This window comes from Pagrus major, chromosome 3 (genome assembly GCF_040436345.1).
Source record: "Pagrus major chromosome 3, Pma_NU_1.0".
NCBI classification, from domain to species: domain Eukaryota; kingdom Metazoa; phylum Chordata; class Actinopteri; order Spariformes; family Sparidae; genus Pagrus; species Pagrus major.
The window spans coordinates 983,637-1,112,129 of NC_133217.1; the positions used below are offsets into that span (position 1 = coordinate 983,637).

At 41.3% G+C, this 128,493-nt stretch overlaps 7 protein-coding genes and 1 long non-coding RNA gene across 8 annotated transcripts; all 8 read left to right on the top strand.

Annotated features, from left to right (window-relative positions):
- The first annotated feature begins 20,764 nt into the window (after window positions 1–20,764).
- Window positions 20,765–53,739, top strand: LOC140994094 (tenascin-like). Its single transcript, XM_073463668.1, has 21 exons — window positions 20,765–20,973; window positions 21,764–21,821; window positions 22,491–22,703; window positions 27,894–28,143; window positions 28,603–29,261; window positions 34,305–34,420; window positions 42,321–42,474; window positions 43,132–43,401; window positions 44,661–45,010; window positions 46,332–46,465; window positions 47,821–47,946; window positions 50,344–50,432; window positions 51,032–51,151; window positions 51,249–51,398; window positions 51,510–51,652; window positions 51,812–51,944; window positions 52,025–52,176; window positions 52,272–52,368; window positions 52,479–52,634; window positions 52,743–52,906; window positions 53,514–53,739. The coding sequence occupies exons 1-21, from the start codon at window positions 20,839–20,841 to the stop codon at window positions 53,610–53,612; spliced, it is 3,768 nt and encodes a 1,255-aa protein (XP_073319769.1). The 5' UTR covers window positions 20,765–20,838; the 3' UTR covers window positions 53,613–53,739.
- A 4,985-nt stretch (window positions 53,740–58,724) lies between these two features.
- Window positions 58,725–62,128, top strand: LOC140994095 (LIM/homeobox protein Awh-like). The gene is made up of 6 exons (XM_073463669.1): window positions 58,725–58,847; window positions 58,966–59,168; window positions 59,759–59,867; window positions 60,139–60,258; window positions 61,359–61,580; window positions 61,718–62,128. The coding sequence occupies exons 1-6, from the start codon at window positions 58,725–58,727 to the stop codon at window positions 62,126–62,128; spliced, it is 1,188 nt and encodes a 395-aa protein (XP_073319770.1).
- Window positions 62,129–65,929: 3,801 nt separating this feature from the next.
- On the top strand, window positions 65,930–66,511 carry qrfp (pyroglutamylated RFamide peptide). The gene has a single exon (XM_073463672.1). The coding sequence runs from the start codon at window positions 65,930–65,932 to the stop codon at window positions 66,509–66,511; it is 582 nt and encodes a 193-aa protein (XP_073319773.1).
- A 1,532-nt stretch (window positions 66,512–68,043) lies between these two features.
- Window positions 68,044–119,483, top strand: LOC140993396 (patr class I histocompatibility antigen, alpha chain G-like). Its single transcript, XM_073462814.1, has 10 exons — window positions 68,044–68,189; window positions 89,827–90,099; window positions 90,732–91,022; window positions 91,350–91,634; window positions 92,386–92,496; window positions 95,245–95,277; window positions 97,160–97,192; window positions 101,160–101,225; window positions 102,282–102,323; window positions 116,909–119,483. The coding sequence occupies exons 1-10, from the start codon at window positions 68,117–68,119 to the stop codon at window positions 116,971–116,973; spliced, it is 1,272 nt and encodes a 423-aa protein (XP_073318915.1). The 5' UTR covers window positions 68,044–68,116; the 3' UTR covers window positions 116,974–119,483.
- Window positions 69,235–80,355, top strand: LOC140993395 (RLA class I histocompatibility antigen, alpha chain 11/11-like). The gene is made up of 11 exons (XM_073462813.1): window positions 69,235–69,419; window positions 71,423–71,695; window positions 72,044–72,334; window positions 72,659–72,943; window positions 73,706–73,822; window positions 74,286–74,309; window positions 75,155–75,187; window positions 75,521–75,553; window positions 76,021–76,086; window positions 77,459–77,500; window positions 77,778–80,355. The coding sequence occupies exons 1-11, from the start codon at window positions 69,356–69,358 to the stop codon at window positions 77,837–77,839; spliced, it is 1,290 nt and encodes a 429-aa protein (XP_073318914.1). The 5' UTR covers window positions 69,235–69,355; the 3' UTR covers window positions 77,840–80,355.
- On the top strand, window positions 97,694–100,653 carry LOC140993399 (uncharacterized). The gene is made up of 3 exons (XR_012178661.1): window positions 97,694–97,747; window positions 98,804–98,845; window positions 100,624–100,653. It is a non-coding gene; the product is annotated as an uncharacterized lncRNA (long non-coding RNA).
- LOC140994063 (collagen alpha-1(XIV) chain-like) lies at window positions 103,151–116,844 on the top strand. Its single transcript, XM_073463648.1, has 8 exons — window positions 103,151–103,228; window positions 103,933–103,956; window positions 105,465–105,488; window positions 105,598–105,625; window positions 112,935–113,093; window positions 113,290–113,409; window positions 114,808–114,972; window positions 116,657–116,844. The coding sequence occupies exons 1-8, from the start codon at window positions 103,151–103,153 to the stop codon at window positions 116,842–116,844; spliced, it is 786 nt and encodes a 261-aa protein (XP_073319749.1).
- A 1,380-nt stretch (window positions 119,484–120,863) lies between the features above and the next one.
- On the top strand, window positions 120,864–125,063 carry LOC140994097 (patr class I histocompatibility antigen, B-2 alpha chain-like). Its single transcript, XM_073463673.1, has 5 exons — window positions 120,864–120,964; window positions 122,485–122,757; window positions 123,798–124,088; window positions 124,404–124,688; window positions 125,056–125,063. The coding sequence occupies exons 1-5, from the start codon at window positions 120,910–120,912 to the stop codon at window positions 125,061–125,063; spliced, it is 912 nt and encodes a 303-aa protein (XP_073319774.1). The 5' UTR covers window positions 120,864–120,909.
- Window positions 125,064–128,493: the final 3,430 nt, after the last annotated feature.

Consider the following 128,493-nt stretch of genomic DNA (forward strand, 5'->3'; position numbering starts at 1 on the left):
TTTGTGTGTTTTTCCCCCCAACACAAGTATCTCACACACGCTGCTTCAGAAACTCTTATTTAGTTTTATTTTGACATCTTTGTTTCTGAAAGTCGGTCCTCCAAACCTCCCTCCTGAAGACACAAGACAATGACAGGAAACACGAAGCGAACACTGATTTTCCCTAAATCAGTGTTACATGTTGAGGAGACTTTTTGACAGTCTGCGTATTGTAGATCGGACATAAAACGCACATAAAAAAATTTAATTAATATACATACATACATATGGCACGTCTCGGTAGCGGCTACATACACGCCAAGTCTATTTTTAAGTCAGTCCCCACAGAGCAGATCGAGCACAGTGACTGACTCAGGATCTACAGCACAGCAAAGTCAGAAATATGAGCAATAAACACGATTAAAACAGACAAATAACTAAACTGTTTAACTACGTAGCTCCTAACACCAAGAAGAAATGATCAAATAAACACAATCTGAGCACGTCGACAACACCAGGCAGGCGACGCTTCTGAAACGCTCCCGCTGGGATATGAAGTCCTGGAAGTAACATTTGCAAAACTCCTCTGAAACTGTCGAGCGTAACAACCTGCTGCCCAGATTACATTTTTAATCAGCATTAAATGGACAATCCCCTCCATTTAACAGCTACAGAGACTGTTTAATGGGTCAACTCAACAAGCAGAACCAAGCCACACGGTGACGCCACCATCAGTTCTGATGTGTTCAGTCGGTCAGTTTCAGCAGCACACCAACAGAAACTTCCCTCCGGCCTCTGGCCTCTGTTATCTTTCTGTGTCTGTCGGTGTTCAGTCCTCACGATGATTTCATCGCTTATTTTTCCTTTTTTTTCTACCAGCTCTGATATTTGTGTAACGGCTCCCACTCCTCACGTCCCACTCGTCAGGACATTCTGCATAACTCAGATTCTCTCGCTTCATTTGTACTCGAATAGTTTGAATTTCACAGAGGAAAATCCTCTTCCTCCTCTTCCTCCTCTTCCTCTCGTACAATGGCTTCTTTCAGCTTCATGGGAACAGCGAGAAACTTCTTCTCTGGGCCTCTGATCCACTTTAACTGCTGAGTTATGATGTGTCATTTTTCTGCGTTTGTGATTTCACTGACTACAGAAATTAAGTTTTTTCATATGAAACGTGTCCGAGGGAATCTTAATATCACAAAACACTGAAATAGAAAGTTTGGAAGGCAAAATTTGGTGTTTATAATTTAATATTTGTTCATATAATGTAAGTGATGGTCAGTGGACGCTGCTCCTGTCTGAGTGTTGCAGAGATCTGTTTTAGATAAAAGTGGTATCTACTTGCAAAGCGTGCAAAAATCCCACACGGGGGCTGAAGCCTCTTCAGGCCGCCGGCTGCCAGCGACGCTCTTCTTCGGTGACATATGAGCAACTTTACAAGAATCCCCGCGTCAGCCCACAGGAAGTCTTTTCCCAGAGCGTTACTCAGCCAAAACAAAGGCTGCCCCCGCCAGCGGCGTCCGTCCAGCTCCACGACTCACGTCATTTCACTGAGAAACATTTAACCTCTCGCAGCGTTAATAAAACATTTCCCCGACAGACGGCTCGGTCAGACTGGGAGTGATTCAGAAGACCTCATCAAGCCTTTAAAATACCTCCCTGCTCAGCCTGCCCCTGTTTCACTGTGCTGATTATGTACAAGGACAATATATTAAACTCACATTTGAACAAGTAGAAGCTGAATCTAGTTAAAAAATAAGGGATGTTAAAATTGAAATTGTGAAACCTCGAAATTAGCTGCGCCACCAAGAGCACGCCGTGCAACGTAAAGACAAAATATATAATCTATATTAAAAACCTCAGACTTCCTGTTAGTTTAGGAAACGGCACCAAGAGGCTCTTTTGTAGATCTCGATGTGAGAAGACATAACTAATGTGAAATGTTCTCTGCAAAAGCAGAAAAATAATAGTTTCTACAAAAACAATACTTCATCTCCCTTCTCCTCTGTTCTGTCTGTTTCAGAGCTCATTGTCTTCCTGCTCCAGGTTTCTGTCCTTCAGCCTTTTATGAGACAGGGTGAGGACCTCCAGAAGAAACGACGGAGAGGACGAAGAAAAGAAAAAGGTAGGCAGACATTTTTGTCCATCTTGTAAAATCTGCCCCCACATCCCTCGCTGTGCCTCGGCCGCTCTCTGAGGGGTGATAGCCGCGTTGTTTCTTGATGTTCTTCCAGTCACAGTCGGCCTCTGAGATCGACAAACCAGAGTTTCAGGGCCGCTCGGTGGCTAACGCACACGGTAACGTCCAAAACAAAGAAACACAACAGGCCCGACAGAAGAGAGACGGTCGGACAGACTGTTCCCACGTTCACCGGTGGTCTGATCGCCGGATTAAAAATAAAACATGGATGAATTTCACAAAACATCAGGAAATAAGTCGCCTGCTGTTTGTGGCAGGAACATATTTTTGGATTGAAGCTTTCATAGGTTTTTGTTCTTCTGAGAGTTTCTGCAGGTTTTTGTAAATACAGTCAGATTTTTGTGCCCGTCAGCTTTGAGTTAACAGACTTTACACAACATGGAACATTTTCAATCTGCGTTTTTATTGCAGATTATACGTCATACGGCTCATTTAAAAATATAATGTCTTATATATGTTTCTTCTTCATGTGGGACAGAGCGTATTGATGAGCTGTATTAAGCACTAATTAAGAAATGGTAACACGACCTATAGACGACACCTGAACATGGTGATAAAGGCAGAATGCCCTGATTTGTATATATTCTTCACTAACATCAGGTCTGATTCCTCCATTGAACGCTGCCATGAGTGTGAAAGACCTCTGTGTCTCCACATCTGCCCAGTCTGGCAGGCAGCTGATTGGTGGAGAGACTTCCCTCACTGCACTGCACCGCATGGGTTTTATGTCCATCTGTACTCTGTGTGTGTGTGCGTGTGTGTGTGTGTGTGTGTGTGTGTGTGTTGTATGCACACGTCTGCAGCAGGATGAAGGTGAGGATATCGCTCACCTCGACCGTCCACTCGCTGCTGAAGCTCGCTGTGTTTCAGTGGAAACTGTGAGTCAGACTCTCTGTGTGGCCAACATGTGCCCATCACACCGAGTGCATGTTGGCCTGCGTTAAAGTCCAGCACCAGAGAGTGTGTGTGTGTGTGTGTGTGTGTGTGTGTGTGTTTGTGGTGCGTTCAACTGCTGCACGGAGGAGTTCGGAAAATCCTGAAGTATTCGAGCTCAGGGTTTCCTCTCTGCACACCTGATGCTTCAGATACAGTAACATCTCTGATTCATGATCATAAAAATGCTTGAAATGCAGTTATAAGTTGTAGTTTAACACCCACAAACATCTGGATTTGTCTTCAGTGGAAAAGGGAACAAGCGGCATTCGTTCCCGGGTCGAATGACTCTGCAGTGTCCGTGACATCCTGGTGGACATGCTAATTCTCACCCCTTTTCCAGAACGATGTAATTATGTGTGCTAATTGCAAATCGTTCCGTCCGTGTTGAGACGCAAGAACAAACAGAAGTTTCTGCTCTTCATTCATGCTTTCTGCTGCTCCCTGTTTTCAGCTGTTTGAACACCAACAGGAAAAAAAACTATTACATTAGTTTGGATTTATATTTCTTTCAACAAAGCACGCTGAACTATAATGGCACTCAGTAGAGCGTGTACCTCCGCCGAAGTCCAGCAGTGCCCTTTAATTCATTCCTAATCCAAAATCAAAGTCGACAGCCCCGAATCACTCTGAATATTAATCCACCTGTAACTGCTTACCTTTAATTTACGCTCACCAGATCGAGGAGCCACAAAGAAAATATAACTCACTCTTAAATAACAGCCGTGTTCATGAAGATCCGTACTTTATTCCCGGAGTAGTTACAGACCTTACCTTCATCTGGAGCCGCACCAGAAGTTAAAGCGATCGATTCTGGACCGAGACCCGTCCTCCATCCAAGTTCTGATGAAATCCATTCATTGTTTTTTGTGAAATCCTGCTGACAAACGGACACCAAGCCTCCAGGAGGAGCGCCAGGCTGTGAAGACAGTTTTCGTTGTCACCAAACATCCCATGATGCACTGCGGCCACTGTGTGTGTGTGTGTGTGTGTGTGTGTGTGTGTGTGTGTGACAGGTCGTGTCCTGTAAAGCTGACACAGGACTCCTCTCCGGCGTCACACTGACAGTTTTACAGCGGGGCGACGGCGACCCGTCACGCTGACCCGTCACGCTGACAAATTCTTTCCAGGAGCTGAAACTCGTCACCATCACCAGCTGGACACATTACTTTCATATAAAATGTGACAGACTGCACACGTGACAGACTTTATATGTTATTGATATGTTTTTTAGGACAGAAAATGTGAGTTGGAGCCCAAACCACCGCAACAAAACTGAGACTAGACTTAATTAAAATCCAACATTTTAGCACGATGTCCATCACGCCGATCCTGAATAACACTGCAGGAAGTGTTTTCTGTTTGAGCCTGCGGGTGTCGGACTGTTTTTACATCATCGTCTTCCCGTCCTTTATTGTGTCCCCGTCTTCTCTCTGTCCCACTGCAGTTTTCCAGTCCGTCTATAAAATGTTCCCAAAATCACAAAGTCATTTCTTCTCTTGAGCGACTCACTTTCTATCCCAGAGAAAACAATCCACCGTGTTCGCTCAGAGAGCTGCGAGCTCACACTGCAGGCCGGCAGAAGTCCACTTCTAAAACCGCTGCATGTCACGTTTTGCCGTCTCTAACGTTGTAGTTGTGACATGATTCATATCAGATGACAGTAATCTCTCTGCAGCTGAAACACCTGCTGAGTGCAGGACTTGTGTTTTCAGCAGCTCAGAAACGTGGTTCTGGTTGATTTACGAACATCGTCTTGTGACCTTTTAAAACTCTGAGTTGTGCTCTCAGCGTGTCAGTCAACAGTGTAACACACCATTAGGTAAGAGAGGCTTGGCAGGTAGAAATCATGAGTTATAGGTGTTTCTGTGAGCTGATTTTCCCTCTGCGTGTCTTTCTCTGTGTTGCGCTCAGCGGAGGAGAGAGCCGGCGTGCAGCCAGACAGACGGACGGGTCCGGTTGGGCCCGTTGTACACGAGCTACACACACTAATGAAAACCTGATCACTCCTGAGGTAATGCTGCAGTCACTTAGTGTTGGAGTCGCACGGAGAACAGGGAGCGAGCTGGATCCCCTCGTCTCTAATAGATTCTCAGTCTGGACCGTCGTATTTCACAGCAGACTGGAGAACACAACAACGACCCACACACACACACACACACACATACATATATATATATGTCTGAAATGTGTGAACAGTGTATGAAGGGACTCACTCCCGTCTGCCTTGGAATTGAATCCATATCTGACAACTTCAAACTTCAAGCAGCCGTGTTGTTTTTGACGTACGCCGGGTGTTCATTGCAAGGAAATGCATTTGATTACGGACGGATAGAAATGCCACAATGGAAGAGAAACACAATTTTTCAAACAGGACCAAACAAATGATCGAGGAGGTTGGCCCACCAGTGTGAAGTCAGTTTTGTTAGATATTTCGTTAACAGTATGAACCGCCAACACCTCGCATGCACGCTTTCTTTTACACAGCTAGCATGCTACCAGTGTTTGTTAAGTATGCCGTTGAGCTTCTTACCTAGAAAAAATGTATTAAAAAAGCCATATTACATCCATCCTAATGTCCGGTGGCACGCAGTACAAGTCGTCTGTCCAAAATCAGCTGCGAAAGTTAAAGTTTTTCATCATACTCGAGGTATCGGAGCTAAAGGAGAAGGAGGATCAGAGGTTTTACAGGAACAAATGGATCTTTTGTTGCCTCACGTACGCACACAGAGCTACGTGGAAACGAGGCGGTGTTTCAGATTCAGGCGTACAAGACACCATAAAATCATACAAACCAGGACCAGAGTGCAGCACATTTCAAAACGACAGAGAAAATACTGAAGCATCTGTTTCAGACTATCACCGCCCACAACAAGATTCATAAATCACTTTGTGTTCAGGTGCTGCAGCCGCGGCTGCTAACTCATCCGGGTTTCCTGCATCTGTCTAGCTAAAACAAAATAAACGTGCGTCTCGTCCTGAAGTGGACGGGATGATTCAGGCCACTATTTAAACTTCAGGAGCTGTTTTTGTGAAAAAATAAATAAAAAGACGAAGTCCGTTCACGCAGTCCGCTCATTAGCCTCGAATCCAGACCAAAGTAAAACCGACCATCATGTGAGATAAAATGATCTCGAGGAGGATTTCTAGTTTTGTCTGAGCTTCATGAGTGAAGTTGTGTTCACATTGTTAATGGTCAACCATGTGAAGTATCTCAGTTTAAGGATGGACTTCATTATTTAAAATAAAAGATTGTACAGAGCCTCAGAATTTAACTTTAGAGAAAAAAATGTGATCATAACAATGAGAACTATTCAGTGAGGATTTATCTTCATCACGTGTACAGATATTGACACATTACTCATGAGTTCACTGTCTGTTACTGGTTTACTTGCTCAACCATAATTAAAACATAAAAGAAAGCACAAACTTACGTTAAACACCGACACTGCCTCAGATGTGTTTTATTACCTGTTATGTTTGGTTTAATATTCAGTCAGCTTCTCTCTGACAGGCAGGAAACAGTGCTGTCACAATGAAAGTCACGTCCTCATTTGTGGGTTTACACGAACACTCATTTCAACACTGCCCGGTCTTCACCTTCTGCTCAGATGTGGGTTTGCGGTTGAGGTGAGAAGAGGCTGCGAGCGGTTCAACCGCTGGTGGTTAAGATGACGAGCACAGGAAGTTGAGCAACAGCACCTCAGATACTCAACCACCAGCCACAGGGCGGCTTTTCAGTTTCATACGAACCCTTAAAAACCACCGAGACTGCTGACTGAAGGATCTGACTACTGTCTCTATCAGGTCACCTCAAATATCTCACTTCAGACTGACTTCACCTCAGTGTAAACCAGTCCGTGAGTCAGAGGACGGTCAGGGAGCAGGAAGTAGCCCACCCTGTTCCTCTGAATCTGCTAACTTACTATCATCTGCTCTTGAAAACCTTGATATTGATTTGTTTTCTTGTTGTTAAAATACTGACAAGAATCATATTTAGTCTTTGTCCACCATACGTACTATTACTGACTTTGAGTAAAACAGTCATCTTAGCTAAGAAGCAGCTGAGTGCTAACGTTCACTGTTGTTTTACTTTGAAAAACCACCCAGTGTCCCTCCAGGTCGTCACTATGCACCATCTCTTCCACTGATAATCAATGAAATAACTATAATTCAGTCAGATCTTGAAAACACCTACATGATATCCAACCTTCACACCCTGAGTGTGACATCAGAGGAAGATTACCACCACGTGAATACTGTAAGGAACTGCTGTCCATCAGTCCACCGATGGCAGACGTTGGTCTCAGCTCATCAGTTGTTGAGCAGAATTCGAGTCGACCGTCTCAGAGGCCTAACGGGCTTTTCAAAGGCTTCTTGCTTTGTGAGAAACCCGTCTGAACTTGCTCCGTTCTTCAGGATTAATCCGCCTTCTCGTCAATCTGGAACTTGAACCTAAGCTGATCAACTGTCTGGCCGTCTTAACAGCTCTGTCTCCAAAAATCACCTTTAAGATCAGGTCAGGTGGATCTCTGAGCACACGGACAACAACACGTCCACCTTCAAGAACACACTTTGTTGCCTTTAATAGACGGCTAATGAAAAAGGAAGAAGTGCTCCTGCAGACCAGCTGGTTGCTGGTTGGACGCTCAGTGAAAGTCAGAAAGCCAGGCACGTTCACGAACACTCGCCAAGACACACAAAGACTTTACAAGCCTTTACTTTCCTCTTTCCTCTTCTGATGACTTTTTTCCTCCTCTTTTATTCGGAGCCATTTCTTTCTTGCAATCATCTTCTTTCCTCTTCTTCCTCTAATGACTTGGCTGTCGTAACGACGTCTCCGCTCTCCTAATGACCTATTTCCTCTGTTGTCATAATGACTTCACTTCTTCTGTTGATACTCTGACTTCCTCACTGGATCCTTCAGTTTTACTTCACATATTGGTGGATTACGTTATGCTAGCAGGATTGGTGTGATGTTTTTTTTCAGGAGCAGACTATAGTGTCTCTACTACAGTCTGATGTAGATGTACAATGCATTATTTAAAAAAAAAGTTACTACTAAACTAAGCAACTATTCTTCAACAACTATGGCCAATATCCATGAGCCCTGCTGTTCATGTGGGTACAATTTGCTTGTTAAAAAACAAATTTTACACTTTTCACCCCTGAAGTCCACCAGATCCGTGTTCGGTCCGTCTCTGATCCGCCACGACGGTGTTCACTTCCACTGGCTCTGCTGCGTTGTGTATCTACTCCGTTGCAGCTCTGGCGGTTGAAGGATGACGGAGCAACGTTCATGCAACCAGTGGACTTCCCGGGTTAAAGAGTGTGTTCAAGAGACTTCTGCAGTTCGATGGCAAACTTCCTGTTCAGCCCTCAGCTAACTTAAACAGCCATAACATGATTTGATCGAACACTGAGCGACTGGATCATTCTGGGTCATTTTGAGGAGGTTGTGATGCTCAAACAAATAGATCCACTGTTTTACACCGACTTCTTTCACACTGCAGACGTCTTTTGGGGCGTCTGTGCATCATGTGATGATGTAAACAACTGGCTTGTAATCAGTAGTGGATGAAAACAAGAATCCGTTTTCTTTTTTGACAATTTTGGTTAAAATCTGTGACACACTTTGATGGACACGAGGCTAATGAGAGATTGTAATGCATTGAAGTTAGCTGAACAGCTAATTAGCCAGGAGGTGACATCGGGCCTAAAGGTATTTACTCTGCAAACACGTTAGCATTCAGGCTGTCTACGTTAGCCTGCGTCTGCTAACACTGTGTCATCTAGAAAAGGAGAGGAGAGTTCATGAATGGTTTGAAAGTATTTTTTGTTCTGTTCTTTGACTGATATATTTATGATCCTCTGAGATCTGTTCCTGTCTTCCGGTCGGCTTCACTCCACCGCAGAGACAAACGGAGGGTGGCCTGTTCACTGCCTGCGAGACTAAATGAGCCTGACACGACTGAGAAAACGCTACAAGCCTCCACCTGCTACACGGACACGCACCCTGCACGCTGAGCGACGTGAGGGAAACACGTTGATAGAGCGTTTTATGTGAATATGGTGACCCACAGGACGAAGACAGGAGCTGTTAATAACGTGCGTGAACACACACACACACACACACACACACACACACACACACACACACGTACAGGCTGCGGTCACACACAGAAGTCCTGATTGCTAAATCTGGCCGACTGCTCACACTCACGCAGCATTCGTCAGAAGCAGAGAGGTTCCTGCTTTTTGGCTGAAAATGAAACGAGTGTAACAGATTTTTTCCTCCTCTCCGTCTTCATCCCTTCATTTCTTTTCTCTCTGAAAACCTCAACACATCCGAGGGCTTTGACTCGGCCTCTGAAAGGTCTCCGGGGATCAGCTCCGGGGTTGAAACACGCTTCAGAAATAGAGGGAACAGAGTCATTTAGTGGTGATGAGGAGAAGAGGGAAAAATAACGATATTGCTCTTAAAGATACTTAACTGAGCCCGCAGGTTTAACATCTGTGTGCTGGCAGCGGAAACCAATTAGGTCCGCAGGGTTTAAAGCTGAAACATGGAATATAATGAGGATCAGATGGACGTGAAACTCTCCTGTTTGAATAATTGTACTAAAGTGTGATGAAGAAACTAATAACTACTTCTGTACGATTACTGAATGACAACAAGAGAAGCTGTCACATGTGTAGTGGAGTAAAAAGTGACAAAATACTAAAGTAAAATACAAATTCCTTCACTTTACTGCTCTGATTACATGCATCCACGCACATGTGTGTAAATGGTTGTGTGTGCAGTGTGTACATGGTTGTGTGTCTGCAGTGTGCCAGTCTGTCTGCCAGCATGTGTGTTTGTTTAACTCCTGTTGTCCTGTGAAACCTCAGCACCACCTCTGTTTCCTCACATTAGGATTATCCTGCTCTGTGCGGCGCTTTAACCGCCACTCTGCAGAGAAAACCAGCTGCTGGAATTAAACCAGCAACCTCACAGCTCTCCTCCTCCTCTCTCGTTAGACTGCGTTCACAACAAGATGAGGGACGACGTTCTGGAGAGGCAGCGCACACTTTTGCAGCTCTTTTAATACGGATTCAGATAATTAGCTGCTTATAACAGCTGATACTGAAACCTTTTTAAAATCACACGTTGTGTTAAAACGTATATTTTCTCCTTCCTCTCTAAAGAAATTGAAACTGTGTTTGTTTGTTTTCACTACATGAGATAACGAATGTACTCGCAGCGTTATTTAATTAATGTTGGATCATTCAGGAATCTGTATTCAGACACATAATCAGGACTAAATGATCCTCATACTGCTGAGAGGAGAAAAAACACTTAGCCTGAAGTTTGAGAGAAACCAGAAGCGGCCTGTGGTCGTCTGTGGGTCAGAAACTGGCTGAAACCTCAGTGGAAAAAATAAACAAATGACCCACATTGGAAACGGTTGTTTCCTGGTCGCACTCAAACTGCGTCCGTCAGAGTTACTGACAGAACGATCGAGACGTAGGTGTCGACTTCAATCAGCATTTAGCAGCTTTACGTGATCCACGCTCTGGTTATTCTCAGGACGAAGCTCTCGCTCAGTCTTCAGGCTCCCACGTACTCGAGTTGGCTTCGTTCAAAACGCATGTGGTGCAATTAGCCTCCACTTCATCGTGCATGTGTTCCTGGTTTCTGAGGTATTTCAGGACTCCCTTAGAGGCCGTGAAAGCCCCGTTGATGAGTCTACGGGGGCAGACTAAAGGCTTCTGAGCCGGGCAGTTAAAGGTAGAAGCAGAGGCGATTATCTCTCTGCTCTCTGAAACACATGAAGCCAGAGGAGAATATAAAAATCCTTCCAGACAGGAGAGGCATCTTCATTCAGAGCCCATCGAATGGACGGGTATCAGGGTGGCTCCAGGTTTCAGTCTGCAGTGAGCCGTTACTTTATTTTAACATTAATAAATGACAGATTATTTTTATTTATACAGTAAAAGAAAATATACACACCGAGCAGAACGAGCGAACAGAAAAATATATAAAGACGTATCAGTGTCACATAAATGTTAAAGGTTTCTCTGGAGCTTCTGTGTCGTGCTGGAAGACGGTCGTTGGTTTACGTTAGCGCTCTCCAGTTCAAAGCTAACGTTAGCTACGGTTGCTCTCCGTTAGCGCGGCAGAGAGGCACCGGGAACGTGAGTTAAGTCACATCCTTTGGGCTGTCACGAAAAATACGAACTGAGTCCTTCACAAAGAAATCAACAGTCCAGCTTCAACAGTCGTCCACAAACGAGAGACGAGGAAGGTCTCATGACGACACTTTGGGAATGAGAAGTCAACTTTTCTTTCAAATAGCACCTTGAAACTTTGATGAACAAATATAGAGAAGGAAAAAGGTGCACAAACTATAAACTGGAGATCTGATTAAACAAAACAGAAAGTAAAGGAGAAACAGACTCCGACTCTAAATAATCAAAGCAACTCGGTCTAAAGTTTCAGCAGTGAAAAATGTCTCCATAAGAAAGAAATCTACCTTCAGCTGATGTTTTGTGTGAATGGTTTTTATATTTCCATGCGGCTCAAAGACCAACACACCTGGGAACACCTGAGCGTTCTTTGCTTTCAGCACCTCTCCGTGTTTTTTGACGGATGTCCTGTGAAGGTTATTAAGTATTTTTTGTTTCGAGTAATGGAAGCGACCTTTGATAACTGAACGGGCAGATGTTTCATCTCTGCAGCAAACTGTCTTTAGACTCTTTTGATAATCAGACTACATATTATTTCTGAAATTCAATCAAACTCACTATAAAATATTATTGTTTTTATGTGGAAAAAGTCTCTCAGTTAACCTCTGAGCTGATAGAAATCAGTGTGCATCTGCTTGTTGACTGTATGTTGAATACTTGGAGTATGTACAGAGCTTATTGATGATAATTTAGCAGCTACTGATGTTCCTGTAGTCTGTGAGTGAAGCTCCAGATGTTCCCTCCATTCCTCCAACACAAGTTCATGTCTAAAGGTCTGAACAGGTCGATAACCAGCGACCAGACAGAATATATCAACATGTATTGTAATAAGCTGTTATCACTGTCAAACTATTGTTAGTGTCGTGAGGTGTTAGTAGTGCCGCTGAAAGTCTGACACCTTCATGGTTTTCGTATTTTTTTAGAAAACCGTATTAAATCTGTTAAATTCTTGTCTGTTCTGAATTTTGAGAAGTTTTTCTCTAAACGAGCTGAAATTTAGTTTATTATAAAGGACAAGAATGTAGAATTTCTCTTTAACAACCAAAATATGATGATTTTACATTTTTCAAATGTTTCACATTCACACACTAATGAAGAAACGAAATATACAGAATTATTTTAATAGTCGGGGATGAAACTGGACCAGTTGCTGAATGAATTGTGAAATGAAAAGTGTTGCCAAGTATCCAATTTTACAAATCCACTCAGAGATCATTAACGTCTTTAAACCAGCCGAGTGCAAAATGACGACATAATAGTTGTTAGTGGGTGAAGGGAAATACACGGAGGGCGAGTGAAGTCTGCAGCGCGGCGTGCCAGCTACTGTCTTATGAGCAGCCAGGAGAGCAGCTCAGGGGAGCAGTGAGTGTTAGTTCACTGTGGAGGTCTGTCAGGCTTTAGGGCCCGGCAGTAAACCTGATAGTAAAGTTGATTGGCCTTCGGCCCCTGATTAGTGAGCCTGAAACCACCACAGTCTGTATATACAGCCCACAGCGTGTAACAGAGCCTGTGAAACTGTTTCCGCCAGTCAAATAAGCCGTTATAATAATAATAATGAACTCTTCAGTGTGATTCGAAGGAACACTTCCCCCAAAATGCCAAAATATGTTGCTGATAAAATGATTCAGACCAGGACAGAATGAGTTTCGGGTCGCAGAGGTCAGTCTGAGTTTAGCGTCGGGTAATAAACTTGATTGGCTTCAGCCCAAAACAAAAAGGTCTCCAGTCCCACGTTTTATCTTCGTGCACGTCCTCCGAGCTTCACGAACATCTGAAGCTCATAAACTCCCTGAAGACTTTCTGCTGTGGTGGAAGAAGAACTGAGATCCTTTACAAACACAGACGTCTTTGAGTTTGGAGTCACCTGTACTGATGTTTTCCTTCATTTATAACATTAATAAAGACAGTTAGTTTGATTCAGACACTGAATATGTTATATTTGAAATAGATTCGGTCTCAAAAGAAGAATTCACTGATTAAAACCTCCATTGAGTCGATGTTTTATGACGAGAGAGAACACTGTTGAGACTGTTTATGAACATAAATGTTACTTTTGGTTTCACAGTGATCTCCTGGGTGAAAGTCCTGAGCATGTTTACCGAGGCATCGACTCTGATCTCCTCCCTGTGCGGACTTTTCCACTTCCTTCCTCCTTTGCTGCAGTAATAATTACTACAGCCACTTGAGGGCGCCGCCTAAAGGCTCATTTATGCTCAACGTTGGATAAGGACGGAGCCTTCTGTCTGTACTCCACGTTCATTTCATCGGTAGTTCTTCACGCTTTCTGAAAGTTTACGTACTAACGGAGCCGTGTCTTTTGTCTTTTCTATCGTTACCATGATAATATCATTATTGTGAGTTCCTGAGGCCACAATAATTGTGTACGTAAAGTCTGATATTGTAACAGTGTGGAGGAGTGTGTTGATTCCCGAAAATCAAATAATTAGTTACAGTAACTGTCGTTGTGTTGTAGAAGCAGATTTTAAACGCAGTATGCCGACAGTAGCACCGACTGAAGGACCAGTGTGACTGTATCTGGTGGCATACTGTGCAGGACAGTACAGGTCGGACTGTATCTGGTGGCATACTGTGCAGGACAGTACAGGTCGGGCTGAGCATGTGAAGTCGGTTGATGCAGAGTTATGGGGGCAGTCAGACAGTTTATGGGAGATTCTCTGGGGACTGATTCGCAGCAGTTAAGGCTCTGAGGGAAGAAGCATCTCTCAGTCTGGAGGAACGGGTGTAGCTGACCTTGTAACGTCTGCCAGATGGAAGGAGTTCAAACAGGTCGATGTTCGGGTGCGTGGAGTCCTTACACATGGACCATGTGAGGTTGTCTGAGATGTGAACGCTCTCTTCTCTCCACACTCGGGGCATACTCGAAGATGATTATCAGCTCCTCTGTCTTGGCATTTGGTGCCGGTTGTTCTCTGAGCACCTCCGCTCTGTTAGATGTTGTCGTGTCATCTGCAAACTTAAAGCAAAGCTCACGCCAAAATGAAACGTCTTTTCTGTTACCTGTCGTGCTCTTTATCCGTCCTGATTATTCTGTAGTGAGTGTCCGAGTTTTGGAGATTCAGGACGTAGAGATGTCTTCATTCTCTCCTGTATAATGGGACTAGATAGCGCACATACGTCTTGCAGACATCGGCTCGACAAATAGCAGTTACGTTGCAACGTCTTGTCATCGTCTTCCCAATCAGGAAACACTCCCCATATTATATCCTTCCAACGTAACTAGCACCAACATCTGCAAGACGTGTTGTGGTCGGGCTCAATGCGCCAGAAAATACATTTGTAAATGTCTCTGCAGAAATCATGACCAATTTAACTTGAATAAACTTGTGGATTTCTCTGGTTGTACAAAACTCATATATATATATATAGATACGACGTATTATAGAACAGACGTCTAGTATTTTGTTTAAATTTTAATGCAGAATTCCTAAATATTATATCTTTGAATATGTAGGCCCTTTATTAATGATTATTTTTCATTTTCCGAGTGAGTCGAGTGACACTTTGTGAAGGAGGTCGGTCAGTAAAAGGAACCTGGGATCTAAGAACCATTTTGCACCCTAAAAATAAAATGCAATACAAAAGGTGTCACCCACCATTAAGTTTGAGCAGCTCTGCACTCTTAAACATCTGTGTGGTGGTTATGAGCTACTTTAAATCTGATTCACATAATACAATAATTGTAATCCTCAGCAGGGTTTGTAGCAGACGCTGTGCTGGCCTGTGGCCTGCAGCTGCTGCTTTCTTATTATTTTCACCCCTCAGACATCCGAAGTCTTTCTTTCATGCATCCTCTCCCCCTGAACAACACAAGCCTGACAGCAGCAGCCAAGTGTCTGTTTCTCTGTGTGATGTCAGATCCTGGAGCTGCTTGACTGGCTGTGAATGGAGAGCAGGTTTGTCAGCATCAAACTCAAAAAAACAAAACGAGTCAGAGAGAGGAGGAAACCAAACCGAGCCGTTACCGAATCCCTGTACTCTAACGTCAGCGAGGGTCCAGCGGGGGGACGGAGACCGCTTCAAAACGCATTAAAGATTTTTAGGCCCCCGAGTTCCCTTAAAAACATCTAAAAATTCAGATGTTTTCCATCGCAGATCCTCCGCCCAGCAGGGACCGTAAAGCACATAGAATTACATCAGAGAGAAGAGGAGGAGGAGGACGAGGAGGAGAGGAGGAGAGGAGGAGGAGAGGAGGGAGGAAAAATTCTTCAAGTATGAGAAAATTTTACTGCTCTCCTCCCCTCTCTCTCTCTCTCCCTCCCTCTCTCTCTCTCTCCCTCTCTCCCCCCCCCCTCTCTCTCTCTCTCTCTCCCTCTCTCTCTCTCTCTCTCTCTCCCCCCCTCTCCCCCTCTCTCTCTCTCTCTGTCCATCCCCGGTCCTGCTGGTCCTGCCGGTCAGTCAATGAGAGTTTCACAGAAAGACAAAGTCATCACAGCTCTGAGCAGGTAAGATGCTTCTCCTCTGATTCAGTTCACTTGCTGTATAATAATTTCATGCACGCTGTGGATGATGCATCAATATGCATGAAGAGATGTGAAGTTAATTTGCGTTGTAGGGCTGAAAAAATCTGTAGATAAATTGATTAGTTAATATTTTGATTATTGATTCTGATTCCAGCTTCTCATTCGTCACTTTTAACTTCTTATATGTATCTCATGTGACGCTGAACTGAATATCTTTATTTTCTTCAGCTGCTGGTTTAGGAAATAATCAGCATTTTTGACTTTTTGTCTCATATTTTTAAGACAAAATAATCAACCAGTTAAATGGAGATAACTACCAGTATGCAACAACATATTCAGTATTTGGATAAATTTGACAGAAATGTTTATTTTATCTGCACGCTGCAGGAAAATCTGACGACTTTCAGCCCCACAATTAATGAAAAACTTGGAGACATTCACGAAAGTATTACAAGTAATTTGGTCCAGTGTTGAGACCTTTGTTTATTGTTTAAAAGTGAATAATCTTACAAAAATCTCAATTTTCTACTCAGTGTTAATCCAAACAAAAATGAGACAGATTGTTGCAGGAAAAGAAAGAAAATTAAACAAGAGATTTTGTTTTGGTAACGGATGAATCACCTCACTGACATTAATATTTGTTAATGTTATAAAAGACAGAATGACGAGTTAAGATGATGAAAGTGATTTTAGACTAAAATCCAGCCGTCAGGTTGTTTCCAGAGCGCTGACATCATCTCGTCTCCTGCATGCACATGCTGAAGTGTCCGTGCTGCAGTGTTGATGGTTGAGGCAGAGATGAGATGAAAATTGATGCAAATTTATGTGAAAACCACAAACTTTCGAGCTTTTTTCTGATGATGATTTCATATTTTTTGTGCATGTTGTTCATTTGACCTCGGCCTGTAAAAGTCTGTGATGGATTTCACAACGTCTGTTCAGACTTCAAGAAAATGCGTCACCGATACTCGTTAACGAAGGCATGTCATGGTCGATCATTACATCACCAATACTCAGAGTACTGTAACACGCGACTGACCTGCAATTAAAATTAATGAATTGTTATTTTGACCAAAGAGTCTCAACTCTAGGTCGACTTTATGAGTTTGCTCTGAGTTGAACGCTGCATGAAAAGAGGGAGTTAACGTACTTTTTCCAGAAATGATTATTGTTCATTGAGAACAATAATAAAACCTAAAACCTTTATCGTAAGTCCAACACATCCTGATACCTGAACGACTGAAGAGACTCCCATAACAACGTGAGCGCTACAGCGACAGGTGAACCGCACCGTCATCGTGCACGTGCAGCCTGGTCAGGTTCAGGAACAGACCGTGGTTTGTTTTAAAATACCTGTGCTGATGTAAATGTATGTAAAGTTTTTGGATTTCATAAATTATACATTTCTAAAGTTCTTAATGAGAGTTTGAGGTTTCTGATTAATGTCAGTTTGAAAACGTTTTTATTGTCGAACCGACAGTAAAATAAGCTGCAGTTAAACTGCTGCAAAGTCTGCCATTAATTATTAGCTCACATGTGAAGGCATATCACTCGTGTACAGTCCGATCACAGCATTTCACCGGAGCCAAGTTTGGGTGTCGAGTGCCAAGTTTGTGTTTTTTGAAGGAGCCGCTCAGGAGGAGTTTAGTTTGGCTCCTGAACTCTGCAGGAAAACTCTCTGAGTGAGAGATGAAAACCAGCAGCGGCAGCAAAGAGAAAGTAAAGGTGAAGAGCGTAAAGTGTAGTGGTCTTTATGGTGCGTTCAGGGAACTTCTGTTGCCCTCCTGTGTTTTCTGAGGGCTCCAGCCGGAGCATCTGGAACAGCTGTCACGGGCAGGTATTTACAAGCTAATTGTTCCAGTTGAGGTGAACAGAACTGGCCGAGGTCTAGACGAAGATGTGCATTAAAACTGCAGATGCTGAACCCTGTTTGTGCCGGGTCAAGTCGAATTAGCAACAGAGGGAATAAATGAGGGCGGAAAGGCGAGTGAGTTAAAACAGGTCAGGTTCACAGGTGAAGTGAGAACTTTTATGACGGTAAATTTGTGAAAACCAGTCAAAGAAATACTCAGCTGAAAGTCACCTGCAGGTTTTTAAAGGAGATCTGATGCTTTTCCATTTTTTTCTTTTTCTTTGTGTGTTTTATAGATTCTTCTGTATGTAAAAGGTCTTAAAGTTAAAAAGGAAGCTCCTCTGTCTGCTCCTGAAACGCCTCGTCAGTAGTCCCGCCTTTAATCCTGTGACTTTGTGACATCACACTACGTCATCATGTCACACTTTTGCATTATTTATGCCTATAGTGGCTAGTTTGGCAGATAGGACTTGATTCAACATGGCTGCTCTGTTGTGCAGGGTCAGGCGTGTGTGAGCTGACGAATCAGAGCAGACTGGGTGTTCAGTGGGAGGGGCCTTAAAGAGACAGGAGCTAAAACAGAGGGGGCGAATACAGTGCTGCAGCTCTGGACAGTATGAGAAAACTGATGTGTTTTGAGCATTAAAGCAAGTAAACCTGTTCTCGTAGTCACCCAAAATATGCTTCTTTATTTACTCTACAATTTGTCGTCTGTCTGTCGGTCCAAACTGGAATGTCTACTGGATGGATCGGCACTAAATGTGGTGCAGACATTCATGGTTCCCAGAGGATGAACCCTAATCGCTTTTATGATCCTCTGACTTCTATCTCGTGCTACTTACAGGTCAAAGTGTTCACGTATTCACTGACATATCTCAACATCTACTGGATGTATTTTTTACAGGCATTCATGGTTCCCAGATGATAAATTATATTTACTGGTAATCCCATAACTTTTACTGCAACTCCATCAGCAGGTTGACATTTTTGGCTTTTAATGAAGTGTCTTGAACACTACATACTGGATTGTTGTGGAATTTGGTACAGATACACATGGTCCCCAGAGGATAAACCCTAATCACTTTTTGATGATCTTCTGACTTTTATCTCGTGCCAATTAAAGGTCAAAGTTTTCACGTATCCAACGACATATCTCAACATCTACCGGATGGATTGGCACATTTTTTTTGCAGACATTCATGGTTCCCAGATGATGAGTTGTACTGACTTTGGTGATCACTGACTTCCATCCCTTGCAGTACAGTATAGGCTGACTTGTACGATGAAGGTGTGTATAAATAAAAAAAACAATTGAGTTTAAAGAAACAAAGAATCCTGCCAACTTTCTGTCACTTCATTAAAAGTATTTTGGTCCATAATTCTTGTTAATAAAGTGAGTACAAGTAATCAACAGTGTGCTGAACTCTGAATGGTAATAAAAATGCCAAACTGTACATAGGAAAAGTGTATAATTGACCTGTGAGGATGAATTAGAGCTTCTTGAAATAACATACTGAAAATAATTACAGGACTTCTAAGTGGACAGAAGGAAGCAGAACTCCTCAGAGTGAAATGTGTTTCCAGACCGGCTCCCTCGAGACATTAATTCATATTTTGGTTCTTAAAGTAATAAATTTCTCTTCACGTGTCACTGCGACTCGCTCGGCAGACTGGATGACGTTATTGCTGTTGTCGTGGACTCGGCCCAGAAGTGGGAACTCTGAGCAGCTGGTTTCTACATACGAACCTGCTGCTGCTGCTGGAGGGAGGACGCTCAGCGGAGGTATTAACCAGCCTCGGCCATAAACCTCTCGGGGGAGACACGGTGGTTAGATCGTTGAGGGTTTGACTCATATCTGTGGAGTCTCTCGGCTACTGTTTGTGTGTCGGAGTTAATGTCAGGGGAAACTTCTAACTCCAAGTGTGGTGGTGATAACTTAACACTGGAAACCATTTCATTAAGCACACAGCTGACTGTATAACAGAGCAATGCCTTTAACAGACCTGTATCAGGCGTCTTTCCAGGTGCATATTTTTATTTTTGGTGTCTACAAGAAAATGCTTCGATGCTTTAATGTCCAAAAAAGACATTATTTTTCTAGTACGGTCCACTGCTGCAGCACCTCTATTCACCCTCCGCCTGAACACTGTTTTAGCTCCTGTCTCTTTAAGGAGTCCATCCAGTCTGCTCTGATTGGTCAACTATTACTACATTTCCTTAGATGTCCAGTGTGTAGGATTTAGTGACATCTAGTGGTGAGGCTGCAGATTGTAACCAACTAAACACCCCTCGCCTCACCCTCCCCTGTAGTGGCTGCTCCCTCTGAAGATAGAAAAGGCAACGAAAACATGATTCTTAGTTTCGGGTGATTAATCACTAATGACAGCTATGAATTATTAATATAATGTTCCCGATCTGAGTGCTCCCCTCCCTCCGCTGCTCGTCTGATTGAAATCATTGCTCTCTTAATGTCAGGGCGTCAACAACACCAGCAATCACTGTTTCCTAAACCGCTCTGACAGATTATTAAAACACATCCCAGTCGTCAGGATTGATCTCGACTCGACCGTTTCTGGAAACTCTGTCAGGAAATTCCAGACCAATCAGATCAGAGCAGGCGAGGCCCAACGCAGCCAAACCAATAAGACACGAGAGACGAGTTAAGTGAAGGATCAGCGTTCAGCGTCTGATCTGCGAGCCACCATCCTGTGAGCTGGTACGAGCGTTAGAAAAACTGGCTGCAGGGTAACAAATTACTCTTTCAGACCAAGTTACTTTTTCCACTGTGGTTTATTGGCTTACATGCTACACTGACGGGCCCATAAACAGCTAATGGCCCCATTTAAGCTAATTGTGACCAAAGTGGAGTCTGCTGAGTGAACGTGAAGCTTTATGGTGGGTTTTCTGTCTTCGTTCCAGGGAGAAAATCCTGCAGGAACAACGGAGAGGCGGGAGGAAAAAACAAACTGCCATCACCCCTGCAGAGTCGGACTGAACCGACAGCAGCCGACTGAGATCAGTTTGACCTGCAGTCAGAGAGCTGCTAATCTGTTCATCACGCTGAAAATCTTGGAAACAATCAGCTTCAACTCGACCAAACAAACTGCTGCAGTCAGCTCAGGTTTCCTGAGGAGTCCAGAGTTTTCCTGGTCCGACCTCAGAGATGTTCCCCTCCGTCCCCTCCCTGCTCCTCGTCCTCCTGCTGGCTGCTCCGGCCCTCCTGACTCCGTCAACCTCGCAGGAGCTACAGGTCAGAGGTCAGAGGACGCCCAGGGACACCAAGCAGGACAGCATCAAGGTCGGTCACCAGGTGGAGGGTTGAGTGAGTGATGGTGCAAAGAGAGAATTTCTTCTTGTTCAATAAAAATAATAAGAAATAACAAAGCATTCAGACAAGTTTCCTTAAAGGCCCGCTCTGTAGTGAGGAAGACATGTTAATCTTCTTGTTCTCTTTGTTTTCATGACTGAATAAACAAACTGACCTTAAAGGACAACACAATCTCATACTGTTTTACTTTGTTTATGTGTGGCGGACCCTGCCACCTTTCTAGCTTCAAACAGTGTTCTGGGACCTTATTTTCCTCTGAGATCAGCTTGTTTATTCACTGAAGGAGAAAGTTTGTATTATTACCTCATTATTATTGTAAATATTCAAATTCTGAGTTTGTAGTCAAAACTACACAGAGCCCCTTTAACTGGGTGAAGCCCCAGAATCAGGGTGTAACCCAATGAGATATTAACGTTGACCCGACCGTCGTCTGACTCAGTGGACAGACTGAGTATAAAACTACTTGTTGTCTATTTTAGGCCATCAGCATGATACTGCTCTGAAGATCTCCGCCTCGTCTCGTCTCGATTTTGTTAAACTAGTTACATTAGATACAAACCTAAACAAGCTAGCAGCTGTTTCCTTTGCTTTTAGCGGGGACTGGGCCATCTTAATGCCCGGTCTTCCCCCTGACATCATCCACGATATCTGTGAAGAAATACAATGAAGCGCCAGTGTTTTCTCCCCTGTAGCAGAATGAGACCTGTCTCCACTGTGACGCAGCGCTGTGAGGCTAACAGGACCATTGTCTGTGTTACAGGTGGTGATCTCAGAGGGCTGCAGCAATCAGGGAGATTCATCTGATGTCAGCCAGGGAGGTAAAAACCTGCAGAGAGCAGAACTGAAGCGTTTAACACGTCTGTTGAGAGACAAATGTCATTTTTCTTACACCGTCATCAGAACTGAGAGTAATGGAGGAAGTATTCAGATCCTTTACTTCAGTAAAAGTACTAATACAACACTGTACAAGTTCTCTACACTCTGTACTGTTGTAGTTGTTGAGGTGGAGCTCATTTGAACTATTTTGTAAAAGACACTAATGATTATTTTCATTCTGCTGATTATTTTCTCCACTGATCTGCTGATTGTTTGGTGAGAAATGTGGTGACGATGAGCCAGAAACCAAAGTGACACCTTCACAGTATTTGTATATATATATATATATATATATATATATATATATATAATATTATCTATATAATATAGACGTTTGATTTTCTGTCAATCAACTAATCGTTTCTGCTGTTCTTCTATAAACTGTTGGGATGTTCAGTTTATTACAAAACTACACATTTTGTAAACTGTGTGTTTTTTCTCCAAAAATCTTAATTTGTAAAGAAACTAAAGTTGTCAGAAATATGTGATTATATTTTCCTCTAAAGTGGTATTACAGTATTCTAGTAAATGTACTTGATTACATTCCAGCAGTACTGTGGAGTACTGGTCTGGAAGATGTGATTGATCCTGTTCCTGTGTGTGTTCCTCAGGTAAAGAAATCGACCTGTCTCCAGGTTCTCCTATAGTCCTGACCCATAAGATCAAACTGGTCCCGTCGGGTTCAGGACCCGGGTCTTGTGGCTGTGAGACGGACTTCGCCGCCCTGCGGGAGCGTCTGGAGAGGCTGGAGAGGGAGGTGTCGGCCCTCAGGGAGAAATGTGGAGGAGCTGAAGGAGGCTGCTGCACCTCCAAGGAGAGCAAAGGTAAAATAACCCCGCTGGTTGTTTGTTTACAGCCGAGAGGACGTGAAGCAACCTGAGTTCATACATCTGAACACAATCATCCCCGTCGCTGTTAGCCAGGACAACAAAGACAAGTCTCCTCATATGACTCAATACACTTCTTTAATATTAATAACTAACAGTCTAGACTCTCACTGTTATCAATTTCATTTCATTACAGTCACATCTGGAGCTCAGTGTTGTTACTTTACTGCACAGCATGTGTTTATGGCAACATGTGTTGTACAGAAACTACACAGATTCATCTGTTTGTTAAAAAATCCCCTTCAGATTTCTCCATCTGAAGGACATTTGTGGTCAAAGCTAACTGAAGCTCACGTCATGTTAATATAATTCAAAGACTATTAAAGTTAAAGGTAGAGTCAGTAGGATTTGTCCCAGCTGTTCCTGAACGCACCACAAAGATAGTTGATTGTTGAGTCTCATTCCCAGGACGTCAAACAGCCACATGTTGGGTTGGTAAAGCGTCCGAGCAGCAACAAAGTGAGAAAATAAGAAACTCTCTGCAGATACGAGACACTAACACGCCTTTTCTCCCCATTCAGCCTCCCTCTCTGTCTGTTCACGTCTTTTTACATCGTTGTCTCGTCTCGCTGCGTCTGCCGTGCGTGATGTGCTCTGATAGGTCGACATCAGTCTGGTGATGTTGGGAAAGTAATAACATAATTCCCCTGAAATGCATCAAACTAAAGTAACGAGCCTGTTTTGAAAATGGAAAGGGAAAAAACTTCTGACAATAAAACACCAACATACACAAACTTCTTCACCAGAAATCTGCACTGAAACACCCAGCGAACATTCATTCTGGTGGTTGTGTTGTAAAAACAACTTTTTCACCCGGTTCTGTCGCCAGAAACATGACTGGAAAACGTCCCGACGTCTCGTTAGAAACGTGGTCCGGCTCCAGTTCACAGTTCATTTATTCCTCCTCACACTTCATGTTTCATCTGTTCCTGCTGGAGCTCTTCATCACAGCCGGAAACACATTCAGTCACTCGGTCACAATCTGCCCAAAAACGTGCGTTCATGTTACTTCACCGTTCTGCCTGAAGCGGCTGACTCATCCTGACCACACACACACACACACACACACACACACACACACACACACACACACACACACACACACAAAATGTTTGCCAACGGATGACACATTATTAAGTCTTGAGTTTCTTGTAACAATCACTTTATTTTTATTCGGAGCAGAATGAAACTTTCATTCTCTCCAGTTCTTCTTTTTTCTGTTATAGTGAACGTACACAACGAAAGAGGTGAACACGTGAAGAAGAAAATCAACGACAGAAAAACAAAGTAAAAGTTGAAAGAAGAAGACTGAAGTCGCTCCTTCTACACTCCTAAAGCTGTAGTCAATAAAGTTGTGAACCTGGCAGAGCTGTATTCATAAATCAATTTTATTTATAAATCCCAGAATCACAATCACATTGCCTCAGTGGGCTCATGATTAACATGATTAAGTTGTACTTGTATAAACAGTTGTGATACAAAACATCACATTTTATGATCTTTTCCTTTTATTGAAAAATACTGATTTGTAAAATAACTAGCAAGTAAAGCCGTTCAATAAAAAGTACAATATTTCTCTCTGAAACAGTGGAGGAGAAGTAGGAAGTAGCATACAATGTAAATACATTAATACTACACAGAACTACATTAATACTACACAGAACTACATTAATACTACACAGAACTACATTAATACTACACATAACTACATTAATACTACATTAATACTACACAGAACTACATTAATACTACACAGAACTACATTAATACTACACAGAACTACATTAACACTACACAGAACTACATTAATACTACACAGAACTACATTAACACTACACAGAACTACATTAACACTACATTAACACTACACAGAACTACATTAACACTATACAGAACTACATTAACACTACACAGAACTACATTAATACTACACAGAACTACATTAATACTACACAGAACTACATTAACACTACACAGAACTACATTAACACTACACAGAACTACATTAATACTACACAGAACTACATTAACACTACATTAACACTACACAGAACTACATTAATACTACACAGAACTACATTAACACTACATTAACACTACACAGAACTACATTAATACTACACAGAACTACATTAACACTACACAGAACTACATTAACACTACATTAATACTACACAGAACTACATTAACACTACACAGAACTACATTAACACTACACAGAACTACATTAATACTACACAGAACTACAGTAACACCACACAGAACTACATTAATACTACATTAATACTACACAGAACTACATTAACACTACACAGAACTACATTAACACTACATTAATACTACACAGAACTACATTAATACTACACAGAACTACATTAACACTACACAGAACTACATTAACACTACACAGAACTACATTAACACTACACAGAACTACATTAACACTACGTTAACACTACACAGAACTACATTAACACTACAGAGAACTACATTAATACTACACAGAACTACATTAACACTACACAGAACTACATTAACACTACATTAATACTACACAGAACTACATTAACACTACACAGAACTACATTAACACTACACAGAACTACATTAATACTACACAGAACTACATTAATACTACACAGAGCTACAGTAACACTACACAGAACTACAGTAACACTACATTAACACTACACAGAACTACATTAACACTACATTAATACTACACAGAACTACATTAATACTACACAGAACTACATTAACACTACACAGAACTACATTAATACTACACAGAACTACATTAACACTACACAGAACTACATTAACACTACATTAACACTACACAGAACTACATTAACACTACATTAATACTACACAGAACTACATTAATACTACACAGAACTACATTAACACTACACAGAACTACATTAATACTACACAGAACTACATTAACACTACACAGAGCTACAGTAACACTACACAGAGCTACAGTAACACTACACAGAACTACATTAATACTACACAGAACTACATTAACACTACACAGAACTACATTAACACTACATTAACACTACACAGAACTATATTAACACTACACAGAACTACATTAATACTACACAGAACTACATTAATACTACACAGAAGCAAAATCTGGTCAGAAGAAAGTAAAAACCAGTGGAGATACGATTTTTTCTTCATTCTGGTATTGTAAATTGTAACCACAATATTTGTGTATATGTAATCAAGTAAAATGAGTGTCATCTCAAGTTAAATTGTATAAATTACTTGAGTAAATGTTTTCTCTTACAGAATTTAAAATAATGCTGTAAAGTATCTGGATCAGTTGAAGTTGATTCTGTTTTATATTAGATTAATTTAGATTTCATCTTGATGTGTCGTGCATCTGAAGGCAGACGCTGTTTCCACAAACAAAGACAGAACAAGAACATTCAGTCCAACATCAAAACTATATTATAATCAAATATAACAAACACGCTCACTGCTAGAGGCCTGGATTTGAAAACCATGTGAAGCCAATAATCAGTGTTGATGTTTTAAGGAAGCAGTTACTGTAAGCCAAAGCATCTTTTCCTAAACCTAACCAAGTAGTTCTGGTGCCTTTTATTTTGAAAGTATAAGCAGACGTTGCTAACCCGATCACAGGAGGAGACCATGTTGTTTTGATGTGACACTGGGTTGAATAATCATAATGGAGGTTGAGGTACAAAGTTGCACAAAATGGAAATTTGAAGTGTCATTACTTCCTGGTTGTACTTGAGCTCAGTACTCGAGTAAATGTACTTAGTTACTCTGATCTGTGCTGTCAGTTAAATTTAGTTTGACAGATTGATGTGAGCTTCAGTCCGTCACTCACAGAGCGGAGCGAACTCAGGAATGATCACATTATACACTGGCAGCACTCAAAGCATGAGCTAACTCTGCTGTGTGTGTGTGTGTGTGTGTGTGTGTGTGTGTGTGTGTGTGTGTGTGTGTGTGTGTGTGTGTGTTCAGCTCTGTGCCCAGTGTGATCTCAGTCTCGACCTCCTCCCAGTCCACTGCAGCTTCCCTCCACCCTCCTCTCAACCACAACAACACACACACACACACACACAGGGGGATGATTAGTGTGTTTCACTCTAGTTACAGAGGATTAGACCTCCACAGTGTCTCTTTCTCCAGATCCTAAAGCAGGACGATGAATGAAAAGTATTCTGTTTTAACTCATTCAAGACGTGAACTTCCATAATATTGGCCACAGATGTTAAGACGTTGCGTTTCTTTAAGTTAAATTTTCAATTTTATGGCGTGACAGCACTGTGCTAATGATCGTATGAGATTTCAGCACAAAAACCACCTGGTTAGGGTTAGGAACAGATCGTGTTTCGGCTTAAAATACTTGGTTCTGTCGCCACAAACACAACAGGAAATTATCTCAACGTCTTGTTGAAATATCCAGTGGTTTCATGCTGACAAATGTTGAACCGACATGTTCTGCATTAAATATATCCAGCTGTTTCACTCTCACAAATGTTGAAATGATGTGCGTGGGGCTTAAAAATGTTGCAACATGGTGCCTTATTAAAAAGATCTGGGGGCTTCATACTTAAAAAATATCTAGTGGTTTCATTCTTACAAATGCTGAAGCAATAAGGTCCCTTGTTAAAGACATTCAGTGGGTTATCTCACAAATGTTGAAATAATGTGGCCCCTCTTCAAAACTACCCAGTGGTTTCATGCTTAAATGACAAGGACCCTTGTTAAAAACATCCAGTGGTTTAACTTTTACAAAGTTAAATGACATGGTCACTCGTTCAAAAATATCCAGTGTTTTCATGCTTACAAATGTTGAACTGACATGTTCTGCATTAAATATATCCAGTGGTTTCACTCTCACAAATGTTGAAATGATGTGGTCCCCATTGAAACGATCCAGTGGTGTCATGCTTACAAATCATAAAACGACCTGATGCTTCGTTAAAGATATTCGGTTGGTGGTTTCACAAGTGGAAAAATGATTTAACGCAACAAATAAATCACAACTAGGACATATGTGTTCTGGAGTGACTGATCAATTTTCTATCAGCTTTTGAACAGTGTCTCTTCCACTCTTTCCCCCTCCCTCTGCTCCAGGTGCAGGTTGCTCCATCAAACCAGACATCGATGAGTGTCCCAACGAGTGCAGTGATCAGGGTCGCTGCGTGGACGGCAAGTGTGTCTGCTTCCCTGGTTATAGCGGACTGGACTGCAGCGAGTCCAACTGTCCCGGAAACTGCAACGACAACGGACGGTGTGTGAACGGACAGTGTGTATGCGATCCTGGTTTCTCCGGTCCCGACTGCTCGCAGAGAGGCTGCCCCGACAACTGCAACAATCGAGGCAGGTGTGTGAACGGCAAGTGCGTGTGCAACAGCGGCTTCGCAGGTCCCAGTTGCTTGGACGAATCCTGTCCCGGAAATTGCAACAACAGGGGGCGCTGCGTCAACGGAAAGTGCGTGTGTAAGGCTGGATTCATCGGACCTGATTGTTCAAAAAGGGGCTGTCCTGGTAACTGCAGCAACCGCGGCCGGTGTGTGAACGGTAAATGTGTGTGCGACAGCGGCTTCACCGGTGCAGACTGCTCTGAAATTGCCTGTCCTGGAAACTGCAACAACAGGGGGCGCTGTGTAAACGGAGAGTGTGTTTGCAATGAAGGATTCGGCGGCCCAGATTGCTCAGAAATAATTTGCCCTAATGACTGCTTCGACCGTGGAAGGTGTGTAAACGGTATATGTGAGTGTGACAGTGGCTTCACTGGTGAGGACTGCTCTCAGACTTCCTGCCCAGGGAACTGCAACGACAGGGGGCGCTGTGTTAATGGACAGTGCGTTTGCGATGCAGGATTCACCGGTGCTGACTGCTCAGAAACTTCCTGCCCAGGAAACTGCAACAATAGGGGGCGCTGCATTAACGGGCAGTGCGTTTGCGATGCTGGATTCACCGGTGCTGACTGCTCTGAGGCTTCCTGCCCAGGAAACTGCAACAACAGAGGGCGCTGCATTGACGGACAGTGCGTTTGCGATGCTGGATTCACCGGTGTTGACTGCTCAGAAGCTTCCTGCCCAGGAAACTGCAACAACAGGGGGCGCTGCGTTAATGGACGGTGTGTTTGCGAAGTTGGATTCACCGGTGCTGACTGCTCTGAGGCTTCCTGCCCAGGAAACTGCAACAACAGGGGGCGCTGTGTTAATGGACAGTGTGTCTGCAATGATGGATTCACCGGTGAAGACTGCTCTGAGAAAGCTTGTCCCAAAAACTGCAGCAACCGCGGGAAGTGCGTGAATGGGAAGTGTGTTTGCGACGTTGGGTTCGCCGGGCCCGACTGCGCTGCCAAAGGCTGTCCCAGCAACTGCAACAACAAAGGACGATGCGTCAAAGGCAGGTGCGTCTGCCGGCGTGGGTTCACCGGACCAGACTGCAGCCAGTGTGAGGAGGGGATGACCGGACCCAACTGTGATACAGGTGAGTCAAACCAACAAATTAAGGAATCTGTAATCAAACCTGGTATACAAAGGAGATGTTTCATGTCAATCAGTAAGTCTTTAAAGGGCAATTCATCAGGAGTACCTTGTGCTAGTGTGCAGCAAAATGTCTAATTCAAAGTTTGTAATACAAATCTTTTTTTCTAATGCTAATGCATTAGTGGTGTGGTGTGCCACAGGGTTCTATTCAGGGTCTCATTTTGTTTTTCTTGCTTACCTGTGGGAAGATAATATGAAGTTTTAAAGGTATATCTACAAGTGGCCTCATGATACCAGTCATAAAGTCCTAGGCACACAACATTAGATAGGTGTACGACATTTTTAATACAATACTCATGATTCATCCTCATCTGTGATGCCTTGAATGTGCTTTAACTTGGCAGATATGTAGTTTTATGCTGTTATATATCACCTCTATGCAGATGATATGTAATTCTACATCTCATTTACCCTTAAAATGTTCAAGAATCGTACATATAACTGCCTCACATCTAAATAAAAAAAGGTAGATAATGTCATAAAATCTAATTCCCACAAAAACTGAAGTTTCAATTCTTACTCAAAGGAAAGCCTCGTCCTGCATCGTTGAGCCTCTATCTGCTCAGCCACCCATCTTCATCAGCGAGCTCCTACACTACATCTTCTTTATGTGTGGCTTTTACTTTTTATTGTAAACCATTTCAAGATGCCTGCTCAAGAGAACTGCTATATATCTTCACTTCACTATTTTTTTACTCACTACCATCTGCTGCATCATTACAGGATGCAGGGGAACTATCTTTTGGTGGCAATAAAGCTGCTAAAAGCTTGTAAAATCACACATTTCCTCCATATTTAAATATCCCTCTCCGGTGAGTTTGGCTTTGTTTTTCCCCGTGTGAGTTTGAGGTTTAATACATCAGGGAGAACACTTTACATGTTTGGTATGTAAGCAGAGCTATAACATCCCAGATGCTTTGTTTTGGTGTAATTTTTTTCTTATAATGACTTAATGGGTCGTCCACACGAGAGCAAACAGCTTGTCATTTCTGGGAGGATGAAGATGATAAATGTTTAACAGACTTTGGAAATGTTGAGCAATGAAACTTAAGTGTTTGTTGGGTCGGGCTTGTTGAGATTGATTCAACACCTGCATCTCAAAAGAGACACTTATATTTCATGGGAATTAGATGCATCGTTATCCACAGAGTGAGGCGGTGTTTTATTGTTGTTTGTGTTGTTGTCATTGCTGTTGCCAGGCTACATTAGCGTATTAGCTCGTCTGTTTGGAGCCTCGTCAAGCTGCAGTGATTCGAGTGATGGAACTGTTTCATTAACAGAGCGGCAGCATCCAGATCTGCTGCCCATAAACCTCCCCAGACTGCTGTGTAATGGCTTTCTGTGCAGCTTGAGGCTGAAACAGGATGAACACGTGTGGGAGTGTTAAGTGCTTTCCCAAATGTGACTGACCTTTTAATTGGAGGGAAGTCCTACAATTTGAAGAGAGAAAGTGAGATAGGTGGCAGCAGCAGCTGCTGAGTTTACCTCCGTCCACCTGTGTTTATTCACATCTAGGATTTGTGAAAACGTTGCTTTTATTGCAGAGATACAGATGGAAACAGATATTTCCGCTGAAATAGTGAGACTGCTTTGGCTTCTTCCTCACTTTCTTCCCTCAGTTTTATTTCCTGAATTTAATGTCAATAACCCACATTTACAGGCTTCCAGTCAAGGCCGAGACCAGGATTTTAAAAACTGGGACATCATCAAGTCCAAGGTCCCACATAGCACCTCACTCCTCCGTAGAAAACTCTGGACAGTTTTTCATATTTCATGTATTAACTGATCTGATTAACTTATCTGTTTATCTATTTTATTGTTTTAAAAACTGGTGGTGTTTTAGTGCACTGAGGCTAAAAATATGACATTTTGCATTTTAGTTCTAATAAGAAAATGTTAGTGAACATGATAAACATTATACCTCCTCAACATTCGCATGTTATTGTGACTAATTCTTGTAAAGTTGTCGTCTTACAACGCTGCGTAGATTTGTAAGAGCTTAGGAACTCTCAGTGCTTATATTCAGAAGGAGAGCAGTTTATTGTAAGTAAGTGGTTTAATGTCTTTTCATTAGCTAAAATGAAATCCAGCAGAATAACTTTATCTTTAAACCTGAAAGAAAAGCTTTTAAATCCAGGAAAGTTTTGTCTGAAAGCTTTCAGGTCCATAAATCTCCTAATAACAGCTATTAAGTCCCAGAATACGTCTTAGTAAAAGCTTAAATGCATGAAAAAGTTGAACCAAAGTTCAGTTCTTGTTTATTTCATTTGTCAGTTAAATTCTGTTTCCTCTGGAGAGTTTCCTCTGTCCTGTCAAGTTTGTAACGACAGCTTTTATTTTTGCTGCAGTGACGTTACTGTACGCATGGAAACGTTGAAAAATGACTGAAAGCAGCCTCTCTAATCATAAAAATATACATCGTTAAGTACAGAAAAGGAGAAAACACTTATTTGTGCCGGATCCTGCCTTCCTAAAAAACACAGACAGTTGATGACTGTTGATTTTGCGCAGTGATTGCTAAATAAGAGTAAATAAAAAGCTTTGATTACGATGATGGTTTATTTATGATAATAATAACCGTGTCCTCGTTGTATTATTATGATTGCCGGTCACATATTTGCCTCCCCTGTTCTCATCCTTACCCACCGCCTGTGCACTCAGTCTTGACCATCTCCTTTGGTCTGGCTGGGTACCTCCGTCTACTTGAGTCCTCGCTGCTTTAAACATCCTTGTTTCACCTGTAGCTTCACTTCCTGGCAGGTGTTTGGCTTCTCATCCTCTTAATTATGGTCCACTACAACAGATAAACAGTAAGACACATGGCTGTACAAATACTTAAACAGTCCAACACAGTCCCAAAGATGATAAAGCCAAATAATCTAAATAGTTCAGCTGCAAACAAACACATCAAATTAGTACAGCAGCTTTTAAATACATAAATCAAAATACAGCAAATCAAAATATAATAAGTTTGAGCATGTTAGCATCCTGACGTTTAGCTTACAGCACTGCTGCCTCACAGAGCTGCTCTCATGGCCGCAGACTCTCGTTTTCACTGTAGAGCATCAGGATGCTAAAACGCCAAAATTCACAGATAATTACTGAGGATATGACCTCATGTGCTTCATGGCTGCCTCGAACATCCACAAAGAACAAAAACTGAAGAATAAAGAGTTTTGAATCCTATTTCCCGTGGGAGTCTGCAATAAAAGATGCAGAGCTCTTGCTGTTTTCTTTTATTCTTGTTCCTGACCCTCTATAAAAGCAGTTGATGGAAAAACATTACAGTTTCTTACATCTTACTTTTTGGGAATTTGCATAAAATGTAGTTTTATGTTTCTAAATGTATGTGTGTGTGTGTGTGTGTGTATGTGTGTGTGTGTGTGTGTGTGGTAGCCACTCCAGTGTGTGTGTGTGTGTGTGTGTGTGTGTGTGTGTGTGTGTGTGTGTGTGGAGTGCATGTTGGATTTTGGTCACTGGTTTCGGGGAAACATCACGTCAGACTCGCAGTGACCCACTGAGCAGTGAAGTTTTCAACACTAATTTTATGAGAAAGTCGTGCAGTAAAACAAATCTGTGAATTATTATCGAGTCGGCCTTCAGTGTGTGCAGCTCGACATCGGCTGCGTGGCTCTGCCAGGCTGAGGGCTTCGTGTTGGCGGCTTCACAGAGCGCCACATGTTTCAGCATTGAACTGCAGTTTGTGGCAAAGACGTGATGTATATGACATGTAGGTGGAACGTGACAGAAAGTGAATGATTGTCTCGGTGACGCTGCTTTATAAGACACTGTAATATTTAATAAACCTTAAACTCTTGGAAGGTCGTCTGTGTGACTCTGTTCTGTGAGAGAAAGGACAATTAGTCAGTAAAATGAGTCCATCTACAGAGAATGATTTGCCAACATATTTTGATAATCAGTTCATCATATATCAAGCAAAAATATAAAGTTTCCAGCTTTTCAAACGCTTTTCATGAGCCTGGACGTGTCCCTTAATGACAAAACCATCTCCAGCTTCTGAACTGTTTCAAGCAGCAGATCAGATCGAACAGTTGGTTTCATTGTTGTGGTGCCAGCGAGCAGCGATTTTGATCGAGTCTGACGCCAAACTCTGATACAAACATCGCTCTGTTCTCATCAGGTGGACGTCTCAATTTCAGCAAAATTCAGCGGCAGCACAAACGGAGGCCGGCTGGTTCATTTGTTCCACCGCATCAATCACATGAAACAGAAAAACAGACACGGGGGAGAAACTTTCTTTGAGAAGGAAAAATTCAGGAGGAGAAAGACTCGTTTGACTTGTTCAAATCTCAACCAGTCACCAGAATAAATGACGGCACAGAAGTTTAGGTTCCTTTACTTTGAACTTTGTGAACATTTATGATCTGGTTAGGTCATTTTTAAGGAGACTTTGGGACATCTCCAGCCGGGTTTGTGGCAACAGAGCCGCTTGTTTTTAAGGAGACTTTGGGCTTTTCCCTGGGTGTTTATCACAGACATTTCCAGCCTTGTTTGTGGGGACTAAAATTGGATATTTTGCACGTGAAGTCGGGCCATCTCCTGCCCTATCTGCTCAATAAAAACTGTACTTTTCCAGCCATGAGAGGTATTTTAATCCCAACCATGATGTTTTTCGTACCCTAACCAAGTGGTTTCGTCAGCACGGTGTTGTGACGAGAGAGAAACAGAAAATTCAACCAAAACAAAACTCACCCTCGCAGGAACAAACTCGGCTAACATTTGTTCAGGTGTTTGGGTTGTGGCGAGGGTTTGGAAAAGATCAGGCTTTGGTTTAAAATAACTGGTTCTGCTGGTTAGTCCAGTCATGTAACACTTACAAATGTTGACACACCACCATGTTAGTCCAAATACTCTCTTACTGTCCATAATGAGATGATTTTGTTCATGTAAACATTGTCTCTCTCTCTCTCTCTCTCCCTCTCTCTCTCTCTCTCTCTCTCTCTCTCTCTCTCTCTCTGTGCAGCCATGTCAGGTGTCTCTCAGCTGAGCACTCGGGACATCACGGAGACGTCCGTCACTCTGGTCTGGACTCCACCTCCCGTCCAGTACGAGACGTACTACATCACCTTCAGCAGTCAGGTACAAACCTGTTGATGTGATCAGCGGCTGTTTTGGATTTCAGATGGTTTTGCTCTTTTTCGTCCGCATCCATCAGCTTTCAGTAAACGCTCACAAATACGGCTGAAATGAACGCAAAGTACGGAAAAAGGACTGTCCTTATCTGTACCTAACGTTGAGCCTTCATTCCCTCGGTTTGAATTTGTTTGCATCCACTTTAGCTGTGAATTTTGCTGCATGCTCAGTTTTAACAGAACTAATTATTTCTAGTTTGTTGAGGGCATTTTATGTCTTTATTAGATGAACAGTAGAGAGATGACAGATGGGAAATGACACGAAATAAAGAACCAAAAAACAGACTCGAAGAAGGGAATAAATAAGAATAAATTTAGAAAAGATGTCATGTGATGACATTCAAGTACATTCGTCAAGAATTTAGCCTCATAATCTTGATAAACACTGCTCCTGATTCATCTGCGGAGAGACGAAACCCAGATACAATTCAGACAGCAGATGTGATTGACGACAGTCGTGGCTCGGCACCAAAACAACCAAAGCTTGCTCTCTCAGAGTATTGAGGATTGTGAGAAGCTGCGCGGGAGGTCGAAACATTCATACGCTCGTCATGTCGAGAGGACAGAGACGAACTCAGGACGGTTCATCTGAAAACTGTTCCTGAAATTTACTCAGGATCCTCGGGGAGCTTTAAAAAATGAGGATGAGGTCTGCAGACAGAACCGTAAATCTGTTGTGCGTCACCTTAAACAACCTCGTCCTCTCTGAGAAGCTGCAAAACAATCTGACCTTCAACTAAACTCACTGACGCTCTCTACAACACGGAGGTGAGAACGTGTATGTACGGAGTGTTTTCCTCTCAGTGAAGCTGCTGTTGACGAGACGTTTCACTGAATCTTTTCCATGACAACAAGACAAACAACATCCATGCAATTCCCACAAAACCCTGAAAACATGACCAACGACAGATTCCATGAAGATATTAAAACTTCAAAAAGTTTTATATTGTCACAACACTGTGTTTATTCTCTGGTTAGGTTTTGGCACAAACACCACTTGGTTAGTGTCGGAGAAACACCATGGTTTGGATTAAAACCCCTGTTTTTTGGTGCAAACGCGGCTGGAAAATGTCCCGATGTCTTGTTAAAAATATCCTGTGGTTTTCATATTACATTAGTGTCGCGCCTTAAATGAAGCTTTTGAAAACTTTTCGAGAAATCCAAACCATTTCACGACAAACTGAACTGAATATTTATGAAATCATCGTGACTCTGTCGCATCAATTTCAGTAAGATTTAACCAGTCAAGTCGAGAAAACAGTAGAATTACAAAACGGTGTCGGATCCAGACAACAAGTTCTTCTGTTCCCCGTTAGTTGAGGCGTTGTTTTCTACCAGGAGTTTATTGTATTTAATAATCACCACTCCTTCTGCACCTGCGTGACCCGAATGAGCAGATGGAGACGCCCACACGGTCCTCAGTGTCTTCATGATCTCATCCATAAAATATGATCCTCAAGGTCACATTCTGCACACGACAAGAAGAAAAAATGAGGATTATGCAGCATAGAAAAGGTAAAAGATGAATCCAGTGATGAAATGTAATAAATAAAATCTTAGAAGAAGTTGGTGTTCGAGCTGACGACAAATGGAAAACTTTGTCACGACACAGAAACAGAAACAAACACCATCTGATTCACAGGATAAATAATTAATGCATGAAATAATCCACACGTTAATGAGTATTAATGGATTGAATCTATAACAAACGTCCTGATGTTCATAATATTTCATGCTGGTTTATCCAAACACGAACAACAGACAGGATTACGCTGCAACACTGAATGAATCCCACATTTCTGAGGAGGAAGCAGCCAGAAACACATCAGTGACTCAGACGATGACTGTTCTCGCTTTGATTTCTGTTTTTAACGGACCAAAAACAAAACTGAAGCCAAGTCTGACAGGCAGCATAAAAAACAGGCTGTGGGTTTTGTGTTCAGACTGTCTGATGTGAGTCGGATGGAGCCGTGTGTGTAGACCCTCGTGGAGGACAGTAACACTTCATCTCCTCTGTTTTTAAAAGTGTGTTGTATTTCCTGGATGATTCCTCTCAAACCAGGTTTTCATCCCTCGCAGGATCAGAGCGGGTGTGTCGTTAGTGACGGCGTTAGCAACACAAACAGCTTCAAATCAGCCGTCAGAAGAACTCGGGAACATTTGGACAAAACACAAACCTGCAGCGTAGCAACAAAGCAGTCAGGGGTGCTAGATGCATGGCTAACCCAGCTATCCACCGTCCAGCAGCTGGCAGCAGTGCTCCCCCTTTATGTTAAATAGTTATTCATTAGCTGGACAAATCTTACATATTTCACCTTTAAACAAATATCACTTACACTCCTGGTTGGTGGTAAGAAAAGAAAATTAACTATTTTGATAATCGATGAATCGTTTCAGTGATTCTTCAAGCTAAAGAGTCAAACATCTGCTGCTTCCAGCCTCCTAAATGTGAGGATTTGTTGCTTATCTTTGTCGTTTCTGACGGTAGATGAAGAGTCTTTGGGTTTTGGACATAAGAAGCTGATTGAAGATGTCACTTTGACTTTGTTTTTGACATTTTCAGCTCATCCTCCTCAGTAAAACAACTATGAGCTGTAGGTTGACGAAGCATGAAGCTTATTATGACCCACATTTCTTGTTACACAGTAACCTCTCGTGGACTCAGTAGTTACTCAGTGTCTGCGTGTGTGCATCTGTCAAATAGTCTCCATTAACAGTTTGCCGAATTAGCTATTAGCGGTTCTTCTTTGGGATGTTCTCATAGATGAACGGACGTACTGTCGCTGGGTAACTTTAAAACCCAAAGAAACTTAAAAACAGGAAAATTCTCAGGCAAGTTCTGCAGTAATCAGGAGCATCCTTTGTTCTGTGGTTCCTGAGTGGGTTCACAGACGTTTATCATGAGATCAATACCGAAGATTTTCTCAGGAAGTTTCAGTCACGATGACTCTAAAAATGTGTGTATCATGTGTGTGTTTCCAGATGTTACTGGACATTAACTGCTTTTTTGTTCACATTTCTTCATCTCTGAAAATGGACCTGTGAGCTTTTTAAACCCTCAGATATTTTTGGCCATTTAGCGCCGTGACATTTTTTTCCTCCTCCGGCTTCCTGAACCAGTAACCTCGGCTTCACATGTGTATCAGGACGGTCCGTCCTCCAACACGTGTGATCAATCTGCAGCAGGAGGCATCAAACAAGTGGAAAATTACTAATTGCGTTGGTATTCATGAGAGAAGGAGGAGAGAGAACAAAGGAAACGCTCTCATCCTCACGCTGTAAATCAGTCCGAATCAAAAGTGTCACTGAGATGAAAAGAAACACACACACACACACACACACACACACACACTGGAGGAATCACCTCCGTGCACATGTCCGGGCTTCCTCTCAAACATGTTTTCCCACACACACACACACAGTCGCTGTGATCGGCTCGTTCTGGGAGCAGTGATCTCCTCGCAGTGACATCATCGAGGGATTAAACCTCACTAATGACTCTGAGAGACGTTTGGACCGGAGGAAACATCCACAACGAGATCCAGAAACTGCAGAGAGGAGAGACAGGATGGATGGATGTGGAGAGTCAGGACGAAGCAGGAGGTGATGGAGAGACTCCTGCAGAGGGAATAAGACTGGAGCTGATGACAGGATGTGATGAACACAAGAAGACAACTCGCCTTGTTTACTTCAGACTCACAGAGACGAGACTGGAGTTGAGACAAAGGGAGAGAAGCGACTGTTGGCTCCTCCATGTTAGCGTAGCTGCTGTAGCATCAGTGCTACCAGAACTGGACTTTATTTCATTGAAAGAACGACGCTGATGGCTTCTCTATGAAAACTGTACTTTAGGTTCCAGCTCTCGCTACTGTTGCTCTGCTTGGTTAGCCAGTGATAGACAGATGGTTCGTCCAATCACAAGTAATTCTTGAAAGCGCTGGCCCTTTTCCAAATAGATTGTAATGATGACTTCACAAACTTTTACCCCTTTTCCGCTGGTCAAAAGTCCAACTTAGACCCGCTGAGACAGAGGCTTCTGTGTGCAGTGGGAACGTGCAAACTCTGCATCTGCACCCGGGTCAGCTGACTCTGCAGTAGACACGACGTGACAGAGACGGACGTACCGGACGTTCGGCTGAAGGCCTTTGCACACTGGAGGTCGTCACGTAAATAGGAAGCGTAAATAGGTCACGATAAGCTGCTTGACGATGGGCCGATGTTGGGCCTCTGCAGCCTCTCGTACGCCAGCACTCACCAGATGACGTCAAATAAATCCATGAGGGTTCAGGTTTTAGGCCTTAAGGGGGGACGCTGGCCTCATTTCTCTGCTGGAGCTCTGGAATAAAGACATAAAAATAAAAGAAGGAGCAGGAGAAGGGGAAGAAGCAGAAGAAGGAGATGAAGACAAGAAGAAGAAGCAGAAGAAGGAGATGAAGACAAGAAGAAGAAGAGGAAAAAGAACAAGAAGAAGAAGCAGAACTCTTGTCGTGGTGTATTAAAACATATCGGTTGGTTACAGCGTTGGACGGCAGAGTGGTTTAGTTTGGACGACTCGTTGCGGCCGTCACATCGTGAGAATCTGGACCCGACGAACAGAAACCGAAGAGAAGAGAAGAAAATTCAGAGAATGAAAACAGAAGAGCGGTGAATGAACAGAGCGCTGGGAGGAGGCGGTGGTGACGGGGGGATGCAGATGTGGGATGCTTGATGCCACGGAAACATGTAAACACTGTCAAAAACATGGCGACTGCCAGAGAGATGACATCACCGCCGACTCACAGCTGTGACACAGAGAGAGAGAGAGAGAGAGAGAGAGAGAGAGAGAGAGGGAGGAGGGAGGGGGATGTTTACCAGGCCAACAGATAAACAACAACAACAACAGATTTGTCTCTGAGGAACAAAGATGTTCGAGGAGTTTACTTCCAGATATTTATTGTTTCCAGGTGACATCATCAAATCTCCTCTTTTTAAATTCATCTTTCCATTTTTATTCCTCTAAATAACAGACGCTCACAGCAGCACGCCGTCAGCAGTGTTTCATGCCTGTTAGTCATTATTATGTTATTGGTTATTTTGTTTATTCAGTAAAAAAAAACGTTGTGCTGTAAACTTTCAGAAATTGCTCCTCACACGTCTTAAAATTCCTTCTTTTGTCCGACCAACAGTCTTAAAACCCAAAGAAACTCAGTTTACAATCATATAAAACACGAAACAATCAGCTGAGAGGCTGGATCCAAAAACATTTGGCATTTTGCTCGATAAATGATTCAAATAATAAGTTAATTATCACAATTATTGTCAATTAACACTTTTGTCGTCCAATCAACTATTTTAGCATAAACTTTTTTGTCCACCAACCCTGTTAAACTCTTACATTTAAACCTTTAAATATCTCTTTATGTAACTGTTTCCACGCTGCATTAAATGGGCTGTATGTGAAGTTACATGATGTTTACGCTGAGTTACATATATGTTGGAGGTTCAAATAAATCCTCAGTTCACAGAGTAACGTGAAAATATTCCGGCTCTACACGCTGATGATGTCCGACTTTTAGTTTAGATAATTTGACAAAACTTGACCAAACAGCTCAAGTTTTTTACACTTTAGAGGTTCATGATTTTCACTTTGGCCTTCAGGATTCTTACTTTCTTAATTAAGAACGTGACATTAAACGTCCAATTTGTAAGAAAGTTGATTTTTTAAGTCTCGTATCAAATACTGACACTTTTGGATGGTCGGCCGCCATCCTAAAGCGTTTGACGAGTCGGAAATTAGACTCAAAAATCAACTTTCTTACAAAGATTTAGATTCAGGAATATTATAAACATGGGATTTGAAATACAGTCGACCTCTGAAATCATCAGAATCACAGGACGTCCTCCTGTAACTCTGGTCTTTTGCAAATAAAGCTCAAAAGTCTTATTTAGTAAAAGCATCTTAATGTCAAACCGTTTGGATGTGAACGGGTTTGAAGGCAGCATGTAATGCGCTCTGCTGGCTGTCATATCTTAATGTCGTAATCCTGCTGATGACACTGGAGCCCAGCAGAGAGAGAGTCGTCCTGCAGAGACGTTAAATTTACTTTCCGTCATAAACCTGCAGACTGAGAGTCACTCGATGGCTCAACCGGACCACCTCATGTCGTCCCTGAACGCCCCGCAGAGACGCCTACGAGCCTCGACTCGTTTTAGAGCGTATCGTGACTTTACTGTGGGGTCAGTGTGAGTGATGTCACCCTCATTTGTATGGAAATGGACGAGCGTTTTGATCCAGGACGACCTCTGAGGCAGCCAACACAGTGACCAGCATGGCAACCGGCTGCGGTCCGTTTAGTTTACAACACGGTATCCATTCATTAGACGGTCCGGAAAACGTCAGAGAACCAAAAGCTCCCAGCTGAGTAATTGATGAGTCAGCCTCGGCTTTACACTGAACACAGAGTCACCACAGAGTCCATAATGACATCGAGGTAATCAGAGATACAAGAGGAACTGTTAATTTCTAATATTTTTTTCCCTCGGCTGTCTCGTGTTTCGAATCAGGGACTAAAAAACATGTTTTTAGGTCTGCAGAGGGTGAAGCTGGGATGAGCTAATGTGGGCTGAACCAGCAGCAACTAACACATCTGATCAGTTAAAACAAGTTCTCAGATCTTAACCACTGATTAGCTCAAGTGCCATGACTCCCAAAATTACATTGTACTGGACCTTTACATCATATAGTTAACGTTGTGAAAATGTCAGAGTTGGGTTAGGTTCAGGCACCAAAACTCCTTCTTAAGGTTTATGAAAAGTTTTGTACAAGATGTAAGTTAAGTATGTTATGTAGGTTAAAATAAGTCATAAGTTGGTTTCAGATTCTTCAGGAGACCACATGAGAAGTTATTTACAGAGCAGATATGTTACTGCACAGACAGAAACATTTAACTTCAGTGAGACTTTCTAAAATGTCTTCGGTGACTCGCTGCATCATGAAAACAGCCACCTGCTTGTGGCTATTAGTGCTCATTAACTATTTAAAACAAAGCCATGAATTTATAGTTTATTTTGGATATCGGAAAACCTTCAAAAAAACATCTGTTGTATAAAAATATTTGTGCAAAACTCCAAATACGCCCATTTTGTAAACTTTGAACGCTCTCCTGTTGACGCAGCGCCTCGTTCTGCCTGAGGAAAGATTCACTTTAATCAGTTAAATTTCATTAAATCACTTACTTTGTATTTTTAGGTTTTTAAATGGCTCCGGTGTCTCTTTATTGTTCCAGCAATCACTGAATATTTAAAGTCAACCTTCAAGCACATGAAGAAGTTTGTGATTGCAGAAACAAAACGGGAAACGTTTCGGTGACATCACTGAATCCCCTCAGGAGTGTTTCTGTTCTGCTTCAGTAAACTCTGATTTTGTGTGTGTGTGTGTGTGTGTGTGTGTGTGTGTGTGTGTGTGTGTGTGTGTGTGTGTGTGTGTGTGTTTGCCCACACACACGCTGGTGGATGCCCTGCAGACACAGCTCAGTGTTTCCACTCGGTCTGATCAGACTCGTCAGGATGATTGCATCTTGATTTTTTTAATTATTATTCTGAGGTTGTGTTTTTTTTCTCTCAGACGTCTGAACTGAAGTCAGAGTACGACTTATATCAACAAACAGTTCAGAGATTTAATGGAGTTAATGATCGGCCGTCAGTGTGCGAGGAAACACACCCTCTGTTGGTCAATGTCACCTCTTTAAACTGTGATGGATTAACGTTGACACCGTGTTCAGATTGTGACAGAAAACAGCTGTAAAAAATGAAGAGACTAAACAGCTTCTTTTCCCCCTTTTGTTTTTTTCCCCGTCTGACCCAAACAGAAGGAGAGCGACCAGCAGATCACTGTGCAGGTGGAGGGCAGCCTGACCACCTTCACCCAGACGGGGCTGGCGGCCGGTCAGGAGTACACCGTCAGCATCACCGGAGAGATCGACGGTCGGAGGGGAGCCGAGAGCTCTGCTGAGTTCATGACCCGTGAGTTTCTTTATTTAATACAACACACGACTCTTTCTCTTCTCAGTCAGTGTATACAGCAGGAGACAGAAGAAAATAGTGTTGAATACCTGGATTAAAGTTTTAAATTGTTGAACTGATCCTTTAATGTCCTAAATATCTCCTTCAGGGACATTTCTACATTTCTAGAAAAACATTAAATATATTCTAAATATTCTATTGATAAGCAGCACATGTGCCACGGCCTCAATACAGGAAATATTGACATCGATATCTGAATTAAAAAAGTCACATTCATCAAATGTGGCAGATGTTGAAATCATAAATATATTGCAGTTGACAGTAAGGCTTAGAAATGAAGTGCAGTTTCAGGTGTACTCACTAGAAAACTGAGTTTCTGAGCAACATATTGGCCGGTGTGAGCAGCTCAAATCGCCAAACTGGCAGATTTAATTTAAACATTTCCCTCTCGCTGCCCTTCCTGTGAAAGATGTAATCAGTGGCAGCTGCAGCAGCGAGTCCAACTGTGAGTTCAGAAAGTAAAGAGGAGGAAACGTGCAGAGCCAAGAAAAAATTAAGGCTGAAAAAGTGTGAGTGGATGTTTGTGTACCCACTTCACCAGGTAGAGTAGAGAAATAAAGACATTGTGTCTTTCTTCTCCTTCTTCTTCTTCTTCAGTGATTTCTGGTCCCTCCAACCTCCACGTCGTCAAGACGACCACGACGTCAGCCGTGGTCCAATGGGAGCAGTCGCTGGGTGAGATTGACAGGTACCGTCTGACCGTCACGCCCAGCGACGGAGCAGGGAGGAGTCAGGAATTGACCGTCCCATCTGACCAAAACTCCGCCCACATCCAGCAGCTGGAGGCGGGGCGTTTGTATGACATCACACTCACGGCGGAGAAGGGCTCGAGTCGGAGTGAACCTGCAACCACTCAGGTTACTCCAGGTGAGTAGGACCAACGACACTGAACTGAGGTCAATGACTTTTATTTTAGCTCCAATTTTAAGGTCGACTGTGGAGGATTTAGTGGTACCAGTACCAGTACCTGCACTAACAACTAATAGTTATTAATAGATAATTATGAAGAGTATATTCCATGTCTGCGACACTGCACCTTTAAGACCGCTCTCATAAAATGAACTCCTCTTTTCTAACAGCTGTTTCGGGAAAAATGACCAAGGATTAGATGAAACGTAAAAGTAAAACCTAAAACGATTCCCTTAAAGCTGTTGACTCTCCAGGGGTCATTCATGAGAACCAGATGGGTTTGGTACTATAGAGCAATTTATTACAATAAATGCACTATTTCCTCTTTGCTTGATTAAAAACTAAAGTGAGCAGCAAAAATGAAACTATGCGCTATTTTTTTAAGTTCACGTCTTTAGTAGGAACCAGTGTGTTTGGAGCTGAGAGCCACAGACAGGGTTCAGGTGTCAGAAAGTTGTCTTTCTTGGGATTTTTGGAAAATTAAAACAATGTGGAATAACTTGAGCCGTATCCTCTCACTTTAAACTTGATGGAAATCCCATCAGACAATCCAGCAAACTTGGAAATTGATGGTTTTAGAGGAGTGATAACATTTTTAGTGACATTACCAAGGTGAAAGGTAGAAATAGGACAGAGAGACAGAGAATGTGGAAAAAAGATGGAGGTATATACTCAAATAGGGACTTGTACCACAAAGAAACAATTAAAAAAAAACAACAGATAAATTTGAGGATGCTTCAACTGTCTACGTTTAAGTGTGAGCAAGTCAAATGTTTCTTGTGCTGACTGTAATCAGGTGAGAACAGACTGACTCCAGCTAAGTGAAACTTTACGAGTCCTGACACCTCATGATTCAGTGGAAAACATCATATAAAACACATTATAAATGTTACTGTTAAATTTAATAAAGTGAGGTGCAGCCTCAACGCTGCCGGGGAAAAATAATAAAGAGAGTATTCCTTAAACTGCTCCATTTACTTGAGCTCAGCCATGATATTTTCCTTCTCCACAGTGACACAGAAGCCAGCATGTTGAATTCATCTGTCCAAACGTTACATTAATTTTATTTCAATCTTCTCCTTGCAGGTTCCTCATGGATACCGCTGCCCTGAGTTATTTAATTGCATTAAAACTGCTTTTCTTCCTTTATTAGACATGATTTCTCCTGGATTATTACCTTAACACTGAATCAAAATGCTCACTCCCATTACCAACAGTTACCATGGCAGCTTTGACCAAGCAGGGTCACGTTACACCTGGACAAGATGTCGGCGACAGAGACCGAAAGTTTGACCCATCGCCTGAGGTGCAAGGAAGGAGGGAGGATGGGAGGGAGGCTGACTCCGATGGACCCAACAAAGTCTCTTCAGCCACTGTGATTGCAAGAACTAAACCTCTGGTGGTCAGCAGAAATACAGCAAGGGATGGCACCAGGCCCAAACTCATTGAAAGGCCTACATTTTCCAAAAAGCCAAAGGTTCCAGGCGCTTTCCGTTTCAACACGACCAGAGTTGTGCCTGGAGAAAGACGGTTTGGCCCAGGCCCTTTAAAAAAGCCCCCAGGAAAGGTACCAATAGTACCCAAGAAAACTAAACCAGGTGTCCCCACGTTAGGAAACAAGACATTAGCTTTGACTGGGAGAGACCCAAGGGTAGAGACATCAATCACTGGGAGGGAGGGTGCCAAAAATCCAGCTTTAATGTCTGGGTCTGATTTAGTGACAAACAGACAAAGTAGCCCAGAGGGACAAACTCTTGGCACCAAAGAGCAACCAGATGTTGGCATGACAAGCCACGGAAATGACACTGCCCCAGTGTCTTCGGAGCCTACTGGGACTGTTCAAAGCCAAGAGAAGAAATGTCTGAACAAAATTAAAGTGACACACATCAGATTCCCCCTGAAGGAAAGAGGCAGTGGGTGTAGAGGCGATGGAACAGTGCTGCGAGGAAAGACACCAGGCTCAAATCAAGGTTCCTCTGACACGGATGATTCAGCAGAGACGGACGTCGACTATTCACCAGATCCTTTACATAAACTTGTGAAGGACACTTTTAACAATTTGAATATAACAACATTTTCTGTTCACCTGGCCAAACCATCAGAGTTCTCTGATGATGCAGAAAGAGTGAGGATGCAGATTTTAGGTGGACTGATGCCGTTGTCGTCATTGTCGTCATCAGGTGTAACATCATCACCATTGCCGTCATCATCATCTGAATCACCTTCAGTAGCGCCATCAATATCATCATCCTTTTCCAGCTCAGACGAATCAGGTTCAGTTGGAAGCAAGGAACCAGATACTGATTATAGCAAAAGTACGACTGATGTTGCATCACCTGAAGACAGAAAAGTACCACCCTCAGGAAAAGGTGGCATACCCCTTTTCCGCCGCACATCTGGATATGTACGTCGCCCTCGACCAAACATTGGTTGGTTTCAGAACAAAACCCATCCCAATTTGAGAACTCCTCACCAAACCCCTCATTTGAACCTCCTCCCTGCAAGAGAAAGAGAGACCAGACTTACATCCACAGGTGAATTATTGTCTTCAACATCTTCATCTGCTTCAGAGGAATCATCAGTTGAGGTAAATGTACCAGCGCGCGATACAAGTGGATACATAGATGGGGCAACTGCACCTGCATCCACTGGAGTTGAACAAAACGAGAAAAAGATGCCAACAGAAAGAGGTCGAACTCCACTTCGTCGTACTCCTCTAAAAGGTGCATACCTGCGCAATCCAAACTTTGGACCTCTTCGGAACCGAACTCGTCCAATTTCGAGGCTGCTCCCTCCTCCCTCTCAACCTTTTCCTGCATCAGAAACAGGGAAAGAGCCGGTATCTTACTCTGAATTGCCAGCCACTTCACCTCCTCCTGTATCTAAAGAGTCCTATCCAGCTGAAGGTACAGGGCCAATCAGAGAGGCAAATGGAGACGGAGCTGGCACAAGCATGTCTACAGATTTCAGTCAGACCCTCAGAGAGAGTGGAGCACCTTCCTCCCATCAGCCAGCCACCAAAGTTGGTTACGTCCGTCGGCTGTATGGTGGTCGTTACCAAAACCAGAACCGCACAAACCTGAGACTGCCTCAGCATCCATACAGAGGTCCTGTGCGCAAGCCTCTCCCAGCCAGAAAGCTTAATGGAGGTAGTGGCATGACCGTTAGAAGTCAAATCAGCCAGTTAGAAAAGAGTAGTACCCCTGAAATCCCAGATAACACATCAGGAGAGCAGGGAGCCCCCATTCCTACCCAAGGAGGTCAAATAAATCAATCAGGAGAACAAGTTGTTACAGAGGTAATCCTAAGTGCCCAGACAGAAGGCTTTGACTCTAACGTCAGAGTGCAGACTAATGAATTGGAAGGGGGAGACGAGGCTCCCGTCCAAACAATCAAATCTGGGGAAGAAGGAACAAGAACCCCAGATTCTTACTCTGACGTACATACAGAGAGGCTCAATGCTGGTGAGGATCCGGGTTCTACAAGTCCAGGTAGACCATCCTTAAAACAAACGTCCGATTCAAGACTAGTCTCAGTACGGAGGGACAGTGCTCCAGTCCAAACTATCAAAATTGGGGAAAAACAAACAAGAACCCCAGATTCTAACTCTGACTCTGATATCTATAAAGAGAGGGTCGATGCTGGTGAGAATACTGGTTCTACAAATCAAGGTAGACTCACCTTGAAACAAACTTCTGATTCAAGACCAGTCTCAGAAGGGCGGGACAATGTTTTAGTCCAAACTACCAAAACTGGAGAAGAAGAAACAAGAACCCCAGATTCTAAATCTGATTCTGACGTCTATAAAAAGAGGATCACTGCTGGTGAGAGGACTGGTTATACAAGTCGAGGTAGACCCACCTTGAAACAAACTTCTGATTCAAGACCAGTCTCCGACCAGAAGGACAATGCTCCCGTCCAAACTACCAAAACTGGGGAAGAAGAAACTAGAACCCCAGATTCTAACTCAGACGTCCGTAAAGAGAGGGTCAATGCTGTTGATACGACTGGTTCTATAAGTCGAGGTAGACCAACCTTGAAACAAACTTCTGATTCAAGACATGGAGCCTCAAAACCAGTCTCCGAACTGAGGGACAATGCTCCCGTCCAAACTACCAAACCTGGGGAAGAAGAAACAAGAACCCCAGATTCTAAATCTGATTCTGACATCTATAAAAAGAGGACCACTGCTGGTGAGAGGACTGGTTATACAAGCCGAGGTAGACCCACCTTTAAACAAACTTCTGATTCAAGACATGGAGGCCCAAGACCGGTCACACTTCCAAAGAGACAGCCACCAACAAGAATTAATCCAATGAAACACTACATCAGTGGAAGCAAAAAAACAAATGACACTGCAAAAAGATTGACTGACAGTGAAACTGAGAGAAGAAGTCCTAATCCCAAACCTCCGACGGGATCAGACGCTTCTTCTTCCGGAGTCACGAGGGAACCTTTGGACCATGTGGGAGTGACAAACCGGACTTCTGATGGATTTGCGCTCACGTGGGACTCGCCAGAAGGGAAGTACAAAAACTTTGTTGTGACAAAGAAAGAAGTTCGAAAAGGGCCAAAGCAGACAGAAGATCAAGAAGACAAGGAAGCATATCGTCAACCAATCAAAGAAACGGAAGCAGATAATGGAAGAAGTGAAGATGAAAACAGAGTTCCTGAAAGTACACAAGCTCCAACAGCCAAACCGCTAACAGGAAGTGACGAAACCTTCAAAAAAGTTCTTCTTCCTGGTTCAGCTCGCTCCTTCCAGTTCGAGAATCTGCCTCGTCAGACCGAGTACACCGTGACTTTGCTTGGAAAGGGTCCTGGTCTTCTGTCCAGACTGCACAAGCTTGTCATCAGTACAGGTACAAGCCATTGTGACAGTAGAACAACATAAACTACTACTGTACAATGCTACAACATTACTGTCAATGTTGTGAAGAAAACTGTTAATGCACACATCTTACATCTCCGTTTCTTGTGCTGATTTACTTGAAAAATCATTTTGTGTTAATCGTCACTTGTCTTCAGTTTGCTCACCCACTAAATGCTTCGTCCGTGTTCATTTCCAGAGCTCAAGCGCTGTGTTGCTCTTGCAAACTGTAAGCTTGTGATTTACAGTTTCACCTCATGTATTTGTCATTTAATCACTGGGTCGGTAATCGCATAACCTGTTTTTGTTTGTCGTCAGTTAATCTTGATGTTCAAAATGCCCATTAAGCTGTTGTGTTTTGTGTTAATGCTTTACTTGTGCACTCATTTGTCAGCTTTCACGAGGCTGAAACACTCAAATGAAGTAGCAGTCATACATTATCAACACTCAACAATTAAAACACATTTATTTGATGTCAAACCTCAGATGTGCATTGACATAGTCTCTCACATTGTTAGCGTCTTTTTACTTTTTTTTAAATGCAGCTTTTATCCACAACTGAGGAGTTTGAATCAGACTGCGTTTGTAAGCTAACTAGGTCATGTCGGCAGTCACGTCCATGGACGTATAGGTCACGTCACGTAATGTTCATGTCGCGCAACTTTAATTATTCCTTATTTTCAACACACAAACTCGACTACAAGCCACATTAATGAACGACTTCCGGGACTGCAGAACAAACTGACGACTATCCAGTGTAGTTTTTGAGTTGACATCCAGTGAGATAACATCAGTAACATCATTACAACGCAATTCATTCACTGCTGCTCTGGTCTTCTCTCATTCAGGGTAAGCTAACAGCCAGCTTCACTGACACCCCTTCACCTCTCACCCAAACCAGGGTAAGACCACAGCTGGTCTCTGTCTTCACCTTTCACATCCAACTGCAACGTGTGCACATTTTAATCCTTTAAGAAAGAGTAACACATGGATATTTTATAATTTAAGTGGTTTCACTTCTCTAGATTGACTTGACGGTAAATATTTAACTTTACAGGATCAGAATAAGAGTTTAGTATTTCCTTGTAATAAAGATGTGTACATTTATTGAGACATTAACAAAGCAATGGACCAGACCTCTTTTTGAGAGTTTTGTCCTTTTTTTTACAAGGAAACTAAATTAAAAAATATGTCCACAGAATAATTTCTTCACTTTTTCAGCTCTTCTGACTGCGTTGTCTTAATATGTGACTGTATTTGTTTCACTTGTCCTGTAAAATTGTCCACTTTTCTTCCTTTTGTTTTTGTTCATTCCTGCCACGCTTTCGTTTTCAGGTTTGAGCGACCGGCTAACTATTAAATCTCATCATTCTTTCCTTCGCTGCTGTCCAGGATCCATCACCTGCCTCTGATTGTTATGATTAATGACTATATGTCTGTATATGATTTGTATACTGTATATATGTTTGCACTGTACATATATACACACAAACTCATCGGAGCACTAATATGAATAAATAATAATGTACACACTGTTTTCACTCTTTTAGTGGACACTTTTGTCTTTTCTCTTCTCTCTATTATCTGAAATCTGTAAAAACTTCACCTTTGTTTGTCGTCTTATCTCGTCAGTTTCTTCTTCCCCCTTCCTCTTTTACTTCACTTCCTTCCTCTCCTCCCGGGCTTTCACTCACCTCTCATGGTGTTCTTCGTACCGTTCAGGCCCGGAGCCGCCCACCAACATCATCTTCAGCAAGGTGACAGAAAACTCTCTGACGGTGTCGTGGACCAAACCCAAGAGTCCCATCAGTGCTTTCAAGGTCACCTACACCCACACGGAGGATGGTGAGAACTGATATCCATGTTTTATGTAACATTCAGGTCTATAGTTTTATTATAGGTGTCTTTTAAAAAACGGTATGTGCAGGCAGCAACCACGTGGTGTTAGCAAGCTAACTGCTAATTGTCTCCGCAGGTGAGCCGGTGTCGGTGTCCGTGGACAAAGACGACTCCACCCTCGGCCTGTCGCAGCTCACTCCCGGTTCGACCTATGAGGTCAGCGTCATCTCCATCCTCGGACTGGACGAGAGCGATCCAGTCAAAGACTTTGTCATGACACGTAAGTGCTGCGGTTTGTTTTACTGTAACACAGCTGAGCTGAGCGAGTCTTAAACACAATGACAATGTAATAAATGCAAATAAGAGACAATGCGCTCAGCTCAGGTATAAAGCTTTAGTATGGGGTGCTGAATCCCTCTTGTAGTGAATAAACAAAATAAAAATAAAGGACAGCACTGTGATTTTGCCAGAATACACACTGAAGAAGGACGTCTTGCCCAAGACATCCATGTGGCAAGAACAGAGAGATTAGATTTTCAACATCTCACACACAAAAATGTTTTCCTCAGTTTCTGTCCACATGTTGTCCTTGAGTCACGTCTTTTGTAATGTCTGTAGCAGGTGTTGAATCTGGAGACAGCCTGTGTATCTATTCTCAGAGGAGCTGGTCTTGGATCTGTTCAGCGCTCGGTGTCGTTTTAAAAATGTTCCCATGTAACAGTCGACAAACCAAACCATCCTGTCTGTTTTCTCTTTTTGTTTTTCAGTCCGTCTTCATTCTTTAGTTGTTTTTTAACTCCTTTCTGTTTCTTTCAGTTTTGTGTTGCTGCAAATTAAACAAAACGAATATAAAAAATGACTTTCTGTATTTCCCTTCAGTCCCCGACCCGCCGACAGACCTGCGGGCCGTAAACGTCACGGACACCAAGGCCCTGTTACTGTGGCGTCCAGCGTTGGCTGCCATCGATAAATACTCCATCGTTTATGGCGCCGGGACGGGTAAGATGATAGTGATGTAGTGGAGTATAATCACTGAGCCTATATGTTATCATGTTAAACAGCTGATTGTGGTGTGTGTGTGTGTGTGTGTGTTCAGGTTCAGAGTTGAGGGTCAGTGTGTCTGGAAACGCAGCCGAGCAGCAGCTGAGCGGTCTGGAAGGATCCACCACCTACACCGTCACCATCACCAGCCAGCTGGGCGACCGGGAGAGCTCGCCGGCCACCACCACCTTCACCACCGCCGGAGGTCAGGACACACACACACACACACACACACACACACACACACACTGTGACTCATCTACAGGACCATAAACCATCATTATCTTTTGCTTTTTAACCTCCTCTTCCTCTCCAGGCTCTGGGGGCGACGGCGACAGGCCTCAGGATCTCCAGGCCCGCGATGTGACCCCCCGCACTGCCCTGTTGTCATGGAAACCACCCTCAAATCCCGTGGGCAGGTACAGACTGACCTATCAGACTGAAGGTCAAGAAATGAAGGTGAGAAAAGAGTAATTTTATCGAAAGTTTAATCAATTAATTCACATCAATGTCTCCGTCTGTCTGTTCTCTAATGTTTTTAATGTGTCAGTGCTCATTTAAACTCTAAACTCTCTCACTGGACGAACGTCTCTCGTCTTTGTGCTTCTTCCGTCACAGGAAGTGATTGTGGACGCCTCAGTAACAGAGTACAACCTGACCAGACTTCACCCGGCGTCGAAGTACACGGTGCAGCTGCAGGCGGAGACAGGAGGACGATACACTGCTGCCGTCGTCACCGACTTCACCACCGGTAATAAAAGCTGTTCACATGTTACGTTACTGTCGTGTGATTCACTGATGAAGAGCTTAAACCCTCCTCCTCCTCTTCAGGCACCCTGAGGTTCCCCTTTCCCACAGACTGCTCTCAGGAGCTGCTCAACGGCATCCGGACATCCGGCGAGGTGGAGATCTTCCCTCAGGGGAAGCCCGGGACGTCCATGATGGTTTACTGCGACATGGAGACGGACGGAGGAGGCTGGACGGTACGAGGACATCAGTGGATCAGTGACATGTTTCTCAGGTTAAATAAAGGTTTTTCTGAGTGGAGTCTGGTCTGTGCTCTGTTTCCTGTCTGCAGGTGTTCCAGAGGAGGAAGGACGGCTCGGTGGATTTCTTCAGAGGCTGGAAGGAGTACATGAGAGGGTTCGGAGATCTGAGTGGAGAGTTTTGGCTCGGTGAGAGAGGCGCTGTCCAATGATTTTCTTTGTCCTTTTAAATGATGCATTAAGGCTCAAACAACTCTGTTAAAATAAAGGTTATTTAAGTTTGTCTCCTGCTGCTTCAGGCCTCGACAACCTCCACAACCTGACAGCCACGACCAGGATGACTCTGCGTGTCGACCTGCGAGACAAAGACGAGTCAGTGTTCGCTAAATACTCGACGTTCGAGGTGGCGAAGAGGAACTACAGACTGAGTGTGGGCGGATACAGCGGCACTGCAGGTGAGAGGAACCGACAGGTGTTAAAGTGATCCTGGTTCCTGTACCACCTCCTGAAGGATTATTTTAAACCGTCCGTTCCTCTCGTCTCCTCTCTGTTCATGTTTTCAGGCGACTCTCTCAGTTATCACAACAACAGAGTCTTCTCCACTAGAGACCGCGACCCGGCGCCGTTCATCACCCGCTGCGCCATGTCGTACCGAGGAGGCTGGTGGTACAAGAACTGCCACGAGGCGAACCTCAACGGCCTCTACGGCATCGACGTCAAACACCAGGTAACACCGTCACACGAATCGTCCTCTTGACGAGCCGCCATCGTTGTTTTCTCTCGCTGGTCGTCACACCTCAACCCCTCCTGTAGCTGCCACATGTTGTATTTCCGCTGTGAATTAAAGGCGCTCTGTGTAACTATTTGTAGCGGCTCACATGTATTCATCACATTTTCATTGGTCATGTGTGAGCGGGTTGTAACGTGACATGAAAACTGAGACCGTCCTCGTCTCTCTCAGCTGCCGGTACGAGCCTGTAAGTCGTTGGATGCTGCCGGGCTGTTGAGTTACAGCTAACGTAAACTAAAACCTGCTTCCAGCACAACACAGAAGCTCCACAGAGCTCCTGTTGGACAATAAGAGAGGATGAATGTGACTTACACAGGAGGGTTCAAGTCCTGTGTGAAGCCAATAATTAGAAGTGAGTCTGAGAAGGAAGCAAAAACCACGTTGTTTGATGGAACAAGTAGTTTTGGTGCTTTTATTTTGAAAGTGTAGACAGGAGGGAGACGATGTTGACACAGCGAGTAAAAGTGTGAGGGCACCTTTGTTTTTTGTTGTCTAACATCTGTGTGTGTGTGTGTGTGTGTGTGTGTGTGTGTGTGTGTGTCAGGGTGTGATCTGGACCTCCTGGAAAGGAAAAGAGCACTCCATCCCGTTCACTGAGATGAAGATCAGACCGGCAGCCTTCAGTCCTCCAATCAGAGGATGAAAGAGAGAGAAGAAGATAAAGGACTGCTAAACACACACACACACACACACACACAAACACACACACGAGAACACACACACTCATTGTAACAGGGAGCGTGGCTCTCACCTGAGGAGATGAAGACGTATTTTTTCATGTGTATAGAGGTCAGTTATCAGTATGTTACTGTAGATTGTACAGTCTCTTCACTTTTTTTTATATTTTCTTCTTTAAAGCGGGGCTCCTCCCACTTCCTCTATATTTAAAGGGTCAGTTCACCTACAGAAACACACACTTCCCTCTCGTCTGCCCGTGCTGATAGGTTTGGTTTGTAAATGTAGCTGCAGGGACGCAGGAAGTCAGTGACAGCGGGGGGGTGCTGAGAGGTCAGGTTATATGATGATGTCATGATTAAAGGTGCACAATATTCATGTTTGTTTTTTTGTAATAATTTGAATAACCAGGATCACTTCTTGTTATTAACAACAATTTACAGCAGTTTGAGAATGTTGTTGTACAAATACAGTAAAGAGTAACCAATATAAGCCACTTCTTGGAGAAAGTCCCCAGACTCCATTAGAAAATCGCTCAATTTTGTGAGTTGTTCCATCAAGAGAAACTTCATAAACGTCGTGAAATGTTGTCAATGACAAATTCTTAATCATTGGTGCCTTTTTGTAAATGCGGCATTAAATGTAAGACATTAAGTTGTTTCTGTTCTTGTAAAAAGTGTCAGTTTGTCACAGCATCGCTGTACCAGCCTGTCTGCTTCTGTGTCGAAAGTGTGTCTTACCTGTTTCAACTGATTTAATCATTTACACTCAATTTATGAAAGACCACAACATTTTATTGACCATAAACAAATCACATTTTTACGAATATAGGAAACAGTAGTAACCAATACAGGCTACTTCTTTGTCACCCTTGGAGAAAATCCCCAGACTCCATTAAAAAAATGCTCAATTTTATAAGTTGCTGCATTAAGAAAAACTTTAGAAATTGTGAAATGCTGTCAAATTCTTAATTATTGGTGACTTCTTGTTAATTTAGCATTACATCAAAACATGAAGTTGTTTGTTTCCTTGGAAAAAGTGTCAGTTTGTGGCAGCATGGCTGTTTCTGTGTCTACAGTGCTGAGGTCTTACCTGCCAACATTTAGCAGCTGTTTGAACACACTGTTTACACTGATTTCACCATTTACACTCAATTTATGAAAGAAGAAACATTTTATTGACAAATATAGTAAACAGTAACCAATAATAGACTACTTCTTAGAGAAAGTCCCCAGACTCCCTTAAAAAATTGCTTGATTTTTTGGGTTGCTTGATTAGGAGAAACTTTATGAACTTTGTGAAACACTGTCTCTGACAAATTCTTAATCATTGGTGCCTTCTTGTAAATTCGGCATTAAATGTAAAACATTAAGTTGTTTCTTTCCTCATAAAAAGTGTCAGTTTGTCTGCACGCTCCTGTGTCTAAAGTGCGTCTTACCTGCAAACATTTAGCAGCTGTTTGAACACACTGTTTCAACTGAATTCACAATTTACACTCAATTTTTGAAACATTATGACACAACATTTTATTTTACAAACACAGTCAGCAGTAACCAATAGCGGGCTACTTCTTTGTCCCCCGCCTGCAGAAAGTCCCCAGACTCCCTTAAAAAATTGATCAATTTTGTGAGTTGTTGGGTTTTTTTCTTGTGAATTCGGCAAATGTTACACAATTTAAAAAGACTGTGCGAGTTTGTCCCGGCGATGTATTTGCATGTAGAGTGGGAACGTGAGATCCTGTCACGCGGGGTCACTCGAGTCGTTTGCTGCGGCGCTCAGCACCGAAACTTCCCGCGTCCCTGGTCGCTGATGTTTGCAACATTTCAATCAGTTTTTGTCGTCAGGTTCTCCAAAACTGCAGCTCAGAAGTGACTTTCTGTTTGTTTTTTGTTGTTTTTGATGTAAATAAATGTCATAGATAAGTGTTACACATGCAGCAGAGTGCAGAATCATTTCTACACAAAGTGTTGGTCGAGAAAAAGTCTCCAAAATGTTACTCAGATAATAATAAAAAGTCTTGTTTTAAGCTTGATGTATTTCTGACGTTTTCTGACCTGACAGCAGGTGTTACTCTGTTACTGAATCTGTCATTTGGAGCCTGAAGACTTTGTGTCAGCCCTGCTTTATAGCTCGTTAGCGCCCCCTGCTGCTCACTGTAAGACATGTCAGCTGCACTGTGGCCCCTCAGTAAACAGTCTGTGGTAACACTCATGGAAACGAGCAGGTGAGTGATGGAGAATATTATGTTTGTCCTTCTGTGTCGTTTCGGTGTAAATCTCTCCATGTTTTATTTTCCTCTTTGTGTTGCCCCCCGGAAAAGAATACGACAATAAAATGATTGAAAATAAAAACTGCATTGTTGCTTTTGTTGTTTTAATAAAATACTCACAGCAGACGAGCTGTTTTGTAATTATAAAATTACAAAGGAATCATTCCTTTACTTTATTTTTACTCCTAAACAAGTGAATAATAAAGTAGATAAAGAATAATAACTTCTTTTCTCTATATGTGTTATTTTGCAGACACTGTTCAACGGTGAAGTGATTCTGAAATAACTTACATCCTTTTATTCTCAAATACCAGTCGGGTAAAACGAAACAATCTCATGTGTGACACTTTTCTTCAAGAGCACCTGTGTTCAATCGTATAAAGACGGTCCTCGAGCACTACACTACCTCTTTTTAGTATATTCAGTCTATGTTTAGATAAAAAAGGGTCTATATATGCAAAAAATTTGAGGACTTTTTAATAATGCTGTTTTGTCAAACTATTTAAGTGTAAGTAAAATCATCATTTTAAATAAAACACACAAAATAAGGTCAAATCTAAACAGATATCAGATATCATCTCTGGGGCACAACAATATGGCAGTAAGCAATAATGGACTACTTCCTTGTCCCCCTGGAGAAAGTCACCAGACTCCCTTAAGAAATCGCTCAATTTTGTGAGTTGTTGCATTTAGAGGAACTTCGTGAACTTTGTGAAACTCTTACTCTTACTAATTCCTTATGACTTGGGTCCTCTTGTAAATTCGGCAAATGTTACACAATTAAAAAACATTGTGTAAGTTTGTACACTCATATCGAGTGGTGACGTGAGATCCCGGGAATGTGAGGACTCTTTCATTGCTGTTTTGTTGAACTCTTCATGTGTAAAATCATCATTTGAAATAAAACACACAAAATAAGGTCAAATCTGAACAGTCAGATATCCCCTCTGGGGCACAACAATATTTATATATACAGCAGCCTATATGAGCACATATGTAGTTTAAGTTTGTTTTTTTACCTGTCTGGATTTCTGAGTATAAAATTATTTTAAAACATTTTTTTTAAATGATTTTAATGTAATAAAAATGATTTTAATGTGTTTCTACTCTGTTAAATAATCAGGACGATATTTATTGTGTGTGTCTGAAGTGAATATTCGATCTCTTTGTTCTCAGTCGTGGTTTTTCAGTGAAACAGTCAGATGGAAGAAGCAGTCGAGGGACCAAACCGTCTTTTCACCCTCAGTTTGGTCCCAGGTGTCTTTTAAACACCCTTTGTGTTTCTTTTTAATTGGTCCCCGGGGTGCAGCCCCCCTCCTCCCATCTGCTCAGCGGGCGTCCAATCACGTCCAGTCCTCACCTGCACTCTGAGCCACCTGGGCCTCTTGTTTACAGGTGTGAGGCGGGCGCGTCACCTGGGACAGGTGCTGAGCCTTGGTTGGATGCTGCGGCTGTGATTGGTGGAGAGTGAGATGGAGGCAGATCTCAGGTCAGCGCTCAGAGAGGGATACTGATCCCAAAACCACAAGACGGGAGACACCTGGAGAGGTGAGGGCGCTGAACAGAGACGTCCAGGAGAAGAAAAGAGGAGAACGTTTTGTTTTCTGGTGAGATCTTCTTCTGAGGAGGAGGTCGTGTTGTTTGAAGGGTGGATAACCAATCAGGAGCCTCTCTTCAGGACAGGTGAGCTCTGCTTCATCTCCTCCCTCTTCTTCTGTCCACCTGGACAAGAAAAGGTCAAACATAAAAATCTTTATTGACTTACTTACTTGAACTCTTTAAATTTAGGATGTTTTGAGCTGCAACGATAATTTCAAATAATTTATTATATTGATTATTGTCTTGAATGATTATAAATGACTTCTATATAACGTGTTCAAGGTTACGTCTTTAAATGTCGTGTTCTGGTTGAACAACAGTCCAAAAAAAGATAACCTACCTCAGTTTACAACCACCTGAAACACAGAAAATAACTGATGGAAGATGGTTAGTGGAGAAATTTGACACTTGAAAAATATTTATATTTGACTCCATGTTTGATACCTGAGGGAAAAACTGACACAACACTGAGCTCATAACATTTTAGATTTCTATTTTAATGATGAATCAACAACAACAACAACAACAACAACAACAACAACAACAACAACAACAACAACAACAATAATAATAATAATAATAATAATAATAATAATAATAATAATAATAATAAAAACTATAACAACGTTAACAAAATAATAACATCAATATCATCAAAAATAATTACAATAACCACAGCAATGACAGAAATAATAACAATATCAACGATAACAACAACAATAACAATAAAATAAAGGCAATAACAACAATAATTATAACAATAAAAACTGTAATAATAATAATAACAATAAAGACAACATATTAATAACGACAGCAATAATAATAATAATAATGATAACAAGAAGAATTTAAGTAATAATAATAATAACAACAACGACAAACAAACATTTGTAAGTACAATAAAAACAAAGTTTAAAGGACGAGACGATGGACACAAACTTTAAACTGTTTCTGCGTATGAACTGGATCCTGACAGACGAGGAGACCTGATGTAAAGATGTTAAACTGGATGTGATGTTTTTACCTGATACTTTTTAATTTCTCCCGTCTCTAAAATTCACCGAAAAACCTTGAAACTCATTGAAAAGTCCTTGGATGTGACGTCACATATGTCAGCATGGATGTTGTTTATTTATAGAAACTTCTCTAATGAGGCCTGTGATTAACGAGTGGACCCGTAATTACCACCTCCACCTCCTCAGGACAATCATGATGTCGCCAGACGACCGAGCCCTCGAGGACCTGTTGTACAGCGGTGACCTTGGTGATGAGGCCAAGGGGGCGGAGCTGAGCGGTGGCCCGGCGGGGGTGGAGGAAAGTGCTGCTGTAGATAATGTGAGCGTGACAGGTGGAGGAAGCTTTACTCAAGTACAAGTACTGTGAAAATACTCCAACACAAGTGAAGTGTGAGTAACTGAGCCTGCATTAATATAAACCTTTGCATCCGTCTCAGGCTCCCACAGCTGTGTCCATCCAGGAGCCAATGACGTGTGCCGGATGTGGCGAGCAGGTGTGCGACCGCTTCTTCCTATTGGCTGCAGGCCGGCTGTGGCACAGCGTCTGCCTCCGCTGCAGCGTGTGTCAGTGCGAGCTGCAGACTCACCCGTCACTGTTCTGGAGAGACGGAAACATCTACTGCCAGCAGGACTACTGCAGGTCCACAGCACCATCAGTATTATCATCAGTATTATCATGATGTCACAAAACACCGGACTGCTCCTTTAACTGTGTTCAACACCTGGTGCTCTACAGGTTCAGTTTAGTTAAAGGTTTAGTTAAAGGTTTAGTTAAAGGTTTTCTCCAGGTTTAGTTAAAGGTTTAGTTAAAGGTTTAGTTAATGGGCGGCAGTAGCTCAGTCGGTAGAGACTTGGCTTGGGGACTGGAGGGTGGCCGGTTCAAGTCCAGCTACAGACCATAATATGGAAGTGGGCTGGCAGCTGAAGAGGTGCCAGTTCACTTCCTGGGTTACTGCCGAGGTGCCCTTGAGCAAGGCACCAAAACCCCCATGTGCTCCCCGGGCGCCTGTCATGGCAGCCCACTGCTCCTAGTTTGCAGTGTGTGTACTTACAATGTGTAGCTAGTGATGGGTTAAATGCAGAGGACTAATTTCGGGTGTGTTTGCATGTCGCATGTAAAAGACAACTGACAAAATAAAGATTCTTCTTCTTCTTCTTAAAGGTTTTCTCCAGTTTGGTTTCTGTTGATGTCCCTCTGACTTTCTGTCTGGTCTCTGTCCCTGTTGTCAGGATGTTCGGAGGAGGTCAGTGCGCTCGCTGCTTCCAGCCAATCCCAGCATCTGATCTGGTCATGAGGTCTGGTGAGCTGACCTTCCACCCTCACTGCTTCTCCTGCCAGGTCAGAGTTATGATTATGATCAGAAATACAAAAACAGAGTGTGCACACTGGATAATGCTCCCAAAATCAACATTTACCTCCATGTGATGTTTTTGATGAAATTAACGCCAGTATTTGGTGAATACACTGTAAAAATTAATAAGTAAACAACAGTCTGACCCATTCAGACACAACTGTTTGATCCAGTTATGGGCTTTTTTTGCTTTTACTTAAGTTTAAATGATCCGACATCAGACATGTTTATGATGATGATGATGAACGTGTGCTGCAGGAGTGCGATGTGAAGTTGATCCCGGGGAACCTGTACGTCATGCACGGCCACAACCTCTACTGTCAGACCCATTACCATGGCGACGGGAGTGTCCCGCTGTCACATGATCTCCAGCCCAAAGCAAACCAGAAAGAAGGTGAGAGCTGCGTCGTGTGTGTGTGTGTGTGTGTGTGTGTGTGTGTGTGTGTGTCTTATACTTTTGTTTTTAGGTGGAAAATACATCATCTACATCACGAGAGGCCGCGTATCATTAATATTGTAGTTTCTTGGATCCTTGTTTGTGTATCTGTTACCTTTTTAAGATCTTTTAAGATGAAAAAGTAAATTGTTGGAGGAAAACAAAGCAAACCAGCGAGAGGTGTTTTTGATTCACAGGAAAGCTGCATTTAAACTTTTGGCCATTAGGGGGCAGATGAACTCCAAACTCCTTCTGACATTTTATCACTATAAAAAAAGGTGTTTTGGCTAATGTGTTAGCAAGCAGCTATTCTGTTCTGTCTGTTGTCAGAAAATCAGATATCAGGAGCAGGATGGTAAAATTAGGTATTTAAATTTTGTCCTCCTCTGCCGCTGAACGGGTGTTACGTCCTCACACAAGTAGAAAACATGAAGACTGAGAAGCTGTTGAACATGTATCTGCATTTTATAGCTGCTGCATTACTCGAATAATAACAAAATTATTTGTCTTAAATATTTTATTTATTTTTTAATTCAGGTTTTTCAGGGTTTTTCAGTCTGCAAGTTGGAAGTGAATGAGTGGTTTTACATTGGAGAGGGACTTTCTTGGCATTTTCCACCTACATGCAACACTAGCAGTGCAATATATTACATATTACTAGTTACCTTCATTTTAAAGTAATATATAACATTACAATATTACTGTATGCGTAGAGTGATATATAACTTATTACACTACTTTTTAGTTACTTCAACAAAATGCCCAAATAACCGCTATAGAACAATTAAACAGCCGAGATCTGTTTAAATACAGGAATGTCCTTGGACACAGAGATGAGCAGTCTTCGGTCAGTAACGCGGTAACGCAGTCAGTGTGAAGTGAGTTTATTAAAGCTCGTCTTCATGAGAACAGCTGCTAGAGACACTGAGACTGAACCAGACAGGAAATGTGCCTCAAAACCAAAACCAGGAGCTAAAAGAGGCTAAAAAGCTGAAGGTGTGCTAACAAACACTCCTGTGTGTGTGTGACAGCTCAAAACCAGGTGTCAGGTGAGGGGGAGGAGTCTGTCAGCAGTCCAGAGCCACGATTGGACGACAGGGTGACGGGCGGGCGGACTCGCAGACGAACCAAGCGAATCAGGACGTGTTTCCGCAGCGAGCAGCTCCGAGCGCTGGAGTCGTATTTCGCCCAGAAGCACAACCCGGACGGGAAGGACTGGACCTGCCTCGCTCACAAGACCGGCCTGCCCAAGAGAGTCCTGCAGGTACAAACACAGAGGGTAACGTAGATTTTACATCATCCTGCAGTTAAAGTTTTAAGATAAAGACGACAGAGACGTTAAAGGTTCCGACTTTCATCTGTTTCTACACACACAAAATGTCTGACGTGTTGGTCGTACAGGTGTGGTTTCAAAACGCTCGGGCCAAACTGAGACGCTCCCTCACCACAGACGACTCTCAGGTCAACTCACCCCCCGGTCCCCAGAGAGGCGTAACCATGGCGACCGGCTCCCCGTCCCCAGGCTGCTCCCCTCCCGACCAATCGCAGCCCTTCCCCACCAGCACCATTGACCAGCTGCAGCTGTCTCTGCTCACCGCCCCGCTCGCCGAGCCGCCGGCGAGTCCGGCCATCGACCAGTCGCATCAGCTGCAGCACCCCTCCTTCTTCCTGGACTACGATTCCCAGAGTGCACCAGGGTGTGCCTCCACCTCTCTAGAGGCCTATGAGGAGTTTGGAGAGGCAGGAGGAGGAGGAGGAGCAGCGGAGGGAGAAGCTGATGCTGGTGGTTCTTTTAGATCACATTACTGCTAGTTTAGTCCTCACTCTGCTTCAACACTTCAGGAAGTAGCTTTTCAGAATAAGATAGTTAAAGTTATAATCCTTAAGATTTGAGCTTTTAATTTGAAGCAACAGCAGAAGAAAGTCAGTAGGGAACGAGAACATTGAGGCTGATATCAGTGAGTTCAAATAACATAATACTGGATTACATTCTGCATCGTTTCCTCTGACTCTTCGCTCCAATGTGGCGGACTCCACCACTAACAGTGAAATCCCTCCCCTTCCTGTGGACCACCACGAGACCTTATTTCATGAAAAAAATGACGAGGGAGTCGTACATTTTTTGGTTCTGTTTTAATGACGCGATGTGTTACACGTATGTTCACAACACGTCCTCAAACCTAAACACACCGACTCTGAGACATCGAACACTCACAGTCTGGTTGGGTTTAGGAAAACGTCACGGTTTGGCTTAAAACTTAGTTACAAACATACGTATGTTTCAATACAATGTACAATAAGCTGCTTTCATAGTCACCCTATATGGTCCGATGAGGACGGGCTGAATGTTCGTCAATTTAAAAGACAATTTCTCAACTCGAGACATAAAACGTATCAAGTGTAAGTTACGTCAGTGACTCGTCTGACGCTCGCTGAAACCTCACTATGACCACATTTATTGAGATTTCCACTCTTTTAAATACGTTGTCCGTGCCAAAGTAACGGCCGCGGCGGTGTTCGTGATGTGAATTGTGCGAGACGAAAAACTTAAATTGACAAATGCGTTGTGTGTAATTTATGGCACAATTCAAACAGGAACAAAAAAAGATTTGTCTCTCGTCATTTTAATTACGGTAGCCTACGTATTTTTTCTGAAACAAGGTCCCGTGAGGTAAAAACCGGAAGGGAGAGACTTCGCCTCACTTTTGTGTAATTACATCCTGATAAATCATTAAATGCAGGAAAAACACTCTTCAGATTATAACTTTAAGAAATGTAACTTTCTTGTGTGACTGAGAATGAATCAAACTGAGCACTTAAACCAGGGACTGAGTCATCACTGTACATACACTCATCAGGTTTCTGAATCTGTATTGATAGATAACTGATCAATAATAGAAGTAGTGGCAGCACTAGTTGGTCCTGGAGAGTGACTCTGCTGAGATCAGGTGACTCTTGTATGATTGCAGCTCTCTGTGTGAATAAACCTTCAACTGTTTCCAACATTTCCTTCCTTCAAGTTTCCTCTTTGTGCTGATCAATCAACAATCAATTAATCCGTTATTTATTTATTTATTTTTAGGCTTTTCTGCTTTTCTTTGTCTTTTGTGTTTGAAAACTGAATGTTTTTGTTCTTCAGACAAAAAAACAGGAAAACTGAAAACATCACTGGACATATTTTTTCGACGAGTTTTCTGAAGTTGAAGTTTTCTGTCCGATCGTCTGCCTGCTTGCGTTTCTTCACCTTCTCAGCTCAGTTTAGTGATTTCCCAGATCTCAGCTGTTACAGGACAATGTCGTGTTAACTAATAAACACCATGAACAAAACAACCAAAGTAAGAATTGATCTCCAGCCTGGTCCTTTAACCTTTATGTGTCCTGAGCATCCTGAAATAACCTGAAGTCGTTACAGAATCAGCAGCCAGACGAGGCCTCGCGGATCGTTTGTCGTATAATTGGAGACAGATTAAGTCTTTTGTTTTTAGCTGGGAGTGACTAATGGTTTGTCAATCCCTCCGAACCAGACAGCTTGAATGACATTCTTCCAGGTGTGTCTGCGTCGTCCCCAGCGAGACGACCTTCACGACGACAAAAGAAACCTCAAACTGCTCGCCTTCCTCTCCGCGCCCTCGACCTGGCTGCGATGTCTCTACCCTCAGAAACATCTTAATGAATCAGCTGCTTCCTCTTTTGTGAATTGCCTCCACATTCAAGTGGCGATAATTACGGCGACACTCGGCCGAGCTGGACCGAGGTTTCTCAGCTGAAAGAATGAAGGTTATGACACTGACTTTGTGTGCGTCAGAGAGCCGAGGGACCAATGGGTGAGGGCAGCCTGTGACCCCGGGGCAGGCGGGGGGGCGGAGGGCAGCTGATTTTAAAAAGGTCAGAGGCGATGAAATTTAGAGAAGATTCAGCAATTAGACCGCGACACAAGGTAAGACGAGAGCTGACTTTGGTTTTTGTTTTTCTTATGAATATTTCACACTTAAGAAGCTTCTCATTAATGTGTTTTCTGCAGCTGTGGACTCATCATCCACACGTGAAGCTAAACCGGTTTTTAATTTGTTATCTTTCATTTCTGAGTGAAGCAAGAACCAGTCGAAACTTGTTTCTGAGTTTTCAGTGATTGAGATTAAAGATTTCTTTCTTTCTGGGAGGGTAAAAAAAATTAATATTAAAATGTTATTTTTTGTTTTGATTATGTCTTGAAATGTTTTGTAGAAGATAACTGGAGGATTGTAACTGGATTAAAAATTAATTTAATTTGAATTTTTTTTAACTTGTGAAAGTTTGGCAGTGATGCATGAGAATAGTGTTCAGGTAATTCGTCCTGAACCTGGAGGGAAAGATGCAAAACTCATCTAAATAGATATTTTTGGTGAAACTGAAAATACTCCATCCAGTCTTCTTCAACATTTGGAAACATTCGGATGATTTCAACCAAATTTAGGTGAAAAAATGGTGAAAAATGTAACTTTTGTGCTTCTGGTTTTCAGCTCAGTACTTTCAGAAGTCAGAAGATGTATTTGGATTAAACATGCACTTATTTTTACTTTAAGGTTTTTTCCTTCGACAAAGAAGTTATTAACATTTTAATGTGTTTGCACTTTTTTTCTGTTTTAGCAAAATATCTAAAAAGAAACTATAAACCAGATTTTGGTGAAATTAGGTGCAAAGTTTGGCAGCGATGCACGAGACAAGTATTCAGGTTCTGATGTGGATCCAAAGTCCTGAACCAGGACTTCTGTGTGATTTGACATCAACAAACAGAACTTTTGCACGTGTTGGACGATTGCAACCAAATTTAGGTGATTTCTGGACTAGGAAGGTGAAAAAATGTTGAAAATGTTTTGTTTTGTGTCGACGTGTTCTGATTTTTAGTTCAGTGTTTTGTGTTTGTAGCTGATTTAAACAGACACGAGATGTAGTTGGATTAAAAATGCACTTTTAATGAATCTCTTCTGCAGATTAATCAGGCAGCTCATGTTAATGCCTTCAGAGATTGTTTGTGTTTGTCTGTTCGCAGAATATCTCAAACTATAATCCAGATTAGACAAGTTAAGAGTTGATGATGCATTCAAAATTCTCATGAAAATATATTTCAGTTTCATCTTCGACAAATTTGGGACACATCTGGATGATTATTACTATTTTTCTGTTATTTATTAAACAAAATAATTATGATTTATTTCACACAAACAGCCAGAACTCTTGGACGTGTCGGGCAACTGCAACCAAATTTAGGAGATTTTGGTGAAAATGGTGAAAATGTTCTGGTTTCTCGTTCAGTACTTTGTGTTTGTAGCTGAGCTGATTGGACCGAAGATGTAACTGGATTAAACTTTAGGGGTTTTTCACTATTTTGAACGTGTTTTGTGTTTTTTGTTGGAGGAAATTCTCAAAAACTATGAAACAGATTCAAATGAAATTTGTTTTCAAAGGACGTGTTGTTCAGATACAACCAAATTTAAATCATTTCTGCAAATATCTTAATAGATTTTAATGTCAGTAACTTCATATACAAATTAAGCCTCATCATCACCTTCTGTCTGTCACTTTGTGTGTTTCGATCCCGACATGTGCAGTTAAAATACATCTTTCTGTTCCTAGATGAGACTTTCTTTCCATCTCGGTGCCTCACAGCTCACCCTCCTCTCCCTCGCCCTGCTCTGCTCCGTCCCGCGGGCCGTCACATCGTACCCCCACTCCCCCACCGCCCTGCTGCCCACGGTGGCTGTGCCTGACCTGCAGTCTGTCCTGCTGCACCTCCAGGCTGCTCTGGACGACCGGAGGACCGGTTGGCTCGTCCAGCCTGACACCTGGGCCAAGTGGCCTCAAGTCCCCCAGCTGGAGCCCAGGGAGGAGCAGGAGAAGGAGGAGGAGGAGGAGGAGGAGGAGGGCAGGCTCTGGGAAGACAATGTGCTGCTGAGGGCCCAGAGAGGAGACCTGGCAGCCCAGCCTCTGTCGCCCTTCCCTGGGGGTCACTTTCCGGAGAGCATGCACTACCAGGAGGGAGGAGAGGGGGTGGTCGGAGGGAAGAAGAACGAAGCTCTGACCTCGATCGCTGGAGGACTCCAAGCTGTCAGCCGGGAGAAAGGAGGATTCGGTTTCCGCTTCGGGAGGAAAAGATGGACTGACGGCGGCTGGATGGATGTAGGGAGGGGGAGTACAGAGGAGAACAAGTGGAAGTGATGAGGAAAGAGGAGCTTGATGGTGAAGCTGTGAGGAGGTGATTCAGTCAAAAAGGCCGAGTGAGGGCAGTGATACACTCAGCTATTTTCTCAGCAACTAAGATGGCTTCGAGCAACGGGCAACACACAGACACGCAGAGTATTTAAATGATTCATGGCGACCAAACGTTGCTGGAAAAGTTGCCCAGTGGGTCACCGCCTGAAAACAAGACGCAAGAATGTTTGAAAGAGCAGGAGGAGGAAAACAAACAGATTCAAACGTGACAAAATCACCATCATTTAAATTTGAGAACAGAATTATGCACAAGAGGAAAAGGTTAACGTTACATTTAAACACACTAAAGGAACATTTCACCCCAAAATGTAAATTCAGACAACTGAAGAAGCTGGGGACTAAAAAAACAACCCAAAAAAAACATAAAATGGCTCCATGCAGCTCCTCTGATGTAATCTAAGGCTCCAGAAGCCCCGAGATCACAAACTGAATTTGAAAAGAGGTTATTTACACCCTCGACGTGCGGTCGGAGATCGTGCACCCACTTCAGACGGGGTGCATGATAACGCTTTTAGCTGAGCAGCTATAGTGAAGATTTCGGCTCTAAAAAGGTGTAAATGACGTCTTTTTAAATCTTTTTGGGATCGCAGGGCTTCCAGAGACTTGGATCACGCTGGACGAGTTGTATGGAGCCTTTTTTGGGCTCAAGTCTCCGGCTTCTTCAGTTGTTTCGCAGAATGCTGCGACGCTGTTTTGCTGTGAAGCTCCAGAAATGTTTTGTGGACAATGAAACTTGAGGAGTGAATTTTCCCTTTTTTTTTTTCTGGCTGAACTGTTCCTTTAAATCCTCCATGTTTGTGTCTGAGTCAGAGGAGAGATGTATTTTTTAGCGACTGGACGCACAGAAAGACCGAATAAATGTTCAAATGTTAAAGCTTCTGTAAATGTTGAAGTGTCAAATCCAAAGTCTGACAATGTAAAAATAAATGTACATAAATACACATTGGATGTAAGCATTTGTAAATGTGTTAATTTGTTTGCTTGAGTATAAGCAGTGAATAAAGAGCTGGAGGTGCAGACTGTGATACTAAACTCAACACAGATTGGGGTCGATGGTTTGATTCTTTCATCAGACGTGACACTCGAGGAGGAAGTATTCAGATACTTTACTTCAGCAAAAGTACTAATATCACACTGTAAAAATACTGCATTGAAAACATAAGTAAAAGTATGTAAGTATAATCTGGAAAAAGTGCTTTAAGCATTAAAATTAAAAATGCTCTGCAGTAAAATGTCCTCTGTTGCTGTTATAATATTAAATATCATCATCAGTACGTCATTAACCTGCTCTTTAAACTGTTATATTTATTATATATGTACTTGGCACAAACAACAACACACAATAAGGATCACAGATCAAAACAAGGAGAGAAACTTCCTGTTCACTTCCTGTTTATCTCCCTGCGCTCAAACCTCTGTCGTTGTTATCTGCCTAGCAACCCGCTCTGAATTATCTGATTGGCTGATCTCGAGCACCGCAGTCGAGCCGCACTCTTCTTCTTCTTCGGCCTCATTTTTACTTCTCAGCTGAAGTTTTGTCGTTTTTAAACCATGAGTCGAGCGACAACCTGGATCGTTTTGTTCTTGCCATTAATGTGGCTGAACTTAGTAGCGACTGCAACCGGTAAGTTCACTGTTGTTAACAGCTGCTGACTGTCGTCTCTGTTTGACAGCAGATAACAGTCAGTTAGCTGTTAGCTGTTAGCAGTTAGCTGTTAGCTAGCGGAGATGAAACTCAACGGTTTGTAAACATCAACGGCTAATGTTGTTTAAAAATGGACAGTTGGTTGATTGATTGTTGATTTCTACCTGAAAAGTAGCTGATAGTCTGTCTGAGATGGCGTTTTGCTCTGTTTTCAACGGGCTGTAATATGGTCACAACATCAACACGTCTCAAAACACAAGACTAATCTATGTGAATCTAGTCAAAGATTGATTTTCGAAGCGTAAATTAAATCACTAGGTGTAAAAAGGTAATGTTAGGCAATACATAAACAGTCTTACTGCACAATTATTATGCACGTTTTGTATAAACTGATCGATATACAAATTATAAAGTTGGAGTTAGGATACAAGTCGTCTCCGTTTTTAAGACAAGTTAGTGCTTTTTAATTAAGTTGTGGGGCAATTAATGATGTACTTTATGTTGTAGAACAAATACTGTATATTGTGGTAACCACAGACCTACTTGTGTACTTATTATTTTATTTTCTTATAAGACAATAACTGGAATATAATTATTTAGATGTCCTGTCAGTGCAGTGAAGTAAAGTTGTTCAATACATGTGATAAGTTGCAGTCAGCCTGGCCTGTATTAACTCATTGTCTCAGTGATGGACACATGTTGAGGTGGATGTAGTTGGTCTCACAGTTGAGACTTGACGATGAACTTCATCACAACAACAAACCACAGAGGAGCTGCAGTCATGGTGCGTTCACTGACCCGTGTCACTGTTAACTTTTAGAGCGATCATTTGTACCAGTGCTCAACTGTCGACTGACATTAGAGTTGAAAGCATCCATCGACTTATTTTAGTAACGCGTCTGTCACTGCCATAAATATCAAACCCGGACTCATCAGTGAATAGAACTTTTTACAGTCATCCACTGTTTAATTATTTTATTTGCGACGTAGCTTACGTAATTTACGAGCAGCCCCTGAACGCACCACGCAGAGCAGCCAGAACCAGGAAACAGCAGCTGTGTGCGGCGGACGGACACGGAGTCAGATCCCCGTCCGACAAGTCCGACAGAAACTCGACATTAGAGCCGAGAAAAGAGTCCTGCTCGATGGGGAAAATGAATTTAATCGCCATTTTCGTCCTTTTGGGGACAGCAGTGGCCAAAAACAGCGGTAAGTTACAGTTTAGACACGTTAATGTGCGTCAGAGCGAAAGCGAAAGTAAGAAGTGAAGTTGTGACGTCTTTAAAATTCATATTTCTGTCGAATATTTGACTGTAATGTTGCGACTGTGGACGCTTCGTGTGTTTATTGTTGGTAATGTTACAGTTTCTCTAAAGGCCTGGTTCAAAAAAACAGACAAGAAGATCGTCAGATTAGTCTTAAATCTAAAATAATTATATATCACAGCTGAAAGTAAACGATCAGTCATTTCAAATGGTTGTTAAAATGTAAAATGGTGGGAAACTTTTTCTTAAAGCTCGAGGGGATGTCTAAAAATTATGTATTATGTGTCAAATAAGAAGTCCAAAACAAACAATGTGCATAAAATTCAGGAAAGAACAGATGGTTTAAAAAATAATAATAATAATAATGTATCATAGACATCAGAGACAATATATGCGAGTATTCACTGTATTATTACTTTTATTTTAAAAATACATTTAGGTCAAACATTGTCTACATTAGAAAAAAAAAGGTGAGCTCGGTGAATGTGCTGCTAAAATTAAATTTTAATTATACAAAAAACACCCTTGTAGCTTTAGAGATCAGGGACTGGGTGAATTTAATGTTTTTGTAAAACTATAGTTACATTCTGAGACTTAAAATCAAGCAGGTGAAGCTGAAACTGCAAAGGACAGCAGACATGTTGGAGTTTATTGCTCTTAAGATCTTTGGCTCGATGTGATTTCCTGCCGTCACTGAGGTGGACAGACAACATACTTGTGTTATCTCCTGAGGCGTTGGCTCGCAAACAAACTCAGACAATTAAAGTTACTTCCTTGTTCTTTTACTGGAGCTACAAAAATTAAATTACCAATCCACCAGCCTGTCGTTTTATTTTTGCATTAATACAAACTGATCAACTGATATGAAAAAGCTTAAAGGGGCATTATGTAGTTTTGGAGAAAAAATTCTAACTCAGAATTTTCATATTTACAATATTGATTAAGTAATAATACAAACTCTTTACCATAACTAAATAAACAAGCTGTTGTCAGAGGAAAATAAGGTCCCTAGAACAGTGTTTGAAGCTAGAAAGGTGGCATTAATAATCAGTCAGTGGTGATCTGTCTCTTCTGATTAACTTTTCTTCCCCAAAACTGCAGAGTGCTCCTTTAAACTCGCTCTCCCTGAACTCACGAGGTGTTACAGGAAATCAGACCGGAAACACACTTCTGTTTTAGTCTGTACCGCGGCCTACGCAGACTGTGTGAACACGTTTCACTTGTGCTTCAGCTCGTAGCCACGACCGAGTTGTTTTAGGTTTCTGTTTTACTGTCGTCGTTGTGTATGAACCCCTGAGCTGATAAAACTGTGGTGAGGTACTGTGGCTGAGCTGACGGAGAACTGAAGCTGCTTGTGTGTGATAGTAAACTGAATATCTTTGAGTTTGAGGCAACAATAACTGTGTATGTATTGAAGAAGACGATCACATGATTGATTTTTTTTTTTTTTTTTTTTTTCTGACTTTATTATGTATTAATTCTTCTGTATTGTTCAGATATATCATTATACAATCTGGTATTGCATGATGAACATTATTAATTCAATTAATCTTGAATATTGTGAACAAAATACAAATCTAGTTAGAATCTAGCAGCCATATTGTCTCTCAAAGCCAGAGCTCTTACTATGTGTTGATTTCAGCTCAGCATTCAACAATCTCACCCATGAAGCTGGTTGGAAAACAAGAGATACAGAAGTACTTACTGCCTCACCACAAGACTACAGAGCAGCTTCTTCTCTTTATTTTTCTTACTTGATTGCATAATGACAAGAAAAATGAATCTTGAACAACGTAAGAGTCTAAACTGAATCCAAAGCCAGAGTTCTCGGTCTGTTCGTTTCAAATGTAAAAGCACAACACATCTCCACCGTGCTGCCAGAGCTTTAATATGTCAGATCTAATGGTTCTTATCTGTCTAAGAAATATCTGTCTGTGTGACTTTCAGAGCGGCATTCACTCCATTACATCTACACGGCCCTCTCCAAAGATGTTGAACTCCCGGGCATCCACAAGTTCACAGCCATGGGTATGCTGGACAACAGGATGATTGACTACTTTGACAGCGAAACTCAGAAGAAAGTTCCCAAACAGCCCTGGATGAAAGAGCGACTGGAAAAAGAGTACTGGGACAAAGGCACACAGTCCCGCCAGAGCAAGCAGCAATGGTTCGAAGTCAACATCAACATCCTGAAGGAACGTATGACACAAAACAACGCAAGTAAGATAATCAATAATTATTCAGAAGATGCAGCTCGGCTATGAAAACGTAGTAGAAAACGTGTAGACTACATACATCTGTACATCAAAATATCACTTCAGATGTAAGACACGTTTTCTTATATGTTACTCGATGTGTGAGTTGACATTGTGAATCAGTCAACGTCAACGATTTCCTATCAGATTATGCAAAGTGCAAACAATCTATTTCCTCCCCTGAAGAACAAAGTGGCAGATTGTTACATTGCTTTGTTCTGATGTTACTTCACCTGTGGTTCTCTCTGTCTTCAGATTTGCCTTGTTGTTTCTCCTCTGTTTCACTGCCCTGGCCTTTCTTCTCTGGTTACAGGTGTCCATGTTCTTCAGTGGATGCATGGCTGTGAGGGCGAAATGCAGCCGGACGGCACGATGAAGTTCTACCGTGGCATGGACAGGTACAACTACGACGGAGACGACTTCCTGTCCTTCGACGACACCAACTCAGTCTGGGTCGCCCCAGTCAAAGCAGCAGAAGAGACCAAGAGGAAGTGGGATGATGTCCCTGTCCTGAAGGATTACACCAAAGGCTACCTGGAGAAGGAGTGTATGGGCTGGTTGACCAAGTTCTGGGATTACGGGAAGAAACAGCTCCAAGAAGCCTGTATGTATTACTGAAGGCCTTTTCTGTGTTTTTAATGTCATTAATAATAGAGATAATAATAGTATATTATTATTATCGAATCCGAAAAAAGTAACTCTCAAAGTGACTTCACAGAAACTCTGCAGTATCAACCTAATTAATGTAACAACAAATCTCCATTGGAGCCCTAAAGTGCTAAAAGGAAGTGTGTGTCACAGCAGTGGTGTTTAATATTTGCCAGTTTGTGTTTATAGTCATCGTTGTAGTGATAGATTGTCTTTACGCCCCCGGTACAAACATAAACGTATGTTTGGTCAAATATCAAGTTCTGGTTTGTCTCTCCAGCTGAACCTGAGGTGTACGTGTTTGCACGGGACACCAAAGTCGAGACAAACATCCTTTTGACGTGCCTGGCGACAGGTTTCTACCCCAGAGACATCATCCTGTGGATCAAAAGGGACGGTCGCAAACTGTATAGAGAGGACGGACTTTGGACCTCGGGCGTTCGACCGAATGAAGACGACACGTTCCAGAGACGAGACAGTGTGGAGATTTTAAGGAAGGACAAGGCCAGATACACCTGTGAAGTCATTCACGAAGCATCCGGCATGAATGAGAAGAAGGAGTGGGGTAAGAGTCTTTGTCTTGTTTTTACTCATTTCTTGTTTTGTTTTTAGTTTTCACATTTTTGCAGAAAGCTGCTCGTGACATGTCAAATGAAATTACACGTAAAGTTTCTTCACCACATGGAAGCTTCAACTCAGGTTACCTTGATTGATAATTTAGGTTTATTTACACTTACAGAGATAAGAGGAGCACATCTGGGCACTTTCCGGGTGAAAGTAGCTCATCTAATTTAACTAACTAAATCCTACGGCTAGTCAGGCTGACGATCACTGTAGGACCTGCATGTTTTACCAACTAACAGACTGAAACCACAAGGAAATCCTTTATTATTCATTTATTAAGCCCTTTTATTGAGCCCTCTGAAAGCTGCATATCTATAATTTATAAATTCCTTCTTCTCCAGAGGATTATTGTGTCTAAAACATTTGCCTTCATGGAAGAGGGGGCTGGATGAATTGTGTGTTCTTGTCACAGAGAGTGTAATAAGTCACAAGAAACAATATTCACAAGTAAGAAGATTGTTTGAACTTGAAGAAGGTGAAGAATAATTTCTCAGACATGTCACAGTCTCCTCTCAGATACTTTAACATCCTCTTTGTCTGATCGTTGTTTGTCAAGTTCAGAACAAATGACTCAATTCATGTTATTTTATGTAATCAAATTTCAGATTTACTACTCAGCATCTACATTTTCATTCCAGACGTCAACTCGAATTTTGAACTAATGAATATTAAACTAACACAAAGATCTTTTTCTGTGTTTTAGATCACTCAGTTCCTGGCCCTGATCAAACCATCATCATTGGTGCGGCAGTCGGAGGGATCTTGGCCCTGGTCCTGTTAATCGCTGTGGTTCTGATCTTATTCAAGAAAGGCATCATTGGTAAGTGAAATATATTTGCATTGTCTTCTCTCGACAACAAAAAGAGCAGTGGAGTGGAAGGTGAAAGTTCTCTTCCCTTTTAAAATCAGTTATTATTGAGAATTCAGCTTCATAGCAACATTTTTCCAACATGTCGACGTCAAAATCATTAATATGTAATAATACAAATCCCAGATGAGTGATTCTATACCAAAGTGTTCAGTGTAGTGCATTTACACCAGTTACAAAAGACTTGATGATTCAGTGTCGTCGTTGTTTTATCAGGTGCAAAGGTCTGTTATTATTTTCTGATGGTCTTGATGAGGTGTTCAGAGGTCACACTGAAGAACAGGCCTGTTAATTATTAAGTGACGAACATGTTTCTGTTCCTTAATTCACTGAAGTCAAAGATCCCTGAGATCAAAACTCTAAATCACTTCATCCATCTTCAATCACACGTGTTAACATTGTGTTTCTTTTACAGGAGATGGACGTAAGGGATCCCAAGGTAACTATTTTATTTCTCTTAAAGTCGACTGTCAGTCCGTCTCCCTGTCCAGCTGATCCTGTCCAGCTGATCCTGTCCAGCTGATCCTGTCCAGCTGATCCTGTCCTACTTTACTGTCCTGAGGTTGTGTTTGAGTTCTCACACCCGGATTGTCAGAATACACTGAATTACTAAAATGAGACTCGAGCGAAAAATGTGAAGAAGAGACAGTAGGACAGGCAGGAGGACAGGCAGGAGGACAGGCAGGAGGACAGACAGTAGGACAGACAGGAGGACAGACAGGAGGACAGACAGGAGGACAGACAGTAGGACAGACAGGAGGACAGGCAGGAGGACAGACAGGATGACAGACAGGAGGACAGACAGTAGGACAGACAAGAGGACAGACAAGAGGACAGACAGGAGGACAGACAGGAGGACAGACAGGAGGACAGACAGGAGGACAGACAGGATGACGGCCACTTTTCCACATTCAGCATTTTTTCCTCATATAAGTTGCCAAAGAGACGACGTGCTACCACATTACTGTTGTTTGGTCCTGTAACGTTGCTTTGTGGGTTGAAGTGTGGGACATTTCTCTTTTATTTGATGAGTGAAGGATCTGTTTAGTTGTCAAACTGAACGCCATCAGACCGTCACACTCCACACGTACGTCGTCTCAGCTCTGTTAGTACCTCCGCTGGAGGATCAGAGTCAGAACCAAACTGTCCCCCCATTCACCTCTGTAACTTTCATACAGATGGCGAGATGGAATAACAGCACAGTATATAAAAGTGTGAATGAGGCTTGTGTTTGTTCCACTCTGTCGCTTCCTTTAAACGCCGCTTCCTCTGTTTTCTTCACAGAGACTCTCAACAGCAATTCCACTCGCAACTCCAGTAAGTATTTTCCTCAACTGATTTAATAATGTCAGTGTTGATCTGTGGAGAGCTGAATGTTTTAGTTTGTGCATCGTAAGAAAAATGAAATAAATAATTGGGAGTTGGGACAGCTGTGACATCAGAAACAAGAAAACTGGATCTGTGTTGGTTTTGATTCAAGTGATTTAGTAACAGTAAGAAAAATAGTGAACAACAACAACAGCCTCTTTCTTTTACTTCATCCTGCTCAGGCTGTAACCTCTGGACAGTGAACTTCACATAGACTATAACAAAGTTATCTGAATGGACCAAAATAGTTTTTGTGAGTTTAAACTTTGTCTTTCTTTACAGATGAACCAACTGAAGTTAAAATTCCGCTCAATGGTAAGTGTTTAATTTCTCTGCTGTAGATTCTGATGAAGGTAGAAGTCTTATTTCTGAACATTTATATCGTTATTGTGCTAACGATTAATATTGTATATGTAATAATATTAAATTTAAAAAGTGTTTGCCATGATTTCTTTAAAAAAAAATAAACATTGGGCACCTTAAAGAGCAGCGGTGAGGCTAGTTAGCATTATCAATGATTTCTTCCACTGTTTAATGTGATGTTGATGAGCCTCAAACAGTCTGAAGATAAAGTACCAAAAACAGATTGTAATAAACAAATGCACTCATAAATGTTAATGAGGAGAGAAAGATCTTCACTGACTGAATAAACTGAATAAACAAACTGACCTTAAAGGGTTTAAAGGGTATTATTACCTCATTAATATTGTAAATATTAAAACACTGACTTTGAATTTCTTTTCTAATTTCTATTGTGTGTGTGTGTGTGTGTGTGTGTGTAGGCAACAGCAACAGCAACAGCAAGGATGGCCTGGCAACTGTAACAGGAGATAACACCAGTGACAAGGGTAAGTGTTCTCCTCTATGAGCTACAAGCAGGAGGTGACAGTGAGGAGGAGCTGCAGCTCATTGAATTTTTCTTTATTTGAGATTTTTGTTAATTTGTCAAAAGAATTATGCATTGATTCAGATTAAAAGATGTATTAAGGTGGCTGGTATCTATGATATTACTGTTAAGAAGTTAAAGGTTGTGTAAAACTTACAGTGATACAGGGTTATTGAGTTTAACATTACAGTTTTTTTCTGAGCGGCAGCTTCTTTTTTTATCCGATTGTCTCTAATGAGGAGCGAGTGTCTGTGGCGTCATGTGGCCACCTGGAGAAAAACTTTGGTGTCCAGCATCTATTTTCAGATCGATCTGCTTTTTCAGTGCGGCTGCTCCGAGCGCCTCCGGTTGAAGATCTCTCAATTTTTCAGAAAACGTCACTGCTGCCTTTTAATTTTTTCAGACAACCACCCACCAATTTGATCGGTCGGGACTCGTCACACGTCACGCTGGTAATCCAGAAAATGGAGGAGAAGCTCGTTCTGTCTGTCTGTCCTGAGCTTTATCAGACAGAAACTCTCTTAACAGACACAGAAAAGTGCTTTTGTGGCAGCAGATTGTCTGAACACTGAGTGTTGTGCTGCTATCAGCCTACATGTTGTAAGCTTGTCAGCCCTCTCTTACCACAGCGTCAGTAGCTGTTAATCAAAACAGAACGTGCAGCGTTTATTCTCTCGGCGCACAGCCAGCGCTTGTCTGCTACGTGGCTTGTTTGAATAAAGGGGACTGTTGGGCCAACTATGCAATCAGTTTGCTTTTCCACAGACATGAGAGCCACCGTAGTCACATCGTTCAGTCACTCCTCCAAGCATTGTCAGGAACAACTATGGCGGACAACATCAACTCTTTACTGGTGTTGCTCCTGGTTTTGAATGAACACATTGGAGTGGAAATAATCAAAGTTGTTTGTTTATTCTATTGTGGATACGTCAGAACCTGCTACACTCGCTCTGGTTTTTGGTGGTCATAAGCGTTTTTGGTTGCTCCATAGTCGCGATGACCCCGCCCCCAGCCCCTGACGTAAGTGGTTCTTTGTTCAAGACCAGTAAAGTGTTTCCGGCTGAGAACCAGTTCTGTGGCTGTTGAAACACAAAGAACTGGTTCCAGAACCGCCTCGGTCGAAAAGGAGCAGGAGTGCATTTCTAGTCTTCCTCTGCAGACGCAGCTCCTGATCTCTAACAGCACGTTTCATCTTCAGTTTCCAGTGAATGAAAGATTAATCGAAAGTAGCAGTAGTAGAAATCACAGATAGACTATTTACATTTTACTACACACAGACACACAGACACACACACACAGTATACATATCTAAATGAATTTTCTTTTCTTCTCAGGGTCTCAGGGGTCTGGCAGCAGCGGTGACTCCGGTGTGTCCGGTAAGTATCTTTGTGGAAAAGACTTCCATAAATGTTATTGGCTGCTGCACAACGGCAGCTTTATGAATTCAGATCAGAAACTATTTTCTGCACTTTTTAACCTGGGATTTATAAATACATCCCGGTTATAATTTTACTGAGTAATTCTCGCTGGTCTGTTGTGTCACCGAGAATAGACACTGCAAAGAAAATACATGAAAAAGCAAGAGCAGATCGGCCACTACTGTTTATAGTATCCACTGTTTGTCAAGAGTAACACTTGTGTTCATCTCTGCAGGCAATTCTGCACGAACCCCCAGCCCCGAGTCCGGCAGTCTCCTGCCACAGACTGTCGAGTAACTGAAGTCTGAAGAGTCTGCAGATAATATTCATCAGAGAAGAGCGTGACACTGTAATTGAACAAGACGCCAGCTGGGTTCACTTTGAGATAAAAATTTAAAGGGACTTTGAAAGTCAACACAGTTTGTGTTTTTTCAAAGTTCACAGTGAAATTCTGTCAATCAAATTGTATCAAATTTTCCCCAAACGTGCCGTCATTATTTTTATCTATACGTCGCTATGATTGTAATAATGAGTTGTAATTAGAGACGAGGACGGTCCGTCTTTTCCATCGCTGCCTCCAAAGTGTCAAAAGTCAGCACTCGACAGTGTGCTCCCGGGACTGCGTCTGTCCACGTGGTGCAGAAACGCTGCACTGGAGGGGGGATTCTTATCATAGCGCGTGACGTGCAACAGCCTGGTTTTTATGTGTGCAGGTTTTAGCACTAGTTAATGCTGTCGCAGAACACCGTTTCTTGATCTTTAGCACGCTGTCGCCTTTCTTTTTCAATGTAGCCGATGATCCGTCTTCTTCCTCTTCAAAAACAAACCCAAACAAACAGCTGGAAAAACTAAATTCCAATACTGATTTGGATGTTGATTACTAAATCTACAACAGGACTAGATTTATTTTAAAAGGGAATCAGAAGCAAGTCACGTCAACATGATCCACACGGTCGTGTGAGCAGCACTAAAGTTCAGCTCTGCTGCCTGTCTGAAATGTGTGAACAGAATTATGGGATCGTACGTCAGATTCAGGAAAGTGATTAAACATGAATTCACACTTTAAAGAAACTCCAGAGAAATCAGAAAATGATTTGTTGGTGTAGAGATCTTTAATTTTGACTTTATTCCGAGCCTAAAACTGGAACCATGCAAAAAGCTGTTGGTGGAAATGTTTGTACCAACTTTAAAACAAAATCATTCTCAAATTTGACTTTACTTCAGTTGATAACGGCCTGATTATAGATGAGACTGTGGGAGTCTGAGCTTGTTGAAATGTATAAATATATCACTATAGTTCTGCACAGGGAAACACAATATACACAATACAATAACGGATCATTCTCTGTCCGCCCCAGCTGATACCAATAAGATCATTTTTTACATTTTTGTATCTTAAAAAGAATTTTCTTACCTGTGTTTTATGCAGAACGGAGGGTAAGAAAGGCTCAGACGTAGTGAGGAAAGATGGATGATTTAATATTTCTTTGTTCTTCGCTGTGTTTCTGGTGAATCGCAAACCAACTTTCACGTCAGCTACTTTATCAGAGTTTGTAAATATTTTGTTGCAGTCTGGCTTCATATTATCAGCTTTATGCATCAGCTTTCATTTCACCGATAACCGCTGATATATATTTCCTAATATCAGCCGATAAATATAGTGCATCGGAAGATTTTCCATTTAGCGTAAGAGCCCTTCACAAAAGTCCTGCAAAGAGTTGGAAACTAATCAAAAGAATAGAAACAAACATGCGTCAAAAGAAGAATTGGTGATTAAAATAAAGATTAAAGTGGAGTTTTGAGTTTTGAAGAACAGAATTGATGCTCGTTCTCAGGCTCATCTGCACTTATTAGTTATTACTAATTACTGGCAGCGTCAAAACAGGGAAACATTTGGAAAGAAGATTTTTTACAGATTGCAGTCATGTAGAACGATTTACGTGATTTGTAGTAAAAACACTGGAATGATGAAGCAGCAACTCGGCTTATTTTAAGTGAGTGATAAGCAGAGATAATTTAAGTGCCATGATTTATAAAGTGCTGCTTTTATACATTCAATATTCTGCGTTTCATGTACGTTTTTTACTTTTATTGAGCTTTTAACATTTGAAGAGCTGTGAATCTGTTGGATTAAATCTGACCTGACATAGAAAAATAAATCCAAAGCATTTGTTATAAAATTAAAGGCCTTTAAATCAGCAGTTAGATCATTTTTTATCCAAAATCAAACTAATAAAATTATGAAAACTGTTTGCAAAAGAAGAAAATAACTCTCACTGTCTGTATAGTTTATCCTCTCTTGGCTTTCTAAATATAATCCATACTTTGATTATTCATGAAATATTTTTGTGTTGAGAAAATGTAATTTTATTTTAATTCTTTAAGTTCTGGCATTTAAACATTCAGAGCTACATGTATTAAAGAATTGTTATCCAGGTGTTTATTATTTGCTGAAGTCGGGGATTTACTTTTTCTCTGTGGTAAAATGTGCACTCCTGTTGACATGATTGTATTGATGATTATTCTGATTTGTCTGAGAAAGTCTAAGAAAAAGTCAAATTTGCTCACAGATAACATGGATTGTAAGACAGAAGCTTCAAATATCTGATATTTGAAGCTTCTGTCTAAAAAGTTAGAATTAGTCCAGGTAATTAATATTCCTGTGAATCCATGTGCCAATTAACGAAAGATAACAAAATATGTTGATATTTTTGTTGTGTTGGTCGATTGACTGTTTGTCTCTTTTTTTGAGGGTGAATCATGTGAAAATCAAAGAAGCATTTGTTAAATAAATAAAGCAAAATATTCTGAAATCGTTGTTGGATTGAAGTGTTTGAGAAGGGATTCACCAGAGTTCGGCCTCACGCTGGCTGGTTTTATAATTTTCTTACATGACTTCTGTTTCAAACTGCATTTCTGCTTCACTTTGTATCCACGAGTATTTCTATCTATACGATTCTATTAAATGTACTTAAGTTTAAGCATAAAGAATAATTTAAGTATAATAAATAATATTTTAAAAAAGTATTAAATGATACATATATTTCCATGATTGTATACACTGTCTACTAGGTATTGACTGATAATACACATGATGATGATTAGACCGGATTGTTCTTTTTTTTCAAATTAAATCGTTGATAAAATAAATTGATTAAGAAATTAGCTTCCTTGGCTCTGATGTAGCCTGCAAGTAACCAGTAATTAAAATTATTTAATAAAAGTAGTGGAGTAAAAGTACAATATTTGCCTCCTAAAATATGAAGTGGAAGTATAAAGTAGCAGAAAATGAAAACACTGGAGGAAAGTACCTCTGAATTGTACTTATTGTAAGAATATATGTAACTTTAAATGTTGTATTTTTTAAAATAAATTATACATTTATGTTTTAAATATTAGAAGTATTTATAAATGTATTATATCTGTATTTTCTGACCCTTTATTAATTTATATGCACCCGCTGCTTTTTTATTTTATTTTTTGGATTTTTCCGTTTTCACTCGCGTATTACGGCATGACGTCACTAGGCGGCGTCAGAACGCTACGTTTTCGAATCCTCTCAACGGTTTTAACGGCGGAGCGTCTCCATCAGATACTGTGTGTGTGTGTGTGTGTGTGTGTGTGTGTGTGTGTGTGTGTGTGTGTGTGTGTGTGTGTGTGTGTGTGTCAGCAGGCCGGTCCACTGAGCAGAACCACCGGGACACGTTTAAAAGCGTCTGTCTCCGTGTTTTCTGCCGTTTTCCCGGGTGCTAACGACTCTCCGGTAAGCTAACGGCTAACAGCTAACAGTTCGCCTGCTAGCTTGAGTGAGAGCGTTGCCATGGTGACGCTCCGCGGTAGAGGCAGCGGGCCGCCGCAGCAGCAGAGGCCGGACAGGAGCTCCCGGTCCCCGGCGCGGGCTCCACCAGAGACCCGGAGCAGGAGCGCGGTCATCCGGCCGGAGAAACCTGGGCTGCCCACTGTGAGTTGGTTCATTTAACACTCACGTGTCCTCACAGCAACAGGTTCATTCATTGACACTTTTAAAAGCGTCTGTCTCCGTGTTTTCTGCCGTTTTCCCGGGTGCTAACGACTCTCCGGTAAGCTAACGGCTAACAGCTAACAGTTCGCCTGCTAGCTTGAGTGAGAGCGTTACCATGGTGACGCTCCGCGGTAGAGGCACGGATCTATTATAAGACCATTATTATGAGAAAAGTCGATTGTTCCAAATATAATAACTGGTTGGCGAGAAATTATGTTTATAGATCAGCTTCCAGGACAACAAGGCTTGTTTATGAAAATTTGAAAGTTTAACAGGAAGTTTTTCAACTTTGTAGTTACATTTCAACATAAAGCGTAAACCACCTAATGAGTTAAATACATGTGTAGCAAAAGAGATCCAGAAGTTGTTCTTCCGTCTACATAAATTATTTAACCAGTTAATCTTGAAAGAATGATTTAACATTTCAAAGGTTAACACATCCAAACCACCATCTCTCTTGGAGTTACACAAGATATCCTTTTTTAAATAATGGCATCTATTCTTCCAAATAAAGTTGAATAACATTTGACCTAATTTCTTAGACACTAATGCAGGCATTTCTAGTGCTAGTGATAAGTATACAGATCTTGATATTCCTTCGGCTTTAGATAACAAAGTCCGACCATTTAAAGACAGATCCCTCATTAACCACATATTGAATTTTCTTTGTATCTGTTGAGTTATTGGTTCAAAGTTCATCTCAGAGCGTCTGTTCTCATTTTTTTGAAGCACTACACCCAGATATGTCACAGTTTGTTTGATAGGAATATCACTCAGTTCTGACAGATCACAGTGTTTAAGGGGAAACAGCATAGATTTATTAATATTCATTGTCAGCCCAGAAACCTCAGAAAACTCTCTGATACATTGCACAGCTGTGTCGAGTTCATTTTGATTGGATAAAAAAACTGCTGTATCATCCGCTAACTGAGACAGTTTGAATTCTCTACCTAAGGCTCTTATACCCTGAAAGTTGCTTTTTTTAATATGTGCTGCCATTACTTGTGTGACCAGCAAAAACAAAAAGGGACTTAATGGGCAACCTTGTCTGATTCCACGGTTAATATTAAATCTGGGTGTTGTGCCATTTGTTACCTTAATTGAACTGTTACTTCCTTTATAAAGTGTTTGAACTGCCCTCAGAAACCTATTTCCAAAACCAAAACATTGGATAACTTTCAACATGAACTGGTGATTAACTGTGTCGAACGCTTTATAGAAGTCGACAAATAAAATAAAGCTTTCATCATGTATAAATTCATTATAATCTATCATGTCCAAAATCAACCGAATATTATTTACAATATTTCTCCCTGGCATAAATCCAGATTGCTCCTCATCAATAATGTCATCTAATCCTATTTTTATTCTTTTAGCAAAGATGAGAGCAAACAGCTTTGCATCATTATTCAATAAACTAATCGGTCTCCAGTTTTCAATGTTTAATTTATCTTTTTTTGGTTTTGGAATTAGTTTTATCAGTCCTTGTCTTAATGTGTGGGGCAGTTCTTCTTTATCTAGAGCCTCTTCAAATAAACCAACTAAAAATGGAGCGATTGCTTGTTTAAAGCATTTGTAAAACTCCCCTGTTAACCCATCATTCCCTGGGGCTTTATTGTCCTTGAGGGAATCAATACAATTTTGCACCTCTGTTATAGTTATTTTCTGATCACATATTACTTGGAAGTCATCATCTATTCTTCTAATATTTGGTTGTATGTTTTGAAGGAATAATGACATTTTATCTTCGTTCAACAGGTGAGCCTGATACAGCGTTCCATAAAAATTGGCGACATATTGTGAAATTAGTTTTCCATTTTCACACACAGTATCATTAATTTTAAGTTTGCATAAAGAAGATATTTCATAATTCCTTTTCTCTAAATTAAAGAAGTATTTGGTACATTTTTCCCCCTGCTCAAGCCATTTCCTGCTGGATCTGATGAAGGCACCTCTAGCCCTTCCTTCATAAAATTTATCTAATTCGGTTTGTAAATAAGCCAATTGTTCTGTTTCGGCACTAGTTGGATCCGTTTTCTCAGAAAGCGGAATAATTTGGGTGACAAGTTGAAGTTCTTTTTCTTTGTTATAGCTATTGATCTTTTTGCTTAATTTCATAGCTAACTTTCTTATTTCAAATTTCATTAGTTCCCAGTATAAACCAAAAATTTTTAGTAAGTTTGCTTGTCTCCAGCATTTATCAATAATTTTTTGGCTTTCCTTTACAAATTCCTTATTTTGCAGCAGCATTTTGTTTAATTTCCAATAATCTCTATTCACCTTCTGCCTATCAGATCCAAGATGGAATTGAATTAATATAGCTTTGTGATCTGTCAGTATTGTGGGTTCTATTTTGATTAAGTCTACTTTATTTTCTAAATCAGCTGAGATTAACCAAAAATCTATGCGAGATTGGTGAGATCTGTCCTTATTGCTCCATGTGAATACTTTATCCTGTGGGTATCTGTGTCTCCATATATCAATCAGGTTCATTCTGTGGCAGATGTTTTCTAACTCGGTTGTCTGTTTGGCTTTTGGAGGCCATCTGTCCACTCTATCATCAAACACTGTGTTGAAATCTCTGCCCCATAAGAGCTCTGCTGAGGGAAACAACGTCAGCCACTGATTTACCCTATTTTCTATTGTTGAAAAAATTATGTTATTGAGGAGTTTACTGTTTGAGCCATATATGTTAATCAAAATAACAGGCGATTGGTTGATATCTGCCAACAGAATGATCCATCTACCATCTTTATCTGCATCATACTTTATAACTTTCCCACCAAATTTCCCTTGTAGGATGGCGACCCCTGCTGAGCGATTACTGCCATGAGAAAACCACACATTTCTTCCCCATTGACTTTTCCAATGTGAAACATCAGCCTCAGAAGAGTGGGTTTCTTGAATGAAATAAAAATCTGCACCTTTATTCTGAAGAAACAAAAACAAACTTTTCCTTTTCACTTCATTCTTAATACCTCTGACATTGACAGAAAGAACAGAAGTTGCCATAGTCGCACACACACACACACACACACACACACACACACACACACACACACACACACACACACACACACACAAATACACAAGCACCCACTCAAAAACCTCACTGGGTTGAGAGCGGATACTGCAAGATTGGCCACTGCACCAGATCAGACCTCATTCAAACTTGAAATAATCTCCCCCTCTCTGGTGTCGGTCAGAGCGGGTCAGAGACATTGAAAAGAAAAAAAAAAGAAAAACTATGTAGTCTCACGGCTCTGTGACAACTTGAATCTGTAACTTACATGACTTTTGCTGCGATTCGTGCGCCATCACTATCTGCGTGTGCTCCTCTGAAGCCCGCTTTCTTTCCTTCCTTCCTCGCCTGTTCCACTTGCGGCCACAGCTGGTTTCTGGACTCCTTGGCTGCTTGTGTCCGGTCCTCCAGAGTCTTTATTCTTCTTGTTTTGAGAAGCTCCGATGTCCTGGCGTCCTTCCAGATCTTCTCTCGATGTGATCGTGACAGAAAGCGCACTATGACGCGACGGCTGGAGAGCTCGTGTCCGGAGCGAGGTCCCACTCTGTGCACGATGTCCACCGTGAGGGCCAGTTGGTCCGCGATGTCAGGGGAGATTTGGCCGAACAGGTCGATGATGGTTTTCTTTAAGTCCTCCCCGGTCCGCTCAGGTAAGCCGGCTACACGCAGGCTCCACCGTCTCGAACAGGCATCCATGTCGTTGTATTTGTCCCGGAGCTCCGTGCTCGCTGTCCCCAGGGTTGAGGCTTGAGCCTGGAGGGTGCTCACCTGGCCAGACATGTCTTCCATCCGTCCCCACAGAGCTTCCAGGGAGTCTGTGACACTTTTCGTTGTTTTAGAGTTTTCTTTTACTGCATCTTCCAGCGTTTGGAGACGTTTAAGAGACTCAATATGTCTCTTTTCAATTCTCTCGAGGATGCTTAACGACATCTGGTCAGACTCCTCCACCTCATCACTCATGGGTTTTTTACTCTTCTTATATTTTGGAGCTTCAGGTGTCTGCTCCGAAGTGGGTTCACTTAGGCGATTCCGCGGTGGTGCTTTGACTCGCGGCTTCCTTAGAGTTTCTCCTTTCAGTCGCCTACCTGAGCAGGTTAATTGAGACCTCAGTGTCGTGACCTTTTTCCAGAGAGGTAAATGTCCTTTTTTAAATTCTTCTGATCATAATGCAGTGTAGTGCCACTTGGACCACTGTCTTAGGACGGCATGCCTCGGTGGGCGGCACCGGCAGAGCGCAGCCTTCGAATTTGGAGCAGCCTTCGCGCAGCGTTGTGACGTAATTGGCCTTCAAATGCGCCCTTCGTGGGCTGCAGCCCCTGAATTTGGACACAACCTCCCCGTCCGACAAGTCCGACAGAACTCGACATTAGAGCCGAGAAAGGAGTCCTGCTCGAGGGGAAAATGAATTTAATCGCCATTTTCGTCCTTTTGGGGACAGCAGTGGCCAAAAAAGGCGGTAAGTTACATTTTAGACACGTTAACCCTCGTATTGTCTTCCCATTTACTATGCACCTTTTGTCCTCTCGGGTCAAATTGACCCGGTCTGTTTTGACTGCTTATAAAGCATGAGGTATGAAATGATCACCAAATTTTTTTGTTTCAACTTTTTAGTGAACATATATCTTACATATCTAACATATAATTTACACTTATTTTTGTAATTTATGGTATGATAGACCTCATTTAAATAAAATTATACCTCATTTTTGAGTAAAAAAAAGCAGAAATTCTCAATTATTTTCACTATGGTTATGATCACAGGCACACAAGTAGATGGAATATCACAGACTGGTACATGTCAAAGTTTAGTCAGGATATTTTTTTGAAACCACTTAATTTTTTTGAATGGCAGCAAATAGTCACACCTGTTGTCCTCCCGGGTCAAATTGACCCGGTCTTGTTTGACTGTTTATAAAGCATGAAGTATAAAATGATAACACAATTCTGTGTTATACCTTTTAGTCAACTTGTTTCCAACACATTACCACAAATTTTACATAAATTTTTGTAATGTATGGTATAATATACCTAATTTCCATGGAATTATACCTAATTTTTGAGTAAAAAAGCAGGAATTATGAATTATTTTGACTCTAGTTAGGATCAGAGGCACATATGTTGATGCACAGACTGGTATATGTCAAAGTTTAGTCAGGATATTGTTTTGAAACCATTTAAAAAATTTTCTGTTGTCCTCTCTCTGTAGGTAGATCAGAAGTTGTGATGAAATTAGGTTTACACATCTGTAGCTTTGAAGTTCTGTGTGTGTGTTTGTGCGTGTTAGAGGTCATTGTGTGCGTGTGTATGTGTGCGTGTGTGTTTGTGTGTAGCCCCATGTAGGTAGATCAGAAGTTGTGATGAAATTATGTTTACACATCTGTAGCGTTGAAGTTGTGTGTGTGTGTGGGTGTGTGTGAGTGAGTGTTAGAGGTCATTGTGTGTGTGTGTGTGTGTGTGTGAGAGTGCGTGCGTGCGTGTGTATGTTCATTGTGCTGCATAGTGAAATATAAAATGCCCTAAGGATGCTGTAAACTCAGTGTTGTGTTTATTGTTATCTTGTCCCAAATTGGAGGAAGGCATATCAAGGCCCAATGCAATGTGTGTGTGTGTGTGTGCACATGTGTGCGTGTGTGTGTAGCCCCATGTAGGTAGATCAGAAGTTGTGATGAAATTAGGTTTACACATCTGTAGCTTTGAAGTGTGTGTGTGTGTGTGTTGTGTGGGTGAGTGTTAGAGGTCATTGTTAGTGTGTGTATCTGCGTGTGTGTGTTTGTGTGTAGCCCCATATAGGTAGATCAGAAGTTGTGATGAAATTAGGTTTACACATCTGTAGCTTTGAAATTGTGTGTGTGTGTGAGTGAGTGTGAGTGAGTGTTAGAGGTCATTGTGTGTGTGTGTGTGTGTGTGTACATGTGTGTGTGCGTGTTATTGTGTGTGTGTATGTTCATTGTGCTGGAAAGCGCAATAGTGTGACCCATTGCACCACTAAATGTGGCCGGGTCAAATTGACCCGGGAAGACCACAGATGCTATAAATTTTAATAAAACACACATAATTTAAAAAAAATAGTCATAATTAATTTTACTCGCAAAGAGCATAGTATGGAACCATCCATGTAATTTTGAGGCAATTATATGGAAGAAAACCAAAGTTCTGATGTATTGACTTTTGAAAGCGGGTCAAAAAGACCCGAAGACTGTGCGTCAGAGTGAAAGCGAAAGTAAGACATGAAGTTGTGACGTCTTTAAAATTCAGATTTCTGTCGAATATTTTCCTGTAATGTTGCGACTGTGGACGCTTCGTGTGTTTATTGTTGGTAATGTTACAGTTACTCTAAAGGCCTGGTTCAAAAAAACAGACAAGAAGATCGTCAGATTAGTCTTAAATCTAAAATAATTATATATTACAGCTGAAAGTAAACGATCAGTCATTTGAAATGGTTGTTAAAATGTAAAATGGTGGAAAACTTTTTCTTAAAGCTCGAGGGGATGTCTAAAAATTATGTATTATGTGTCAAATAAGAAGTCCAAAACAAATAATGTGCATAAAATTCAGGAAAGAACAGAGATGGTTTAAAAAATAGGTTTTCTGGTGTCACAGCAGGTGTATGATAGACATCAGAGACAATATATGCGAGTATTCACTGTGTTATTACTTTTATTTTAAAAATACATTTAGGTCAAAAGAAATATAAGATCAGTCTACATTAGAAAAAAATGGTGAAATGCTAAAATGAAATTTTAATTTAAAAAAAACACCCTTGTAGCTTTAGAGATCAGGGACTGGGTGAATTTAATGTTTTTGTAAAACTATAGTTACATTCTGAGACTTAAAATCAAGCAGGTGAAGCTGAAACTGCAAAGGACAGCAGACATGTTGGAGTGTTTATTGCTCTTAAGATCTTTGGCTCGATGTGATTTCCTGCCGTCACTGAGGTGGACAGACAACATACTTGTGTTATCTCCTGAGGCGTTGGCTCGCAAACAAACTCAGACAATTAAAGTTACTTCCTTGTTCTTTTACTGGAGCTACAAAAATTAAATTACCAATCCACCAGCCTGTCGTTTTATTTTTACATTAATACAAACTTTAAACATACCTGTGGGTTACCTGCACTGCAACGTCTTGGTGCTTATTGGCAGATATACGCCGATACTGATATAAAAAAGCTTAAAGGGGCATTATGTAGTTTTGGAGAAGAAATTCTAACTGAGAATTTTAATATTTACAATATTGATTAAGTAATAATACAAACTCTTTACCATAACTGAATAAACAAGCTGTTGTCAGAGGAAAATAAGGTCCCTAGAACAGTGTTTGAAGCTAGAAAGGTGGCATTAATAATCAGTCAGTGGTGATCTGTCTCTTCTGATTAACTTTTCTTCCCCAAAACTGCAGAGTGCTCCTTTAAACTCGCTCTCCCTGAACTCACGAGGTGTTACAGGAAATCAGACCGGAAACACACTTCTGTTTTAGTCTGTACCGCGGCCTACACGGACTGTGTGAACACGTTTCACTTGTGCTTCAGCTCGTAGCCACGACCGAGTTGTTTTACGTTTCTGTTTTACTGTCGTCGTTGTGTATGAACCTCTGAGCTGATAAAACTGTGGTGAGGTACTGTGGCTGAACCGACGGAGAACTGAAGCTGCTTGTGTGTGATAGTAAACTGAATATCTTTGAGTTTGAGGCAACAATAACTGTGTATGTATTGAAGAAGACGATCACATGATTGATTTTTTTTTTTTTTTTTTCCTGACTTTATTATGTATTAATTCTTCTGTATAGTTCAGATGTATCATTATACAATCTGGTATTGCATGATGAACATTATTAATTCAATTAATCTTGAATATTGTGAACAAAATACAAATCTAGTTAGAATCTAGCAGCCATATTGTCTCTCAAAGCCAGAGCTCTTACTATGTGTTGATTTCAGCTCAGCATTCAACAATCTCACCCATGAAGCTGGTTGGAAAACAAGAGATACAGAAGTACTTACTGCCTCACCACAAGACTACAGAGCAGCTTCTTCTCTTTATTTTTCTTACTTGATTGCATAATGACAAGAAAAATGAATCTTGAACAACGTAAGAGTCTAAACTGAATCCAAAGCCAGAGTTGTCGGTCTGTTCATTTCAAATGTAAAAGCACAACACATCTCCACCGTGCTGCCAGAGCTTTAATATGTCAGATCTAATGGTTCTTATCTGTCTAAGAAATATCTGTCTGTGTGACTTTCAGAGAGGCATTCACTCCATTACATCTACACGGCCCTCTCCGAAGATGTTGAACTCCCGGGCATCCACAAGTTCACAGCCATGGGTATGCTGGACAACAGGATGATTGACTACTTTGACAGCGAAACTCAGAAGAAAGTTCCCAAACAGCCCTGGATGAAAGAGCGACTGGAACAAGAGTACTGGGACAAAGGCACACAGTCCCGCCAGAGCAAGCAGCAATGGTTCGAAGTCAACATCAACATCCTGAAGGAACGTATGAGACAGAACAACGCAAGTAAGATAATCAATAATTATTCAGAAGATGCAGCTCGGCTATGAAAACGTAGTTACCTTTCATTTCCTGCAGGCATTGTTGACACAGGAAGCACAAGCAGGTGGAGGTTAACAGGCGAGGACTGAGATGTTTTCTTGTAAATTCGTCACAAAAAAAGAAGCCGTCAGAAAAGTGATTGACCAATGAAATGCGAAAAATGTCATCCTGTATGACAAAACTCAACTTAAAGTGTGTAAATTCATATGAGATAAACCTTTTTGCATAAAACTGACATTTTCTCTAATTACACAGGATTTTACAAAATATTGTACCAGTGACCGAAAGGTTAGATTAAAGACATTTTAAGAAAAACTACATACATCTGTACATCAAAATATCACTTCAGATGTAAGACACGTTTTCTTATGTGTTACTCGATGTGTGAGTTGACATTGTGAATCAGTCAACGTCAACGATTTCCTATCAGATTATGCAAAGTGCAAACAATCTATTTCCTCCCCTGAAGAACAAAGTGGCAGATTGTTACATTGCTTTGCTCTGATGTTACTTCACCTGTGGTTCTCTCTGTCTTCAGATTTGCCTTGTTGTTTCTCCTCTGTTTCACTGCCCTGGCCTTTCTTCTCTGGTTACAGGTGTCCATGTTCTTCAGTGGATGCATGGCTGTGAGGGCGAAATGCAGCCGGACGGCAATATGACGTTCTACCGTGGCATGGACAGGTACAACTACGACGGAGACGACTTCCTGTCCTTCGACGACATCCACTCAGTCTGGGTCGCCCCAGTCAAAGCAGCAGAAGAGACCAAGAGGAAGTGGGATGATGTCCCTGTCCTGAAGGATTACACCAAAGGCTACCTGGAGAAGGAGTGTATGGGCTGGTTGACCAAGTTCTGGGATTACGGGAAGAAACAGCTCCAAGAAGCCTGTATGTATTACTGAAGGCCTTTTCTGTGTTTTTAATGTCATTAATAATTGAAATATTAATAGCATATTATTATTATTATCGAATCTGAATAAAGTAACTCTCAAAGTGACTTCACAGAAACTCTGCAGTATCAACCTAATTAATGTAACAACAAATCTCCATTGGAGCCCTAAAGTGCTAAAAGGAAGTGTGTGTCACAGCAGTGGTGTTTAATATTTGCCAGTTTGTGTTTATAGTCATCGTTGTAGTGATAGATTGTCTTTACGCCCCCGGTGCAAACAGAATTGTATGTTTGGTCAAATATCAAGTTCTGGTTTGTCTCTCCAGCTGAACCTGAGGTGTACGTGTTTGCACGGGACACCAAAGTCGAGACAAACATCCTGTTGACGTGCCTGGCGACAGGTTTCTACCCCCAAGACATCATCCTGTGGATCAAAAGGGACGGTCGCAAACTGTATAGAGAGGACGGACTGTGGACCTCGGGCGTTCGACCGAATGAAGACGACACGTTCCAGAGACGAGACAGTGTGGAGATTTTAAGGAAGGACAAGGCCAGATACACCTGTGAAGTCATTCACGAAGCATCCGGCATGAATGTGAAGAAGGAGTGGTGTAAGAGTCTTTGTCTTGTTTTTACTTATTTCTTGTTTTGTTTTTAGTTTTCACATTTTTGCAAAAAGCTGCTCGTGACATGTCAAATGAAATTACACCTAAAGTTTCTTCACCACATGGAAGTTTCAACTCAGGTTACCTTGATTGATAATTTAGGTTTATTTACACTTACAGAGATAAGATGAGCACATCTGGGCACTTTCCGGGTGACAGTAGTCCCTCTAATTTAACTTACTAAATCCTACGGCTAGTCAGGCTGACGATCACTGTAGGACCTGCATGTTTTACCAACTAACAGACTGAAACCACAGGGAAATCCTTTATTATTCATTTATTAAGAGCCCTCTAAAAGCTGCATATCTATAATTTATAAATTCCTTCTTCTCCAGAGGATTATTGTGTCTAAAACATTTGCCTTCATAGAAGAGGGGGCTGGATGAATTGTGTGTTCTTGTCACAGAGAGTGTAATAAGTCACAAGAAACAATATTCACAAGTAAGAAGATTGTTTGAACTTGAAGAAGGTGAAGAATAATTTCTCAGACATGTCACAGTCTCCTCTCAGATACTTTAACATCCTCTTTGTCTGATCGTTGTTTGTCAAGTTCAGAACAAATGACTCAATTCATGTTATTTTATGTGATCAACTTTCAGATTTACTACTCAGCATCTACATTTTCATTCCAGACATCAACTCGAATTTTGAACTAATGAATATTAAACTAACACAAAGATCTTTTTCTGTGTTTTAGACAACTCAGTTTCTGGCCCTGATCAAACCCTCATCATTGTTGGGACAGTCGGAGGGTTCTTGGTCCTGGTCGCTGTGGTGCTGGTGATCTTATTCAAGAAAGGCATCATTAGTAAGTGAAATATATTTGCATTGTCTTCTCTGGACAACAAAAAGAGCAGTGGAGTGGAAGGTGGAAGTTCTCTTCCCTTTTAAAAATCAGTTATTATTGAGAATTCAGCTTCATAGCAACATTTTTCCAACATGTCGACGTCAAAATCATTAATATGTAATAATACAAATCCCAGATGAGTGATTCTATACCAAAGTGTTCAGTGTAGTGCATTTACACCAGTTACAAAATACTTGATGATTCAGTGTCGTCGTTGTTTTATCAGGTGCAAAGGTCTGTTATTATTTTCTGATGGTCTTGATGAGGTGTTCAGAGGTCACACTGAAGAACAGGCCTGTTAATTATTAAGTGACGAACGTGTTTCTGTTCCTTAATTCACTGAAGTCAAAGATCCGAGATCAAAACTCTAAATCACTTCATCCATCATTTGTTCATCGTTTGAGTTCTCACACCCGGATTGTCAGAATACACTGAATTACTAAAATGAGACTTGAACGAATCTGTTTAAGAATTACAATCTCTGCTCTCAGCAGAGCCGTTACCAGAACATTCAGGTAGCAGCAGGTTCGTCAGTTGATTTTTGACTTTCACCTGTTTTAATGACGTCATATCAGCAGCAGCAGGTCCAATCAGCTGCCACTGATTAACTGAGTGAGTCACATGATGACACAACAAAAGGAGACGTGGGATGATGTTTTCCAGCAGGACAGACGCTTTTTCAGGGCGAAAAATGTGAAGAAGAGACAGGAGGACAGACAGGATGACAGACAGGATGACAGACAGGAGGACAGACAGTAGGACAGACAGGAGGACAGACAGGAGGACAGACAGGATGACGGCCACTTTTCCACATATTCAGCATTTTTTCCTCATATAAGTTGCCAAAGAGACGACGTGCTACCACATTACTGTTGTTTGGTCCTGTAACGTTGCTTTGTGGGTTGAAGTGTGGGACATTTCTCTTTTCATTGATGAGTGAAGGATCTGTTTAGTTGTCAAACTGAACGCCATCGGACCGTCACACTCCACATGGACGTCGTCTCAGCTCTGTTAGTACCTCCGCTGGAGGATCAGAGTCAGAACCAAACTGTCCCCCCATTCACCTCTGTAACTTTCATACAGACGGCGAGGTGGAATAACAGCACAGTATATAAAAGTGTAAATGAGGCTTGTGTTTGTTCCACTCTGTCGCTTCCTTTAAACGCTGCTTCCTCTGTTTTCTTCACAGAGACTCTCAAGAGCAAATGCACTTGCACCTGCAGTCAGTATTTTCCTCAACTGATTTAATAATGTCAGTGTTGATCTGTGGAGACCTGAAAGTTTTAGTTTGTGCATCGTAAGAAAAATGAAATAAATAATTGAGAGTTGGGACAGCTGTGACATCAGAAACAAGAAAACTGGATCTGTGTTGGTTTTGATTCAAGTGATTTATTAACAGTAAGAAAAATAGTGAACAACAACAACAGCCTCTTTCTTTTACTTCAATCATTAATATGTAATAATACAAATCCCAGATGAGTGATTCTATACCAAAGTGTTCAGTGTAGTGCATTTACACCAGTTAAAAAATACTTGATGATTCAGTGTCGTCGTTGTTTTATCAGGTGCAAAGGTCTGTTATTATTTTCTGATGGTCTTGATGAGGTGTTCAGAGGTCACACTGAAGAACAGGCCTGTTAATTATTAAGTGACGAACGTGTTTCTGTTCCTTAATTCACTGAAGTCAAAGATCCCTGAGATCAAAACTCTAAATCACTTCATCCATCATTTGTTCATCGTTTGAGTTCTCACACCTGGATTGTCAGAATACACTGAATTACTAAAATGAGACTCGAACGAATCTGTTAAAGAATTACAATCTCTGCTCTCAGCAGAGCCGTTACCAGAACATTCAGGTAGCAGCAGGTTCGTCAGTTGATTTTTGACTTTCACCTGTTTTAATGACGTCATATCAGCAGCAGCAGGTCCAATCAGCTGCCACTGATTAACTGAGTGAGTCACATGATGCCACAACAACAGGAGACGTGGGATGATGTTTTCCAGCAGGACAGACGCTTTTTTTAGGGCGAAAAATGTGAAGAAGAGACGGTAGGACAGACAGGAGGACAGACAGGATGACAGACAGGAGGACAGACAGGAGGACAGACAGTAGGACAGACAGGAGGACAGACAGGAGGACAGACAGGAGGACAGACAGTAGGACAGACAGGAGGACAGACAGGAGGACAAACAGTAGGACAGACAGGAGGACAGACAGGAGGACAGACAGGAGGACAGACAGGAGGACAGACAGGAGGACAGACAGGAGGACAGACAGGATGACAGACAGTAGGACAGACAGGAGGACAGACAGGATGACGGCCACTTTTCCACATATTCAGCATTTTTTCCTCATAAGTTGCCAAAGAGACGACGTGCTACCACATTACTGTTGTTTGGTCCTGTAACGTTGCTTTGTGGGTTGAAGTGTGGGACATTTCTCTTTTCATTGATGAGTGAAGGATCTGTTTAGTTGTCAAACTGAACGCCATCGGACCGTCACACTCCACATGGACGTCGTCTCAGCTCTATTAGTACCTCCGCTGGAGGATCAGAGTCAGAACCAAACTGTCCCCCCATTCACCTCTGTAACTTTCATACAGACGGCGAGGTGGAATAACAGCACAGTATATAAAAGTGTGAATGAGGCTTGTGTTTGTTCCACTCTGTCGCTTCCTTTAAACGCCGCTTCCTCTGTTTTCTTCACAGAGATTCCCAAGTGCAAATGCACTCGCAGCTCCGGTAAGTATTTTCCTCAACTGATTTAATAATGTCAGTGTTGATCTGTGGAGAGCTGAATGTTTTAGTTTGTGCATCGTAAGAAAAATGAAATAAATAATTGAGAGTTGGGACAGCTGTGACATCAGAAACAAGAAAACTGGATCTGTGTTGGTTTTGATTCAAGTGATTTATTTTAACAGTAAGAAAAATAGTGAACAACAACAACAGCCTCTTTCTTTTACTTCAATCATTAATATGTAATAATACAAATCCCAGATGAGTGATTCTATACCAAAGTGTTCAGTGTAGTGCATTTACACCAGTTACAAAATACTTGATGATTCAATGATTCAGTGTTGTCGTTGTTTTATCAGGTGCAAAGGTCTGTTATTATTTTCTGATGGTCTTGATGAGGTGTTCAGAGGTCACACTGAAGAACAGGCCTGTTAATTATTAAGTGACGAACGTGTTTCTGTTCCTTAATTCACTGAAGTCAAAGATCCCTGAGATCAAAACTCTAAATCACTTCATCCATCATTTGTTCATCGTTTGAGTTCTCATACCCGGATTGTCAGAATTCACTGAATTACTTAAATGAGACTCGAACGAATCTGTTAAAGAATTACAATCTCTGCTCTCAGCAGAGCCGTTACCAGAACATTCAGGTAGCAGCAGGTTAGTCAGTTGATTTTTGACTTTCACCTGTTTTAATGACGTCATATCAGCAGCAGCAGGTCCAATCAGCTGCCACTGATTAACTGAGTGAGTCACATGATGACACAACAAAAGGAGACGTGGGATGATGTTTTCCAGCAGGACAGACGCTTTTTCAGGGCGAAAAATGTGAAGAAGAGACAGTAGGACAGACAGGATGACAGACAGGATGACGGCCACTTTTCCACATATTCAGCATTTTTTCCTCATAAGTTGCCAAAGAGACGACGTGCTACCACATTACTGTTGTTTGGTCCTGTAACGTTGCTTTGTGGGTTGAAGTGTGGGACATTTCTCTTTTCATTGATGAGTGAAGGATCTGTTTAGTTGTCAAACTGAACGACATCAGACCGTCACACTCCACACGGACGTCGTCTCAGCTCTGTTAGTACCTCCGCTGGAGGATCAGAATCAGAACCAAACTGTCCCCCCATTCACCTCTGTAACTTTCATACAGACGGCGAGGTGGAATAACAGCACAGTATATAAAAGTGTGAATGAGGCTTGTGTTTGTTCCACTCTGCTGCTTCCTTTAAATCATTAAGACATCCAGCAGAATAGTTTCAGTGTCAGTGTTAATTTCTGCAGTTTTTAATTAGTGCTTTGTGAGATCAGTTTCTATTTGAGTTATTCATGTTCTGTGTTTTCATTTGGTAAAAATAAGATAAAAACAGTTGAAAGACAACTGTGATTTGGCTTTTTGTAGTAATCTAGAGTTAATGAATTATCAGCTGTACAGTCCTGCCTGAAGTGTGACTGGTAATGCAAACATCAGAGTGCACAGGGTCACGCTGTGTCATTGAGATTTACCTTTTCTTCACAGAGACTCTCAACAGCAATTCCACTAGCAGCTCCAGTCAGTATTTTCCTCAACTGATTTAATAATGTCAGTGTTGATCTGTGGAGAGCTGAATGTTTTAGTTTGTGCATCGTAAGAAAAATGAAATAAATAATTGAGAGTTGGGACAGCTGTGACATCAGAAACAAGAAAACTGGATCTGTGTTGGTTTTGATTCAAGTGATTTAGTAACAGTAAGAAAAATAGTGAACAACAACAACAGCCTCTTTCTTTTACTTCATCCTGCTCAGGCTGTAACCTCTGGACAGTGAACTTCACATAAACTATAACAAAGTTATCTGAATGGACCAAAATAGTTTTTGTGAGTTTAAACTTTGTCTTTCTTTACAGATGATCCAACTGAAGTTAAAGTTCCGCTCAATGGTAAGTGTTTAATTTCTCTGCTGTAGATTCTGATGAAGGTAGAAGTCTTATTTCTGAACATTTACATCGTTATTGTGCTAACGATTAATATTGTATATGTAATAATATTAAATTTAAAAAGTGTTTGCCATGATTTCTTTAAAAAAAAATAAACATTGGGCACCTTAAAGAGCAGCGGTGAGGCTAGTTAGCATTATCAATGATTTCTTCCACTGTTTAATGTGATGTTGATGAGCCTCAAACAGTCTGAAGATAAAGTACCAAAAACAGATTGTAATAAACAAATGCACTCATAAATGTTAATGAGGAGAGAAAGATCTTCACTGACTGAATAAACTGAATAAACAAACTGACCTTAAAGGGTTTAAAGGGTATTATTACCTCATTAATATTGTAAATATTAAAACACTGACTTTGAATTTCTTTTCTAAAACTACAGAGTCCCTTTAACATTATGGGCCCTGATATTGTGTGTGTGTGTGTGTGTGTGTGTGTGTGTAGGCAACAGCAACGATGACCTGGCAACTGTAACAGGAGATAACAGCAGTGACAAGGGTAAGTGTTCTCCTCTATGAGCTACAAGCAGGAGGTGACAGTGAGGAGGAGCTGCAGCTCATTGAATTTTTCTTTATTTGAGATTTTTGTTAATTTGTCAAAACAATTATGCATTGACTCAGATTAAAAGATGTATTAAGGTGGCTGATATCTATGATATTACTGTTAAGAAGTTAAAGGTTGTGCAAAACTTACAGTGATACAGGGTTATTGAGTTTAACATTATAGTTTTTTTCTGAGCGGCAGCTTCTTTTTTATCCGATTGTCTCTAATGAGGAGCGAGTGTCTGTGGCGTCATGTGGCCACCTGGAGAAAAACTTTGGTGTCCAGCGTCTATTTTCAGATCGATCTGCTTTTTCAGTGCGGCTGCTCCGTGCGTCCGGTCAAGATCTCTCAACTTTTCAGAAAACGTCACTGCTGCCTTTTAAGTTTTTTCAGACAACCACCCACCAATTCGATCGGTCGGGACTCGTCACACGTCACGCTGGTAATCCAGAAAATGGAGGAGAAGCTCGTTCTGTCTGTCTGTCCTGAGCTTTATCAGACAGAAACTCTCTTAACAGAGACAGAAAAGTGCTTTTGTGGCAGCAGATTGTCTGAACACTGAGTGTTGTGCTGCTATCAGCCTACATGTTGTAAGCTTGTCAGCCCTCTCTTACCACAGCGTCAGTAGCTGTCAATCAAAACAGAACGTGCAGCGTTTATTCTCTCGGCGCACAGCCAGCGCTTGTCTGCTACGTGGCTTGTTTGAATAAAGGGGACTGTTGGGCCATGGCGGAGGTATGCACTCTACTGATGCACCTTTTCACCCAAAGTGAACCAAGTGCACCAGTCGAAAAGGAGTATGAGTGCATTTCTAGTCTTCCTCTGCAGACGCAGCTCCTGATCTCTAACAGCACGTTTCATCTTCAGTTTCCAGTGAATGAAAGATTAATCGAAAGTAGCAGTAGTAGAAATCACAGATAGACTATTTACATTTTACTACACACACACACACACACACACACACACACACACACAGTATACATATCTAAATGAATTTTCTTTTCTTCTCAGGGTCTCAGGGGTCTGGCAGCAGCGGTGACTCCGGTGTGTCCGGTAAGTATCTTTGTGGAAAAGACTTCCATAAATGTTCTTGGCTGCTGCACGACGGCAGCTTTATGAATTCAGATCAGAAACTATTTTCTGCACTTTTTAACCTGGGATTTATAAATACATCCCGGTTATAATTTTACTGAGTAATTCTCGCTGGTCTGTTGTGTCACCGAGAATAGACACTGCAAAGAAAATACATGAAAAAGCATCAGCAGATCATTTCACCGATAACCGCTGATATATATTTCCTAATATCAGCCGATAAATATGGTGCATCGGAAGAGTTTCCATTTAGCGTAAGAGCCCTTCACAAAAGTCCTGCAAAGAGTTGGAAACTAATCAAAAGAATAGAAACAAACATGCGTCAAAAGAAGAATTGGTGATAAAAAATAAAGATTAAACTTATTTTAAGTGAGTGATAAGCAGAGATAATTTAAGTGCCATGATTTATAAAGTGCTGCTTTTATACATTCAATATTCTGCGTTTCATGTACGTTTTTTACTTTTATTGAGCTTTTAACATTTGAGGAGCTGTGAATCTGTTGGATTAAATCTGACCTGACATAGAAAAATAAATCCAAAGCATTTGTTATAAAATTAAAGGCCTTTAAATCAGCAGTTAGATCATTTTTTATCCAAAATCAAACTAATAAAATTATGAAAACTGTTTGCAAAAGAAGAAAATAACTCTCACTGTCTGTATAGTTTATCCTCTCTTGGCTTTCTAAATATAATCCATACTTTCATTATTCATGAAATATTTTTGTGTTAAGAAAATGTAATTTTATTTTAATTCTTTAAGTTCTGGCATTTGAACATTCAGAGCATTCCAGCAGGACAGACGCTTTTTTCAGGGCGAAAAATGTGAAGAAGAGACAGGAGTACAGACAGGAGTACAGACAGGAGTACAGACAGGAGTACAGACAGGAGGACAGACAGGAGGACAGACAGGAGGACAGACAGGATGACAGACAGGAGGACAGACAGGAGGACAGACAGTAGGACAGACAGGAGGACAGACAGGATGACGGCCACTTTTCCACATATTCAGCATTTTTTCCTCATATAAGTTGCCAAAGAGACGACGTGCTACCACATTACTGTTGTTTGGTCCTGTAACGTTGCTTTGTGGGTTGAAGTGTGGGACATTTCTCTTTTCATTGATGAGTGAAGGATCTGTTTAGTTGTCAAACTGAACGACATCGGACCGTCACACTCCACACGGACGTTGTCTCAGCTCTGTTAGTACCTCCGCTGGAGGATCAGAGTCAGAACCAAACTGTCCCCCCATTCACCTCTGTAACTTTCATACAGACGGCGAGGTGGAATAACAGCACAGTATATAAAAGTGTGAATGAGGCTTGTGTTTGTTCCACTCTGCTGCTTCCTTTAAACGCCGCTTCCTCTGTTTTCTTCACAGAGACTCTCAACAGCAATTCCACTCACACCTCCAGTAAGTATTTTCCTCAACTGATTTAATAATGTCAGTGTTGATCTGTGGAGAGCTGAATGTTTTAGTTTGTGCATCGTAAGAAAAATGAAATAAATAATTGAGAGTTGGGACAGCTGTGACATCAGAAACAAGAAAACTGGATCTGTGTTGGTTTTGATTCAAGTGATTTAGTAACAGTAAGAAAAATAGTGAACAACAACAACAGCCTCTTTCTTTTACTTCATCCTGCTCAGGCTGTAACCTCTGGACAGCGAACTTCACATATAACAAAGTTATCTGAATGGACCAAAATAGTTTTTGTGAGTTTAAACTTTGTCTTTCTTTACAGATGAACAAATTGAAGTTACAGTTCCACTCATTGGTAAGTGTTTAATTTCTCTGCTGTAGATTCTGATGAAGGTAGAAGTCTTATTTCTGAACATTTACATCGTTATTGTGCTAACGATTAATATTGTATATGTGATAATATTAAATTTAAAAAGTGTTTGCCATGATTTCTTTTCAAAAAAATAAACATTGGGCACCTTAAAGAGCAGCGGTGAGGCTAGTTAGCATTATCAATGATTTCTTCCACTGTTTAATGTGATGTTGATGAGCCTCAAACAGTCTGAAGATAAAGTACCGAAAACAGATTGTAATAAACAAATGCACTCATAAATGTTAATGAGGAGAGAAAGATCTTCACTGACTGAATAAACTGAATAAACAAACTGACCTTAAAGGGTTTAAAGGGTATTATTACCTCATTAATATTGTAAATATTAAAACACTGACTTTGAATTTCTTTTCTAATTTCTATTGTGTGTGTGTGTGTGTGTGTGTGTGTGTGTGTGTGTGTGTGTGTGTGTGTGTGTGTGTGTGTAGACAAGAACAACAGCAACAGCAACGATGGCCTGGCAACTGAAGCAGGAGTTAACACCAGTGACAAGGGTAAGTGTTCTCCTCTATGAGCTACAAGCAGGAGGTGACAGTGAGGAGGAGCTGCAGCTCATTGAATTTTTCTTTATTTGAGATTTTTGTTAATTTGTCAAAACAATTATGCATTGACTCAGATTAAAAGATGTATTAAGGTGGCTGATATCTATGATATTACTGTTAAGAAGTTAAAGGTTGTGCAAAACTTACAGTGATACAGGGTTATTGAGTTTAACATTATAGTTTTTTTCTGAGCGGCAGCTTCTTTTTTATCCGATTGTCTCTAATGAGGAGCGAGTGTCTGTGGCGTCATGTGGCCACCTGGAGAAAAACTTTGGTGTCCAGCATCTATTTTCAGATCGATCTGCTTTTTCAGTGCGGCTGCTCCGAGCGCCTCCGGTTGAAGATCTCTCAATTTTTCAGAAAACGTCACTGCTGCCTTTTAATTTTTTCAGACAACCACCCACCAATTTGATCGGTCGGGACTCGTCACACGTCACGCTGGTAATCCAGAAAATGGAGGAGAAGCTCGTTCTGTCTGTCTGTCCTGAGCTTTATCAGACAGAAACTCTCTTAACAGACACAGAAAAGTGCTTTTGTGGCAGCAGATTGTCTGAACACTGAGTGTTGTGCTGCTATCAGCCTACATGTTGTAAGCTTGTCAGCCCTCTCTTACCACAGCGTCAGTAGCTGTTAATCAAAACAGAACGTGCAGCGTTTATTCTCTCGGCGCACAGCCAGCGCTTGTCTGCTACGTGGCTTGTTTGAATAAAGGGGACTGTTGGGCCATGGCGGAGGTATGCACTCTACTGATGCACCTTTTCACCCAAAGTGAACCAAGTGCACCAGTCGAAAAGGAGCATGAGTGCATTTCTAGTCTTCCTCTGCAGACGCAGCTCCTGATCTCTAACAGCACGTTTCATCTTCAGTTTCCAGTGAATGAAAGATTAATCGAAAGTAGCAGTAGTAGAAATCTCAGATAGACTATTTACATTTTACTACACACACACACACACACACACACACACACACACAGTATACATATCTAAATGAATTTTCTTTTCTTCTCAGGGTCTCAGGGGTCTGGCAGCAGCGGTGACTCCGGTGTGTCCGGTAAGTATCTTTGTGGAAAAGACTTCCATAAATGTTCTTGGCTGCTGCACGACGGCAGCTTTATGAATTCTTTCAAAAGCTGATGCACCAGACCAGAAACTATTTTCTGCACTTTTTAACCTGGGATTTATAAATACATGCCGGTTATAATTTTACTGAGTAATTCTCGCTGGTCTGTTGTGTCACCGAGAATACACACTGCAAAGAGAAAATGAGACTCGAACGAATCTGTCAAAGAATTACAATCTCTGCTCTCAGCAGAGCCGTTACCAGAACATTCAGGTAGCAGCAGGTTCGTCAGTTGACTTTTGACTTTCACCTGTTTTAATGACGTCATATCAGCAGCAGCAGGTCCAATCAGCTGCCACTGATTAACTGAGTGAGTCACATGATGACACAACAAAAGGAGACGTGGGATGATGTTTTCCAGCAGGACAGACGCTTTTTCAGGGCGAAAAATGTGAAGAAGAGACAGGAGGACAGACAGGAGGACAGACAGGATGACAGACAGGATGACAGACAGGAGGACAGACAGGATGACAGACAGGATGACAGACAGGAGGACAGACAGGATGACAGACAGGAGGACAGACAGGATGACAGACAGGAGGACAGACAGGAGGACAGACAGGATGACGGCCACTTTTCCACATATTCAGCATTTTTTCCTCATAAGTTGCCAAAGAGACGACGTGCTACCACATTACTGTTGTTTGGTCCTGTAACGTTGCTTTGTGGGTTGAAGTGTGGGACATTTCTCTTTTCATTGATGAGTGAAGGATCTGTTTAGTTGTCAAACTGAACGCCATCGGACCGTCACACTCCACATGGACGTCGTCTCAGCTCTGTTAGTACCTCCACTGGAGGAGCAGAATCAGAACCAAACTGTCCCCCCATTCACCTCTGTAACTTTCATACAGACGGCGAGGTGGAATAACAGCACAGTATATAAAAGTGTAAATGAGGCTTGTGTTTGTTCCACTCTGCTGCTTCCTTTAAACGCCGCTTCCTCTGTTTTCTTCACAGAGATTCCCAAGTGCAAATGCACTTGCACCTGCAGTAAGTATTTTCTTCAACTGATTTAATAATGTCAATGTTGATCTGTGGAGAGCTGAATGTTTTAGTTTGTGGATCGTAAGAAAAATGAAATAAATAATTGAGAGTTGGGACAGTTGTGACATCAGAAACAAGAAAACTGGATCTGTGTTGGTTTTGATTCAAGTGATTTATTTTAACAGTAAGAAAAATAGTGAACAACAACAACAACAACAGCCGCTTTCTTTTACTTCAATCATTAATATGTAATAATACAAATCCCAGATGAGTGATTCTATACCAAAGTGTTCAGTGTAGTGCATTTACACCAGTTACAAAATACTTGATGATTCAGTGTCGTCGTTGTTTTATCAGGTGCAAAGGTCTGTTATTATTTTCTGATGGTCTTGATGAGGTGTTCAGAGGTCACACTGAAGAACAGGCCTGTTAATTATTAAGTGACGAACGTGTTTCTGTTCCTTAATTCACTGAAGTCAAAGATCCCTGAGATCAAAACTCTAAATCACTTCATCCATCATCAATCACACGTGTTAACATTGTGTTTCTTTTACAGGAGATGGACGTAGGGGATCCCAAGGTAACTACTTTATTTCTCTTAAAGTCGACTGTCAGTCCGTCTCCCTGTCCAGCTGATCCTGTCCAACTGATCCTGTCCAGCTGATCCTGTCCTACTTTACTGTCCTGAGGTTGTGTTTGAGTTCTCACACCCGGATTGTCAGAATACACTGAATTACTAAAATGAGACTCGAACGAATCTGTCAAAGAATTACAATCTCTCCTCTCAGCAGAGCCGTTACCAGAACATTCAGGTAGCAGCAGGTTCGTCAGTTGATTTTTGACTTTCACCTGTTTTAATGACGTCATATCAGCAGCAGCAGGTCCAATCAGCTGCCACGGATTAACTGAGTGAGTCACATGATGACACAACAAAAGGAGACGTGGGATGATGTTTTCCAGCAGGACAGACGCTTTTTTCAGGGCCAAAAATGTGAAGAAGAGACAGGAGGACAGACAGTAGGACAGACAGGAGGACAGACAGGAGGACAGACAGTAGGACAGACAGGAGGACAGACAGGAAGACAGACAGTAGGACAGACAGGAGGACAGACAGGATGACGGCCACTTTTCCACATATTCAGCATTTTTTCCTCATATAAGTTGCCAAAGAGACGACGTGCTACCACATTACTGTTGTTTGGTCCTGTAACGTTGCTTTGTGGGTTGAAGTGTGGGACATTTCTCTTTTCATTGATGAGTGAAGGATCTGTTTAGTTGTCAAACTGAACGCCATCGGACCGTCACACTCCACACGGACGTTGTCTCAGCTCTGTTAGTACCTCCACTGCAGGATCAGAGTCAGAACCAAACTGTCCCCCCATTCACCTCTGTAACTTTCATACAGACGGCGAGGTGGAATAACAGCACAGTATATAAAAGTGTGAATGAGGCTTGTGTTTGTTCCACTCTGCTGCTTCCTTTAAACGCCGCTTCCTCTGTTTTCTTCACAGAGATTCCCAAGTGCAAATGCACTTGCAGCGCCAGTAAGTATTTTCCTCAACTGATTTAATAATGTCAGTGTTGATCTGTGGAGAGCTGAATGTTTTAGTTTGTGCATCGTAAGAAAAATGAAATAAATAATTGAGAGTTGGGACAGCTGTGACATCAGAAACAAGAAAACTGGATCCGTGTTGGTTTTGATTCAAGTGATTTATTTTAACAGTAAGAAAAATAGTCAACAACAACAACAGCCTCTTTCTTTTACTTCAATCATTAATATGTAATAATACAAATCCCAGATGAGTGATTCTATACCAAAGTGTTCAGTGTAGTGCATTTACACCAGTTACAAAATACTTGATGATTCAGTGTCGTCGTTGTTTTATCAGGTGCAAAGGTCTGTTATTATTTTCTGATGGTCTTGATGAGGTGTTCAGAGGTCACACTGAAGAACAGGCCTGTTAATTATTAAGTGACGAACGTGTTTCTGTTCCTTAATTCACTGAAGTCAAAGATCCCTGAGATCAAAACTCTAAATCACTTCATCCATCATCAATCACACGTGTTAACATTGTGTTTCTTTTACAGGAGTTGGACGTAGGGGATCCCAAGGTAACTACTTTATTTCTCTTAAAGTCGACTGTCAGTCTGTCTCCCTGTCCAGCTGATCCTGTCCAGCTGATCCTGTCCAGCTGATCCTGTCCTACTTTACTGTCCTGAGGTTGTGTTTGAGTTCTCACACCCGGATTGTCAGAATACACTGAATTACTAAAATGAGACTCGAACGAATCTGTTAAAGAATTACAATCTCTGCTCTCAGCAGAGCCGTTACCAGAACATTCAGGTAGCAGCAGGTTCGTCAGTTGATTTTTGACTTTCACCTGTTTTAATGACGTCATATCAGCAGCAGCAGGTCCAATCAGCTGCCACGGATTAACTGAGTGAGTCACATGATGACACAACAAAAGGAGACGTGGGATGATGTTTTCCAGCAGGACAGACGCTTTTTTCAGGGCGAAAAATGTGAAGAAGAGACAGGAGGACAGACAGGAGGACAGACAGGATGACAGACAGGATGACAGACAGGAGGACAGACAGGAGGACAGACAGGATGACAGACAGGATGACAGACAGGAGGACAGACAGGAGGACAGACAGGATGACAGACACTTTTCCACATATTCAGCATTTTTTCCTCATATAAGTTGCCAAAGAGACGACGTGCTACCACATTACTGTTGTTTGGTTCTGTAACGTTGCTTTGTGGGTTGAAGTGTGGGACATTTCTCTTTTCATTGATGAGTGAAGGATCTGTTTAGTTGTCAAACTGAATGCCATCGGACCGTCACACTCCACACGGACGTCGTCTCAGCTCTGTTAGTACCTCCACTGGAGGAGCAGAATCAGAACCAAACTGTCCCCCCATTCACCTCTGTAACTTTCATACAGACGGCGAGGTGGAATAACAGCACAGTATATAAAAGTGTGAATGAGGCTTGTGTTTGTTCCACTCTGTCGCTTCCTTTAAACGCCGCTTCCTCTGTTTTCTTCACAGAGACTCTCAACAGCAATTCCACTCGCAGCTCCGGTAAGTATTTTCCTCAACTGATTTAATAATGTCAGTGTTGATCTGTGGAGAGCTGAATGTTTTAGTTTGTGCATCGTAAGAAAAATGAAATAAATAATTGAGAGTTGGGACAGCTGTGACATCAGAAACAAGAAAACTGGATCTGTGTTGGTTTTGATTCAAGTGATTTATTTTAAAGGTAAATATCTTGAGGTGAAATATCATCCAGGTGTTGTGAAAAGCACGTTGACTAGTGTAGCTGTGAAGCTTTCCACATGGGTGACTTCGTGGAATCCACATGAGCTGAACGTGGAATTTGTTTCACAAGCTGTCGTGCCACCACGGAGCGGTGGAATCAGAGGCAGCTGACCTTTTTACTCCTGGCATGTAAATTAGCCGAGCGTAGATAAATCTATCACGTGAAGCCCTGAGGTGCGATAGCTCACCTTTGACTCGGCAGGTATTGGCCTTGCAGTTGCAGTTCTTACCCCGATGCCTCAAGGTGTTCGTTCAGCCCTGACCTCGGTTTGACCGCTGGACGTTTGGAAGAGCAAAGTCGCTGGAAATGTTCTCTTGGTGTGTTTTTAACCTTCCTTTGTTGGAAAATAAAATGTTTGGTATCTTCCCTTATTTATCTCTAAAAAACTGAATAATTTATGGGTGAAAATAGAATTTTGATATTTGACAACTAGCAGAAAACTGTAAATCTCCACTGAGCTGACAGGGTTGTTTATATTTATTGTAACGAGACTGATCAAGAGAAATATAGAAGTAAATGATCATTAACAGGACGATTTATTATCTGCAGTTGTTCACAGTTATATGTACAGATTCAATGTAACCACATAAATCAGAAATTCTATAAGCTAGTGCTTTGCTTTATATCTTTGAGGACTCTGGATCCGGGCTGAGCTCAGCCTGTATCAACCTGTGGGCTGTTTGCAGTTATGAATATGTATGAGAATGTCAGTAAGCAGAAAGGATTCATTATAATATTGTTTACTTTTAGCCAACTGGGGTCATATCCTCCGTTTGATAGTCTTGACCCTCGCTGTCTTGAGATGTGCCTCAGACCTGCGCCTTTTTGACTTTTCGACCTTTAAAGAAACACTTTGCCTCGGGGGCCTCTCTGCTAATAGCTATCTTGTTGAAGAATCTGTCAACAAACTTCTCTTTTGTATGTTTCTGTTCCCTCCCTCTCTTTTCTCTGATTTCCTTCCTTGACCTCCTCACTAACACATCATCCTTCCTGTCTTGAGACTTTGTGGCCTCCAGAGGGCAATTTGTACTGATTAAGCAAAGGGACGGGGTGGACAGGTTAAGTGTTTTGGTGTTGCTGTTCAGGCCTCTGCTCCGAGACGGACACAGCCAGAGGCAGTATGTTTTCAGGTTGTCCGAACGTCCCATTCTCATGAACATGATATCTCAGAAATGCCTTCGGGGAGTTTCAACACATCTTGGAACGGCACTTGGACTCGAGGATGAACTGGTTAGAATTTTGTGATCAAATGTCACTGACCTCACAAAACAACCCAAATGTTTTTGGCCATAACTCAAGAATTCATACATAAATTATGACAGATTTCACATAAATGTCCGATTGTGGTGTGGTGACATTTTCTATCCAAAAGGTCAAAGGTAAACCATTTTTCAACGCTTTAACTCATGAACAGTCCAGTGCTCTTTAATCCTCCCTAAAAAAAGTTTCTAAAAGAAGTTTGCATGTTTCTCACTGAAATCACACGTCAATATCATCATACCTTCAATTTCTCTCAATTAATACCTTGTACAAGTTGAATGGTTGACGAAGGCAGACAACTATTAGGCGTAAATTCTAGTTATCATTCTGTCATGGCTGAGACTCTTGACTCCTCTGTTGTAGTTTTCCACTTTGAACTCTGATTGGTGCAGGCTTGCATCAGGATATGATCAGATCATATCAGGGAAGTTTCTTATCACAGAAAACACAACTGCCAGTAACAAGCGGGCTCCTAAAGTGTCACAAAGCATGCAGCTACCGTCGTTACCTGCTTTCCCTATGAGGCATCACAGTTGTTTTATTCTTTGCAATTAAAAGAAGTTTAGTTTATCTTCGCATGTTAACATATACATTTCAAACTCATCACCCTAAGTTTAAATTTGTGATGCCTTAAAAACGTCTGAAGCCCCAAGTGACCGTAACTTCCCCCTATGGTGAGTTTGTGACAGCACAATCCTTGCACTCAATTCTAAAACACTAAATATAATTTGAATTCTTGGTGTAAGAAAAGCTTGAAGGATGATACAGATAAAACCATGTACCAGGACCATGAGGAATCAGCAGGAGTCTGTTATGTTAGGGGGCTTATTTGGAGATTTTCTGGTTGTTAGTGAGATGGTGAGTCGAGGGCAACACGCACACCGCTCACTTTTTTTAACAGTGCGAGGATTCAAATTACAAAACTGAACTCCAACGAAGAATGGTAATTCTTTTTTTGACCTCTACATTGATTTATTTAAAAAAGTGACCTTTTTGTTTTTGTTTTTTTATGAGATAAATCAATGCAGAGGTAATAAATGTGAGCAGGAATTATTATTTTTAGTTGGAATGGTGTTTATCAGACGGTGTAATAAATTGAATTTGTCTGCCTGCATCGTCCCGCCTCTCCTCTGATTATTTTTTACTTTCTTCCCTGTTCACTCGCCAAAGAATTCCACCTTTTTTATGTTTTGTTTTGTGTTTTAATTCTTGATGTGACAGTAAATGCTCATCACTGTGAAATGTCTTCACTTCCCTTTTTAAAAGTCAGTTTGTATGCTGCTGTTGTCTTTGCATTTTCTGCTTGTCCCTCAGTTTCTTGTAGGTCATCTCTTTGCTCTCTAAGTTCAGCCGCTGTGATTATTGCGGCTCATTTTAACTGCCATCACTTAAGATCGCACCACGGACATTAAAATATACGGAAATTATGGGGATCATTTCTTTGAGCAATTGTTTGCTTTCTCAACCACACCCGTAGCTTTTGCTCACCGAGCACTGATCCCTCTTTTTATCTCGTACTCTTTTATCTTGTTTACTCTCCGACATCGCTGTACCAGTATTTTTTTTCATTCTTTCTCATTATCGTGTTTACTTGTATCTCGTTTTGTTTGCTTTTGTATAATTAAGTCTGTGTAGCTGTTAAGTGAAAATACATACTATTTCAATTACAGCATGAATAAGTGATAAAACAGAACAGTGCTGATGATAATATAAAAGCGAAAGAATGAGGACAGCACACTCAGAGAATAAGAAATAAAAGAAAACAAACGCCATGGGGAAGATTAGTAAATCAAGCAGAAAGGGACACAACATTGGTATTCACAGCAGACTCACTTGTGTAGCTACACCCTTTAATATGCATCTGTTACAGCTTTTTCCATCGCTTCTTTCTCTCTGTCCTTTCTCTTTTTCGCCATCTGTCCAGGTGCTAGTATTTTCCCAGACGTGCTATTAAAAGGAAGCTAGTCCTCTTTCACTTGGCGCTCAAAGGCACTGTTTGCCCTTCAATTTCACTTCCTGTATTGACATCCTTTCCGTCCTTAAATCTGTTTAAACCCTTTCTCTTCACAAAATCCATTATTCAGGGTCTGTCACCTGCTTCTCCAGGTTCCAAGGAATTTGCAGTATTGGCATGAATACAGATGTCAATCGTCAACGGGCAGACATTTTGTAGAGCAAACTTAGAACAAGCCACAATGCACTAAAAACAGGTTCAGGAGCTTGTCCTTGTTCTGTTCTCTATTACAAATAATGCATTTTAAATATTTTGTCTGTCATTTAACAAGCAGCATTACCACATATTTGCTGGTCAAAGCTTTTCCAGTTTGAGGATGTACTGGTTTTTTTCTGTTTTATATAACTGTAAATTGAACACATTTGATATTCTTCTCTGTGGAGCTGACAAATCAAGTAATCAACAGATCAAACTACACACCACAACCAGACGGAATAGGACCTGATAAAAAATGTGTCCTTCAAAACGGACCATTTTAGTAATTTGACATTTGACTTATTTTGTAATTTTTAGCATCTCTTGAAGCTGCTGTAAGCGTTGCCGTCGTTTTAGCTAACGTCCATTGTGCAGTTAGCAGTCCCCTCCCTCCTCTCTACGTCACCACACTTGCACGATTCCTGTAATATTTTCTTTTTTTTTAAGAAAACAGCACTTTCTATGTGAATATTTCAGTCTTGTGACACTGCTCAGACCTCAAATCTGTCAATGTAGTGACCTCATTGCAAGTTTTCTCTTAAAAGCTTGCATTATAGCAGCAATATAAAGCAGTTTATAGCTGTTTGGTCCCCCTGCATCACAGTCAGGCGTGCAGGGAGGGATCAAGGGATGTCACACTAGATTTTGACTTTGGTTTATTGTGTTTCTACTTTGTCTTCTGCAAAATAAATCTGTCAACCGATATCTCTTCTCTACAGTTTCCAACTGTAAATCACAACTCAGTAAAGCCAACAATTAAACTAATCAAAACTCTTCCGCCAGCGTTTGCAAAAGTGACACAATTTACTGCTTTAAATTACTGCTTTCTAGAGGGGTGTGACTTAACGTTGCTGTTTGCTCAGTGGTAAAGACACATAAGATGCATGTACAGGAACACTGATGCAGCAAAATGCTGATAGAGACCAAATGTTTTACTTTGAAATGTTTTCATGTTGTTTAGCTGACAACGACTTGCAACAGCAACCCAAGAACCAGCTTGAATTTCTATGTTGCTCACCACACAACCGATAATCAATGCCAAGCTCGAGCCTCATTCTTTCCAGAGCAGTCAAGTTATTGTGTGTCTTGTGTGTCACTGCTTTCATCTTGTGTTGGATAGCGGCACCGAGACTATTCTGCTAGACCGAGGAGGAGGTTTAAATTCCGACACTGTAGAGACTTGTAAGGAGTGATACACTTCTTAGTTCCTGTCAACGATGAATGAAATGACGGCTGAAGAATGCCCTCGCCACCCCTCCGAACACACACACACACACACACACACACACACACACACACACACACACACACACACACACACAGAGAAAGACACACACACAACCCCTCAACCTCCTGAGATGTTAAAACATGCTGCAACCTGAAAGAAATATTCTCTCTTATACATCTGGAGCATAAGAAATTGTGTGCTAGCGGGTGCAGATATTCAGTGTAGGTGTCACATGTCTATACTCTGGCAGCACCGGGGCCAAGTATGTGTCAGATTTATACTCAAGTTAAACCTTAATACAAATCTGCCCACCATTAAAGTGGTTATTCTTACAATGTTTGCTTAATCCAGTGCATAAACCATGCACCCATTTCTTTTTATTGTATTCATTCATTACTGCCTCATGACTGCATGACTGAGTTGGTCTGTGTTTTCTTAAACTCTATTTATTCACACATATCATTTCCTTTCTGCCTCTTTAATATAAACTAATACCAAAAACATTATTAAACTAGCAAAGTTTGGACTCATTGAATATCTAGAAAGCTAATTATGGTTTTAACTAGTCTTAATTCTTAATGCAGCTTCAAAATATTTAGTTCATACCTAAGGCACTACAGTGAAGGCAAAATATTACCTCTACTGAAACATTACAAATTATATAAAAATAAAATCTGTCTCACAGCATGTTTCTTTAAACTACGCATGTTATGGGGCGTCCTGATGATGGTTAAGGATAGGGATGCAAATTTTAAGTAATTTCTTTAATGATTAATCATAAACATCCCATAGTTAGGGGGGAATACCACAAAACGTAAATGTCCTGTGTCATGATCTGTAACTGAGAGGCACAGCTACACTTCAATTAACTGAGTTGAAGCAATAAGACGTCTCAGTGCCTTGCTCAGCTGCATTTGGGCAGTGTTTATTCTTTCTGATTGTTGGGTCTAAAGGGATTAAAACCAGCACCCTTAATGATTCCATTGTTTTTCCACAGAGAGCCGAGCTCGCAGAGGTTTCCTGAGCTCTCTGTGAAAGATAATTGGCAGATAGAAATATGGCTGTTCCCTAATTTGGTTGGCCTTTGGCTCACTGTGTGCTGGACTGGCTTTTGTAAATGAACTTCTGTTGCCTCATTAGAGTCTGGTCCGTTTTTATCACCCAGTAAACTGTTGAGACACAACAACAGAGTGGGCCGTTATTTTTCATCTGCTAAAACTAAGTACCTCGCTCCTCTAGGGTTTAATTATACTGTGTTGAACTGAATTAGAATTAATGAAACACTTTGTAATACTTTGGGACAGAAGCTGCACATCAAATTGTCCTACTTTTACCACTGCAGATTAATCGTGTTTGTGCTGTAGGCTGCTGTGTACATGTTTCACACCCTTTTTTTTTTTTTTATCTTTGTCTTTAATACAGAATCATTTTACGATACGTTTCTGCACAACAAAACGATCACCACCAGGAAATTTTGATGCAGAAGACCGTTTTCATCTGGTAAATTTGTCTTTGCTTGTGTCTACTTGTTTCAGCTGAAGATGGGTTTATGTGTAAGACTGCGGCCATATCCGACATTGTTATTCTGGTGAATGGATCCTGGAGTATCGGCTGCATCAACTTCAGGCTGGTCAGGACGTTCCTGGAAAACCTGGTCAGGGCCTTCAATGTGGAGTTTGACAAGACCAGGATCGGTGAGGAGGTTTTGATTTCTGCATTTAAAGTGTTTCGATCTGAAAACTGAATTTATACCATTCGGAGGATATTTTTATTAAAAGTGCCTCATTTCGCCTCAGCTAAATGAATTAAAAAATAAATTGTAGTTTAGATCTCAAAGTTTGTAAAGACACTAGTATGTGAGTATTCACCTCATAATGACTGTGTGTGCAGGCCTGGCTCAGTACAGCGGAGACCCCCGGATCGAGTGGCATCTTAACGCTCACACCACCAAAGAGGCTGTGATCGACGCTGTGAAGAACCTGCCGTATAAAGGAGGGAACACACTGACAGGTACAGTACGCTGCCAACCAAACCCCCAGCCTCCCTCTGGTTATTATGTTCTTCTATACTCATCACAGTCAACAGATAATGCTCAGAGGTTGCCTTGGACCAAAGCCAGTCTTCAACTGCAGCTTATTAAATTCACTTCAGGGCAGCTCATCTCAGTTTGGCGTTAAAATGTTTGTGACCTCACAGCTGTGAGGTCAGTCAGAAGGTCATCGTAGGTCAGTTAAAGGTCTAGTGTGTAGATCTTTCTACAGCACAGTCGGCTACATAGAAGTCATGACATCAAAATTGTACATTTTTGATTGTTTTTAACAAAAATTATTACATATTGCACCTTCAACTAAATAACTAAACATTTTACTACATTTGATCATTTTATGTGAATAGAATTAGCTCAGTACACATGCTCAGACTGTACTTCTCGTGTTTGACATATCGTTGACACAGACTTTATTGCCACCAACTGTCTCTGCATTTTTGTTTGAGCGTTTGAAATCATTTTTGTGTTCTCTTCTGCCAAGAGATTTCTTGTGAGACGAAGGTTGTGTGACAGCCACAGAGGATAAAAACATTCACTTAGAAGAAGATCTGCATACATGTACACAACGCCTGAACTTCAGTAGACAGTGTGGCTGAGAAAAAGTGAAAGTGGTATATATATATATACCACAGGGCTAATGAGGGGAGTGGGAACAGGTGTGCAAGTGCACAGAAAAGGTCAGGTGATGGGGATCGGTGAGAACGGGGGTTACTGCAGGGCAGGAGGGGGAGAGTTGGAGCATGGCGGGAAACAAAACAGGTGAGAGAATTAGTTATTGTTATTGTGAGTTATTGTTCAAGATCCCAGCAGGATTTAAAACAGTCTGTGAGGAGACAAGCAAAATATCAGTGATGTCATTAATGGACCCAACATAACTTTGCTGCTCATTATGTTAAAACGCTCATTAGACTAAAAACTGTGTGAGGTAGTTGAGGTAATGATGACACTTTGAACCTATCTTATCCATTAAGTCTTTGAGTCAAGATGTCTCAAGGAGAGTCACTTCAGCTGTAAGTGCATTTATACTGTCAGCCAGGACTTAAGAAGAAGAAGGCAGAAGGCAACAAATCCACAACATGTAGACCATTAAAAGCTCTGAAATAAGCAATGACAAAGTAATTCAAAGCTTCTAAATTAGCCATGTTAGCGGTCTTTGGTCACAGTTTTCTCATGTTTTTCAGGATGACACTTCTCCCTGCACCCTCAGAGCCAAGTGTTTTTTTTCCTTCATTGGTTTGGAAGTTGATATACAGTAACATTAAGGCTTGTTTTTTAATTTATTAAACTGAGGAGTTGGCTTGTTAATTGTAATAGAGTGTGTCTCACTCTATCCAATCTATCCTGTCTTTGTGTCCTTCCAGGTCTGGCTCTGACCTTCATCCTGGAGAACAGCTTCAAATCGGAGGCTGGATCCAGGCCCGGCGTTCCCAAGATAGGAATCCTCATCACTGACGGGAAGTCGCAGGATGACGTGATACCCCCCGCACAGAGCCTGAGGGAAGCTGGCATAGAACTGTTTGCCATTGGTACGCTGCACAAACAAGATTAAGAAACCAGATACATGACATTAGTGTTAGATCTTTATTGAAGGCATCAACATGGGAACAGTGGTGCTTGAAAAATGTATTCAGAGAAATTATACTTAACTTTTTTTTAAATATATTTAAAGATAACGTCTCTCTCTTATTTTTTAGACCCCCCAGTCTTTAAAATGTGATGCTTTAAAGGCAGAATGGGGGTTTGTATTAAATAATCCGTGTCAGTCAGTGTGTTTTGGACGTTTCTGGGCGTCAACCTTTGGGCTGCAGTTTGTGTAGCCCTCAGCCAATAACAGCGCACAGGGCGTGAGTGCGGGACTCATGTTAACACATCACGTCACTTTATTTATTCGAATAGACCATTTTTTTTGAAGCAATGGCGGTACTGTAAATCATCTATTAACTACAAACTGCCATCGTACTTCTGTCTCTCTGTATTTCTGCATTTAAATTGCCCTCTTATAACTTCCTGGAACTATCTGAAGTCTCCGTGAATCACGTGATCGACTGTTTGAAAATTCGTTGTCGTGATTCTCTCTTCTCAAGGGCTCTGGTAGCGACCAGCTGCCACATCACAGGGAGGAGTGGCCAACTTTGAGTACTGAACAGCAAACGAAGAATCTTATTCTATCTGCTTTTAAATCACAAAAAAAGTTAAATCTTGATTCTATTTACATTTTTATTGGAGCTTTCTGGGCTGCACATCTGTTACAGTGAAACATGTTTCGTGTACTTGGAAGTCACAGTGTAATTTTGAGGTTTTCTTGTTATGTAACAGTCGTGCTGAAATGGTTTGTTTATTAATCAATAGCTGCCAACATTTTTTGAAAATCACTTAATCAATTCCAGTTCCATCAGAAGGAATACTAAACAGCCTCTCTGCTGCCAGTTCACATTATTCTTAATTGAATATGTTTTGATTTTTGGTCCATTGATCAGAGAAAACAAACAATTTGAAGATGTCATTTCGGGCTGCGGGAAGAGGTGAAAGGAGAACTTTTTAAATGCCGTGAGCTCAACATGCAATGAAGTCAATCTTTATTTGCAACCTAAAAAAACATGAAAGTTAATAAATGTTCAGTGTGATGGGAGTCTCCACATTTAATTGTCATAATGCACCAAAATTAACTGGAACTGATTTTTGCCTGGAGGGAAGGAAGTCGATCTTTAATCTTATGGTGTGTTTAGGAAAACAGTCGCAGGGAAAATATAATTGTTGTTATTGTTTTGGGCTAAAATGTGGAATATCTCAGTTTCTTTAACACATTTCAGCTTGTAAACCTTTAATTAGAGAGTCATTTCTTTGCTCTTCGGGATTTCTTGGATGGCAATTTGTCATTTTGAACAGCGCACACAGCCAGGAGACAGAAATGAGAGGCAGCCTGTAAAATGAATTTCAGTAATTGTCAGCTCTCAAGTCAACTTAATATGACACATTAATTTAAAAATGACATTAAAAAGATAATTTTGGTTAAGTTAAATCTGCTCTGCAAGAAGGAATTATTTGTGTGGAGCTCATTTGTTTTTGACCAATTATTTTCCCTTTTAAGTAAACTGAAGACTTTGTATTCGTGGACTTGTTGCGTCATCACAACCTTATTTGAAACATGTAGCCACCTCCTCTCAGTCTGACTGCTCTGTCCTTACTTCTTTCTGTCTCTCCTCTCTCCAGGTGTGAAAAACGTCGATGAGAACGAGCTGAAGGCGATCGCCTCTCCTCCCGAGGAAACTCACGTCTACAATGTGGCAGACTTCAGCGTGATGAGCGACATTGTGGAAGGTCTCACTAAGACCGTGTGTGACCGAGTGGATAAGCTCGACAAGGAGATCAAAGGTTTGGACAGCAGCCGAGTCATGTGACCCCAGAGACAGCTTCTACTCTGATTACTGTTGATTTTGACTAATTATAATCCCCGAACTGCAGGCAATTCTGCACGAACCCCCAGCCCCGAGGCCGGCAGTCTCCTGCCACAGACTGTCGACGAGTAAGTCTGAAGAGTCTGCGGATAATATTCATCAGAGAAGAGCGTGACACTGTAATTGAACAAGACGCCAGCTGGGTTCACTTTGAGATAAAAATTTAAAGGGACTTTGAAAGTCAACACAGTTTGTGTTTTTTCAAAGTTGACAGTGAAATTCTGTCAATCAAATTGTATCAAATTTTCCCCAAACGTGCCGTCATTATTTTTATCTATACGTCGCTATGATTGTAATAATGAGTTGTAATTAGAGACGAGGACGGTCCGTCTTTTCCATCGCTGCCTCCAAAGTGTCAAAAGTCAGCACTCGACAGTGTGCTCCCGGGGCTGCGTCTGTCCACGTGGTGCAGAAACGCTGCACTGGAGGGGGGATTCTTATCATAGCGCGTGACGTGCAACAGCCTGGTTTTTATGTGTGCAGGTTTTAACACTAGTTAATGCTGTCGCAGAACACCGTTTCTTGATCTTTAGCACGCTGTCGCCTTTCTTTTTCAATGTAGCCGATGATCCGTCTTCTTCCTCTTCAAAAACAAACCCAAACAAACAGCTGGAAAAACTAAATTCCAATACTGATTTGGATGTTGATTACTAAATCTACAACAGGACTAGATTTATTTTAAAAGGGAATCAGAAGCAAGTCACGTCAACATGATCCACACGGTCCTGTGAGCAGCACTAAAGTTCAGCTCTGCTGCCTGTCTGAAATGTGTGAACAGAATTACGGGATCGTACGTCAGATTCAGGAAAGTGATTAAACATGAATTCACACTTTAAAGAAACTCCAGAGAAATCAGAAAAAGATTTGTTGGTGTAGAGATCTTTAATTTTGACTTTACTCCGAGCCTAAAACTGGAACCATGCAAAAAGGTGTTGGTGGAAATGTTTGTACCAACTTTAAAACAAAATCATTCTCAAATTTGACTTTACTTCAGTTGATAACGGCTTGATTATAGATGAGACTGTGGGAGTCTGAGCTTGTTGAAATGTATAAATATATCACTATTGTTCTGCACAGGGAAACACAATATACACAATACAATAACGGATCATTCTCTGTCTGCCCCAGCTGATACCAATAAGATCATTTTTTACATTTTTGTATCTTAAAAAGAATTTTCTAACCTGTGTTTTATGCAGAACGGAGGGTAAGAAAGGCTCAGATGTAGTGAGGAAAGATGGATGATTTAATATTTCTTTGTTCTTCGCTGTGTTTCTGGTGAATCGCAAACCAACTTTCACGTCACCTACTTTATCAGAGTTTGTAAATATTTTGTTGCAATCTGGCTTCATATTATCAGCTCTATGTATCAGCTTATATTTCACCGATAACCGCTGATATATATTTCCTAATATCAGCCGATAAATATGGTGCATCGGAAGATTTTCCATTTAGCGTCAGAGCCCTTCACAAAAGTCCTGCAAAGAGTTGGAAACTAATCAAAAGAATAGAAACAAACATGCGTCAAAAGAAGAATTGGTGATAAAAAATAAAGATTAAAGTGGAGTTTTGAGTTTTGAAGAACAGAATTGATGCTCGTTCTCAGGCTCATCTGCACTTATTAGTTATTACTAATTACTGGCTGCGTCAAAACAGGGAAACATTTGGAAAGAAGATTTTTTACAGATTGCAGTCATGTAGAACGATTTACGTGATTTGTAGTAAAAACACTGGAATGATGAAGCAGCAACTCGGCTTATTTTAAGTGAGTGATAAGCAGAGATAATTTAAGTGCCATGATTTATAAAGTGCTGCTTTTATACATTCAATATTCTGCGTTTCATGTACGTTTTTTACTTTTATTGAGCTTTTAAGATTTGAGGAGCTGTGAATCTGTTGGATTAAATCTGACCTGACATAGAAAAATAAATCCAAAGCATTTGTTGTAAAATTAAAGGCCTTTAAATCAGCAGTTAGATCATTTTTTATCCAAAATCAAACTAATAAAATTATGAAAACTGTTTGCAAAAGAAGAAAATAACTCTCACTGTCTGTATAGTTTATCCTCTCTTGGCTTTCTAAATATAATCCATACTTTCATTATTCATGAAATATTTTTGTGTTAAAATGTAATTTTATTTTAATTCTTTAAGTTCTGGCATTTGAACATTCAGAGCTACATGTATTAAAGAATTGTTATCCAGGTGTTTATTATTTGCTGAAGTCGGGGAATGAATTTGTTTCTCTGTGGTAAAATGTGCACTCCTGTTGACATGATTGTATTGATGATTATTCTCTGATTTGTCTGAGAAAGTCTAAGAAAAAGTAAAATTTGCTCACAGATAACATGGATTGTAAGACTGTAGCTTCAAATATCTGATATTTGAAGCTTCTGTCTATAAAGTTAGAATTAGTCCAGGTAATTAATATTCCTGTGAATCCATGTGCCAATTAACGAAAGATAACAAAGTAATGTTGATATTTTTGTTGTGTTGGTCGATTGACTGTTTGTCTCTTTTTTGAGTGTGAATCGTGAAATCAAAGAAGCATTTGTTAAATAAATAAAGCAAAATATTCTGAAATCGTTGTTGGATTGAAGTGTTTGAGAAGGGATTCACCAGAGTTCGGCCTCACGCTGGCTGGTTTTATAATTTTCTTACATGACTTCTGTTTCAAACTGCATTTCTGCTTCACTTTGTATCCACGATTATTTCTATCTATACGATTCTATTAAATGTACTTAAGTTTAAGCATAAAGAATAATTTAAGTATAATAAATAATATAAAAATAAAGTATTAAATGATACATATATTTCCATGATTGTATACGCTGTCTACTAGGTATTGACTGATAATACACATGATGATGATTAGACCGGATTTTCCTTTTTTTTTTTTCAAATTAAATTGTTGATAAAATAAATTGATTAAGAAATTAGCTTCCTTGGCTCTGATGTAGCCTGCAAGAAACCAGTAATTAAAATAATTTAATAAAAGTAGTGGAGTAAAAGTACAATATTTGCCTGTAAAATGTGAAGTGGAAGTATAAAGTAGCAGAAAATGAAAACACTGGAGGAAAGTACCTCTGAATTGTACTTATTGTAAGAATATATGTAACTTTAAATGTTGTATTTTTAAAATAAATTACACATTTATGTTTTAAATATTAGAAGTATTTATAAATGTATTATATCTGTATTTTCTGACCCTTTATTAATTTATATGCACCCGCTGCTTTTTTATTTTATTTTTTGGATTTTTCCGTTTTCACTCGCGTATTACGGCATGACGTCACTAGGCGGCGTCAGAACGCTACGTTTTCGAATCCTCTCAACGGTTTTAACGGCGGAGCGTCTCCATCAGATACTGTGTGTGTGTGTGTGTGTGTGTGTGTGTGTGTGTGTGTGTGTGTGTGTGTGTGTGTGTGTGTGTGTGTGTGTGTGTGTGTGTGTGTGTGTGTGTGTGTGTGTCAGCAGGCCGGTCCACTGAGCAGAACCACCGGGACGCGTTTAAAAGCGTCTGTCTCCGTGTTTTCTGCCGTTTTCCCGGGTGCTAACGACTCTCCGGTAAGCTAACGGCTAACAGCTAACAGGTCGCCTGCTAGCTTGAGTGAGAGCGTTGCCATGGTGACGCTCCGCGGTAGAGGCAGCGGGCCGCCGCAGCAGCAGAGGCCGGACAGGAGCTCCCGGTCCCATCATGACTCCATGGCGGAAGTGGTTAAGTAAATAGAAATAGCACTTAAAAAGTAGAACATACTGTTAAACAATCACCTGAAAGCAGAGTGACTCTCCTAACAACAACACGGACCAGTGGGTTTTCCCAGGAAATGTGTCCCCGCCCTTATTGGCAGCGAGTCAAGGGAGGCGCTCCTGAACTGCCGAGCAGGTGCCAGGAGATGCCACAGACTGCTGCAGACTGCCACTGACTGCCACTACCTGCCAATGCCACTGGGACCGTCCGACGAAACTTGACATTAGAGCCGAGAATGGAGTCCTGTTCGAGGGGAAAATGAATTTAATCGTCATTTTCGTCCTTTTGGGGACAGCAGTGGCCAAAAACAGCGGTAAGTTACAGTTTAGACACGTTCCGAGGAGGTAAACTTGAATTAAATCCTGACCCAGGACTTCTTTCTGCTCGTTTCACAAAAATGCTACAAAGCAACATGATTTTGTTTGTTGTTTGTTTGTTTGTTTTCGTTCATGTAAGAATTTCAGATATACAGTAGATGTTGTTGATGAAGGTTCTCAGTCATCCAGGTGATGGTAAATCTAAGTGCTGTATCGTAGTCGACTGGACGTGTTTCAGTGTGTTGAAGACGTTTCACCTCTCATCCAAGAGGCTGCTTCACTTCTAACTAACTGGAGCAGCTGCAGGCCTTTGAACTCTGTGTGGGAGTGTAAGGACAGGTGAGCTCTGAGTTTCAGAGTCGTTAGGGCCACTTGTGGGTCGTTGACCCAACCGGCCTTCATGTGGGTTGTTAGGGCCAGGTGAGCCCAGGTGTGAATGGTTGTGAAGCTGTCTGGGGGGAGAACTCAGCACTGCACTGTAGGTGGGTGATAAGTCATGTGTTAGGACACCTCCTCTGTTCAAAGACGGTCCTTCCAGTTTGACATAGATGGATTATTTTACTCCTCTTTCAAACCATCTGTCTTCTCTGGCCAAGATGTTCACATTGTTGTCCTCAAAGGAATGATTTTCCTCCTTCAGATGTAGGTGGACAGCAGAGTCCGGACCTATTGAGTCTTGAATATTTACAATTATATACAATTTTGAATTATATATTTATGAGGCAAGAGAAAGACGGTGCTCCATCGTTCTCTATCTAAATAAAGTCTCCTATATTTACATATGGGAGTTGTGATATGATCAAGAGGACTTCTAATAAAAGTATTAGTGCACTTTCTGTACAGAAACTCCATTAATAGTAACAGGGCATTCACTTAAAGTCAATCAAGATGTATGCTTTGTGCTGAAGATACTATACTTTGGGGTATTGATTTGATAACCATATCAAACTGTTGTTGAGAGATGTTAACACTATGTTTCTCTTAAAAAAACCTCATAACCACACGATTCACCAACATTCAACAGGTGGTTCACAGTATTTATGTAATGAACAAACCAATTATGTAAGTATAGAGTTTTGTTTCCATATGAAATGTGAACGTTGTTCCAAAGGAGACAATTGTGAGGAGAGTAATGATGTTTGAACAGAAGAGTCCAACATAACAGAATTTGTTGATGACAGTTAGTGTCACAGGGAGTTTTCCGACAGAGAAAGGACGCCGTTGGGGCGCCCACGATCTCAGTTGGTTGAGCAGGCGTCCCATGTACAGAGGCCTTGTCCTCGCTGCAGCGGCGCGGGGTTCGAGTCTGACCCGCGGGAAAATATTGCGTCTACTAGGAATCTTTTAATCCAGTTGTTTTTTGTAATTTGGCGTCAGAGCTTCAAAGTCAGAGTTCTCGGTCTGTTCATTCCAAAAATAAAAGCACAACACATCTCCACCGTGCTGCCAGAGCTTTAATATGTCAGATCTAATGGTTCTTATCTGTCTAAGAAATATCTGTCTGTGTGACTTTCAGAGAGGCATTCACTCCATTACATCTACACGGCCTTCTCCAAAGATGTTGGACTCCCGGGCATCCACAAGTTCACAGCCATGGGTATGCTGGACAACAGGATGATTGACTACTTTGACAGCGAAACTCAGATGACAGTTCCCAAACAGCCCTGGATGAAAGAGCGACTGGAACAAGAGTACTGGGACAAAAAAACACAGTCCCGCCAGAGCAAGCAGCAATGGTTCGAAGTCAACATCAACATCCTGAAGGAACGTATGAGACAGAACGACACAGGTAAGATCCATGAAACGTGAAGGACCAGGACGCTTTTCAGTTAATCAGTAATCATTCAGAAGTTGCAGTGTTGGCAGAGTAGAGGTGTGAATCTTGTCAGGATGCACAAAGTCAGGCTATTAACACAAGATTGAAACTGTTACAATTTAAATGGATTATGTGTACACACATAACTCCTGCCCTGCTACATCGCTTTGATAACAATAATTCTGATTTCTGTATTAAATGAAAATGAATAACATTTTCTTGTTTGAAATAATTATGGTTGATCATCTGTGGGTCTTCTACAAGTGTAACATTTTTACATGTTTGTTTATAATTTATATGATTATATGTCCATTAGAATAACATTTCAGTTTGATAAAAAACTGTGAAAAATGAATAATAACATGATAACACATACTACAGATGAATGAGTAGGATGTAAAGCATCTTTAAAACTAAAAGCAGCCACATTTTTTAACAATATTTATTCTTATTTTGTGGTTAGTCAGAATGTGTCTCAACCCACGACTACTCGGTACTCATGGGTCAAGCTCTTGCTCCTCTGCAGCCTCGTTCAAAAATGTAATCAAAGTCGTGTGATGTAGATGAAGAAACAGTTGATAGTCTGAAAGGATTAACCAAAGTAATATTCAACATTTAATAGAATATATGTGTACTTATGGTATAATAAGTATACATACTACTTTATAAGCTCTGAATATAAGTTAGCCTGAATAAAAAGGAATAATCAGCTTTTTATGGTGTCTGACGGTGTTGACAAACACAAAGTAATGACAGGAAAAAAGCGTATTTAATGAAAAATATACAAACTCGGGAGGTTGTATCGAAATATTGCATGTTTACTGAGAACTTGTTCTATTAACACGTAACTTTATATTTCTTAATACATTTACTTAATACTTTTTTCTTTTCAAAATTCAAAATCCAAATCCTCAAGAATCAGTGTGTTATTGTATAATTCAGATTTATCTCAGCTCACTGCCTTGTTGTTTCTCGTCTGTTTCACTGCCCTGGCCTTTCTTCTCTGGTTACAGGTGTCCATGTTCTTCAGTGGATGGTTGGCTGTGAGGGCGAAATGCAGCCGGACGGCACGATGACGTTCTACCGTGGCATGTACAGGTACAACTACGACGGAGAAGACTTCCTGTCCTTCGACGACATCCACTCAGTCTGGGTCGCCCCAGTCAAAGCAGCAGAAGAGACCAAGAGGAAGTGGGATGATGACCGTCTCCTGAAAGATAAAACCAAAGGCTACCTGGAGAATGACTGTATGCAGTGGTTGACCGCGTTCTGGGAATACGGGAAGAAACAGCTCCAAGAAGCCTGTATGTATTACTGAAGGCCTTTTCTGAGTTTTTAATGTCATTAATTATAGAGATATTAATAGTTGCACGAGTAATCTAATTACTGCTGTGCTACTTGTTAAAATATGAATCATGAAACTAACTGGACATAAAACAGTTGGGATTTACATAACATCTGTTTAATTTGTGTTTGACAGACGACTGAAACAAATCATTTCTGTCAGCCTGTAAAAATGTCATTTTCAGCTCCAGTTGTGGCAAAATTTCCATCAATTCTGATCAGGATTGATCGTATTTGATCAAATCTGAATCTCAAGTTCTGGTTTGTCTCTCCAGCTAAACCTGAGGTGTACGTGTTTGCACGGGACACCAAAGTCGAGACAAACATCCTTTTGACGTGCCTGGCGACAGGTTTTTACGCCCAAGACATCATCCTGTGGATCAAAAGGGACGGTCGCAAACTGTATAGAGAGGACGGAGTGTTGACCTCGGGCGTTCGACCGAATGAAGACGAAACATTCCAGAGACGAGACAGTGTGGAGATTTTAAGGAAGGACAAGGCCAGATACACCTGTGAAGTCGTTCACGAAGCATCCGGCATGAATGTGAAGAAGGAGTGGTGTAAGAGTCTTTGTCTTGTTTTTACTTATTTCTCTTTTTGTTTTTAGTTTGTCAAATGAAATTACACGTAAAGTTTCTTCAATATGAGGTGTCTGCTGTTCGATGCAGCATATTTATACAAATGGTATGTATTAGGAGAATATATTGGAATCTTAGTTGCTGTTTGGGCCTTCCTGACTTAGAGGTTGTTTGATCAGGGGTACCAGAATATTGACATGATGGTGCTGCTGTCAAAGTTAATATATACCAGATGTAGATTAGCAGAGGCATGGAGGCCCTAGGTCAGAGGTGGATGCACCCAAAATGAGGGGCCTCTCCTATTTTTCTGTCTCTCTCTCTCTTAACATGAACCATATGTTACAAACAGGTTTTTGACCAAAACAAGCTCGGTATATAAGGAGCTGTCTGCATATTTTCGTCAGAGTTTCATTATTTGGCTGGAGACTCTCCAAGTAACATGTTACTTGATTACGATACTGAACTTATTGTAATACATTTTTTATACAACTAAGACAGTGTCGGCGGAGTTTTTCTTCAAACATCTTCGACTGCATCCCCACTGAAGATACGACAACCACATGGAAGTTTCAACTCAGGTTAACTTGAATGATAATTTAGGTTTATTTACACTTTCAGAGATAAGAGGAGCACATCTGGGCACTTTCTGGGTGACAGTAGCTCATCTAATTTGACTAACTAAATCCTACAGCTGCTTAGACATCATTTCAAAATCATTTTATGTTTTTCTTCATCTACAATCAGCATCATCATATAGAAAAAACTGGTGAAATAGGTGTTGATAGGGGGACAGTCCACACACACAATCACTATCACTTTCTGTCATTAAGACACTTTATTTAGCTGATTTCTAATCTGCCCAATGTGACGTTACTATAAACTGATTACATCGCTGTGCTCTGTTTTAATAGCTCTTTGTGTTTATGCAACCTTTCACTTCGAGCCCAGACGAGTAGAAAACATTACTACAATAAAGTTGACTGGTCAAAAAAATGGGTTACAATCAACAGTAAGCCATAACTAACAGACTGAAACCACGAGGAAATCCTTTATTATTCATTTATTAAGAGCCCTCTAAAAGCTGAATATCTATAATTTATAAATTCCTTCTTCTCCAGAGGATTATTGTGTCTAAAACATTTGCCTTCATAGAAGAGGGGGCTGGATGAATTGTGTGTTCTTGTCACAAAGAGTGTAATAAGTCACAAGAAACAATATTCACAAGTAAGAAGATTGTTTGAACTTGAAGAAGGTGAAGAATAATTTCTCAGACATGTCACAGTCTCCTCTCAGATACTTTAACATCCTCTTTGTCTGATCGTTGTTTGTCAAGTTCAGAACAAATGACTCAATTCATGTTATTTTATGTGATCAAATTTCAGATTTACTACTCAGCATCTACATTTTCATTCCAGACGTCAACTCGAATTTTGAACTAATGAATATTAAACTAACACAAAGATCTTTTCCTGTGTTTTAGATTACTCAGTTTCTGGCTCTGGAGGAGCCATGGTTGGTGCGGCAGTCGGAGGGTTCTTGGTCGGGGTAATTGCTGCGGTGCTGATCTTATACAAGAAAGGCATCATGGGTAAGTGAAATATATTTGCATTGTCTTCTCTGGACAACAAAAAGAGCAGTGGAGTGGAAGGTGGAAGTTCTCTTCCCTTTTAAAATCAGTTATTATTGAGAATTCAGCTTCATAGCAACATTTTTCCAACATGTCGACGTCAAAATCATTAATATGTAATAATACAAATCCCAGATGAGTGATTCTATACCAAAGTGTTCAGTGTAGTGCATTTACACCAGTTACAAAATACTTGATGATTCAGTGTCGTCGTTGTTTTATCAGGTGCAAAGGTCTGTTATTATTTTCTGATGGTCTTGATGAGGTGTTCAGAGGTCACACTGAAGAACAGGCCTGTTAATTATTAAGTGACGAACGTGTTTCTGTTCCTTAATTCACTGAAGTCAAAGATCCCTGAGATCAAAACTCTAAATCACTTCATCCATCATCAATCACACGTGTTAACATTGTGTTTCTTTTACAGGAGTTGGACGTAGGGGATCCCAAGGTAACTACTTTATTTCTCTTAAAGTCGACTGTCAGTCCGTCTCCCTGTCCAGCTGATCCTGTCCAGCTGATCCTGTCCAGCTGATCCTGTCCTACTTTACTGTCCTGAGGTTGTGTTTGAGTTCTCACACCCGGATTGTCAGAATACACTGAATTACTAAAATGAGACTTGAACGAATCTGTTAAAGAATTACAATCTCTGCTCTCAGCAGAGCCGTTACCAGAACATTCAGGTAGCAGCAGGTTCGTCAGTTGATTTTTGACTTTCACCTGTTTTAATGACGTCATATCAGCAGCAGCAGGTCCAATCAGCTGCCACTGATTAACTGAGTGAGTCACATGATGACACAACAAAAGGAGACGTGGGATGATGTTTTCCAGCAGGACAGACGCTTTTTCAGGGCGAAAATTGTGAAGAAGAGACAGTAGGACAGACAGGAGGACAGACAGGAGGACAGACAGGATGACAGACAGGATGACAGACAGGAGGACAGACAGGAGGACAGACAGGAGGACAGACAGTAGGACAGACAGGAGGACAGACAGGAGGACAGGCAGGAGGACAGACAGGAGGACAGACAGGATGACGGCCACTTTTCCACATATTCAGCATTTTTTCCTCATAAGTTGCCAAAGAGACGACGTGCTACCACATTACTGTTGATTGGTCCTGTAACGTTGCTTTGTGGGTTGAAGTGTGGGACATTTCTCTTTTCATTGATGAGTGAAGGATCTGTTTAGTTGTCAAACTGAACGCCATCGGACCGTCACACTCCACACGGACGTCGTCTCTGCTCTGTTAGTACTTCCGCTGGAGGATCAGAGTCAGAACCAAACTGTCCCCCCATTCACCTCTGTAACTTTCATACAGACGGCGAGGTGGAATAACAGCACAGTATATTTAAGTGTGAATGAGGCTTGTGTTTGCGGCCGTTAGGGGAACTGCAGCCATCAGCCGAGCCGGTGCGGGAGCGCGCATGAACTCTTCACAGCAGTGCAGCTGATGCCTTCTCCCCTACACACACGAAGCAGCCGGCTCGCTGTGTGTAGCGTCACACAAGCGCGGCGATTTACCGTTACGGTTGATGCAGTCTGAAAGGCACAGGCGAAAGCAAAGACGGCCTAGTGGGGGACAGAAATATAGAATAGAATAGATATACTTTATTGATCCCAAGCTGGGAAATTAAGGTGTAGCAGCAACATTACACACAGAGATGAATGACAACACAGTGAAATAAAAAGAACAACCTAGACATATTAACATAACAATATAAAATGTAATATAAAAAATGTATATATACAAAAAATATGTATAAAAATGTATAAATGAGCAGTGTTGGTGTATACACAAGCAGTATTAATTGTAGTGCAAAATAAAGTATAAGGTGCAAATATCGTCTCTGATACGGGATTGCTGTGTGTGAGCGGCTAATGTTGCTACACAGACAGAAGCAAACCGTTAGCCTGTGGCTACATCCAGCTGCTAACGTCACCTCCTGGATAACAGGTTGGGCTTTCGGTCCCGTTTATAAAGGGACATATTTCTAACTCTTCGGTTTCAGACTAAAGGACCGTGGAAAATGCGCAGTCTGTAACTATTCAGTGTTACACAGCGGTGGACTAAGTTACATGTTGGAGCTAACGCTACTTTGCACGTTAGGTCACTCGAGTCCTCGTGATCTCATATGATTTTCAAATCAAGCTCTAAACATG

Coding starts and splice junctions, on each gene's coding strand:
- LOC140994094 (XM_073463668.1), top strand. CDS start 20,839: ATGTTCCCCTCCGTCCCCTCCCTGCTCCTCGTCCTCCTGCTGGCTGCT. Junction 28,144..28,602: donor AACTGCAACAATCGAGGCAG/GTGTGTGAACGG, acceptor CTGCAACGACAG/GGGGCGCTGTGTTAATGGAC. Junction 29,262..34,304: donor CGGACCCAACTGTGATACAG/GTGAGTCAAACC, acceptor CTCTCTGTGCAG/CCATGTCAGGTGTCTCTCAG.
- LOC140994095 (XM_073463669.1), top strand. CDS start 58,725: ATGTCGCCAGACGACCGAGCCCTCGAGGACCTGTTGTACAGCGGTGAC. Junction 58,848..58,965: donor AAAGTGCTGCTGTAGATAAT/GTGAGCGTGACA, acceptor CATCCGTCTCAG/GCTCCCACAGCTGTGTCCAT. Junction 59,868..60,138: donor CTCACTGCTTCTCCTGCCAG/GTCAGAGTTATG, acceptor CGTGTGCTGCAG/GAGTGCGATGTGAAGTTGAT.
- qrfp (XM_073463672.1), top strand. CDS start 65,930: ATGAGACTTTCTTTCCATCTCGGTGCCTCACAGCTCACCCTCCTCTCC.
- LOC140993396 (XM_073462814.1), top strand. CDS start 68,117: ATGAGTCGAGCGACAACCTGGATCGTTTTGTTCTTGCCATTAATGTGG. Junction 68,190..89,826: donor CTTAGTAGCGACTGCAACCG/GTAAGTTCACTG, acceptor TGTGACTTTCAG/AGAGGCATTCACTCCATTAC. Junction 101,226..102,281: donor AGTTAACACCAGTGACAAGG/GTAAGTGTTCTC, acceptor TTTTCTTCTCAG/GGTCTCAGGGGTCTGGCAGC.
- LOC140993395 (XM_073462813.1), top strand. CDS start 69,356: ATGGGGAAAATGAATTTAATCGCCATTTTCGTCCTTTTGGGGACAGCA. Junction 73,823..74,285: donor ATTCAAGAAAGGCATCATTG/GTAAGTGAAATA, acceptor TTTCTTTTACAG/GAGATGGACGTAAGGGATCC. Junction 76,087..77,458: donor AGATAACACCAGTGACAAGG/GTAAGTGTTCTC, acceptor TTTTCTTCTCAG/GGTCTCAGGGGTCTGGCAGC.
- LOC140994063 (XM_073463648.1), top strand. CDS start 103,151: ATGGACGTCGTCTCAGCTCTGTTAGTACCTCCACTGGAGGAGCAGAAT. Junction 105,489..105,597: donor TGGACGTAGGGGATCCCAAG/GTAACTACTTTA, acceptor TACTGTCCTGAG/GTTGTGTTTGAGTTCTCACA. Junction 114,973..116,656: donor CATAGAACTGTTTGCCATTG/GTACGCTGCACA, acceptor TCCTCTCTCCAG/GTGTGAAAAACGTCGATGAG.
- LOC140994097 (XM_073463673.1), top strand. CDS start 120,910: ATGAATTTAATCGTCATTTTCGTCCTTTTGGGGACAGCAGTGGCCAAA. Junction 120,965..122,484: donor AGCAGTGGCCAAAAACAGCG/GTAAGTTACAGT, acceptor TGTGACTTTCAG/AGAGGCATTCACTCCATTAC. Junction 122,758..123,797: donor TATGAGACAGAACGACACAG/GTAAGATCCATG, acceptor CTCTGGTTACAG/GTGTCCATGTTCTTCAGTGG.